The sequence below is a fragment of the Dromiciops gliroides genome, chromosome 2, assembly GCF_019393635.1.
Source record: "Dromiciops gliroides isolate mDroGli1 chromosome 2, mDroGli1.pri, whole genome shotgun sequence".
NCBI lineage: Eukaryota > Metazoa > Chordata > Mammalia > Microbiotheria > Microbiotheriidae > Dromiciops > Dromiciops gliroides.
Window position 1 is genome coordinate 535,141,281 of NC_057862.1, and position 144,179 is coordinate 535,285,459.

Here is a 144,179-nt window from a genome sequence, read left to right on the forward strand (position 1 = left end):
GCTAGCAGAACCACAAAAATAGTATTAACATAAAAGTTAAGAAAGAGGGAAGTATTTAAGCTGTAACTGTTTAGCATTATTGAGGGGTTGGAATGTTAGTTGATTTTAGATGGATAGGTATAATTTAGATAGTGAAAAAAGGAGAGGGTGGGCATTACAGACAGGTGGAGCCTCACCTTCTTACTTCATTTTGTTTTCCAGGATTGAATTTCTATCAAGTCTCTGCGTCGTTTATACTGAAAAAGGCTTTCTTCTCTCACCATGATTCACAGCCTGTTCTTGATCAACTCTTCTGGGGATATTTTCTAGAGAAGCACTGGAAAAGTGTGGTTAGTCGTTCTGTTTGTGATTACTTTTTTGAGGCCAGGAGAGAGCTACTGAGGCAGAAAATGTGCCTCCTGTGATTCCTACTCCTCATCACTATCTCCTAAGTGTTTATCGCCACAAGATCTTTTTTGTGGCTGTGATCCAGACAGAGGTGCCACCCCTTTTTGTCATTGAGTTCCTTCATCGTGTGGTAGACACATTTCAGGTGGGTGAATTGGGGGAAGACTTACTTGTATTATCTTTTTTTTTTTTAAGTGAGGCGATTGGGGTTAAGTGACTTGCCCAAGGTCACACAGCTAGTAAGTGTTAAGTGTCTGAGGCTGGATTTGAACTCAGGTACTCCCGACTCCAGGGCTGGTGCTCTATCCTCTGCGCCACCTAGCTGCCCCTACTTGTATTATCTTTTAAAATTTTACAGTTGACCAGTTCGGTTGCACTCATGTTTAGCAATATCAGTGAGGGAGGTGTCTTCCCAAGAGAGTCTTGCTATTTTTCAGTTCAACAGAGAAGCAGCTTCATAGCTGATGAAAATTATACTTTGGTCACTGTTAACGAACCCCTTCTAAAGTGATAAACTGAGTACCTTCTGGATGGGAAGGACTATCACAGTCTCTCAAAGTTGAACAATACCTCAAACACCATGTAGTACTACCTGTCCTTGACCAGGCATACTTGGATGATACTAGAGTTGCTGCTTCACAACCTTTTCAATTCTAGAGATGTTTGAATTACATTTTCCTTCATAAGTTAGATGACTAGAAATATTTATTTAGGGGCATGCTACTTAGTGGATACTAACCACAGTAATAAATTGCTTTGAGTTACATGAAAATAACATGACGGGGAGGATTTTTAAAGAGAAAAAGGAACGGGCTAAGATCATGATTTTTATTGACAAATTTTGTTTCACACAGCAGACAACAACTCCACAAAAAAATCTCCAAGAAAAGTATGTTCACTGAAAAGTTAAGGAAGACAGCATAAAGGAGTACATGTGACTACTACATGCACTTTTATACCTTTGTAATTTATCATTTAAAGAAAGGAAAGGTATTGCTTTAGTAAGTTAGTGCCATAAATTAATTATTATTGTAGCAGCTAGACCAGTTGCAGGGGTGAATGGTTTGTACATAATAGCCTTTAGTTTGGGATGTTTGTCTATAATAGCTTGTGATTAAGCTTGTAATGGGGCAGCTAGGGGCACAGTGAATAGAGTGCTGAGCCTGGAGTCAGGAAGACTCATCTATATGAGTTCAAATCTGGCCTCAGACACTTACTAGCTGCATGACCCTGGGAAAGTCACTTAACCCTGTTTGCCTCAGTTTCCTTATCTGTAAAGCTGGAGCTGGCAAACCGTTCTAGCATCTTTTTCCCCCAAATAGACCATGAAGAGTTGGACACAACTAAACAGCAACAAAGGGCTCATAATGCTTGTAAAGCCTTTATTGCAGATAGAAACCTAGGACTTCACTCTCAAAATTAGTTTGTATAGCTTTTAAGTTTTACAAGGTGCTGTCCTCTTTTGGAGTTTGTCTTCAAAGGTGGGCAGGCTTCAAGTCTTCAAGGAGAAAGTTAAGCTGTGCAAGAACATTAATACAATGTAGAACACAAGTTTCTCACTTATTTTGGGCAATTTAGTCAAGGTCTGACTTCAGACTGTAAAATCTTCTACTTAGCTATAATTTCTTCCAAATCAAACTTTCTGCTTAGTTCCCATGATCAGCATTTGCATAGTGATGAAAAGTAAGGACTCTTTGATTTAATTTCTGCATCATGTGAGTTCTGGAATTAGCTGTATGAATACAGAAGTTGGAGGATTGGCAGAGAACACTGAAACATTTAGATAATACAAATGAAAAGCATCATCAAAGACCATTTGTACTCACAGCTCTATCACATGTTTAAAGCTTCTTTATCCCAAGGAAAGCAAAAGGATATTTTATCATCCTAATTTGTGCATATATATGTATAACATATACATACATACACACTCCTAAAGTTTTGTAGTATAAAAAAATGAGCAATTCTGAGATAACAGGTTTGATCTGGAGCACTAATTCTTCCATACTTCAGGGATCTATCATTTCATCAGTGTGGGTATTTGCGCCATTGATGCAGATCACTATCAATCAATCAGTTAATAAACATTTATTATGCACCTACTATGTGTCAGGCACTGTACTAAGTTCTGGGGATACAAAAAAGCGGCAAAAGATAGTCCCTACCCTCAAGGAGCTTACAATCTGATGGAGAGGCAACATACAGACGAATATACAAAACAGCTACATACAGGAGAAATAGGAAATAGTTAACAGAGGAAAAGCACTAGAATTAAGAGGGGTTGGGAAAGGCTTTCTCTAGAAAGAGAGATTGAGTTATGGGCTTAAAGGGAGCCAAGGAGATCAGTAGTCAGATGTGGTAAAATATGAAAGTTTTTAACAGTCGGTTAGGATAACTGAAAGACGCCAGTTTTTCAAGGACCACCCTTTTGGGGAGGAGATGAACAGTCCGCCTGCTGCGCATGTCAGACTGCCTGCCAGGTACAGTCCGCCTGCTGCGCATGGTCAGACTGCCTGCCGGGTTTTTTGACTTCCGGGGTGGAGAGAACGAGAGTAGGCCTTTTTGCCTGCTTGGCGGGACTCCTGGCGGCGCGGCACAGACGGTCTCCCTCACTCCAAAGGTGGCCTTTTTGGTTTGGTGAGTTTTTATAAGAAATATAGACTAAGCCTAGATTTAAGACGATTTGTACTGTATTTCTACTTTCCTATCCTTCTAATCAACAAACACCTTATATACAATAAAGGCTCTATCTAGAAAACCAGAAAGCTTCTTCCATTTACTAGTCTGGGAGATAAATTAAGGGAAAAGTTAAGTAGAGGAGATTTATGATCTAATATCCAATTTTAAATTTCACACAGAACAGAGTAGGGAGAGCGGTCCCAGGCAAGGGGGATAGCCAGAGGAAATTGCACTGAGCTGAAAGATGGAATGTCTTGTTGGTGGAACTTTGCAGAGGCCAGTGTCCCTGGATTTAAGAGTACGTGTTGGGGGGTAAAGTGTAAGAAGCCTGGGAAGGCAAGAGGGGGCTAGGTTATGAAGATCTTTGAATGTCAAGCAGAGCATTTTGTATTAGATCCTGGAGATAATAGGGAGCTAATGGAATTTATTAAGGAGGAGTGGGGAGTGATATGGTCAAACCTATGTTTTAGAAAAAATCACTTTAGTTGCCGAATGGATTGGAGTGGGGAGAGACTTGAGGTTGGCAGACCCACCAGCAGGCTATGGCAATAGTGTAGGTATGAGGTGGGAGGCAGGGCCTGAACTAGAGTGGTAGCAGTCCCAGAGGAGAGAAGGAGGCATATTCAGGAGATGCTTGGAAAAGTGAAATGGACAGACCTTGACAAGAGTTTGAATATGGGGCATGACTCCTAGGCTGTGAGCCTGAGAGAACAGGGGGATGTTGTTGCCTTCTACAGTAATAGGGAAGCTAGAACAATCCTTCCAAGCCTTTCTCTATGATCTTTATGAGTTGGCTGGCCAGAAAATCCCCAATGGCCAACCTTTTGATGATGAGTCTTTCCTCATCTGTCTAGGGAGTTCCTCATACAGGTGCACAATCCATTGCCGAGACCTTCCAGAACATCTACTATGCTGGCATAGCCTTGAAAGTTTAACATCTATGCCATGATGAAGCATTGAAAGTAGACTTTAATGGACTAGCTGCTTTATAGAGTGAAAATTATAGAAGCAAATGATAATTACAGGGGGCAGCTAGGTGTAGCAGTGGATAAAGCACTGGCCCTGGATTCAGGAGGACCTGAGTTCAAATCCGACCTCAGACACTTGACACTTACTAGCTGTGTGACCCTGGGCAAGTCACTTAACCCCCATTGCCCCTCAAAAAAAAAAATGATAATTACAGATGAAATGAAAGCAAACGAAAATTATAGAAGCAAATGATCTCAGCAAGTAACAGAGATGAAGCTAGAGCAAGTCATTTCAACAAAAACATTAAGTACTAGTATGTGCAAGGCATTGTGCTGGGCATTGAGGATGCAGAGACAAAAGTGAAAAAGGTTTTATGCTGAAGGAACTTACATTGCACTAAGAGGATATATTATGTAAACAGATAAGTACATACAGGAGAGATAACCAACAATAGATGATAACACATGAGCTGTCCCTTGAAGAAAGCTAGGGCTTCTAAGAGGGAAAAGTGAGGAAGGACTATATGACAGACATGGAGTTGATGCATGTCAAGGAACAGATAAATATGTGAGAATGTCATTTATGGGAAATAGCAAGTAAAAGTTTATTTGAAATAGAGAGTGTATAAAAGGGAATGATAGGAAATAAGATTGGAGATGTAGTTTGGAGCCATATTATCAGGAAGGGCTTTAAATGCCAGGCTAATGAGTTTGTGTTTTATCTCAGAATTTGTATGGAGTCACTGAAGGAGTTGGCTGTGAGGAAATTGCATGGTCAAGTGAAAGCTTCTTTAAAGATGAGGCAGAGGGGGCAGCTAGGTGGCGCAGTGGATAGAGCACCGGCCCTGGAGTCAGGAGGACCTGAGTTCAAATTTGGCTTCAGACACTTAACACTTACTAGCTGTGTGACCTTGGGCAAGTCACTTAACCCCAACTGCCTCACTAAAAAAAAAAAGATGAGGCAGACCTGAGTGTCTTTGTTGGTCTCAGCAGAGGAGCCAGTAGGTAGGGAGAGGTTGAAGGTGAAAGAGGAAATGATTTAAGGGATAAGCTCCCAGAGCAGATGGGGGGTGAGGTGGTTGGACCAAAGCACAAGTAAAGGTGTTAGCCTCAGCAAGAAAAAAGGATGCCTTTTCATGAGATTGGAGCAAAAGAGAGGATAAAAGTTTTAAGGAATGGAGGAGGGAAGGGGGTGGATTCCACTGTTTTATCAAGAGGCAGGGTTATGGGAGAGAGGAAGATGTGAACCATATACAGAACCCCTTACGAAAGTGGGGGGGGGCGGGGAGAGAATGGTGGTCAGCTGATAATTGTAAGAAGGATTTAGACCTAGTAATAAAGATGGGCAATAATTATGACAGCTAAAATTTATATAGCACTTTTAAAGTTTGCAGATTACTTTATATTATCTCATTTGATCCTCATAATGCTATGAGGTAGGTTTTATTATTATCCCCATTTTACAGATGAGGAAGCAAACTGAGGGAGTGAATGATGTTCTAGGGTCACAAGCTAGTAAATGTTCTGAGGCAGGATTTGAATTCATGTCTTCCTGACCTGAAGTACAGCATCTATCCCCCATGCTTCCTAAGGTGAAGTAAAGTGGATGGAGTGAACCTCAGTGGAGAAGAGTTTGCTGAGTGATGGTGGCTAATGAGCAGTTTGTGTGCACTTCCTCCTGGCCCAATTCTTTGCAATCATGAGAGAAGGAGCATGACTGTCTTCTGAGGAAAGCCAGGTTTTTACTCCCACAAGATGGAAATAATGTGAAGTCAATAAATCCAGGATCCTGAGGAGTTATTATGGAGGTGCTGTGGAAGTGGGGAGGCGAAGAAGAGGACTTTGGAAGGACAAGTCGGAGGTGGTGCAGGGTGAGCATACAGGGAGACAAAAGAGGGAGGATTTTCACCTCAGAGGTCATTGACTCTACCTGAATCTCTTACTTGAACTAGGATAAAGAGTGTAAGACCTGACAATTTGCCCACCATAGCACAAGGAAAACCCTTACCAGCTGATCAGAGCTCTAGTGCATAAGTGACATGTGATACCTGAGTATGGAGTCATTAAGGGTTCTATTACAACTTCTGGCTCCCAGAGGCCCACGATGTTTATAATTTGGAGACCCTGAGGGTGGAGAAAGAATAACTGACAACTGGACTGAACTCAGGGTTCAGGGCCATCTCCCAAGATGGTAGGGATGAAGCATTCTCAGAAGATACTCTGCATTTGCATCAGCCATTAAGCTCCCAATCCCTGAGTCCCTGGAAACTAAAGCCTTCTTAAGTACCTTTGATATGCTTAGGCTTAGGATATGTGACAGCTTTGAGGATGTTTTGGAGCAGGCCCTTTACTGCCCTGGCCCCTCAAGGCTTCAGCAAAGAGGTACAAGACCAAGGGAGAATTTGTTAACAGCAGTGGGGATTCTAGAGGATACACTGAGTAGGATAGCAGGGGAGAATTTGGATTTGGAAGGAGTAGGGGCTAGGGAAGTACCTAGGGAGGAGAGTGCTAGGAGAGGTAGGAGGGGAAGATTTGTGTATGCTGATACTTGATCTGTGATGGCTAGTCTTTAATCACTTTAACCATACAGTCTTTGCTTAGATGCCCACGTATGATACTTTATCTTATCCTAAGATGTGACGGTTTCTGTGGTAGAACATGTGACATCTAGTTAACATCTGCATAGCAACAATACATGACTGATTATAATACAGGAAGTAGGAAAAGATATTTAATCTAGTTAAACCACAGAGGAGTTTAGGAAGACAAAAATTTAGTTGGGTTTCAGGTTTGACTTTCGAACTTAGTGTTGAGGATAATCAGAGGAGTCCTAAATTTTATGTCTTACTTTAAAAGTGATACCTACACTTTGCTTTTAGGAATAGGCTGATACATTGGTACAAAAGGGTGCTCACTCCAGAAGCCTCTTTTCCAAAGTCTGGGATGACATCAAGTATGGCCAATAAAATCTTGTGATTTAAAAAATATATATATATATATATATATATTTGGCATCAAAACTTGATAACTATAGGTAAAGCTTCTTTTGTCCTTAACTCCGCATTTTAGTAGGAAAGAAATGTTTAGGTAAGACAGATCTTACCTATGGTAGTAGAATTGACTGGAACATAGAGATTCAGAATCACAGAATTGGAATTTCAATTATAGAATTGAGCTTCTTTAGCTGTCATCATATCCAGACAGGAGCAAGAATCCATGGTATAATAGACTTTATAATAGTTTCCTTAACTTAGTTAATCGAGCAATCATTTGAACAACAGGTGTTGACTTAGCTCCTACAATGGGCCATGCACTATACTAAGTAAGAACTGGGTAGATAAAGGTAAAAATAAATAGTCCCTTCCCTTAAGAAGCTTATGTTCTAGAAAGGGAGAAAACACGTACAGATAGAAGTATATGAAAATTACATACAAACTAAATACAAGGTAATTTTGAAAGGGAGGTACACTAGTAGCTGGGTCAGGGGAATCAGAAAAGGCCTCGTGTTAGAGGTAATGTTTGAACAAAACTTTGAAGGAAGCTAGGAATTCTAAGAGTCAGAGGTGAGGAATACATTCCAGGGCTGGGAGACAGCCTATACAAAGGTGTGAAAATGGGAAATGGAATGTGATGTGTGAGGAACAGGAAGAAAGCCAATTTGGCTGGACCAAGGATTACCTGAAAGTGAGTAATATATAACGAGGCTAGAAAGCTAGGTTAGAGCCCCCTGTAAAGGCTTTAAATGTCAGAGTACATTTTATTTGATACTAGCGCCAGTGGACTATATTGAGCAGGGGTGTGACATGTTCTGACCTGTGTTTTAGGAATATCACTCTGGCAGCTCTAAGGAACATGGTTTAGAGAGGTAAGAGACAGGTGGTCTGTAGTTTTCTCTGGAGAGATGTGGCTTCTCTGAGGTGTTTTTCTAAGTTGTTTGGAGAAGAATTTGGGAAGGCTCCAGAGAGTTCCTTCCTTATTCACCATCTTGGCACTAGAAGTCCTTCTTTCATTGTTCTTCAGCAAAACGCTCTTTGCCATGTTTAACTCCCTGGTTCTCAGATTTCCACACATGAATGTATCTTCTTAATGTGAATTGTTCTTCCTGCCATTCAGACAAAACTCCATTTTTACCTATCTCATTATTTTTGAATAAGATAAACTTTTCCAGAGCTATATTCCAATCATAGATCCAGTCCCATCAAATCTCAGAGATACCTATGTGATCAAATATGTTTTTTTTTAATGTTAGGATCCCTAATTTAACTTGTATATTGAAGAAACTAAAGATCTCATGGTATACACATAGTAAGGGTAATAAGCCAGACGAAGTAGAGATCATAGGGTTATTTTGAGCCTCAGATGTAAAGTGTTTTGCAAACCCTGAAGAACTATATACATTTCAGTATTATTATTGCTCTTCTCATTTTATATTCAATGATGTTTGCATAGGCAAGTTGATAGTCTACTCTCCTTTTATGTTTAATGTTCTTTGAACTGTTATGCAGATGGATAAAATGATTGCCTTTGGTAATTGTATAAACCTGTGGTGATAGAAGCAGCTTTTTCCTCTTTAGGTTTAAGTAACTCCTTCAGTTGGGCTCTTATTTTAGTTAATCTTAGAATAAAAAAGGCACTTAAGTGTCCCAAGTAGATAGAGCACCAGACCTACAGTGAAGAAGATTTAAGTTAAAAGCCAGCCTCAAATACTTACTAGCTGTGTGATCCTGGGGAAGTCACTTAACCCCTTTTTGCCACAGTTCCTCATCTGAAAAATGGGGACACACTGGAAAAGGAAATGGCCAACCATTCCAGTATCTTTGCCAAGAAAACCCCATGGACTTTGTCCATGGGATCACTTAGAGGAGGACACAACTAAACAACAAGGTAGGTTCTAAATAAATTTGGAGTAACTAGATGGCACAGTAGATAGAATTCCAGGCCTGAACTCAGGAAGGTTTCTCTTCCCAAGTTCAAATACAGTCTCAGACACTTGGTAGCAGTGGTCACACTGGGCAAGTCACTTCCCCCTGTTGGCCTCAGTTTGCCATCTGTAAAATGAGCTGGAAAAGGAAATGGCAAACTACTCCAGTATCTTTGCCAAGAAAATCCCCAAAGAGTAGGACATGATTGAAACAACTGAGCACAACAGAATAAATAAAGTTATTTCTCAGAGTTGTTAAGCATTGATCTACAATACATCATTGGATAACTTGGAGCTGAAGATATTGTCAGAAAGCAGTGTGAGACAGTGTTAGGAGCAACACTTTGTTTCATATAGGCTAGTTTTTCCTTAAACATGCAAACTCCAAAAAAAAAAAAAAAACCCAAACAAAAAAATAAACATACAAGGAAATTGCCACTTATTGATATAGGAGACTGTTGATCCTTGATGTGGTTTCCTGATCACTTAGGAAAGAACAGACCTAGCCTAAGAGGAGTTAGTTCACCAGTCTTAACAGAAAGCCCACTTCCATGTGAGGGAGCACACTTCTTTTTCTTTTCTTTTTTTAGGGCAGCCTATCCCCATCCTCCTTTCCTTTCCTAAATACTCTGTCCTGCCCCCACCCCTATTGGAAAAAAAAAAAAAAAAAGAAAAGCAAAACCATTGCAAAAACTCTCTGTGAAGTAAAACAAATTTCCATATTGGCCATGTCTGAAAATGCATGCCTTTTTTGGCATCCTGAGTAGATCACTTCTTTTTCAGAAGGTGAATAGGTAGCAAACCTGATTTTTAAAAAGAAAGAGGAGATCGAAATTGTTCATATCAAACATGAAAAAGAAGAATGTATAAAAACAGAAGAGGAAATAATGAAATCATTAGAAACTCTTTTACTCAATTATATGTCAATAGATCTGGTAACTTAAAGGAAATGGATGAATACTTAAAAAATATAAAATAGCTAGATTAACAAAAGAAGAAATAGACTTTTTTTTTTTTTTTGCGGGGCAATTTGGGTTAAGTGACTTGCCCAGGGTCACACAGCTAGTAAGTGTTAAGTGTCTGAGGCTGGATTTGAACTCAAGTACTCCTGAATCCAGGGCCGGTGCTCTATCCACTGCGCCATCTAGCTGCCCGAAATAGACTTTTTAAATAAACTCAATAGCAGGAAAAGAAATTGAGTAAGCTATAAACTCCCAAATTTTTAAAAACATTCCCAAGATGGGTTCACAAGTCAATTCTATTAAACATCCAGAGAACAATGAATTAAAATACTATACCCTGGGGCAGTTAGGTAGCACAGTGGATAGAGTACCAGCCCTGGAGTCAGGAGTACCTGAGTTCAAATCCGGCCTCAGACACTTAACACTTACTAGCTGTGTGACCTTGGGCAAGTCACTTAACCCCAATTGCCTCACTAAAAAAAAAAAATACTATACCCTTCTAATCTCTTTCTATGATATAAATATGATCTTAATACTTAAACCAGGGAGAGACAAAAGAAAATTATAAATCTTAATATTCCTAATGAACATTGATGTAAAATGTTCTAAAAGTTCCAAATTCTATCCTTTACCCCTTCCCCTATCCATTGAGAAGACACAAAATATGGTACCCATTATACATGTGAAGTCATGCAAAACATTTCCTCATTAATCATGTTGCGAAACGATAACAATGACAAAAAAAAGAAAGATAAAGTGAAAAAATGTACTTCAATTTGCACTGAGTTCATTAGTTCTCTTACGTGAGGTGGATGGCATTTTACATCATGAGTCCTCATGTCATAGGTCATTGTCATGTATCATTGTATTAATCAGAATAGCTAAATCTTTCACAGATGATCATCCTTAAAATATTGTTGTTACTATGTACATTGTTTTAGGTCTGCTCACTTCACTTGTTGAAAAAATTTTAGATAAAATATCACATAAGCTACAATCACATTTTATATATGCTATGACTAGGTTTGTACAAGGGTGTATACAAGAAACATAGGGTTGTATAAAAATATTTTTAACTAGCTTAGGCCTAATTTGTCTGGGGGGCCTAATCTAACTGGAGGACTAATCTGGGGACTTTTGACTTGCTGGCTATCTGATTACTATTAATTTCCTAAGCCACTCTGATAGGGCCTTTTAAAAATTTCTCCACACTGCTCCCAAATTGATAAGCAAATAATCAAGAAACCTCTTAATTAAATAATCAAAGCAGAATTTATTTATAAAAATCAATGTAAAAGATAAGGGTTAAGAAGTGCAAATTATACAACCTGTCTGCTTTTAATATAATAAGGGCCCCATTTCTGCCTCTTGCCTTAGGGTATGCTCCAGCTTTCTTCAACTTTCACTCCTTTTCTCCTTCACTCCAGCTCCCCTGCTTCGCTTTCACTGCTCAGTTCCTTTCTTCTAACTCCAAGCCCCTTTCACTTTGTCGACCCTCTGCTACTGTCTAACTTTCCTCTCTGTACTGCCCGCTGAACCCCTGCGTCTCTCTCTCACAAACCTCCTTGCGTTCTCTTAGTCCTCTTGTGTCCTCCAGCCTCCTTGCTCTTAGCTTTTTCTCCATCTCTGTCAGCCCCTCTCTTTGTTTTGTTTGTTGGGTTTTTTTTTGGTAGGGCAATGGGGGTTAAGTGACTTGCCCAGGGTCACACAGCTAGTAAGTGTCAAGTGTCTGAGGCCGGATTTGAACTCAGGGAGTCCTGAATCCAGGACCAGTGCTTTATCCACTGCGACACCTAACCTCCCCCAAGCCCCTCTCTTTACACAGCCTCAGTCTCCTTAGCATCCTTGTAGCAGCCCCCCTTCTGTCCGTCCTTTTTTTCTGTCCGTCCTCCTTTACTATCTTCTCCAATCTCACTTTCTCCAACCCTCTTGTACCGTCTCCCCCTGTTATCTTAATCTTCTGGCCTCCTCCTTCACTGTGTTCTCCCCTGTATATATGTTCCTTCTCTCCCCTCAAACCTTGGGCTCCCTGCACCCCCGCACAAGCCAAGCTAATCTGTTAGCTGCACTAGGGACCTCTGCACGGGCTACGCTAGGGCCTGGCAGAATAAGCCTGGGATCTCCAGGGCAGCTCCCCTCAGGGCGTAGGGAGCTGGGGCTTTGTTTCCCCCAGCCATCTGACCTGGCATCCCTTAAAGCCCACGGGGCTTTTTGGCTCAGCTAAAGTGGAGGGGGAGGGGCACCAGCCCCTCTTACACAGAAAAAACCCCTGAGGGCCTGAGGCTTTTTAATCTCAGCCCAAAGGCAGGGCCCCCCAATCAAAATAAATTCCCACAGTTGGATTCCCACAGTTGGTTCAACAGAAGGAAGACTGCAAATAATATAAATCTTTAAAAACAACATGGTGTCAATAGATGCTGAAAAGGCTTTTGACAAAATACAATAAAAATTTTTATTAAAAACTCTAGAAATCATTGGAATCAATGGACCTGTCCTCACTATAGCAAATGCCATTTAAATGCGAAAGCAAACATTATGTAGACCCTTTCAGTAAGATCATGGGTAAAGCAAGGATGTCCGTTATTACCACTACTTTTTAACAGCACTAGAAATGCTAACTATAGTAATGAAACAAGGGGAGAAATTGAGGAAATTAGCATAGGCAAAGGGAAAACAAAATTATCGATTGTTTGTAGGTGTACATGGGGAACCCTACAGAATCAACTAACAAATAATTGTAATAACTTCAGCAAAGTTACAGGAAATAAGATAAATCCACATAAATTATCAGCATTCTTATATATAACCAACACTATCCAGCAATAAGAGTGCTAAAGAGAATTCCTTTCAAAATAATTTCAGAAGCTATAAAATACTTGGGAATGTATCTTTCAAGATTCAGCCAGGGACTATATGAATTTAACTATTGAGCACTCTTTGCAGAAACAGGCCTACATAATTGGAGAAACATTAATTGCATATGGGTAGATTGAGCCAATATAATAAAAATGTCAATACCACCTAAATTAATTTGCTTATTCATTGTAGGACCAAGTCAAACTGCCCAAAAATATTTTACAGAGCTAGAAAGAAATCATAAAAATAGGGAGGAACAAAAGGGCAGTACTCTCAAGGAAAAAACGAGGGGAAAAAAGAAGGAAAAAGGTCTATCTCAAACTGTATTTCAAAACAGTCATCATTAGACTGCTTTGGTACTGAATGAGAAAGAGATCAATGGAATTAATTAGGTGCACAGCATGTAGAAGCAAACACAGCAGCATGTTTGATAAATCCAAAGACCCCAATTTCTGGAGGAAGGATTCAACACTTGTTAAAAATTGCCGGGAAAACTAGACAGTAATCTGGCAAAAATTAGGTTTAGATCAGCACCACACATTGCATATATTTCAGACTTCCTCCAAGGTCTTCATAGCTACTGTACCAGTCTCAGGGCACATGAAAGTCTATTACACATCATTCTAGCTGATATTCCTTCATTTTGCCATTTCCACTCCATTCCTTCCATGATATCAATGATGGTTTGGGCATCGAGAGGTTATTATTTAACAATAGTAACAAAATAACAAAAAAACTCATTCTCATCTTAATAGATTGCAGATAAAAATGGTCTTGAGACAAGTTGCTATCCTGATTTTTTTATATTTTATGTTTTGCAGATTATTGAACTTGTGGACAAAAGAATTGCTTTTTTTCTGTAGTTCAATAAAAGTATTAGGATGTAAGTTCATCTTCTGTAGATTTACTAAAAGTATTCTTGGTACTAGTCCAATAGGAGACAGAATGACAGGGATACACTCTTTTCCCATATGATGGTGGTGGTGGTGGAACCAATAGAAACCTTACAGGGCAGTGACCATTCCACCCTTGAGTTTGTGATAGAAAAGGCAAAAGCTAAACATACCTTGATATGCATTGAGTTTGAGAAAAGCAGATTTCAAAGGTCTCAGAATAAGAACAGGTAGGATTCCTATGGACTGAAATTGTAAAGAGGAAGTTAGCCCAGGAAAGATGGGAAACTTTCAAGAATGATATTCTGATGACTCAGAAGCAGTTTTGGTAAAGAGAAAGAGAGAAAGTTGTCCAAAGAGATGGATGTTGGTGCATAGGGAACTTAGTGACCAACTTGGATTTTGAGAAAGAAGTACAGAAGATGGAAGTAAAAATGGGTAATAGATGATAAATACAAAAGCTTGGAGTAATCAGTGGGTAAATATCAGAATGAGCAAAGGCTGGCAAGGAAAACGGAGAACAACAAAGAGGTGGTTGAAATCCCCAAGGGAATGGAATCACTGTTCTGAGTGCATGGGGACAGTTGGCAAAGCAGCTGAACTCTTACTGTGGTTTTTTTCTCTGCAAGAAAAATGCTCTTTGTACTGTCAAAGACAGTGCAAAAATGGTTAATAGGGCATTGATACCTAAGTACCCAATATTAGTAAGGTGATCCACTTCAATAAATATTAAATTAATAAATATTTGTAGATTACAGTGCTGCAAAGCATTGGTGATTAAAAAAACAAAATGAAAAGCAGTATCCATCCTTAAGGACCTTGCATTCTATTGAGAAGATACATGTATGTGATAATATATGTATATGATAACTATATGATATATGTATGTGATAATTTGAGGGGAGAGATCATTAGCAAACACATTACCAAGAGAGGCTTCCTGTGGGAGGTGACATATAAACTGAGCCTTGAAAGAAGCTAGAGATTCTAAGAGGTGGAAATAATGAAGAAGTGCATTTCAGGCATGGGGGACAGCCTTTGTAAAGGCATAGTCAGAAGGTGGTGGGTTGGATACAGACAACATCAAATAATCCAATTGGATTGCAGTGCATAAAGAAGATTTCCTTGTAATAAGATTGGAAAGGCAGGCTGGAGCCAGAATGTAAAGGCTTAAAGTTCCCCCAAAGGAAAGTCATGTTTTTCCTAGTGACAATAGTCAAACCTTTGCCTACAAAATATCAATTTGGCAACTTTGTGGAAAATGGATTTGAGAGAAGAGAATAGGGGATGGACGGGAGAGGTTGAGGATGTAGAACTGATCTGTCAACAGATTGTGTATGTGGGCAACTAAGAGGAGGAAGTCAAGAGTGATTTCAGAGTGGGCGACTGGCAGGAGGGTGAAGCTGTTCATCAGAAACAGGAAAGTTTGGAGGAGGGATAAATTTAAAGGGGAGAAAGGAAACGAGATAAGAGAATACTTAGCTGCCCTTTAATATTTTGTCATAAAGACTAGATGAAGACACAAAGGGAATTTATTCTCAAGTCATAAAACAGCTGTCAGATGTATTTACTGAGTTACTATCATTGATCCAGGATAGACTGGAGAATGGAAGAGGTGTTGCAGAACTGGAGGACAAATATCCTGATTCTTACCCCTAACAATCTTGTTGTCTAGACTAGATGACTAGTTCTCCTTCCCCTATTCCCTCAAAATAGAAAGCCTGTAAATTGTAGGCCAATGAATTTAATTTCAATTCCTGGAAAACTTCTAGAACATATTATCAAAGAGGTAGTTATTGATCATCTCAAAAGGGAAACAGTCATCATAAGAGCCAATGTGGCTTCATTAAGAATAGGTCATGGGGGCAGCTAGGTGGCGCAGTGGATAAAGCACTGGCCTTGGATTCAGGAGGACCTGAGTTCAAATCCGACCTCAGACACTTGACACTTACTAGCTGTGTGACCCTGGGCAAGTCACTTAACCCCCATTGCCCTACCAAAACAAAACAAAACAAAACCCCAAACAAACAAAAAAGAATAGGTCATGTAGGGGGCAGCTAGGTGGCGCAGTGGATAAAGCACTGGCCTTGGATTCAGGAGGACCTGAGTTCAAATCCGGCCTCAGACACTTGACACTTACTAGCTGTGTGACCCTGGGCAAGTCATTTAACCCCCATTGCCCTACCAAAACAAAAAAAAAACAAAACAAACAAAAAAGAATAGGTCATGTAGGGGGAAGCTAGGTGGCACAGTGGATAAAGCACTGGCCTTGGATTCAGGAGGGTCTGAGTTCAAATCCAGCCCCAGACACTTGATACTAACTGTGTGACCCTGGGCAAGTCACTTAACCCTCATTGACCCACAAAAAAACAAACAAAAAGAATAGGTCATGTCAAACCAAATTAAATTCTTTTTTTTTTTTTTTTTGGTACAGTATTGCTTGAATGGTAGATCAGAGGATATTTTTGAGACTGAGTCTCCCTATATTGCTCAAACTCTTAAGTCCAGCAGCCACTCAGAAGCCTGATCCCAAAACTAATTAGCACCGAAGCTTTAACCTTCTTCATTTTTTTTTTTTTTGGTGTGGTTTGACCCTCATTTGGACAGCATGGTGGCCCTGCACAATGGGCTTCCTATGTTGGTGTTAGATTTATTGCAGACACTTAATTAATAGTAACCGTACTGTAGCTCTGAGCTTCCAAACTCAAGCAGTGTACCAGCCTTTTGTTGTTATTCAGTCCTTTTCAGTCATGTCCAGTTCTTTGTGATCCCATTTAGAGTTTTCTTGGCAAAGATACTGAAGTGGTTTGCCATTTCCTTCACCAGCTGATTTTATAGATGAGGAATTGAGGTAAACAGGGCTAGGTGACTTGCCCAGGGTCACAAAACCAGTAAGTGTCTGAGGCAAGATTCGAACTTAGGTCTTCCTGACTCCATGCCCAATATTCTATCCACTGCACCACCTAGCTTTCCATACCAGCTTTAGCCTCCAGTAGTAGGGATTACAGGCATTAACCACCATACCTCAGATTTTAGCAGTAGTATTTGATGAAGTCTCTTGTACTGTACTTGGTTTTTTTCCTTTAATATACTTTATTTTTTTCATAATGGTATTTTATTATTTTCCAGTTATATGTAGAGATAGTTTTCAACATTTCTTTTTATAAGATTTCTAGTTTCAATTTTTTCTCCCTTCCTCCCCTTCTTCCCCCTTCCCCAAGACAGCAAACAATCTGATATAGGTTATATATGTACAATCACATTAAACATATTTTTGCATTAGTCATGCTGTGTAAGAAGAATCAGAACAAAAAGGAAAAACCTCAGAAAATAAAATCTTGTACTGTACTTGTGGACAAGATTGAGACACGGAGTAATTGTAAGTGGATTCAAGTGTTTAAATAGTTGAACTCAAAGATGAATTATCAATATTGTGTCACCTTGGAAGAGGTCTCTGGTGGAGGGCCCCAGGGATCTGTACTTGGCTCAATACGATCTAGGTTTTTTATGAACTACTTGAATAGAAAGTATATAGAAAATGTTTTTCTAAATTGCAAATGACACAAACCTTAGTATCATAGCTATTTCATTGTATTGTAGTCAGTATTTTCAAAAGATCTTGACCAGCCAGAACACTGAGCTGAATCTAATACAATTAAATTAAATAAGGATAAAGGTGAAGTCTTACACTTAAATTTTTTACTTCCTTATTTTCATAAGTACAAGATGGGAAGACTAGATAGCTCTTTATTAGAAAAAGATAGGTTTAGTAGATTATAAGCTCCTCTAATTCAGTGGTGTGATATTGTAGCTAAAAATGCTAATTCAGTCTTAGGCTGCATTATAAGAGATCGAGTAGTGTATACAGGACTAGAGAGATGATCATTCAGCTGTGCTCTGCCCTTGTCAGACCATAGTTGGGATATTGTGTTCAGTTCTGCCTGCCACATTTTGAGAAGTACATTTATGAGCTGGAAACATCCTGGAGAGAGCAACCAGGGTGGGGAAGAGTCTTGAGGTCATGTAAGATACAGGTTAGTTGAAGCACCTTGGAATGGATAACCCACAGAAAACTTTAGATTTTGAAGACTTTGTGACTTCAAGCCTATCCTGAAGTGTTTGAAGGACTGTGACATGGAAGAGGAATTAGACTTCTTTGACTTATCCCAGAGGATAGAATTTAGGACCTTTGGATGGAAGTTGCAGAGAAGCAAATTGAGTTTTTCAGAGTAACTTCCCAACAATTAGAGATCTCCAGAGTGGAAGGAACTGCATGAGTCCCCTCTATAATGGTTATCCATCAATGGACATTTGTCACCTACTATGTGTCAGGCACTGTGCTAAGCTCTGGGGATACAAAAAGAGGCAAAAGATAGTCCCTGCCCTCGAGGAACTTACAATCTAATGGGGAGACAACATGCAAATAAATATATACAAAGCAAACTTTATGCAGAATAAATAAGGAAAAAAAGAGGGAAAGCACTGAAATTAAAAGGGGTTGCAAAAGGCTTCATGTAGAAGGTGAGATTTTAGTTGGTACTTAATGAAAGCCAGAGAGGTCAGTGGTCAGAACAGAGAAGAGAGAGAATGGGGGATGGCCAGAGAAAATGCCTGGAACTGAGAGATGGAATATCTTTTTCACAAAACAGCCAGGAGGCCAGTGTCACTGGACCCAAGAATACACCTTGGGAGTACAAGAATGCATGTCTGGAGGAGGGGACTAGGTTATAAAGGACTTTAAGTGCCAAACAGAACATTTTGTATTTGATCTTGATTTTTTTTTTTTAAAGTGAGGCAATTGGGGTTAAGTGACTTGCCCAGGGTCACACAGCTAGTAAGTGTTAAGTGTCTGAGGCCGGATTTGAACTCAGGTACTCCTGACTCCAGGGCCGGTGCTCTATCCACTGCACCACCTAGCCGCCCCTGTATTTGATCTTGAAAACAATAGGGAGCCAATGAAGTTTATTGAGCAGAGGAGAACATAGTCACACCTGTGTTTTAGGAAAATCACTTTAGTGGCCGAATGGAAGATAGATTGGGATGAGAAGATAATTGAAGTAGGTAGAGCCACCAACCAGCAGGCTATTGCAGTAGTCCAGGAATGAGACGATGAGGGCCTACACCAGAGTGGTGGCAGTGTCATAGGAGAGAATGGGGCATATATAGGAGAGATGTTGCAAAAGTGAAATGGGCAGACCTTGGCAACAGATTGGATATGGGGGGTGGCGAGAGATAGTGAGAAATTGAGGATGACTCCTAAGTTATGAGTCTGAAGGACTCATGTAACAGTGATAGGGAAGGTGGGAGGGGAGGGAATTTTAGGGGAGAGATAATGAATTCTATTTTAGATATGTTTAGTTTGAGATGTCTGAAATGCAATTGGAGATGAGAGATTGAAAGTTAGCAAGGAGACTGGGGCAAGATAGGTATATTTGTGAATCATCAGTATAAAGATGGTCATTAAATCCATGGGAGCTGATGAGATCATGAAGTGAAGTAGTAGAGAAGGAAGGGAGAAGAGGACCCAGGACAGAACCCCAAAGGACCCCTATGGTTAGAGCTGTGATCTGGAGGAGGACCTATCAAGAAATGAGCAAATTCTCCAGGAACTCAGAGCTTGAAGGGAGAGCTAATACTTCAGAGTGAGGATCTGAAAAGATACTCATAAGCTATAATAATGTGCTGAATAGGGGGCAGCTAGGTGGTGCAGTGGATAAAGCACCAGCTCTGGATTCAGGAAGATCTGAATTCAAATTTGGCCTCAGACACTTGACACTTACTAGCTGTGTGATGTTGGGCAAGTCACTTAATCCTCATTGCCCTGGCCCCCTCCCCCCCCCAAAAAAAAACCAAACACACATACACACACAACAAAAACCCCACACACATAATGTGCTGAATATATTAATAAGATAGACTTTAAGACAAGTATAAGATCTTGTGCTTGTGGTAAAAAATTTAACTGCATAGGGATAGCATAGCAGAGGCATGGCTAGACAACAGTTTGAAAAATATCTGAAAGTATTCATGGATTGCATGCTGAACATGAGACACCAGTCTATGTTTTCAGTCCAAAAACTAATGAGATCTTGGCCCGAGGGGCACCATGACATGATGGGTAGAGTGTTAAACTCAGAGTCAGGAAAATTTGTATTTGAATCAACCCTTGGGCACGAGCTCTGTGACCTTGGGCAAAGCTCTTAACCTTTCTGTGTCCAGATTCTCTCATCTGTAAAATATACCTGGCACCATATGTAGTACCTAGTAACCTGAGTTGTGATGATGCTCAGAGGAGATGATGCATTGAAAGTGCTTTGCAAACCTGAAAACACAATTTAAATGTCAGCTAATATCCGACTGCAGAAAGAGGCCCAACAGGCTGCTTAATGTAGTTTATAGAGAGCTGGCCTCTGAATTAGGAAGAGGTGGCTCGAAGTCTAGCCTTTGACACATAGTAGCTGTGTGATCCTAGGCAGGGCACAGCCTGTCAGTGCCCCCAGACAACCTTAAAACCCTAAGAGGCAGAGCCATTGCTGGTCTGTAGTGGTAGAGAGAGTTTCCTTTCTGGAAATTTTCCACACCAGTGTAATCACAGGTCCAGACCAAAAAAGAGGCACAGTGTCCAGAATTAGTAATTAGTACTTGCCTGGTCAGACTACATCTGAAATATTGTGTTCATTCCCATGCCACAGTTAAGGTCAGCTGTTGCTATACTGTAGTGCATCCAAAGGAAAGCAAAAGAACAGGAAGCAAGCTGGAAACCATGCTACAGGTCTTCAGTTGAAGGAACTAGGGACGTTTGACCTGAAGAGAATAAAGCTTCGTGGTGAGGAGGGACATGGTTAGCTGACTTCAAATTTCTGGAGGTTTCTGAAATGGAAGACTGATTAAATTTGTGCTTGGTCCTCAGCATAAAACTTGGAGCAACAGGTAGAAGCCGCAGAGAGGCACATTTAGGCTTAATGTATGGAAAAATAACAATTAGAAGTACCTAAATGTGGAGTGGACTGCCTCAGCAGGTAGCAAATTTCTCTTCATTGGGGTTCCTGAAGTGAAAAGAGGATGTCTATTTTCAGGGGTGTTGTATAAAATTACCGCTCAGTTATTGGATTTTGTTTATTCAGTTATTGGACTGTGATGACATATGAAATCCCTTCCAACTCTGGGATTCTATATACTCCAACAAGGAGTCATCTAGCCTCTGCTTAAGGACTTCTAGTGATGAGAAACTTGCTATCTATCAAAATAGTCCATCAGATTTTGGAATAACTAATTGTTCAGTGATAATACCTGTGTATAGCATAAGGTTATTAGAATGAACTATAAAATGCACTACAAATGTAAAATCATATTATTTACAAACTTGCACATCCTCCCTCCCTGCTTCCAAACAATAGAAAATATTCTGAAGAAATAAAAGAAGACTTTTTTATACTTTCTTTTCAATAGACAGTACTTTGGCCACACTTTTATTGTAAAAACGATTCTCAAAAGTCACTTGCAACTCCTAAGATTCTATAATAAGTTTTGCCAAATACAACTTGTAATTCTCGTGTTACCATTTTGTTATACAGACACTTAGACAAAGAAATATTAAAAAGGACTATGAAAAAACCTATCTTTAAAAACAAGTTTCTGAAAACCTTAGCAAAAGTTTTCAAAAAGTAATATAATTACCAACAAAGTCCAGCAGAAAGAGAGAACTTCCATTTAAAATAACTGCAGACACTATAAAATACTTAGGACTGTATCTGCCAAGACAAACCCAGGAACTATGAAAACAGTGATAAAATTCACACAGTCAGATCTAAACAATTGGAGAAATATCAATTGCTCATGGGTAGGCGAAGCCAATATAATTAAAATTGCAGCTCTACCTAAATTAATCTACTTATTCAGTGCCATTTCAATCAGACTCCCAAAAATTATTTTACAGAGATAGAAAAAAAAATAATTCATCTGGAAGAACAGGTCAAGAATATCAAAGAAATCAATGGGGAAAAATGTGAAGGAAGGTGATCTGGCAGAAACAGATCTCAAACTGTACTGAAAAGTGGTAACCATCAAAACAATCTGATACTGGCTGAGAAACAGAGTGGTGGATCAGTGGAACAGATCAGGCACACAGTGCACAGTAGCAAATGACCATAGTAATCTACTGTTTGACAAGCACAAAGATCTTAAGGTTTGGGGAAAAGAATTTATGATTTGACAAAAATTGTTGGGAAAACTGGAAATCAGTTTGGCAGAAACTATGTATAGACCAACATCTCACACTGTATACCAAGATAAGATCAAAATGGGTACATGATTTAGAACTAAAGAGTGATATAAGCAAATTAAGGGAGAATGGAATACTTTACTTGTCAGATCTATGGATAAAGGAAGAATTTATGTCCAAATAAGATATAGAGAGCATTACAGATGTAAAATGGATAATTTTGATTATATTACATTAACAAGTTTTTGTACAAACAAAATGAGTGCAGCCAAGATTAGGAGGAAAGCAGGAAACTGGGGGGAAGGTTTTATACAAGTTTCTCTGATAAAGGCCTCATTTCTCAAATATATAGACAACTGAGTCAAATTTATAAGTCTATAAGTCATACTCCAATTGATAAATGGTCAAAGGATATGAACAGGCAGTTTTCAAAAGAAGAAATCAAAGCTATCTATAGCCATATAAAAAAAATGCTCAAAATCACTATTGATTAAAGAAATGCAAATTAAAACAATTCTGAGGTATTACCACACACCTATCAGATTGGCTAATTAATATGACAAAAGGAGCAGCTAGGTGGCATAGAGGATAGAGTGCCAGGCCTGAAGTTAGGAAGACTCTTCTTCCCGAGTTCAAATTTGGCTTCAGACACTTACTAGCTGTGTGACCCTGGGCAAGTCACTTAACCCTGCCTGCCTCAGTTTCCTCATCTGTAAAATGAGCTGGAGAAGGAAATGGCAAACCACTCCAGTATCTTTGCCAAGAAAATCCCAAATGGGGTCATGAAGAGTCAGACAGGACTGAAACAACTGAACAACAATATGACAGAAAAGGGAACCAACAAATGCTGGAGGGGATGTGGAAAAATTGGGACACTAATGAACTCTTGGTGGAGTTGTGAAATGATCCAACCTATTTTGGAGAGCAATTTGGAACAATTCCCGAGAGATACTGTCTACCACTGCAGCCTGGACTCATCTTACCTCCAAGGCTCCTCAACCTGGATTCACCTATCCAAGCCCTTTTCTTCTTATTTATTTCCTTTAGGACCCAACCCAGATTGGGAGGGGTACTTCTCTTCGTGCCCCCCAGCCCCCCAGCTCTGACCTGCATGCCTGGGTCCCAGGAGCACAGAGAAGCTAGGAGACCTGGACACTTGGATTCCTGACCCAGGAATCTCTCTCTTAAAAATCCCTCTCCCTTCACCCTACCTCACACCCCCAGGACCTGAGACACCTCAGCCATCCTTTCCTGCTTCTTCTTCCCCTTCACATTCCAAAATACAAGGGGACTAGCATTTGTTAGAGCAACCCAGGCTTGGGACCTGAGAGGTCGCTGGGCTTGGTTTTCTTAGCTGAGGGAGAGGCCCAAGCCCACCTATATCTCAATTTCCCACATCCCCTTGATTTCTCTCAAGTTCCTTTTTTCTGTTCTCCATTTTTTTCTTCTCAACGGTAATTTGTTTTGGGGGGAGGAGGGTTGGGGGAAGTCACACAGACACTCCTCCACCCTCCCCATGAATTTCCCCCTTTTTCTTGCTGGTTTGCATGAGTGGAAGGTCTAATTGTGGCTTTTTTGGGGAAGGGGGAAAGACAGGTTCTGGGGAATAGAGAATATGGGAGTGGGTAGGGAGAAGGAAAAGTGGGGATCTTGGGGAGATGCTGCTTTCTGCAACTTATTTTTTTGAGAGAGCTAAAGGAAGAGACAGATACTTGGAAAAAAAAGCATGCGTACACTTCGACCCAGCAATACCATTACTATGTTTGTGTCCCAAAGAGATCAAAGAAAAAGGAAAAGGTTCTATATGCACAAAAATATTTATAGCAGCTCTTTTTGTGGTGACAAAAAAAATTGGAAATTGAATGGATGCCCATCAATTGGGGAATGGATGAACAAGTTGTGGTATATGGTTGTAATGGAATACTACTGTGCTATAAGAAATGAGGAGCAGGATGCATTCAGAAAAACCTGGAAAGACTTTGATGAACTGATACGAAATGAAGTGAGCAGAGCCAGGAGATCATCATATATGGTAACAGCAATATTTTATGATGATCATCTGTTCAACATTTATCTACTCTGAGACAATTCTGGAGGTAAAAAATGCTATCCACCTCCAGAGGAAGAACTGGTGGAGTCTGAATGGAGATTTAAATTTTTTTTTTTTTTTTTAGTGAGGCAATTGGGGTTAAGTGACTTGCCCAGAGTCACACAGCTAGTAAGTGTGTAAAGTGTCTGAGGCCAGATTTGAACTCAGGTACTCCTGAATACAGGGCCAGTGCTCTATCCACTGTGCCACCTACCTGCCCCTGAATGTAGATTGAAGCATGTCGTTTAATATTATTTTTCTTGTTTTTCTTTTTTTGGTCTTTCTCTTTTGCAACATGGTTAACATAGAGATATGTTTAGTATGACTACACATGTAGAACCTATATCAAAGTGTCTTCTTAAGGAGAGGGAAAGGGAGGGAGGGAATTTGAAGCTCAAAAATTATAAAAAAACAAATGTTAAAAATTGTTTTTACATGTAATTGAGAAAAAACATTTTTAAAATGTTTAAAAATTAAAATAGACAAAACTAGATTTTAATTCATTGGAAAAGTTATTATATTTCTTACTCTCTGTGTGATTAACATATTTGCTTTATTTTCTCCAGGACTATTTTGGAGTTTGTTCAGAACTAGTTATCAAAGATAATGTTGTTGTGGTTTATGAAGTACTGGAAGAGATGTTAGACAATGGGTTCCCATTGGCTACTGAGTCAAACATATTGAAAGAGCTGATAAAACCCCCTACTATCCTTCGAACTGTTGTTAACACTATCACAGGTATGGAGAAGGGGGCAAAACGAATTCTAGTCTTTGACTGCTGAAGTCATCGTCATGTTGCTTGTTCTAAAATTTTGTATTGGCTTAGTGCTAGTCTCAGGGGAAAAGTGATTTCTGATTTTTAATTACTGTAATTTTAATGTTTGCATTGTATCTGCGTTCTTTAAATGTTGAGCATAGACTGAAACAATACTCTGTTGGACAGAAATTTTCTTCAGGTCCAAAGAACCCATACTACCCCTTTCCAAGAAAAAACAAACAACTTTTGAGGTTTACAGCTTTGTTCAATGTTTTTTTCATGAAGTGTAGGTCATTTATAAAAGCATAATAAAGTCATAAATGTCCTGTATCCAACTCAGTCCTGGGAAACTAATGTCAAAGAACAACTTCCCCAACACTTGACTGTGAAGATGCTGCTAAAGGCATGGCTCTGCCTTCAGTTTGAAAAGGTGTAAGAAATAGTGGGAGAACAGAGCTTAGAAAAGGGCTAGTTTTATAGGATTTTAGTATTTTTAAAATCTCTTTACCTTTTTTATGATGAACATAAAAATGGCTTGAAAATTCATCTTTAGCTAGCATTTAATGGAAAGAAATTACAGTAATGTTTTATGCCATTAAACCCTTGGCCTTAATATTGGCCTAAGAGAGATTGTATTGATGGATTCCCTGATACCAGAGCCCTGATGTACCTAAGAACTCAGCAAGAATGAGATGATTTTACCCATGAAACTTGTACACCACTGTATATACTGATATCCCTGGTGGAATCCATTACATTATTTAAACTGCAGGCTATTGTGGAATTTGAGAAAGTAAGTTCAGGTTACTTACAAAACCATAATAATGGAGTCTGTTCTTCAGGTAGCTTTATTTTTTCTCCAGCAGGGGAAGGGAGAAGGTGACTAAGGGAGGTGGTGTTGATTTTAAGAGTGCCAGACCAGATGGCAACAAGGAGTTTTTAAAATAGATCAAGTCATTCCTGTATAAGAAGGAGAAAAACTTTTGGAGAAAAGCGTATCTTGATTTTGGGAAACTTCAACTAATTGTGTAGAAGTTTGGTAAGGGGGAGTGGGAAGTTGGAATCAAATATGGATAAAATTGTATTAATTACTGTTTTAGGAAGCACAAATGTGGGTGATCACCTTCCCACTGGGCAGTTATCAGTGGTACCATGGCGACGGACGGGGGTGAAATATACTAATAATGAAGCGTATTTTGATGTGATTGAGGAGATCGACGCCATCATTGATAAATCAGGTATCTGCAGCCGCAGTCTAAAATTTCTAAGCTCTAAGAAAATTGAGAGCAATGACTTTTTCTTTTTTCTTTTTTCTTTTTTTTTTTAGTGAGGCAGTTGGGGTTAAGTGACTTGCCCAGAGTCACACAGCTAGTAAGTGTTAAGTGTCTGAGGCCGGACTTGAACTCAGGTACTCCTGACTCCAGGGCCGGTGCTCTATCCACTGTACCACCTAGCTGCCCTGACTTTTTCATGTAATATTAATTTGTATGGGGAGTATGCTCCCCATATATGACTTGACTGACAATTATTATGTATAAAACGATGTGTATTTGTATATCTCTCCCATATATCAGTAATTAATTAGGTTTGTCTTGATACTTATGATTGTAGTATGGAACTTTAATGATTTCATATGGATTAAGCTTTGTTCTGAAAATTCTCTTTGCCATCTTGTACTCCTCTTATAAAGATCTACAAGCACCAAAAAGAAAACTTTTCCTTATTAGAAATTCCATTTCCTAAAGTGTTGTTTTCCTAAGGTATTTTACACCCTTATTCCTAGGATCAGTCTGGTATATGTTATCACCAACAGAATCACTAGTGAGGCTTTTTCCCCACACTTATATAATTTGACAGATATTGAGATAAATATAAGATCTTAGAATTTGGAGAGTATTACATTTTATTATTGTCCTTTAGCTTACATGAAATGTCTTGGAACTTTAGTTATAGTTATGACATGTACTGGTTCAATGACCTTTTGTTTTCTCTTGTGTCAGGTTCTACAATCACTGCTGAGATCCAAGGAGTCATTGATGCTTGTGTCAAGCTGACAGGGATGCCAGATCTCACACTTTCCTTCATGGTAAACACTGGGCTAGAGATATAGTGCTTGAGACAAGAGATGTTGGCATACTTACTCATAAAGAAAGAAAAAGAATGAAATGAGGAATTAAAGGATTTGGCAAAAAAAAAAAAATCCTTGTATTTGGCTAACTAAATTCATTCTGCATAACTAGAGGATTTTTGTTTATTTTTATGGAAAACATCTAAACAATTTCCCTGGAAGATATATGAGGGTTTATTTCCTGTTCCTTACTCTTCCTTATATGGTCACTTTAGAATCCTAGGTTGTTGGATGACGTCAGCTTTCATCCCTGTGTTCGTTTCAAACGCTGGGAATCTGAGCGTATCCTCTCCTTCATCCCCCCTGATGGAAACTTCCGCCTGCTCTCCTACCATGTCAGTGCTCAGAAGTAAGCAGTGATTCTCAGTGTGAATGAAACATATCTATATGTCTCTGAATCAGAACATTTTTTCTCAACTTAGAATGTGAAAAACCTGTTTGATTTGTATTCTTATATTCAACAAACATTTTAAAAAACTATAGAAAACAATAATTATTCAGATTTCAATTGTCTCTTTAATGTGAGGATTTCAGTTGCTTTAGAGAAAGTGTGAGTTAAAGAAAAGAGAAGAAAGTCTAGAAGAAAGTACAGAGAACCAGGTTCTGGTTCCAGCTTTAGCAGTAATTCACCTTACTTTTCTTTATTTATCCATCTATCAAATGGAAAAAATAATGCCCCCTCTATTTCATTGCCTTATTGGTATCAAATTATATCATGAATGCAAAAGGTCTTTGCAAAAGTTAAAAGCACTCTATAAATATAAGATGTTAGTATTACACTCTCAAGAATTAAGTATTAGCCATACTTCATCAATCTAGAAATGGAAATACCAGAGTAAAGTGACTTCTTAGTGTCATTTGTGATGCCTGGTACTTAATATTTGTGTCTTTTATTGATTCTACATTTAGAAGCATTGACTTTTAGAGCTAGCTAGAAAGGACTTCAGAGATCATCTGGTCTAGCTCCATTATTTAATGGTTGAGGAAGCTGAGGCCCAGAGGGGGATAGTGATATACTCAAGGCCACATTACTGTTAGTGAATGGCAAAGCCAGGATTCACACTCTGGTTTTCTGAACTGTAGGCTAATGTTTTGGAAGGCCACTGTCTCAACAAGGCTGGAAATTTAGAGTCAAGACTCCATGCTAGCTGTCTAGTAGTTTAGTTACTAGACACTGTCCGTCCTATCCTGGAAAAAGAAGAAAAGGGAGAAAAATATTTTTATTGCTTACTCTTTGTATACTGATTGAAGTAAAGGATGAGGACTTAATTATTATAATACAAATTACAGTGCTTTAAGGTATGCTAAGCACTTCCATAAGTTAAGTCATGTAAAGAGGAAAATATGATACCAGGGGCAAAAGGGAAAGGTGAAGAGATGTTGTGTGTTTTCATCACAGTAATGAAATGAAATGCCTATCTTTTTTTTTTTTTTTTTCCCCTCAGCTTGGTTGCAATTCCAGTGTATGTCAAACATAACATCAGTTTCCGAGATAGTAGCTCACTGGGACGCTTTGAGATTACAGTGGGTCCCAAGCAGACTATGGGAAAAACTATAGAGGGAGTGATGGTCACCAGCCAAATGCCCAAAGGGGTCCTGAATATGACCCTTACTCCATCTCAGGGTACTCACACTTTTGACCCAGTTACCAAGGTAAGTGATTGTGAATTAAGGAAATTTTGAGTTGGAAGTGTCAGATACAACAGTAACTCTTTAGGCATTCCCAAAAGTGACTGTATCATTTGTTGAAAAGGAGGTTGGGGGGCAGCTAGGTGGCACAGTGGATAAAGCACCGGCCTTGGATTCAGGAGGACCCGAGTTCAAATCCAGCCTCAGACACTTGCCACTTACTAGCTGTGTGACCCTGGGCAAGTCTCTTAGCCCTCATTGCCCCACAAAAAAAAGAAAAAGAAAAAAAAGAAAGGAGTTTGGGACAGAGTTTGCCTTCATTGGAATGACAGACAAGGAAAAATACATTCATTACCTGTGGGTAGTAAAAACACCACCAGGGAACCTATGTGACATACTTGGGACCCTAAAATCAACTTCTTTCAAATGTTAATCTTAATCCCAGTGCAACTAACTTTTTTGTTTAAAAAACTTTCCCAGGACAGCTAGGTGGTGCAGTGAATAAAGCCCTGGCCCTGGATTCAGGAGTACCTGAGTTCAAATCCGGCCTCAGACACTTGACACTTACTAGCTGTGTGACCCTGGGCAAGTCACTTAACCCCAATTGCCTCACCAAAAACAAACAAACAAACAAAAAAACCTTTTCCCCCCGTAAGATCATAGCTAAAATATATTCAAGAAGAGTACTGTAGACTCATTTTTTATGTAGAAACAGGATTAATGAAAGTATGTTTGTAGCATGTTTAACTCATCAATTCTGTTATCATTTTTCCTCTTCTCTCTGAAGTTGCTCTCTTGGGATGTAGGAAAAATAAATCCCCAAAAGCTGCCAAGTTTGAAGGGGACTATGAGCCTTCAAGCTGGGGCTTCCAAACCTGATGAGAACCCTACTATCAACCTGCAATTTAAAATCCAGCAGCTGGCCATCTCTGGTAAGTAACCAGCAGTGAAATGTCAGGGGATACACGTAGCTTTCTGATTTGAAAAGCCTTCCTGACAGCTTACTATTTATTAACAGAGTTTTGTTTCTTTAGCTAAGATGTAAGTTTTGGACTAGAAAGTATGGCTCTTTTTCCGATATATTTCAGGGAAAATTTTATAATCCTTGATTCTAAAATCACCACAGTCATCTAGATGAAAGGAACTAGCTATAAATAAGAATGAATAAATACCAATAAGAGGTGGCACTTAAATAATTTCTAATTTGAGAAGGTTCTTGCCCCTAGTTCCCAAGGTCTACAATATGAAGGCATGTCTGTATTTTCAGATGGTGGCTTTGATCATAATTTTTTTCTGATCTATATTTTATAATCAATCATTCTAGACCCATTGAACCAACCCAGATCAACATTCCCTAACCTGCAGTTGCTCTATCAAGTCTCTTTGCTTTCAGAAATGTTGACTGAGTTAGGTGATTAGAATTAACTTAAAATGTGAGATCTTTGAAGATTGCTTTTGCATGCTACTAGGCCTATCACAGTTAGAACATTGTTAATAAATTAGCTTGTTAATCACAGATAAATTGGAATTTGATTTATTCATCATACACTTTCCTTAGCTTTTTCCTATAACCTTCAAATAAATCATTCAAAATCAATCAAAGAACAGAAGAGTAGATTTTCTAACTTACCCTTTGATAGAGCTATGATTTTATTGATATGAGTATTTCCTCACACGATATAGGTCACAATCTACACATTCCCTCTCGTCCTGTGGGAGTCTTGTCCTTACCTTTCCATAAATCTTCCATGGAGGACATATCCACTGTCCTAGAAAATTTCCTTTAAATCTTCTAACGTTCCATGGGTGCCAATGCAGTGTGTACCGCTAGAACTACCACTTCTTTATGCCCTCCCTGTGTTTCTCCTTTGTCTTTTGAGTCACCCATAATTTTGATTTGTTAAAAAGATTAAAGTGTCCTAGATTTTTCTACCCATGTAGCATCACTGGAAGAACGTTGGTGTTAAAAGATGTTTTGGGGGGCAGCTAGGCGGCGCAGTGGATAAAGCACCAGCCCTGGAGTCAGGAGGACCTGAGTTCAAATCTGGCCTCAGACACTTGATGCTTACTAGCTGTGTGACCCCTGGGCAAGTCACTTAACCCTCATTGCCTGCCCCCTACACACACACACACACACACACACACACACACACACACACACACACAAACATACACACAAATATTTTGTGTGTGGGACTAAGCAGTTTGGGATAATTAAAGTGCTACATAATTTCACAAATGTTATCCAATCTACTCATATCTGGGCTTATTTGATTTTTTTTTTTAAGTGAGGCAATTGGGGTTAAGTGACTTGCCCAGGGTCACGCAGCTAGTAAGTGTCAAGTGTCTGAGTCCAGATTTGAACTCAGGTCCTCCTGAATCCAGGGCCGGTGCTCTATCCACTGCGCCACCTAGCTGCCCCTATTTGATTTATTTTTACCTGTAGTGATTGTTTAGATAGCTTTTCAATGAACTAACTCAATGGACTGCCCATGTGATTTCTGAACAGTAGTTATTCTTATCTATTTGATTTTTATGTGTGAATTGTTAGATTGATCTCTTTTGAGGAATTGTGGAACTCACTTAGGAGACTAATATTCTTGGGTGTCTAGCAGTCAACAATGCCATCTGCAAATAGGAGCATCTGAAGGTTCTCCCCATGTAACTATTGAGAGTCCTTATTCCATTTGGGCTCTACACAGGCTATCTTCCATGACAGTGATTAACCATGTTGAAGCCTGTAGGTCTCCCTATTTTATGCTCAACTTGATACTGATAATCAGATGATTGTTAAACATGACCATCTCCATGGCTGTCTTTATCAAGGAATCTTGTATGATCTTAACATATGCACAGATGATACCTTAGAGGAGAACCTTTGAGGCTACCTTTTTCTATAGTGCTTGGAGACTTATAGTCAGGAAAGATCTGGGTTTTAATTCTGCTTCTGGTACTTACCAGCTCTTTGACTCTGGGTAATTTACTTAACCTCTCAGAAAAGTCTACCTGTTCCCTTCTTATATTTTCATCAAGGATACTCTTGACATAAGTATAGATAGACTATTATTTTAAAGATTTTATAGAGATGACCAAGTAGGCATATGGATCAGTAGTTATCAACGTCCTTTCGGTTACCTTTTTTAAAAGACACCGTCTGTGATCCCCGCCCCCGCAATTTCTTGATATTTCTGTATTTGAGATGTTTTTTAAAATAACTCTCAGGCCTCTCAGAATTTTCATTTCTGTATCAGAAGTCTTCTGTTCATATTTGGTCTGATCCAGCTCTTATTTTATATTCTTTAGTGTAATTTCCACTATATCCCATATTGGGACTAAGGTATTAGAATCCAAATGTATTGTTTCTACTGTCGTTGATGATGAAAATAGTTTGTTGTAGAAATGCTGACAGATCTGTTTTTCTTCTGTTGTTTATCTCTGTTTTATTTATAAACTCTTTGGGGATCTATCTTTGTTGGGTCTTATGCCAGACTTTTTTGAGATTCATTCTTCTTCCATCATTCTTCACTCATCATATCCAAAGCCTTACAATTTTTTTCTTAACTAATTTAGCTTTTACAATACCTTTATTTCCCAATATATCTATTCCCTTACACTCTCTGAGAGAACCATCTCTCATAATAAAGAATAAAATAGAGGAAAAAACATTCTGTAAAACTAACCAACTTATCAACCAAGTGTGACATTTACATTGTTCCTTACATGTAACTTCCTACCTCTATCAAGAAGGAAACGTGTATTTTCATATCTCTTTGGTTAACTCTATTCTTTTAAAAAGTATTAATGCTATTAAGACATGAAGCTTCTAACTAGGTTTGGCCTCTTTCAGTTCTTAATTCTTAATTGTATTTTTCAACATTCTTTTTACTATCTTTCTCATTAAAGTCATCAAGGAATGAGATATACATTGACTTGCTTCGCAGAATCTTGTCAAGTTCTTCCTGGAATTCTCTTCATCCTGTTCATCAGTTTGGTTTGTAAGCTATAGTTATCTCCATTAAGGGTGTTTTTTCTTATGTTCATCATGTCCACTGTGAGGTGAAGTGACCAATAAATAACCTTAAGCACACACTCAAATCAGCTTTGCCAACTTCTTTTACTCTTCAGAGATCTTTCCATGGGGCTACAACATCCTTGTACTTTTTGAGTTAATTTATAGTGAGTATGTCAATATAGTTGAATTCCTCTAGTAGGAATTCCTTTAGTAGAAATTCAGCCATATTGACAAATTCTTATTAGACAAGAATCTCAGATTTTGAGTACTTACAGTTCAATTAATGTTCATATGTGATCTTAAGTCCATGTGATTTGTAGGACCTCATTGCTGCTTTTCTGCCACTCTGTTATCATGGATGTAACTAAAAACCATTTTTTGCTTTTTCTTTTTTTCATGGACTGCCATGGCCAAAGAATTCCTCACCCACTGGCCAACTTGCTCACTCTAACCCTTTCAGGACCTTGCTAGGCTCTACTCAGAGGCTTTCCAGATTGACAGAACCTACTGGAGCTTGTGCTCCATTGGTGTAGCTTTAGAGAATTGAAGGTCACCTCCAAACACTGCTGACGTAAAAGTAGAACTTTTGTGGAGGAGATTTTTCCACTACTGTATAAAAACCTTTATTTCCCCATTTTCTTGCCTCCTCTGAAACAGACCAGTATGTTGTAAGGATGGCATGATGCCAGTTCTTCACTTTCTGCATATGATAACAATCAGTCAATCAACAAGCATTTATTAAGCACCCACTATGTGTCAAGCATTGTACTAGGTGTTGAGGGTGTACATACAAAGAGTAAAACAACCCCTACTCATGAGGAGCTTATATTCTAGTGGGGAAAACACCAGTACATATATAAATGTATGCAGACTCGATGGAAAGAGAATCAGTACAAGGTGGTTTGGAAGGGAGGACACTAGCAGTTAAGGGATCAGGAAAGGTTCATGTAGAAAGAGAATCTTGAATTGCATTGTGGAAGAAGAGAGGCCTTCTTTGAGGTGGAGCTGAAGAAGGAATATATTCCAAGTATCATCCTCATCTTGCTCATCATCAAGCATTTATTAAGGACTTGCTATGAACCAGGTACTAGGCCAAGTGTTGAGGATACAAAGAAAGCCCACATTCCAACAGGGGAGATGGCAGGTAAACAACCATGTATATACGAGATAAATACAGTGTAAGTGGGAGAAAGGATCAGAGGGAAGGCCCTAGGAGTGGCCAGGAGTTGTGGGGAGAGAGGAAGAGACAGAAGCTTGGAGGGGACCAAAAAGATTTCTTGCAGAAGATGAAATTTAATCTGAGTCTTAAAACCAGGAGGAGGAAGTGAGAAGGAAAACATTCCAGGTATTGGGCAGCCAGTAAAAAAAAAAATCAGATTCAGAGGTTCTGGTGTTATGCATGAAGGCCATTTTGCTAGACTGCTCAGAGCAGAAGGGTGAGTTTTGGTCTTTTGAGGCTGAGAAGGTAGGTAGGGGTAAAGTTGTGAAAGGCTTTAAAAATAAAACAGAAAAGTTGATATTTATTCTAGAGGCAGTAGGGAAATACTGGAATTGATTAAGAAACTGACATGGTCAGATCTGTGCTTGGAGAAAATCACTTTAGTAGCAGATGGTAAAATAAACTGTAGAGAGACTTGAGGAAGGAAGACCAGATAGAGGGGTTTTATAATAGTCCAGGCAAAAGGTAATGAGGGCCTGAAGTCAGGTGGTAACTGTGTGAGAAAGGGCTGGATGCAGGAAATGTTGTGGAGGTAGAAATGGCAAGATTTGGCATCCATTTGGATATATGAGGGGACGGAAGGTATGGAATACTGAGGTTAATGCCAGGGTCACAAACTTGGGAGATTGACAAGGTTGTGATATCTTCAACAAAAATAGGGGAAATAGAAAAGAGGAGGATATGGAGGAAAGAGATAATGAATTCTGTTTTGAATATATTGAATTTGATGTGTCTTTTGGGTATCCGGTTTGAAATGTCTAGTGAGCAATTAATTGGTGATTTGGGACTAAAACTCAAAAGAGTGGCTGAGTTTGATATATAGATTTGTGATTTGTCTGCATAGAAATGATCACTAAACCCACAGGAATGATTAGTTACTAAGAGAGAGAACCTGCAAGGGTTCTTAATCTGGGTTCCATGAAATTGGTTGGTTTTATACACACACACACACACACACACACACACACACACACCCCTATAAAGAACTGTGGGGCAGCTAGGTGGCACAGTGGATAAATCACCAGCCCTGGATTCAGGAAGACCTGAGTTCAAATCCAGCCTCAGACACTTGTCACTTACTAGCTGTGTGATCCTGGGCAAGTCACTTAACCCTCATTGCCCTGCAAAAAAAGAAAAAGAGAAAAAAAGAAAAAAAAAAAGAACTGTACATCAAAATGATTTGTTTCCTCTGCACTTCTATGTATTTTATTTCATGCATTTAAAAACATTTTGAGAAGGTCCATAGCCCTCACCAGGCTGCCAACGGGGTCTATGATACAAAAAAGGTTAAGAACCTCAGATGCAGTGAGTGAAGAGATTAGAAGGGCCTGGGACAAGATCTAAGGGAATATGCACAGTTTAAGAGGCTTAATATGGATAATGATCCAACACAGGAGATGGAGAAGCAAGACAGACAGGTAAGAGGAGAACCTGGGAGAATAGTGTCCCAAAAATGCAGAGAGGGGAGAGTGTCCAGGAGAAGGGTGGCCAGTTGTGTCAAATGTAGCAGTGCATGTTGTATATTATTGTATATTTATTCTCTTCTCTTCATACATTTTGGGGTTTTTTTCCCTTGACATAACACCTATGTTGGGGCAGCTAGGTGGTACAGTGGATAGAGGACCAGCCCTGGATTCAGGAGGACCCGAGTTCAAATCTGGCCTCAGACCCTTGACACTTACTAGTTGTGTGACTCTGGGCAAGTCACTTAACCCCAATTGCCTCACCAAAAAGAAAGAAAGAAATAACATCTATGTTATATTCCTTTATTCTAGGATTGAAAGTGAACCGTTTAGATATGTATGGAGAAAAGTATAAACCATTCAAGGGCATAAAATACATGACCAAAGCTGGGAAGTTTCAAGTCCGAACCTGAAAAGAGAATCCCGGATTGAGTGAAGAGCCATGAATAGTTTTCCCATTTCGTCTTACCTAGAAGTAAAGAATCAGGCTGTCTTCTGCACATCAGTTTCTTCTTGGACCAACACTCTCCCTTTTTTCTGTGTTGAATCTACTGAGCCTTTAGTCTCACTGAACAAATGAAGGGAGGAGGAGGGTCACCAGGGAGAACTGGACATATCTGAAGTTGAATCAGTGATAATTTCATTCTCAAAGAGGAGAGGAAACACGGCAGATTTGTTTGACTATATATTGAACTCTTTTAAACATGTTTTCTGAAGAAAAAGTTGTCATATGTTTCTTGCCTGACTTTTCTTTCTAAAACTAGGACAACAGTCCTTTCTAAAACACAGTGATAAGAAAGTTAGATCATTTGAATAATGGTGAATATTAGTCAAGGAAGGGGCAACTGTGGACCTGACGTATATGGGAGGGACTGAATAAGAAATCCCTGGAGGATACTTTTGTGTAAGGGAGGTTATGTGTAGGAGGATGAATAGTATGGGAAGTAATTAAGAACCCCATTCAGAGGAGGGTAGAAAGAAATTAAATTGTTAAGTTGGTTGATTTCTTATAAATAGAGTTCTCTAATTGTCAAATATTCACTAAATTTGGACTGGAGTGATAAAACTGGGAATTCTCAAAATTGTTTTAAACCCATCCCATAAATGTTAAAAACCCAGTAGAAAAGAAAATTGTCCTTGCAGATCCACAATCATGTACAAATTATTCTGAGTTCCTGGCCATTATTTTTCATCTCAATGTCCAGAGGAGGTAAGATTTTCCATTATTGGTAGAAAGGGAAAAGATTCCCTCTCATAGGATAGTGACTAGACAAACTCTACAATTCTCATTACTCCTTACCTAAACAACCCCAAATCATTTTACTCACTACATCTTCACTAAACTTCCTGCTACCTGCTTCTCCTCTGGCTTTCATAAGGTGAAGAGGGGGAAAGTCAACTCCACATATCCCACCCTAGTTTGTTCAGGGATGCCTCAGCACTGGGAAATGAAGGGTCTCTTTGGGCATAGATTCCATGGGAAAAAATACTCAAGTTCCATTCTTAAGGAGGTCAGAACTGGCCACCTGGATCATAAAGAATGTGCTAGGATTGCCTAACAGTTCACCTAGTCTTTGTTCTCAGTCACTGGGTGACTAAGTGGCTTGCAATTTTCATAATGGTTCAAGGGTATATATGGGATTGATTTAGATATTAAAAAGCCATGAAAATTCATTTTTAGCTTAAGTGACGGTGCTATTCCCTGTTTCCTGGCAGGAGTGGGTAGAAAGAAATGAAAAAAATAACCTATTTCCTGATCCTATTTTTGCTGATACTTGTATGAATTTTCAGTTTCATAACTCTTTACTCTTCTGGACTTGTTTTTGCTAATGAATAGTATGTAACTCTGTATTGCACTGTATTTTTCCTCTGGGATAAACTGTGCTGTGAATAGTGAATTGTATTTCTTCCCCAACTTTCCTAGGCATTCCACGTTGTGTTTTAGGCACTGTGCAAAAAAGCAGCTGAGTCTCACTTCAGAATCTGACTTAGGCTCAAAACCTGCTATGGAATCATGTGAGCGTTGGAGTCTCCATTTTAAGGGACTTCGTAGCACTTAGAATCACCTCTTCCCAGGGCCCTGAATGATTTATAGGCTTCCTGAGATTACAGTGCATAACCAGTGCATCATTTTTCATAGTGTGATATAGTCCTGTTGTAACTTTGTATGTGTGAGTTTCTAAGTTTAAAATTCAAGAGGCTGTTCTCTTTCCTCTTGAGCTACTCATGCTAATTGCAGGTAAAACACCTAAAGAGGAAGGGTAGCATCCTCCTGAGTGCAAGGCTAAACATATCATATGACAACTGTATCATCACCTGTGTAATGGATCTTTGGAGCATGGTGGTCTAGCATTCCAAACACACAGCTCTGTGTACCATTGGAATAAATGATGCAGGGTTGTCTCAGAAGAGCTGTTCACATTCCATGTGTTCAGCACAGACAGAAGAAGATGCTCACCTAAACCTCAATAAAGGTTAGTTTAACCAGAACTCTGTGTCCAAGTGTTTTGGTTTCTTGTTTTGTTTTGTTTTGCAGGGCAATGGGGGTTAAGTGACTTGCCCAGGGTCACACAACTAGTAAGTGTCAAGTGTCTGAGGCCGGATTTGAACTCAGGTACTCCTGAATCCAGGGCCAGTGCTTTATCTACTGTGCCACCTAGCCACCCCTGTGTCCAAGTGTTTTGTTTCAAGGGGTCTACCATAACTCGGTGCCACAAATACATGGTAGCAAGCGTACCAGACTTGGAATCAATCATGGAAAAATTACAAGGACAAGTCAATCTCTCTGGGCCTCAGTTTCTTCCTTCATAAAATGAAGGGGTTGAACTGTGTGATTTCTAACATGCCTTCCAAATCCATGAATGACACTATGAGTGTTCCGTCAAGGAAATTTTTAATGGTAATACATAATGACTAAGTCATTATATATTGCTATATATAATATAGGGTTGACTAATTTTATAAATATGTATATATATAATCTCAAATGCCCTATATATCAAAACCTGATAGATAGATAGATAGATAGATAGATAGATAGATAGATAGATAGATAGATAGGGTTTTGATGCCTGCTGTTTTTGTCTGAAAAAAAACCTTAAGTACTTATTTTATTTTTGATAGAGTCTCCTGTCAGAGTAGGTGGTATTGACCTCATTTAACCATTGTGAAGCCTAAAATACACATTTATATGATTTGCTAAGGGCCTTGGAGTTAATGACAAGTCCAGATCTAAGAATTTAGGTCTAGTTCCTAATCTAACACCTTCTTGCTTAATTGTGCTTGTGCTCTATTAATTAGAACAGTGGAGATTACTGCCCTCTTGGAAGATGCTATCATTGAGAGTCTCAGGATTGTTCACTATATTAGCACAGTCTGTTGAAATTCACTTAAATACCTAGGGGTAGCTATCAATCAGTAAGCATTTATAAAGCTTTACTGGGCACTGTGCTAAGCTCTGGGGATACAAAGCAAAAGTAAAAACAGTATCTCCCCTCAAGGACCTTATATTCTAATGGGTGACATAGCAATATATAAATCAGGGTTTGCAAGATAGAATACAGAAGGTAACCTTGGAGGGGGTGGCACTAGCAGCTTGGGGGGGGGGGTCGGAGTGGAGGACCAGGAAAGGCCTCCTTTGGTGGAAGAGATGGTGCTTGATCTGAGTCCTAAAGGAACTCGGGCATTCTCAAAGTCAAGGGTTGTTGGGGGAGAACATTGTAGGCATAAGGAGCAGCCAATGAGTGCAAAGGCAAAATCAAGGATGGAAGACGGAACATCCTGGGTGAGGAAGCCAGTGGGGCTGGATCCTGGCATGGGTGGAGAGGAGAGAAGAGGAGCAGACAGGTGAGAAGACTGGAAAATTAGGAAGGGCCAGGGTGTGAAAAGGCTTTAAGTGCCAAACAAAGGACTTTCCATTTGATCCTGGAGGGAGCAGGGAGACACGTGTTAATCAAGTAGGGGCCGGCATGGTCAGAGCTACACTGAACACTAGTCACAGATTTCTCTGGGCATGTCCACACTTTGCACACCCGCTCTTTCCATCTCAGTAGCTTTTAAATGGCCAGGAAATTTTAATAGAAATAAATGCCACTGTAATACAACTATTTGTTACAATACCAGCACTTTATCTCTCTGACCAGTAGGTGGTGACTTAATGCCAGCAACAAGCAAATGACTGAAAATAGTTTGTATTTTAAAGGGAGCTTAACTTCCAGCTCCGAAACTTCCTCAGAACGCTAACACTAGGAAGCTTTGTTAAAGCCGATTCTTTGACTGAATCTATGACATGCTTTGATGGGCAGGCCTAGGATTATGGGCCGGCTTCAGTCAAGCTACGGGTCTCTCTTTCCCTTTTGTTCGACAAGACTCCTAGCACCACCGCTGCCATAAAATCATACTTATTCGCTGGTTGGGGCAGCTTTCTTCTTCAGAAGCCATGTGTTAGCTAGTGATAGCTAGGAAGAAATGTTCGATTCCCTCCCCTGCCTCTCCCCCCTAACCCCCTCTGTATATTTCATCCTGAATCATCCTGCCCGAAGCTGCTCTAAACAAGAGTGTTGCTAACAGATCACATCACGCTGTTTGAGTACATTTTGAGCGTAACTCACATGACCCCTCCTTGCTGGGCTCCGTGTCTGCCCTATAACTGAGTCAGTGACCTTTTCTGAGCTATTGTCTTTACAGAGTCTGTGGTTTCCAAGACTTCACTCAGAGGAATGCTGGAGTCTTTTAACTTTGCATTTCCATTCCAGGAGGCCAGACTTCTTCAGTTCATTTCATTAAGCAAAGCGTCTGAACAAAGCCTGCCCCATGCATGGCGGGGTGGGGGTGGGGATGGGGACCGCACGAATTCTTGCCAGATGCGGTGGCCTGGGATTCTTGCTACACTGCTCTCTCCTCGATCTGTGTTGTTCTTAAACGGCTCAGTTCCACGCCTGGCACTGTTTCAGGGAAAGTTAAAACCTAAGCCGTCCTAAAGTCAAAAATCTATGACTCAAGTTTCTGTGGTCTGCATGTATTTAATTGGCTTTGGGGACTAGTCCAAAGTTTTAGAGGAGCTCTTTTTCTTACATTGTGCCCCCAGGCTTCAAACAGCATATATCCACCACCACCATCTCCTCCTCCTCCTCCTTCTTCTCCTCTCTCTCTCTCTCTCTCTCTCTCTCTCTCTCTCTCTCTCTCTCTCTCTCTCTCTCTCTCTCTCTCTCTCTTTTAGCTGAACCTGCTTTTCTACCAAGAAAATGCTGAACTGAATAGTTCCGACAATATCTCAGGAGATAGTAGAAAACTGTCACCTTCCTTCTCTCCTTTCTCTCCCTGCAACTGTGTCAGCATATATTCAACAGCTAGTACAGGATCATCAGTTTTATTCTGGGATACGGGGTGTTGTTGATTCCAGAGACAACAACCAGGCTGCATCTGTGAGCAAAGGCAAACTGGAAATAAGGGGAGCAGGGAGCAGAAGCACCTGGGCACAACATTCCAGGTATTGGCTCTTTCCAATGATGGTTTCGCATCATTTTTTTTTCTGACCAGAACCAACATTAGGGCTATAAGTGTGTCATCGAGGTTGTGCTTAGGTCTAAGACAAATGAACTGAAGGTACAAAAGCTTCCTCAAGGTTCAAGGGTAGCCAGCCAGGCAGGTGGATCCTACTACCCCCATATTGGGCAATGAAATATACACAGTACCGTTTGTCAACAATGTGAAAAATATATCTTTTTATTATATTGAAGAAATATGGTACAGAGTTGTGTCAATAACAAATACAAGCAGAAATGTTGTGGATTGATGGCTATAAATATGCTGAAGAGATGAGTCACTAAAATGATACAAATTCTGCCTGACTAAACAAAGCAGATTAAAAAGTAGTAACACATGAAAAGATTTACACTGTACCCAGAATCCAGGAATGTCGTTTAGCAGTTGTCAAATGAGGAAAAGAAACCATGGAAAGAATGGGATTGTTTGAAGGGCTCTTCAGTATTTGAGAAAGCCAGAACCTGTGCTGGCCAACCAATTAGTCAATGATTCCTAAAATCCCAGTGGGGCTGGATCCCCTGGCACACTCTCTTAATTAAAGACATCCTCCCCCACCAATTTCTTTATTTTCCTTATTTCTCACTATGGTGATATTGTTTTTATCTTTGTGGTCCCATTTTTCTACCCTCAGGCTTGGCTTTTTTTTTTTACTTTTCTCCCATCTTCTGGTCTACTTGTCTACCTGTCTGCCTGTCTGTCCCTAGGTGGTGGTATTTCCCTTGGGTGATTGCAGTTCATCTTTCTGTGCTTTGACCTGACAGAGTACAAATTAAAACCAAACTTTAACTCCAAAGTGGAAAAGTACCTTAGAAAATATACACTTACTCCTTCTCCCTCTTCTCTCATTTTCACTGTATGACAGTTTATAGAGTAATCTGATTTAAAAAAACAACAACACTACGCCTTAGTCTCTTCAGTGCTTCATCTGAGAGGGAAGTAGGTGGGAGACTATCAGGTTATGAGGACAGTCACTTGTTTTTTAACTGTTCAAAGCCTCCTCTTATCTTCAATCCATTTGAGATAATTGATAACCTTGGTATATACACCTGGAACATCTTTCTCTCCACATCCAATGCCCCAGCTGACGATCCCAATCAGACGCATGCGGCCATCCTTCATACACACAAGAGGACCTCCTGAGTCACCCTGCAATGGGAAGACAAATCAATCAACCACCTCCGCCACCCATCTGAGTACTGGCATCGTATCTGGAGATTGCAAGAAGCACTGCTGAAACCTTAATAGTTATTATTAATAATAATAAAAATTGACAATTGCCTTTGTTCTTTTACAGTTAATTTGCTGAAAAAAAAAAAACTCTCCATCTTTTGCAAAGTCCCGGAGACTTTGCCTAAACAGCTAGATTGCTTCTAAGTTAAGGTTGATGTCAATCAGGCCCCAACCCATCCTTTTAGACCCGAAATAGAAAAATTATTGAGGTAAATATTTCCATTTCAACACATAATAACAATATGCAGTATGGTATGTCTAATATATATATATGCATATCTATGCACACACATCAGATATATATATATAATTTTATATAGGTGGGTCAAAGGTTATGAATATTTAATAACTCCTTTATTTTTTGTTTTTAATTTCCAATACCATTATATCATACACTGTATATACAGGAACTGAATTTACACTATGTATGAAAAATCGAATCTCGTAAATGGTGAAAAATAAAGGAAAATAATTTTCAAAAAGTTATTAAAACATCAGACCCCTTTGTGACTTTTGGCCCACCATGTATAATATGTATTACATATTATATATGATAATATAGAGTATTATATGCCAGGCACTATGCTAAGTGCTTTGCCAATATCTCATTTGATTCTCACAACAAGGCTGGGAGGTAGATTATATTACTACCCCACTTTACAGCCGAGAAATCAGAGGCAGACAGAGATTAAGTAACCTGCCTAAGGTCACGCAGCTAGTAAAATGTCTGAGGCTGCATTTGAATTCAGGTCTTCCTGACTCCAGCCCCAGTGTTCTATCCACTGTGTCACTTAGCTTTCCTCTGTGTGATTCCTACTCTGAAAGCCTTACGAAGAAAATAATGATGCCTATTTTTGGTGTGACCTTGAGCACATCATCTAACTTCATTACAGTCTTAATTTCCTCATCTATAATAGGAAGTGGTTGGACTAGTCGGCCTAAATTGCTTTTATGTGCTATTAAGTAGAGTAATTGGGATTTAAACCCAGGTATTTTGTCTCCCAAAGTCCAGGGCTTGTTCTACTGGGAAGCAATCAAGGTGAAATGGGAAGAGAGCTGGGTTTGGAGTCAGAGGAGGTAGGTTTTTTAAACCCTAACTCTGTCTGTGTGACTTTGGAAGGAAGGAAAGAAGGAAGCAAACATTTAAAATCTACCTATTATGGGCCAGGCCTGGTGGTGATATTATCTCACCTGATCCTTAAAACAAACCTAGGAAGTAGGTGCTGTTATTATCTTCATTTTACAGTTGAGGAAACTGAGGCAGAGGTCAAGTGACTTGCCCAGGGTCACAAAGCTAATAAATATCTGAGTTCTGATTTGAACTTAGGTCTTCCTGACTCCAGACCCAGTGTTCTATCCACAGCAACACTTAGCTGTTTCTAATTGCCCAGGGCAATTAAAATTACCTCCCCCAGCCTCAGTTTCCTCATCTGTAAAATGAGACAGTTGGACTACACAAAGGCTTTTGGGGGTGGGTGGGGCAATAAGGGTTAAGTGACTTGCCCAGGGTCACACAGCTAGTAAGTGTCAAGTGTCTGAGGCTGGATTTGAACTCAGGTCCTCCTGAATCCAGGGCCTATGCTTTATCCACTGCACCACCTAGCTGCCCCAAGATGAGTGCTTCTTAAACATTTTTTTTACACGACCACGGGTATATAGGTATATAAAATAGGTACACATAACCTTTTACTGTTGCCAAATTTTTCGTGACCCCCACATTCAGTTATGGGGTCACAAGAAGCTGGGGACTAGACAACTCGTATGCCTTTTTCAGCTTTGATCCTATCACTCTATCATTCAGAGTTAGAAGAGAACTCGCCTGGTCCAAACCCCTCATTTTACAAATGAGGAAACTGAGACCTAGAAAGGAGAATGGAATTGGCCAAGGTCTCACAGAACTGGGATTCAATCCCCTGGCCTCCGGATACAAATCTAGAGCTTGTTTCCTATGGAATATGTACTCCCCTTCCAAGCCTGCTGGCCATCCTCAGCTTTCCAGCTGAGTCACACAGAGAGTGGGCAGGCCTGGTTTGTGCCCAGCACCGTGCTACTCTAGAATGCGAGCACCCTGTCATATACAAATGCCAGCCTACAGAACCCCAGAACAATTGGTCTTTTTAGAGTCTCTGTCTATCTTAGTTTCCTCACCTGTAAAATAGGGTTAATAACAGCACCTACCTTTCAAAGTTATTGCACAGATCAAATAAGATAATATTTGTTGTGCAGGTCAAATAGGAAAATATTTGTAACATACTTAGTACGGTGCCTGGCACACAGTAGGGCACTTAATAATTGATGGTTCCCTTTTTCTTAATGAAATGCTGGTCCAAATAGTTGGTAGTAATAGCATTTATATAGCAACACGATGGTGCAATGGATTGAATATGGGACTTAGAGTCAGGAAGACCCAAGTCGGAATCTGGCCTCAGACACTTAGGCAAATTACTTAACCACTGTATGCCTCAGTTTCCTCATTTGTAAAATGAGCATGGGAATAGCCCCTATCACCTACAATTGTTGTGAGGATCAAATGAGATAATATTTACAAAGTGCTTTTCAAACCTTAAAGTGCTATATAAGTAACTATTGTTATTTTCCTAAGTTTTCGTTGGTGTCTTCTGTTTTCACATCATCGTGGTTATCCTCAGTATACCTTCACTAACTTTAATTAAGTGCTTTAAGGTTTATGAAGCAGTTTACATATGTTGTCTTATTTAATCCTCACAGCAAACCTATTATGATCCTCATTTTTTGGGTGGGGAACCTGAGGCCAAAAGAATACCCAGGTCATACAGTTAAGTGCTATGGGCAGGATCTGAACTCAGGTCTTCCTGACTTCAAGTCCAACATTTTATCCACTATACCACCTAGCTGGAGGAAGCTTGGAATAGGCTTCCCATAAGAAGTGGCACTTGAACTGAGCTTTCAAGCAGGCAAAGGTCCGAGGAGTCCATGTGTAAATATTTTTTTTTCTTTCCTTTCACCGATTTCAGTTTAATCATGTTTGATTCTTCCTCATCCTATTTGGGGTTTTCTTGGCACAAACACTGGAGTGATTTGTCATTTCCTTCTCCAGCTCATTTTAGATGAAGAAACTGAGGTAAACGGGGTTAAGTGACTTGCCCAGGGTCACACAGCTAGGAAGTATCTGAGGCCAGACAGATTTGAACTCAGCTCTTCCAGACTCCAGACCTGGTGCTCTGTGTTTTGTGCCACCTAGCTACTTAAGGCATAGCTCCTGCTCTTTCAAGGAGAGACCCATTCCCTAGCACCTGTAGAAGCCAGGAATTTCTCATATAACTTTCAGAATAGCAGAGGTAGAAGAAACCTTTTAGGCCTGTCCTCTTATTTTAAAGGTAAGGAAACTGAAGCCCAGAGAAAGATGAAATGACAAATAATAGCTCTAATGATAGCAAACATTTCTATAGTGCTTACTCTAGTCAAGGCATTGTGCTAAGGAAGCACTTTACAATTTTATCTCATTTGGTCCTCACTAGTAAGTAAATAGAAGGGCCACCAACTGAACCCATAGGAAACTGGGCCTTCACCCTGGTTTCTCTAATTCCTCCATTCAGTCTTCTTTCCATTGGTCCACACTGCCCCTGTTTGTTTTTCATTTGTCCCTGCAACAGTCAGTTCACTGAATGGGCTTGCAGGAAGTAGAGCACCGGGTGGGGCTTCCTTCCCAGAAACTAAGGAAATTTCTTAGGATTTATTTAGTTTATGACACTTTGATCTTTCTCCACCCCTAGTCTCAAGGGCTCTCACCTATCCTCCCTAAGGTTTACATTGGCTTCTTGAGATTAAATGCATTTATCCCATTCTGACTGTAGTTTTCCTTGGCTAAAATCGTCCTTTCCTATAGCACAGTAATCTGACCGATGCAGAAAAACTCTATTTACCTTGCAGGCATCGTGTAAGTTTACTTCCACCCCTCCGCTTCTCGTGTCCCCAGCACAGAGCATGTTCTTGGTGACTGTCTTATTAAACAGGTGCTGTGAGGTACAGCGGCTCGATGGGTAGAGACGTACGTGGGCCTCCTTTAGTCTCTCAGAGTAGTAGGGAGAATCTGCAAGAGACAGAAATGGTTTCAGGTGTGACCCTTGGTTCATTCCTATGGAAGAGAGATGTGATTGTTTCATCTGCAGAGTGCTAGACATCTCATCCGATTACTCTTTTTTTATTGTGAACTTAATTATCAACATCAACATTTCATTAGATGAGGAAAAGCAACAAAGATTCTGGCAGGTTTTTGTTTTGTTTTTCCAGGGCAATGAGGATTAAGTGACTTGCCTAGGGTCACACAGCTAGTAAGTGTCAAGTGTCTGAGGCCGCATTTGAACTCAGGTCCTCCTGAATCCAGGGCCGGTGCTTTATCCACTGTGCCACCTAGATGCCCCCAACAACAAAGATTCTAAGTACATCAATGTTGTTCAGTCATGTCTGACTCTTCCCGACCCTGTGGATCACAGAATGCCAATATTGTCCATGGGGTTTTCTTGGCAAAGATACTAGAGTGGTTTTCCATTTCCTTCTCTAGTACATTAAGGCAAATAGGGGTTAATTGACTTAACCCAAGCCCACACAAGCTAGTGAGTATCTGAGGCTGGATTTGAACTCAGGTCTTTTTTTTTGGCAGGGCAATGGGGGTTAAGTGACTTGCACAGGGTCACACAGCTAGTAAGTGTCAAGTGTCTGAGGCCAGATTTGAACTCAAGTCCGGTGAATCCAAGGCGGGTGCTTTATCTACTTTGCCACCTAGTTGCCCCCAAACTCAGATCTTCTTGACTTCAGGCCCAGCGGATCTATCCCACTGTACTACTTAGCTGCCTCTTGTAAATATGTACAGTCAGGGTTTTAAAAGTGAATGCTAAATATATCAAAGTTGTAACAAAATTGCCCTATTTGTGTCCCCTTCCAAAAGTTGTTTTTTTTTTTTTGAGGCAATTGGGGTTAAGTGACTTGCCTAGGGTCACACAGCTAGTAAGTGTTAAGTGTCTGAGACTGGATTTGAACTCAGGTCCTCCTGACTCCAGGGCTGGTGCTCTATCCACCGCGCCACCCTAGCTGTGCCACCCTAGCTGCCTCTTTTTTTGTATTTTAAAAAATGTTTTATTCATGCTCTTTTTTTTTAATAGGTCTAGCCTTCTCACTGACTCATTGATCTCCCCTCCCCTGGCCCCCATCCCAATAGAAACCCTTCCTTTTAACATGTCAGTCAAGAAAACATATCAGCACATTCACTGTTTCTGAAATTATGTCTCATCTTGTAACTCTAGTCCATCCCTTCTCTGCCAAGAGGTGAGAGGTTTGCTAAAACTTACTCTTCAAAAAGCACTTTCATATTCATTCACTTCTGAGCTGCAAAATGATTCTGTGAGATGGGTAGGCACAGTGTCATTGTGCGAAGGTACAAATAAAGAAAGAGGCAGAGAGCTGATAGCTATATAGTCACTACGCTATTATCTCCTGGCATTCTGCAGAATTGGTATAGTTGGACACTCCCTGTGCCCAGTGGGTACCACACTTACTCTCCTCATGCTTGCCATAGCCAGACAGCTCACATTCTGTCCAGTCAGGCATTTGCAGTCCTGCATCGGGAAGGCAGATGGGCCGCACCGAGTTGGTTTCCTGAGCACATTGTAGTGAGTCAGATTTAGATTTCAGCTGCAAGAGAGCTGAGAAGAGAAACAAGGAAGGGGTTGGTAAGTCCTCTGTACAAACCCATTCCTACACACATGCACACGTGTGTATGCACACACATATTTCTGTGTGAAGGGTGAGCAAGAGGGTAAGGCATACATGTGTTGACAAGGGCCAGATTTCAGAGGGGAAAAATTTAGGAAAAGTCCATCTTACCAATATCGTTGTCAAAAGTCTCTGAAACAAATTTTTCATGGACAATGTATTTTTCCACTTCAAACTCTTGCTCATCCTCCTCTTTTTCCTTCCGGTAGGTCCTGCCTAGAATCACCTTAAGTTCGTGGCGTTTGAAACTGTTAAAGAAAAAGGTCTTAGTCCTTCAATGACTACTGTCACAAAAAACTTCTTAGGTGACCAGATGAATAGGAAAGTGGGTTAAAAATTCGATTCAAAAATATTATCAAGTGCTAGATGATGCGGAGGATAGAATGCTGGGCCTGGAGTCAGGAAGACTCATCTTCTTAAGTTCAAATCTGGCCTCAGACACTTACTAGCTGTGTGACCCAGGGCAAGTCACTTAACCCTGTTTGCCTCAGTTTCCTCATCTATAAAATGAGCTGGAGAAAGAAATGGTAAACTACTCTAGTATCTTTAACCAAGAAAACACCAAAATGAGGTCATGAAGAGTCAGATCCAACTGAAATGACTCAACAACAACAACAACAACACCATATGTGTACTTGGTGCTAGAGTTACAAAGATAAAAATGAAATCATTACTCTCCAACCTGTATGCAAATATGTCAATGCAAAGTCTATTCCAAGATCCAGGGTAATACAAATTAATTTCAAGAAGGAAAGATAAAACAATTCCATAACTGGAGTGATCAAGAAAAAAAACTCAAGAAGGAGGTTGTACCTGAGCTATCCTTTGAAAGAAGCTAGGGGGTTTTATGAGATTGAGGTGAGAAGGTCTTATATTTCAGACATGAGAGATCATTTGTGCCAAGATAAGAAGGCAAGAAAAAATAAATGCTTTTTTTCCCCTTTTTCAAATCACAAACTTTTTTTGCAAACTGTTTCTTCCTTCACAACATGACTAACATAAAAATAGGTTTTATATGATTGCACATATATAAGCTAATTGCTTACCATTTTAGTGAGGGGAGGGGGAAGGCGGGGAGAGAGGAAGAAAATTTAGAACTCAAAATTTTGTAAAACTGAATGCTAAAAATTGTCTTTACATGTAACTGGAAAAAATAAAATGTTACTTAAAAATATAATTGGCAAATATTTAGCAAAAGAAATAAAAAATAATGTTAAAAAAAGAACAGAAGTGCTTGTTGACTTGACATTGTATCTTGTATACAAAGAAGAGCAAACAGGCCAGTTTGGAACAGAAAACATGTAAGAGGGAGCAGTAAGAAAAAAAGACTGGAAAGGCAGGTGGAAGCCAGATTGATTGTGAAGGGATTGAAATGCCAGACTGAAGCATTTGTATTTTATCCAATGGGCAATGAGCAACAGTTGTATTGCAGGAGCCACTGAAAGCAGAGGGACCAACTAGAAAGCTCATTGATGTTAATACAGGCTTGAGCTAGGATGGAGGCTATGGGAGTGGAAAGAAGGGGACAGTCGTGAGGGTCATAGAGGAAGGGTTGACAACTTTTGGCAACTACTTGAAGGTTGAGGGAGAGAGGAATGAGATGACTCCAAAGTTGTGAACCTTGGTAACTAAGTGGATAGTGGTCCCATCGTCCAAAACAGAGATGGGTTTGTGAGGGAAAATGAATTCGATTTTGGACATGCTGAGGTTGATATGTCTATGGGATGTCCTAATGGAGATGTCCAATGGGCGGGTGGAGAAGGCAGTTGATAATACATGGGACTGGAATTCAGAAAGGACTTAAACTTCATCTACCATTGGGGAGGAACAAGAAGATCCCTTGGTAGCCTAGGATCCTTTAAGTGTTCAACCTTTCTGGTGAAACATGGCAAAACCTTCCCTGTCTCCCTAGGACAGAAGCTTTCTTGGCGAGTTGGTCCCTCTAGAGAACATTAGACCTCTACCCCAGTAGGAGCCTTGGTGTACTGGCTTTATTCCTTCACACAACAGCATAGACCCTTGCCTGGCTCAAAAGCCTATGTCATCACCAGATTGTAATGCAATGAGCCTGTCCCATGATGCGGGAATGGTCCAGGAAGAAGAAAAACAACAACAATAACATAACTCAGTCTGCCTACTCCTAGTGCTGTTTTTTTATCATTTGCATTTGGTCTTAAATTCTATGATGGAGTCAGGGAAGAAGAATCAGTATGTAGCAGCCTACGAATTCTATCCTCAACTTTTTTATTTAAAATTTTGGAGAAAAAAGATTTATTGATGCCATTTGTTTTTTATATCACAATCATTTCCAGATATACCCCCCAGATACTCTCTCTCTCTCTCTCTCTCTCTCTCTCTCTCTCTCTCTCTCTCTCTCTCTCTCTCTCTCTCTCTCAGACACACAGACACACACACACTGAACCCTCCTTTATAATAACAACAATTTTTAAATTTTGAGCAAAAACGACCAACAAAGCAACTATTATCTGTTATGCAGCATTCTGTACTTATCTCCCATCCTGCTAAGAGGAGGAAGGTGTGTTTTACCACATAATCTCCAGAACCAAGGTTGATCATTGCAAAAATCATAATTAGGGTTATTTATATTTCTTGGTTGCTTTTAGAGATGGTGCATTTAAACAGCTCATTTTCCTCACCTATGAAATGAGGTTATAGACCAGTCTCTAAAGTTCCATCCAGCTCTCAACCCTGTGCTTGCATAACCCTGCTTTCCAATCTCTGAATGCCAATCTATCATTGAAAATGGTGTGCAGAGGGGCGGCTAGGTGGCACAGTGGATAAAGCACCGGCCCTGGATTCAGGAGTACCTGAGTTCAAATCCGGCCTCAGACACTTGACACTTACTAGCTGTGTGACCCTGGGCAAGTCACTTAACCCCCATTGCCCTGCAAAAAAAAAAAAAAAGAAAAAAAAAAAGAAAATGGTGTGCAGAGATGGGGCTCAACTGCTAACTCCCAAGTACAATAAGTACAATAAAAATCATAATTAATAAAAACTGAAGCAATGGAGGTACACTTCCAGTGTCTGCATGATTAGAACAAACCTCCTAGACTATTATCACTCATCTTTCTTTATTTTCTTCTGTTATCTTTGGAAAAGAATCTAGCAAAAAGGAAAAAGTCTTTCTGCTAATGTGGTTGGACTACTTCCAAGGGATAACAAGAAATTGCCCAATGGTCTGACATCTTGAGCAGTCTCAAGAGATTTGACCCAAGATTTGATGGCCTCATTCTCCAACTCAGCAACTTCCCCCACCTCCACTACTATTCAAGTTTATTTAATGACTCCTGAGATTGTACAGTTTGACACAGATTACTGAAGTGACTGGAAATTTCCCAACCTCCCCAAGACCAGTCATAATCTGGGACTGTTCCAAACTAGGGAGTGGAATAAATTGTCTGGCTCTGTACCCCTAAGGCTATCCCAGAACTAGATCATCTTTAGGCATTGCTGATGGTTGAGCTGTAGAAAGACATTATGGCATGGATGATAGAAAGGTGGCCTTTGAGTCAAGAAGGCCTGGGTTCAGGAGCAGCTAGGTGGCGCAGTGGATAAAGCATTGGCCCTGGATTCAGGAGGACCTGAGTTCAAATCTGATCTCACACACTTGATACTTACTAGCTGTGTGACCCTGGGCAAGTCACTTAACCCCCATTGCCCTGCCAAAACAAAACAAAATAAAAACCCCTGGGTTCATGTTCCATCTATGACACACACTGACTATGTGTCTGGGTGAGTGAGTAGCTTAATTTCTCAGTACCCCTGGACAATTTCCTAAGACTATAACTTGATGGATAGTTTATCCATCTGAAATGGTAGAGGGAGTTTCCTCACCAGGAATTCCCTACACATCAATGAAATCATAGGTCCAGACCAAAAACTTAAGGATGATTGCTGACAAATTGCCATTCCCTTAGATGAGTATTCTTGGGACTGTCAGACTTTCTATAAGCATTTCCTCTGGATTCAGTGTCTCAAGGAGAAGAGTAACTTGTGGGTTTTCCTCATTCTTACCTCTCCTCAAAGCAGTGGGCTGCAGAGAGAACCCAGCAGGAGTCGATCAGTATTCCTCCACACAGAAAACGTGTTGTCCCAGGGGATCTCCGATTCATGGCCACGATGGCAGCCTGCCAAGGATGGGAGGTGATGTCAGCGAAGAGGCCTCCTTTAATTCGAAACTGGCTTTCTTTATACTGCCGCAGGCCACAAGTAGCTGGGAAAAACGCAAAATGCAAAGAAAAGGGAGGACGTTAGATCTTACAGAGGTCTGCAAGGGTTCTGGTCTTAGTATCCTGAACTCAGGACAGGCTGGCAAAATAGATGGTGTCTATAAACACACAAAATGATGATGAGGACTACAGGAAACGGGTAGGCTACACCTAGACTACAGCGGCTTCTCCTCTCCTCTCTTTTCTCCTTTCCTCCATCTTCTCTCCTGTCTTCTCTCCTTGCCTCTCATTTCCTTTCTTCTCCCCTCCCCTCTTCTTGTTCTTCTCCTCTCTTCTTCTTTCCTTTTCTCTCTTCTCCAAATTCTATCCTTCATGACCCAGCTCAAACACCCCCTCTTCTATCCCCCCCTCAGGTAACAACAAATCTCTCCCTTGCCCTCAAGGAGATTCCATTCCATTGGGGAGAGGGGGGGATATCAAAATGTGATTGCAGATAAGAAAATAGGACATATACAAAATAAATGCAAAGTAATTGGGGGGGGCACCAAGAACTGGGGGGCTCAGGAAAGATTTCTTCAAGGAGGTGACACTTGAGCCAAGGCCTGAAGGGAACTAGGAGTTACAAGAGAAAAAAACCCTTGTAATATGGCTCCAGCTTACTGTTCCAGGCTTCTTGTAGCCTTCTCTCCTTCCTGGACACTACATTCTAGACAAACTGGTGTACTTGCTATTCTCTGAACACAACATCCCATCTCTGGCCTCCATGACTATCCCCCATGACAGGCTACCCCCCATACTTCTTAAGGGCCATCCTATGCTTTTAGAATTCCTAGCTTCGTTCGAAGGTTACTTTATCCCCCTACTTGTTTATGCCTTTTTTTTTTTTTGGTGAGGCAATTGGGGTTAAGTGACTTGCCCAGGGTCACAAAGCTAGTAAATGTCAAGAGTCTGAGGCCGGATTTGAACTCAGGTCCTCCTGACTCCAGGGACAGTGCTCTATCCACTGAGCCACCTAGCTGTTCTGTTTATGCCCTTTTACTGGAAATTACTCACTTGCCCTCTGTCTCTCTGTCTCTCTCCATCTCAGTCTCTCTGTCTCTCTGTCTCTATCTACTTTATACACACACACACACACACCTATTTGATTTTCTATGTACATGTTGTTTCCCCCCAATGGGGCACAAACTCCTTGAGGGCAAGGATCATTTGGTTTCTGTTTTTGCACCCCCAGCACTAGCATAGGGCCTTTCATATAGTTAGGTCTTAATAAATGGTTGTTGAATGAATGAGTAAAGACCATTCTGGACATGAAGGACAGCTTGAGAAGAATTGTAGAGGCAGAAGATGGAGTGTTGTATTTGGGGAACAGCAAATAAGCCCATTAGGCTGGAACAGAGAGGGTGCAAAGGGCAATCTGGAAAAGTTAAGGTGGTCACCCTTGATTTTCTTCTTATTTATCCTCTTTTCACCCATCCACTCTTGCTGACCTAGCTCTTCTGCTAGGTGCTAGAAGCACATGATGACAGAAGGAAAAAACACCTGAGAGGAGAGATTTTTGAGGGGGAATGGGAGGCAGGGAAGGGTTAGAATATTCATGGGGTTCAAGACCCACTTGAAACCTTTCCCAGGACAACCACCAGGACCTTACTGATACTTCCCCCCCACCCCCACCCCGCTCCAGGGCCAATGGAAACCTGTGTTGACTTCCATTAATTGTCAGGTTAAGGAACAAACATGATGAGAATGATTTTTGAGCTTCCACCAAGTTCCTGACCCACCACAGGAGTGGCTGCTCTAATCAGACCAAATAGAAGGGAAGAGAAAGCTAAAGGAAGTAACGAAAGAAGACGCCAAAAGCACGCCTCTTACAGCATTTGGGCACGTCACAGTAGTCCTGTGTCAGGTGGTCATCCTCCAGCACAAAGCACCAGGGTTTAACGTCATTATCAGGATTCCTGAAAGCAAAGAGGTTGGAGTATTTTACCCACCCAGATTTTTTCAATTAGTAAATCGTAAGATTTTAAAAACCTCAGAGTTGGAAGGGACCTAGTGACCTCTACAGTCATGTCAAACTCAAATAGAAATGTTTCTCTGCTGGTCACATACTGACTTGGGAAACCACAAATTAACATAATCTATAATGTATTATCATATCATATGAAGTAGAATCTTATGAAACATGTCCCAATTACCTTTTTTTTTTTTTTGTGGAGTGGGGTGGGTGGGGGACAGGGCAATTAGAGTTAAGTGACTTGCCAGGGTCACATAACTAGTAAGTGTCAAATGTCTGAGGCTGGATTTGAACTCGGGTCCTCCTGAATCCTGGGCCAGTTCTTTATCCACTGTGCCACATAGCTGCCCCCATCCCAATTACTTTTTTTTTTTTTTGGCCAGGCAATGAGGGTTAAGTGACTTGCCCAGGGTCACACAGCTAGTAAGTGTCAAGTGTCTGAGGCCGGATTTGAACTCAGACCCTCCTGACTCCAGGGCCGGTGCTCTACCCACTATACCTTAAGAACCCACAGGCCTTAAGTCTGACATCTCTGCCACAACATTCCAAACAAGTGGCCCTCCAGTCTTCACCTAAAAACCTTCAGTGACAAGGAACTCACTACACCAAAGCAGACTATTCTACTGCTGGACAATGTTAGAATGTTAGATTCTTCATAACATACTAATGAAGCATATGTAATAATCTAAAAATAATTTTTTAAAGGAATGAATTATATTGTTATATAATAGAGGTTGGGGAAACTGTCACAGATCAGTTTAATTTGTCTGCACAGATTAATTTGTCTGCTTGCTTGTTTATTTATTTATAGAAAGATTTTCTTTATTTACAAATGCTCAGTGTTTAGGGCACTGGACCTGGAGTCAGGAAGACCTGAGTTCAAATCCTACCTCAGAGACTTACAAGCTCAGAGATCTTACCACATGCTCTTAACCTTGCTCTGCCTCAGTCTCTCCATCTATAAAATGGGAATAATAATAGCACCTACCTCCCAGGGTTTTTACATGGATAAAATGAGTGAACATTTATAAAGTACTTTGCAAACCTTAACTTGTAATATAGGATGCTAACTATTATTATTAGAAAGAAGTTAGGGGAAAAGAGAAATCTGGGAAAAGATACATGGTAGACTAATTCAATAGCTGGGAATCATGACTTGCATTCTATATTTTTTGATGACTATGTGAGTCCAAGATGACCTCTCTGTGCCTTGGTTTTTTCCCCCATCAGTAAGATGAGAGTAGAAACCTTTTTTTCACCAGAAATTTGTGAGGCTATATAAGCTATATGAAAACTCTTGGAATTCTCTGACAGACAAGGCCATAAAAATCTATTCCTATTTTAACTCGAAACATCAACTATTACTCTCTCTCTCTCTCTCTCTCTCTCTCTCTCTCTCTCTCTCTCTCTCTCTCTCTCTCTCTCTCTCCCCTCATCATAAAAAGGCAGCTTCATACATACAAATATATACCTACCGGCAAAAATTATGATTGCCCAACCCCAGGCTGGGTGCATTCTTCCTCCATGATGTGTAAAGTCGGCTTTTCCCAAGTAAAGTATCCCAGTTGAGGCAGGAAGTGCCTGATTCAGTTTTGCTCCGAGTGCCCCGATAATATGTGCCCTTTCCAGAATAGCAGTCTTCAGTGGTACCCAGATTAAGAAGAAGAAAAGAAAAGGGTGAAACAAACAATAAATATTAAATCAAATTAATAGTAAGTCCCTGGGAGGACAACTAGGTGGCACAGTGGATAAAGCACAGGCCCTGGATTCAGGAGGACCTGAGTTCAAATCCTTACTAGCTATGTGACCTTGGGCAAGTCACTTAACCCTCATTGCCTGCCCCCCCCCCCCCCCCCCCCAAATAGTAAGTCCCAGGGCTGGAGAGGATAAGACGGGATGCCAGACTCCTCCTTTTCCAGAGGATCTGAAACTTTATCACTTCCTTTTTATTCTCTCAAGTTCTGGGAGAAACTGCTTCCTTCTCTAACTGAAACAATTGTAAAACCATCCCACTTAGTATCATCTGTTAGCATTTTGGAGCTAAAAGGAACTTTAGCAATCTCTTTTTTCAAACTCCTCCATTTTGCATCTTGGAGAACTTGGCCCAGAGAGGTTAAAGAAATGTCCTTCATAGCCAAATAGCAATTTGGGGGGAAATCACAATTCCTGAAGTATTAATGATATGTAGAGTGAGGGGAGAGATGATATACAATGTAGTGCCTTATTTCCCCTTGAGTTCCTGATGGTTTTATAATCTTTTGAGTTCCCATCTTTATACACTGTCAGATTCTAAAATAGTTCTGTAGTAATAAAATGTTTCTGATGACCTAAACTTGCTTCTCTTTCTGTCTGCTATTTTGTCATCATTATCCTAGTTTCCTAGGCTTAAATCCTTATTAAAAGCTCTTTCCTCTTATTTACCCTCCCTTCCATCCCATTAGTTACAAAATCAAATAAATTCCTCCTCAACATTATCTCTTATAATATTTTCTCCCTTTTTCTCCACTCATATTGCTTACACCCTAATGCAGCTACTCATTTCTTGCCTGGATGAATGTATTGTTTGTTGTTATTGTTGCTCGGTTGTTTCAGTCTGTTACCCCATTTGGGGGCAAAAGATACTGGAGTGGTTTGCTATTTGCTTCTCCAGCTCATTTTACAGACAAGGAAACTGAGGCAAACAAGGGTAAGTGACTTGTCCAGGATCACACACCTAGGAAGTGTCTGAGGCCAGATTTGAACTCAGGAAGAGGAGTCTTCCTGACTCCAGGCCTGGTATTCTATCTACTGCACCATCCAGTACCCCAAATGATGGGAATAAGCTTCTCTGCTTCAAAAACTTCAGTGGCTCCTCACTGCTTACCAAACCAAATACAAACTCTTTAATCTGGCATTCAAAGCCTTCCACAATCTAGGCTCAGCCTTACTTCAAACTACTTCCCTTCATGTATGCACCATTCTACCATTCACTTCTCCCCATTCTCCAATTTGACATTTTCCTGCCTTCCTGCTTTTGCACACACTATCCCTTCTATTAGGGATAGTATTGCACATCATCTCTTACTCTGAGACCCAACACAAGAGCCATCAAAGTTATGTAGTACTCCCTAGAAGTAATGTCTTTGAAAAAGAAAGAAAAAACCACCCCCGTCTTATGCACTTAACACCATTTCTCATACTTCTTCCAAAGAGTTGTGACTCACCTGCATTCTCATAATGCAGATGGCAACCTTCCCTTATACCTTAGTAAAAGGTCTCTGTGAATTGCTATAGTAAAAAAAATGTTTATTCATCACTTGGTTATTAGTATGATGGTAAAAATCCTCTCTGAACTAAACAAAGTTGATCCTTGGACAACAGCCATAGTCTATTGCTGGCTCATTCTATTGGCTCAGCAGGCCCTTTTATTCTGTTATCCTAGTTTTTGAGAACCCTCAAGAAGGCTTGTGAACCTGTCTTCTCTCTGTCACTCCAAGTAGATCATAAACTCTTTTTTTGTTTTGTTTTGTTTTGTTTTGTTTTTTTGGTTGGGCAATGAGGGTTAAGTGACTTGTCCAAGGTCACACAGCTAGTAAGTGTCAAGTGTCTGAGGTCATATTTGAACTCAGGTCCTTCTGAATCCAGGGCCAATGCTCTATCCACTGTGCCACCTAGCTGCCCCCAATCATAAACTCTTGATGGCAAGGCCTCTAGTTTTTTTTTTGTTTTTTGTTTTTTTATCCCTATCACCTAACACAGGGAACTCCATCTAGTAGGTGCCTGACAAATGAGTTTGTTGAAATTAAAACAAATTATGGAGAAAGCCACTGAAAACCACCACAACCTTTAACTTTGTTTCCACTGAAACAAAATCAGAAACCATCCTGTTCCCCCTTTTTTTGGGCTCTTCTCTGAAGCAACAGCTGTGAGCCTTGTCCTGCCAGCTACATTACCCCCACAACCCGAGGTTCTCCCCTCTCCATCAAGGCCAGTGGGAATGTTCAGATTGGATGCACCCTGCCCCCAACACTACCCCCGGCCACTCACCCTTTGAGCAAGACTCAATGCTACAGTACTCCCAGGTATAAATTCCATTCTTGAAGACGTAGCACCAGGGCTTGGAGTCTTTGTCTGGGTTCCTAAATGTCAGAGGGCAGAAGCAGGATTAGAAATTCTGATCTCCAACAGACCAAAGGTTTTCCCTTCTTTGGGGAACTTTTCCTGAGAAAACCTCCCAGAGTCAAAGGAAGTCTCATTTACCTGCAGTAGTTGTGGTTCCCAAGGCCCAGTTTGAGGGCATCTGGCTTCCGCCCGTGGTACCGCTGCCTCTGCAGGACATTCATGTTCCAGTTCACACACTCAGCCCCGCTTTCACTTGTGCTCCACGTTCCCCTATAAGTGAAGCCCAAGTCTTCATAGCACATTGCGTTAGAATCTGATGATAAGGAGAAGCATAATGAAATAATGCATTAAAGAACCTGAATTTGGGAATCGTTTTAAAAACATTTTGCCTCATGTCTTTTTTAAGCTGGAAAGGGCCTCGATTATATACTTTTTTTTGGTTTTTTTTTTGCGGGGCAATGGGGGTTAAGTGACTTGCCCAGGGTCACACAGCTAGTAAGTGTCAAGTGTCTGAGGCCGGATTTGAACTCAGGTCCCCCTGAATCCAGGGCCAGTGCTTTATCCACTGCGCCACCTAGCTGCCCCCTCGATTATATTTTGAACTGGAAAGGACCTTGGAGATCATTTAGTCCAGCATCCTCATTTTATGGATGAGGATATGGAATAGCTAAGAGAGTTTAAATGACCTGTCCAAAGTAACTCAGGTCTTAAGAGGCAGAAACCAGCAGTTGAACCCAGGTCTCCCAAACCCAGTGCTTTTTTGTCTTCCAACACATCACACAACAATCACATGAGGATCCATGAACGGCCAAAGGAAACTGAGACCTGGAGTACTTAAGCGAGTTGACTAACATGATGCTATTAGCTAATGGCAGAGATGGTGGTTGAACTCCCAGGGTCCATAGACCATCTGTCTGACCTCTGATCTCTAACCCTGGGAGAGGAGGTGACTAACAAATCTGGGTCTAAAAGGAAAAATCCTTAAAAGGAATAAGGGGCAAATTCCAAGCTGTGACCACACAGAGAGTAAACCAGTCATAGTTATCCCCAGGGGCAGGTAGATGGCACAGTGGATAGAGTGCCAGATCTGGGGTTAGGAAGACCAGAGTTCAAATCTGATCAGAGATACCGACTAGCTGTGTGACCCTGGGCAAGTCACTTAACCCTGTTTGCCTCAGTTTCCTCATCTGTAAAATGAGCTGAAGAAGGAAATGGCAAGCCACTTCACTATCCTTGTCAAGAAACCCTAGGGATCACAAAGAGTCAGACAGGACTAAAAAACAACTGAACAGGGGCAGCTAGGTGGCTCAGTGGATAAAGCACTGGCCCTGGATTCAGGAGGACCTGAGTTCAAATCTGACCTCAGACACTTGACAATTACTAGCTGTGTGACCCTGGGCAAGTCACTTAACCCCCATTGCCCGGCAAAAAAACAAACAAAAAAAAAACAACTGAACAACTGCTAGCTATATCCTCCCTTCCCCCCCCCCCCCTGCCCCAAACCCACTCTGTTCTATTCACATCACACCTCAGACGTAGAAACAGAACTCTTTCCACTAGTTACACCGCCTCTTCCTCCTAAAATCTCAGTGCTACTCTCTTTGGCCTGCTGACTGGCTCTTGGCTTGTTCCCACACTCTGTCTTCCTCTGTAGAGCTGGGGTTTATTCATTCACTCAAGCACTCACCTATTTCACATCGTTTTCCTGCAAAACCTCTGGGACACTGGCAGATAAAATCTGAGAAATACAAGGCCTGTTTACAAGTCCCCCCATTGAAGCATCTTGGTTCACTGCAACCTATTAAAAGCAAAGAAGGCTGGAGTTAATTTTCAAAGCAGCCCTAAGGGGGGGGGGAGAAAGGAGGGGCAGTGTATATATAACTAAAGACAGCTCCCTCACCTCTAAATTTCATCTCTTGCCCATCATCTTGTTCTTCCTTTTCTTTCTTATCCCCCTACATTTTCACACTCACTTCAGGCCCAGTCATTCTTGGTTACTCTAGCAATAGATCTTCCATGAGGGCTCAGTTAGTTATTCCTCTTGTCACTAGCACTTTGATAAGCATTTATTTAAGCACCTACTGTATGTAGAGCCCTTGGTACTGGGCATGATGCAAAGTTTAGCTAAGATATAGTCCTTTGCACTCATGGAACAAATGACCTAGGCAATCAGGATCAGCTTCCTGGAAGAGATGGCATTTTACCTGACTCTTAAAGTATAGAAAATGTGTCAATAGGTAGAGATGAAGAGGAGAGGCATTTTACTGAGGCACTGGGAAGAAAGCTTAGTCCTCCCAACACTTGTCTGCTTGTCTGTCTTCTGTCTATCTGTCTGTCTGACTCTCAAAAGTTCTGTGACCGTCCAAGGACAGATTTCCAGTAAATGAGACTGAGTATTTGGAGTTTTAAGGGCAAACCCCAATAACGATGCTTACTCTGGACAGGTACGCTGTGACACTGGATGGAGCCACTATCACACCTGCAAAATTCTACTCGGTTACTTCTGAGCGCAGGTCGCAGCCACGATTGCCGCGGCTGGTAAACCATCTGGGTTTTTTCATCTTTGCAGATTTCTATAACAAGAAGCAGGACAACCCTCTTGAGTGTTTTCTGCACTATCTAAATGATGCTCAGTCCCCTTCATCCCACTAAGAGAAAGCCCACAATTCCAAGCCAATGCCCACACAAATAATAATGATCCTCATGATAGTAGTTGCCATTTACATAGTACTTTAGGGGCAGCTAGATGGCGCAGTGGATAGGGCACCGGCCCTGGAGTCAGGAGTACCTGAGTTCAAATTCGGCCTCAGACACTTAACACTTACTAGCTGTGTGACCCTGGGCAAGTCACTTAACCCAATTGCCTCACTAAAAACAAAACAAAACAAAACCAAAATACATAGTACTTTGAAGTTTGCAAAGCACTTGGAATGTTATCTCATTTAACTATATGAGATGGGCACCAAAATTGGTATCATTCCTACCCCCCCCCCCCATTTTACAGGACAAAAGACAGTAAATTCCCTTCCAAATGGCATCTTGGACTTTTTTCTTATATTGAACAGGAGTCAGAGGTGATTGCTAAGGTTCATAAACGGAAAAAAACACACCAGGCACAGAGAGATTAAACAACCTCTCACCCCAAAATGGAGGAGTGGGATTATAGCCCAGGAAAGAATGTTGGACTGAGAATCAGAAGACCTGGATCAAAAAGGATTTGACCTTAACGGGCTCTATGGGCTTGGGCAACTCGCTTGCCTTCTCTGGACTTGGTTTCCCTCTCTGTAACAGATATTTGACTAGTGGATACGTAATCTCCAATCTCCTTTAAGATTTATGGCTCCATGACTATATTGCCCTTTGATGACAGGAACAGTGCCTTGGACATCTTTGCATCACCTCTGATGCCGGTACAATTCCTTGTATGTAGGAGATGTTCAATAAATATTTGTTGATTGAATGAATGAATGAATGAATGAATGAACAGTGCTTGGTATATATTATGCACTTAATGCATGCTTGTTGAATAAATGTTAAACAACAGAATGATCACTGTTTAACAGTCATTAATAGCATATAGATATGTATATGTGCATATATATTTCAGCGGACTTACTCCCTTTACAGAACATAACTTTTGCATAGCTTGTGCAAACAGGGTTGTGTATGCATTAAGAACATCCTTTACTACCTCTCCTCCCTCTCTCCACCCTAGTTTAATGACTTCTTACAACAGTAAGTACATGGGCTCTGCTTTCTCAAATCTGTCCTCCTCAGTCCCACCTCTCACTCACTTTTGTAGGATCTAGCTCCTCGTTTGAAACGGTTGTGAAAGTCCTGCAAAGAAACCAGGGAAGAGAAGAGAGATGTGTGAATTGGGGGCATCTCAGGAGATAACTATTTAGTAAATACCTACCAAAGCAGGCACCCAAGGCACCCTCTCCCCCTGGGGGCTCCTGTTCATGTCTTCCCTCAAACTAATTTCTCCTTACTGTAGGTCAAGTCTGTTCCACTTCTCCCACCTGTCTAAATCTTACCCATCATTCCAGGCCCCAGTAAAGTCCACCTTTTCCAGAAAGCCTTCCTTGATCAGCTCACCCCTAACTGGGTGCTACCTTTCTATGGATTCTTGTGTTGCTTGTTGCAACACAACTTTCCCTTGGCATTTACACCTTGCATTTGTAGGTCTCTTAGACCAGAATAGTCTGTAGCCTGTCTCCTCAGCTAGACTATGATCTCCTTTAAGCAAAGGACCGTATCTTATGCTTCTGTTTCTTCCCAAACATCTGAGCTTTGCAAGAGTGTGTTGTAGGCTCTCACAAGTACTTGATTCATGAAATACAAACACTGGAGTCAGCAGACCTAGGTCCTTTTCTCACCATAGATATTGGGCAAAGCATAACCTCTCTGGGTCTTCATGTCCTCCTTTGTAAAAAGGAGGGCATTGGACTAGACATCTCTAAGATTCCTTTCAACTTGGACATGCTCTAAATTGCTTCTGTACTGACTTAACTAATTCCTTAAAAGTGATCCGGGGCAGCTAGGTGGCACAGTGGATAGAGCACTGGCCCTGGATTCAGGAGGACCTGAGTTCAAATCTGGCCTCAGACACTTGACACTTACTAGCTGTGTGACCCTGGGCAAGTCACATAACCCTCATTGTCTCAACAACAAAAAAAAAAGGTGATCCAAAGAAGCTCCCAAGGACAATGACATAATAATAGCTGAGGGTGTCATAGAAGTTGAAGCTTTACAGAGCACTTTATGTAGATTATCTCATTTGAGCCTCATTACGTGATGGCAGCCAGAGCATTGGACCTACAGCAATCAGGAAGACGAGTTCAAATCCTCCCTCAGATTCTTATTAGCTGTGTGACCTTAGATAAGTCACTTAACCTCTGGCTTAGTTTTCTCATCTGTAAAATGGAACTGATAATATCACAGAACCTCTTGGAGTTGTGAGGATTAAAAAAGATAATACTGGGGGCAGCTAGGTGGCACAGTGTATAAAGTACCAGCCCTGGATTCAGGAGGACCAGAGTTCAAATCCAGCCTCAGACACTTGACACTTAACTAGCTGTGTGACTCTGAGCAAATAACTTAACCCTCACTGCCCCACCAAAAAAAAGATAATACCCATAAGGCACTTTATAAATCTTACAGTACTATATAAATACTAGCTATAACTATTATTAACACCTTGTGAGGTAGGTACTGCAGGTATTATTATCCCCATTTTACAAATGAAGAATTGGAGGCTGAGAAAAGTCAAGTGACTTGCCCATGGTCAAAGAGGCTAGGTATGTGTCAGAGGTAGTATTTGAACCTTGTTCTTCCTCATTTTAAGTCCAGTATTCTATCTACTACAACATATTCATGATATAGAGGTCATCTGCATTATGAGGCAACTTTTCCAACTCAGAATATAAGTGCCCACCTAGAGTTCTATGTGAATTGTTCCAAGCAAAGTCCTGAATGTCTTTTACATGGAATAATCTTGCCATGATTCTCAGAGGTGGGTTTCAAGCATGGTACTATATCTGGGCTGACCCAGATGACCTTTCTCCCACTCATCTTCCACGGTTCTATAACTGCTTCCCATCACTTTATTTATTTTTATTTATTAAAATTTTTTTTTTGCAGGGCAATGAGGGTTAAGTGACTTGCCCAGGGTCACACAGCTAGTAAGTGTCAAGTGTCTGAATCTGGATTTGAACTCAGGTCTTCCTAAATCCAGGGTCGGTGCTTTATCCACTGTGCCACCTAACTGCCCCGTGACCATCACTTTAGAAAAAGATCCTTAGTACATCCTGGAGCATAGAATAAAGATAAGTTACCAGTGTAAGTCACCTTTGTAGGATGACCCCTCTATAGGAAGACATCTACTGACTCCTGGTTCAGGGCTCTTCCATCACAAATCAAGTGTTTATTGAGAGCCTACTCCATGCTGTCACATAAAGGATTTGGCAGCCATGTGGTCCAACTCATAAGCAAAAAGAAATCCCTAGCACAACACATCCAGTAAGTGGTCAGTCAGTCTCTGTGTGATGTCCTTTAGTAAGGGAGAATCCACCACCTCCAAAGGCAGCACAGCCTGCCACTTACTACCTCTGTTACCTTGGGAAAAAAGAGAGAGTTGGCCTAGTTACCCCTCTGGGCTTTTCTAGTCTAGATCCATGATTGAATCCATATGGATAGCTCTAAATAGTACGTTATTCCTGACATCAATTTGCCTCTTTGTGCCTTCCAATCATCACTCCTGATTCTATCTTCTGGGGCCTAAGAGAACATGTCTGTTCCCTCTTCTACCTGATAAGCCCTCAAAGGTGCCCAGTTCCTTCAACTGACCCTCATAGGATAATAAATATAATGTACACGAACAGGCTCCTTACCTGGCAGGAGAGAGAGACTGCTCCAAAGAGCAGCAAAACCCCGAAGAATTTGCCAGTCATTTTCATTCTTCCTTTCTTTGATTTCTTTCAAGTTCTTAAAACAGAAGAGAAGAATGGGATTAATATTGTGAGATGAGGACTGGCAGGAAACCATGAAATCCAGTCAATCAACCGATATTTATTTAGCACCTACAAGACATAATTTAGCACCTACAGGCTCTAATATGACTGGATCCTTCTTTGTCTAGATTCAGAACCAGACTGAAATCTGCATATAGAGCACTGCTCTAAACTTTAGGAAAGATACGAAGTTTAGATATAACACTGTCTCTGCCCTCAAAGATCTTATAGTTTACTTAAGATTTGAGAAATTTTGCCAAAGTAGAATTGACAAGGATTGGGATTTTTTATTGTATATGAGAGGTAAGGGAGAAGGGAAGAAAATCAAAGATAACTTCAAGATTTCAATCATGGGAAACTAGGTACATGGTAGTACTCAGTGACTCAAGCACTGATGTCAGACAAAGGAGCATTTTTAGAGGAAAGGTTAAGAAGAATGGAAAATGTACCAATGCCAACAATGGTCAGGAAATGCGTCCCATCTATAGGCTGTAAGAGGTGTTCAAAGGTACTTCCTTATAGCTAGCTAGTCATGCACTCTAGCCTGAGTTCCTATACAAGTGATTTCTGCCTCTGTCTCTCTGTCTCTCTGTCTCTCTCTGTCTCTCATTTTTCCAGAGGAAATTATTAACTTCTTTGGATCTCACTGTTGGCACATCAGCACTAGTTGAGCCCCAATTTGTCCTCAGTGCCTTCCCCATCATTGCTACTGATGCAGATTCTAGATACATTCCTGATGCTTACCAGCAAATGTCACTCCTCTCCCTGCTCCCAGCCTAACCAACTGTCTCATTTTCTGTTGATGGTGCCGAGTCCAGCACTGTGGGAACAGGAGAGCGAGCATCCTGTTTGCAGGATTCAGCTCCTCTCTTTCTGGATCCCAGTCTTCCAGTTTCCATTTGCCTTTCCCTCCTGTCTTGTCCTTGGAGCTTAAAGTAGGTTAGTTGGTTGGGGTGTTATTTTGTGGTCTGGCAAGCTGACTCGCTCCTTCATCCACAAGAATTAAATCAATGCCTTTCTTCCTTTGACTCATTTCCCTTCAGTCACAACAATCTCTTGATCCCATTCCCCTCCTCTTTACCTCCCCCTTCTTCCCCCAAGGCTCTAAGGAACTAGGCTTCCTCCATCTGTTCAGAGACAGCTCCTGCCTAACCTTTTACTCTCCTAGCCTTTATTCTTCCTCTTTGTTCTTTTATAAAAATCCTGCCAAAGTTAAGTCATCCCCCACCTTCCCACTTGATCTTTTCAGGGTGAATGAGAGACGGACGAGAGGGCTCATTATACCTGACTGAACTCTTCCTGGGCAACCCACACCTGGAAAATGAAGAAAAACTGAGGAGTGAAGGGCTGATTGAAATGAGGGGGTGGGAGGGTGAGGAGGATATGCAGGGATATTTGATCTAGAAAGACTCCCCCCAAAAGAATATACTGGATGAACTCAGAGGGATTTCCTGCCTATGCGTCTGTCCTCACTCCCAGCTCCTCTGTTTGGGTCTTTGTCTGACTTGGGCAGTTCAGAACATGCCCACTTCCACCTGCTGCTTTTTGCAATGACATTATTTTATACACAGGAAAGGGCCTAGAATTTTCATTTCTTGGCCATTCCAAAAGAAAGGAGGGGAAATGCCAAGGTATTCCCAGACTAGCACACACTTTGGAATATTCTGAGCACAAGGAATTTCTCCTGCTTTCCCTAAATTTTCCCTTTCTCCATTTTTCCTAATTTCCCCTTTAACTCCCTCTTCTTGATTTCATCCTGTTGCTATTTCCTCAAGTGGTGCTTTTCGAATAAATTTCTCTTCTTAGTATGTGTAGATTTAACAAAATTACAAATTGGTGCCCCCCCGCCAAGTTATTATTATCTTAGCCTGATCATGAAGGCATAATATCCATCACAATATGCAGGATAGTGCCCGGAAATTTCAAATACCTCAATAAACAAGGAATAAATGAATGAATGAATTGAACTTTATTCTTTCTTCCTAAATTAACCAGCCCTTCCATTCTGATTACTTCCTGCTCATCTCCCCATTACTATTATCTTGCCTTTCCTATAACAAATGAAATAACATAAGTAAAGCCTTTGCAAACCTTAAAGCACTTTATAAATACTATTTTTCATATATATATATATATATATATAGTGGGTACTCGAACTGAATTGATACCCTGTAAGTTCCATCTTTCACGAACCCCAGACACCACAAACTGAACACAATCCTAAGTGCTGGAAAATGAGGGAAAATTCGCTTTTTAAAATTTCATTTTAAATTTACAGACTAAAATAACCATTTCCATAACTTAGTAAAATAAAAACAACTCACTTTTAACCTTTTTTGTTCACCTGTCAGCCTGCCTCCCCTAAAGCATTTCTCTATTGCCTCCTTGGTGTGGAGAGGTTACCCCAAGTTTCCAAAGTCTCTGAGTCAATAGAGCATAAGGCCTGGCAGCTCCCACCAAATTGGAAACGGAAACCTGAGTACAGACTGGAAAACAGACTGTGCCTTATACAAGTCCTAGTCTAGCTAAACATGGAGAAGGCCTTTATCTGGAAGCTGGACAACGGGGGGGGGTTAATTTTTTTTTTTTTTTAAGCCACAGCAACCCAGGAAACCACCTACTAAAGTATGGAGGGGATTGTGCTCTAGCTGCATGAATGAAAGGAATGTCCACACTTTCATTGGCCATAGAATGTCCAACAGTACTAGGGACATGGAGCCCTAAATACTTTTTGCATTTAAGACTTAAGAAAACAGGGAAAGAGGAAGTTATTTTATTTTCCTCTTGAGGTTCAGCATGGGTTGGCATTTTTCCTGTTTTTTTTAATCCGGCTCTCAATAAGGATGCTTCCCTACTGCCTCCCATTCCCCCTATCTCCCTACTAACACTCCCCCTCCTCAGCAACCACACACACACACACACACACACACACACACACACAGAGCTAATCCAGTTCAAGCTAGTCTCACACACAAACAGAACTGTAGCTGAACCCATGCTGCATAAACAGAGCCTATTAGAGCAGCTGGAGGGGCTGGTGGGATGGAAAGATGACAAAGGACTTAGTCACTGGGCCAGCAGAGTGAGCCAGTGAAATTGATGGAAAAGAGACGAGGGAAGGGGGGATGGTACATGAAAAGTTTCCTTGTCTGTCCTTTGTCAGAATGGCTGGGGGTAGGTAGGGGTCTGGGACACTGCCTGGGCAAAGGAAAGGGAGAATGCAACACTACCCCCCCCCCAAAAAAAAACAACAACCCGGTAAGCCACACAATGGATCTGTGGGCTAGATTTTGAATATTTCTTAGCTCCCTTGCTGGTATGGATGGGAAATTCTTCAGACGATAGCTGGTAAGATTGAGGGGCGGGGAGGAGTTGAATGAGGTTGATTCAAAGTTGAAATTTTCAAAAAGACAAGCTTAGAAAAATATCTTCAGGTGGTTGATTTATAGACAATAAGGTGATTTTTTTTTCTAGCTGATCGAACTTAAAGGACCTCTCAGATCTGAAGTGTGCCAAGAAAAAAAAATAAACCCACTATGTTGTGATATGGATTTCTTGTGGTTTTTCTGCAGAGATTCACCAAATATATCACTTTAAGGACACGAGGGAGAGGTACTACAAAGTGAGAGAAGTCCAGGCCCGTGGTCCTCAAAGCTAAAATGCTGTTTCAGGCATGGGCAGTAAAGATTTTTGAATCAAACCTATTTCTGGCATTCTGATAAAACTGTTTCACCCTGGTTAGTACTACTGTACTATTTTCTAATGAGTCATAGTGGAAAGAGCATAAGACTAAAGGACTCCAGTACAACTGGGGTCTCTATGCAATTCTTTCCTTTAACTCACATTTATCAAGTTATTTACAATTTACAGATCGCTTTCCATATATTATCTCCTTTGATCTTCTTTGATCTGCAGAGTTGTTTAGTTCTCATTTACAAATGAGAAGCAGTGTGTCATAATGGTCAGCAAGCTTTCTGCAGAGCCAGAAAGACCATTGTACAATTAATTATCTCCCCATCCCTACCTACACACTGACTAGAAGACCCTGGGCAAGTCACTTGACCTCTTAGTCTCTGCGCAACTCTCTAAAGGCTATAAGTTGCTGATACTTGCTTTGGTAAAAGGGGTTTCCTTATCTCAGAAGAAAAGTTCCCTATATCATCAAAATTACAGGTCCAGTCCCTGTATCCTATCTGTTACAAATGTAGTTTCAAAGAAGTTAAATGACTTGACCAGGATCACATAACCATTATGATTTTGGGCATGTCTATAAAAACAATCATCCATCACCAAGCATGTATTAAGTGTCTGCTATATACTGAGCATAGGCTCAGCTATGTGTTGCAACAGGTAGACCACTAGGTTTGGAATTAGGAAGACTCCTATTTAATGAGTTCAAATCCTACATCAGACACTTACTAGCTGTGCCACCTTGGGAAAGTCCCTTTACACTGTCTCCCTCAGCTCTTCATCTGTAAAATGAGCTGGAGAAGGAAATGGCAAACCACTCCAGTATCTTTTGCCAGGGAAACCCCAAATGGGATGAGGTAGAGTTGGATTCTACTGAAACAACTGAACAACAGTATACTGAACACTATGCTAAGTGTTGGGGATATACATGTAAAAGTAAGACACACAGCTCCTGCCTTCAAGGAACTTAAATATTGAAGGGTACCTGTCCACAGGGAAGAGGACATCCATATACAAAATAAATGCACAGTGAATACCACTTTTGGGTCTTTTTCCCAAAGAGATCATGGAAGGGGAAAATGACCCACATGTACAAAAATATTTATAGCTGCTCTTTTTGTGGTGGCAAAGAATTGGAAGTTGAGGGGGTGCCCATCAATTGGGGAATGGCTGGACAAGTTGTGGTATATGAATACAATGGAATACTATTGTGCTATAAGAAACGATGAGCAGGAGGAGTTCAGAGAAACCTGGAGGGTCTTGTGTGGGCTGATGATGAGTGAGATGAGCAGAACTAGAAGAACATTGTACACAGTAACATCAACTTTGAGTGTTGATCTACTGTGATGGACTATATTCTTCTCACCAATGCAATGGTACGGAAGAGTTCCAGGGAACTCGTGATGGAAGAGGATCTCCAAATCCAGGAAAAAAAAAAAAAGAACTGCGGAGTATAGATGCTAAATGAACCATACTATTTCTTTTGTTTTTGATGCTGTTGTTTTCTTTCTATTTTGAGGTTTTCCATCATTGCTCTGATTTTTTTTCTCTTATAACATGACTAATGCAGAAATAGGATTAATGTTATTATGTGTGTGTATATATATATATAACCTATATCAGATTACCTGCTGTCTAGGGGAGAGGGGGGGAGGGGAGGGAGGGAGAAAAATCTGAAATTGTAAAGCTTGTATAAACAAAGGTTGAGAACTATCTTTATATGTAACGGAAAAAAAATAAAATACTTTATTAATTAAAAAATGCACAGTGATTTGAGGTAGGGAAGAGTGCACTGATGACTAGGAGCATCAGGAAAGGCTTCTGGAGGGAGCTGGGGATTCCAAGAAGCAGAGGTGAGTAAAGGGACTGGCAAGAACTCCAGGGATGGGAAGCAGCCTGTGCGAGGACGCAGGTGGAGAGCACCCAGCAGTCCAATTTGTCCGGAGCATGAGTAAAGAGCCTGAGGAAGAGTCACGTGCAATCGGCTTGGAAAGAGAGATTGGTGCCTGCTGGTGGTGAGCTTTAAACACCAAGCGGAGGGGTTTGCATTTGACCTTAAGCATGCATAGAGTTTGGATCTGGAGCTAGAAGGGACCCTAGAGACTACGTAGTCCGACCCCCTTTGGGAATGAGGAACCGAGGTCTAACGAGGTTAAGTGAATTGTCCGAAGTCACATGGCTGGGTGAGAAGGAGCACTGGCGTTTGTGGAGCAGGGGAGTGATGAGAACGGACTGGAGAGAGAAGAGACTTGAGGCAAGATTACATTCAAGAGGCTATTTCAATAATCGATGTGAGAACTAAGGTGGTAGCTGTGTGAGTGAAGAGAAGGAGATAGAGATGAGAGATGTTGTGGAGGCAGAATCTATAAGACTCAGCAACTGATTGAATATAAGTCAGGGCCGGGGAGGGGGGGGAGAATGAGAAATTGGAGATGATTTCAAGTTTGGAAGGATGCTGGTGCCTTTGACAGAAATAAAAAAGTTTATGGGGGTAGCTAGGTGGCACAGCGAATAGAGTACTGGCCCTGGATTCAGGAGGACCTGAGTTCAAATATGACCTCAGACACTTGACACTTACTAGCTGTGTGACCCTGGGCAAGTCACTTAACCCTTATTGCCCCACACAAAAAAAAAGAAATTAAAAAGTTCAGAAGAAGGAGGGGTTTAGGGGAAAAGATAATGAATTTGATTTTGAAGATGCAGAACTGAGATGCCTATGGGACATCCAATTCAAAATGACCAGTGTTTGGGGGCAGCTAGGTGGCACAGTGGATAGAGCACCGGCCTTGGATTCAGGAGGACCTGAGTTCAAATCTGGCTTCAGACCCTTGACATGTACTAGCTGTGTGGCCCTGGGCAAGTCACATAACCCCAATTGCCTCACAAACAAACAAACAAACAAACAAAATGACCAGTGTTCAATTGGCAATACTCAGGAAAGTGGCTAGTGCTGGATGTAGAAATCTCAGAATCATCCACAGAGAGATGAACATTGAACCCATGGGAGCCAAAAGGGTCACCAAATGAGAAAGTGTAGAAAGGTTAGGATAGAGCCTTGAGGGGAGGGGTGTATACCCATAGTTAGGGAGTGGGAGATAGATGATGATCCAACAAGGGAGACTGCAAAGGAACAGACAGATGGGAAGGCAGAGGACCCAGGAAAAACCCAGAGAAGAGAGTGTATCCATAAATAGAGTTTGGCCAACAATCAAATATACCAATTTTGAGGCAAAAGATAAAGAGCTTTGATTTGAACTTGTGAAATTCAAGATGGCTCCAGAACATTCCATCTGAAATGCCCAATAGGCATACAAAGATGCATGACCGGAGCTTAGGAGAGAGACGCTAGGTCTGGATACATGCATCTGGAAATCATCTCTGTAGAGATGATAATTAAATCCATAGAAGTGATGACGTCACCAAGTGAGAGAGTGTTGGGAGAGAAGAGAGAAGACTCTCAGAGTCTTGAGAAAGACCTACAGCTCAAAGGGAGAATATGAAGGAGAAGAGGCAATGAGGCGTAGTGGATTGGGCACCGGACTTGTAATCAAGACAAGTTCAGTTCAAATCTTACCTGGGCAAGTTACTTTTGGGGGGGGGCGGGGCATTGGGGGTTAAGTGACTTGTCCAGGGTCTCACAGCTAGTAAGTGTCAAGTGTCTGAGGCAGGATTTGAACTCAGGTATTCCTGAATCCAGGGCCAGTGCTTTATCCACTGTGCCACCTAGCTGCCCCCTGCAAGTTACTTTTTTTTTTGTGAGGCAATTGGGGTTAAGTGACTTGCCCAAGGTCACACAGCTAGTAAGTGTCAAGTGTCTGAGGCCAGATCTGAACTCAGGTACTCCTGAATCCAGGGCCAGTGCTCCATCCACTGCGCCACCTAGCTGCCCCTGCAAGTTACTTTTTTAAAAGCCTCCCTGTGCCTCTATTTTCTTAGCAGGAAAATAAAGGACTTAATGGACTCTGATGTCCCTTCCAGCTTACAATCTAGTCCAACCCTTTCATTTTCCAGATGAGGAAATGGAGCCCCAGAAAGTATAGGTGATTTGTGTAAGGTCACATGGTCAGTAATTGCCAAAAGTAGGATTCTAACCCAGGTCTTCCGACTCCACAGCTAGCCTTGTTTCCACTGCACCTCACTGCCAAGGAGTCCAAGCATGTTGTATTGGAGAGACAACTAGAGGCAGAAGACCTGGATTCAAATCTAGTCATTTCATCTCTCCGGACCTCTGTTTCTTTATCTATAGGAACAAGGATGCTGAACTGCACAATCTCCTAAGTTTCCTTCCAAGGCTAACATTCTGCAATTCTACACTTTATATTTTCATCATCCTTCTGTCTCTGAGGAATCCATTGACCTCATGCTCATTGCTCAACTTCTTTCAAATCCTGTTCTCAAACAATAAAACATGTTTTAAAAATTTTACAGGATATAACAGAGAATTCTAGAAGGGAACACAAATAAACATGGCGATTTTGTTACCAGCTTGTTAAATTCAATATATACTAGTTAAAATAAATTATGGGATAGGAGACCACAGTTTCATTTCAAATCCTTTCTGTGATTGTTTTATATGAGTGTTTGTGTTTGGTGATTATTAAGTTTGTAATTTTTAAAAAAGTCCTCCCTCACAAAAGAATCTAATGGACTTAATTATAATTACTGGTCTACATGATGGATTAAAAAAAATAATTGATTACAAAAGAGTGCTGCTGACCTTGGAGTTGGAAGAAAAGAATTCCTGTCTAGCTGTTACACTATTAGCTATATAGGTGAAGAAGTTGTCATATCAATTCCTAGAGCCACTGTTTCAAAAGAAAACTTTCATTATATAAACCCTTTTTCATTCATTCTTAGCTTTTCATAAAGGTCCCTCCTATGTGTCAAGTGTTCCTTCTCTGTCTTTTTGATAAATTAAAAAAATAAATTTTGAGGAAGCTAGAGGAGTGGGAGAGGGTAGAAGTAGAAGAATATACCAGCCTATTTTTCCTTATTGATGAGTGGAGTAGACAGAATATTATTTTAAACAGAATATTATTTTGTAACTATTTACCTATTTAAACTATTCACCAAAAGTGGAAAGGAGGCAAAAGTCTTGTGAGCTTTGGTGTGAAATATGAAATTAGCCAAATTGTCATGGAAAAATTATTTTTTTCTTAATAGTATTTTATTTTTCCAATTACATGTAAAGATAGTTTTCCACATTCATTTTGTTTTGTTTTGTTTTTGTTGAGCAATAAGGGTTAAATGACTTTCCCAGGGTCACACAGCTAGTAAGTGTCAAGTGTCTGAGGTCGCATTTGAACTCAGGTCTTCCTGGACCCAGGGCCAGTGCTTTATCCACTGCGCCACCTAGCTGCCCCAACAGATTTTTTGTTTTGTTTTGTTTTTTGTCATTCATTTTTTTTTTTAGTGAGGCAATTGGGGTTAAGTGACTTGCCCAGGGTCACACAGCTAGTAAGTGTTAAGTGTCTGAGGCCGGATTTGAACTCAGGTACTCCTGACTCCAGGGCCAGTGCTCTATCCACTGCACCACCTAGCTGCCCGTCATTCTTTTTTTTTTTTTTTTTTTTTGCAGGGCAATGGGGGTTAAATGACTTGCCCAGGGTCACACAGCTAGTAAGTGTCAAGTGTCTAAGGCCAGATTTGAACTCAGGTACTCCTGAATCCAGGGCCGGTGCTTTATCCACTGTTCCACCTAGCCGCCCCTCCGTCATTCATTTTTATAAGATTTTGAGTTCCAAAATTTTTCCCTCCCTCCCTTCCCACCCCCTCCCGAAGACAATCTGATATAGGTTATATATGTATATATACATAAGTATATATGTATAATCATATTAAACATAGTTCCATATTAGTCATATTGTGAAAGAAGAATCAGAACAAGAGGGAAAAAACACAAAAAAGAAAAAACCCAACAAAGTGAAAATAGCATTTTTCAATCTGCATTTAGACTTCATAGTTCTTTCTCTGGATGAGGAGAGTATTTTCCATCATGAGTCTTTTTTGAATTGCCTTGGATCATTGTATTGCTGAGAAGAGCTAAGTCTATCACAGTTGATCATCACACAATTTTGCTGTTACTGTGTATAATGTTCTCCTAGTTCTGCTCACTTCACTCAGCATCAGTTCATGTAAGTTGGAAAAATTAATTCTTAACATGCCTTATTACCATCAGTCTAGCCTGCAGGTTATCTGGGACTGGCTGTGGAAGAAATAGACTAGATCTCAGGGCAGCTAAGTGGTTCAGTGGCCCTGGAATCAGGAGGAACTGAGTTAAAATCCAACCTCAGACTAGCTGTGTGACCCTGAGCGAGTCACTTAATCCTGTTTGCCTCAGCTTCTTCATCTATAAAATGAGCTGGAGAAGGAAATGACAAGCCACACCAGTATCTTTGCCAAGAAAATCCCAAATGGGGTCACAAAGAGTTGGACATAACTGAATCAGCATCATTTAGACTAGGAATCAGGAGAGATTTGGGTTTGAATTCTAGTTCTAACACATACTATGAGCAATTCAAGTAACTTCTTTGAACCTGAATTTTCTCCTCTCTAAAACAGGATAACACTACTTGCCTCACAATGGATGTCAAGGGAGAATTACTTTTCAAATCTCAGTGTTATAAAAACATGAGGTATTATTTAAATGATTACAGCCTCACCTAAACTCGTTAAATGGACCAGTCCCAACAATAACAACAAAACCCCAAACAAGAAGAATTTAACAATCCTAGTTCCTTCTGAAAACTCTAGTTAATCTGTTCATTGAAATGTTAGCTTTGAAGCTGGAATTTAAATAAATCCAAAAAACACCATAAAATAGGATTCTTGTTGAATAATAATTATTGTTCTTTAAGGATGCTCCACCCTCCCCAGTCAAGTGCATAATCAGGAAATGAAATACAAAATAATACAATAATGCTCCATTTTACTTCCAAGTTTCCATGCTGGACAGTCAGGAAATAGAAAACTGAAGCTTTGCATAATATGGTAACATGAGCGTAACAAGTCCGGTGCCCAATCCACTACGCCTCCCTTTTTTTTACTCACCTTCCATTATGTCACATTGAAGTATGACTAACTCGCAAGGAGGAAGAGGCCTCAGATGGAAGGAAATCCCTGAACTTGGAATCCGAAGACACGACCCCAAGTCCTTACTCTGCTGCTTTCTACTCAAGTCATGTCTCCTCATTTGCCTCCTTTTAAAATGAGAGTGTTGGGGGCAGGAGGACCTAAGTTCAAATGCGACCTCAGACACTTGACACTTACTAGCTGTGTGACCCTGGGCAGGTCACTTAACCCTCATTGCCCCGCAAAAAAAAAAAAAATGAGTGTTGGATTAGGTAATCTCTAACCTCCTTTCCAGATTTGTAATTGTGCTCTGGAAAGGGAAGTTCCATATAAGTGGTTTTTAATATGTTACAAGTTATAAAGAATGTTATCAGTTAATGGCAAAAAGCTGATAGGTGTATTTCCTGCTGCCTTCAAATATCCTACATCCTCTGTATCAACTTGTGACTGGTTCTATTGATCCAATAAACCTTTATCTCATCCTACCTACCAATTGTCTACACTCATAGTGTACATTTTGTTTCCTGTTCAAGGAGGGTGCCTTTACTTGATTTTATCAGATTTTTATTTGTTTTTCACTGATTCTGTAATTCTGATACACAGGTAAATACCTCTACTTGTGTTCTGAACTTCTGTCCACTCTTTCAGGAAGGTGGTCTGGATCTATGATTTCATCCATATAGAAAACTTTTCTTGGAGGAAATTTCCCCCAGTATCAATGTGCAGGTTGGCAACTGTTCTGTAATTGACAGCCTTAGAGAGCAGCTAGGCATCAAAAGCCTAAGTGGTTACCTTCAGTGACAAGAAGAAACCAGAATGAGCAGCTGACTGCCAGAATCTCACCCCTGATAAGACCCATTTGATAGGGACCATGTCCAGGTTGGGTTGGACACAAGGCTTTACATGAACAAAAATGTGAGGCTGGAAAATAAGGAAAAGGGGACTTTCCAAAAAAAACACCTTTGCTTTGCTTTTCTGTGGCCTGGATGGCCGTCCCTGGTTTTGGCATAACCTTAGCTATAACCAAACAAAATAATATGTTTCCTTTTCCTATGATTATAACAGGCAGGGAAGAGTAAGAGCAGAATAACATTTCCTGTGTGGTCTTTTTTTTTTTTTTTTAATGATCCATACCTTGTGGCCAGATTTATAATCTGCCATCCTCCCCTCTCTCACTGTTTTTGAAGCTCTCAAGTGGAAAAGGATTTAGAACTTCCTTTATATATTGTCACTCCATTCAAATGTCTAACAAACCTGCCAGTGCCCATCTGAAATCCTTTGGCTTAAGCTATTAAAATTTTTATTTCTTAGCTCTCTGGCAATGAAGGCTAGCAGACCAAAAACCACTGTCTCCTAAGAGGTAGGTTCCCAGTAGACCACTACTTTTCTCTGAAATAGCAAAGTAACAATGAGCCCACAGGTAAGCATGGCAGTTTGGGGATGGTACATTATTGGGGTGGGGTTAGGGGGGAGGAGCAAAGTCCATAGGTAGAACTCAAATTTACCTGGGGATCTTCCAAGAGGCAATGAGATTCTAGAATCCTCAGGGATTCCCATATACTTAGGAAACTGTTGACTGACTTCAGTCTAGATTCCCTGATACCTTCTTAGAACCTCTATACTCCTATGGGTCAAGGCAGAGTCCCGAGTGGAGGAATTCTCTGCTTTCTCTGGTGTCAGCTCAAGCAAATGGTGAACCCTTGAGGTGGCCATGATTCGAAATGGATTGCCAGGTACATCCTACCCACAACCCCGAAGGCTCCCCGACTATGTAAATCTATAAATCAAGAGTGCAGTAGATCCATTTTCAGCACACCTTTCCCAAGTCATCCCTCATTTCTATTCTCAGCTGCCTTATGGACAATCCTTGAAGGTGTCCAATTAGGAAACTGACATGCAGTTAATCCATAGCCCTATTACAGTTAGGTACATTTAAGTAATATCTCCCTGTACAGTTAACATATAATAGGGCTCTAGTCCTGGTTCTTTTACCAGCTAGTTGTGACCAGACCTCCTTTTCTTTGACAGTAAATTCAAAGGGTTAGACGAGATGATCTCCAAGGCCACTGTTAGCCATGAAAGGCTAAATTGGGCTAGGTTAATGCTAGGCTAAGCCATACTGGATTAGGCCTGGACAGGTGACCCAGTTTCCAAATCCCATCTTCAAAACATACTACCCAGGCAAGTCACTCAACCTAGCTTAGTCACAGTTTCCTCATCTGTAAAATGGGAAGAAGAATAACACTTATTATTTTGGGGCTCAAATAAAGTAATGTATGTAAATTGCTTTGTAAACCTTAAACCACTAGGTACAGTAAATGGTAACTATTGTTATCCTCACTATATTAAGGTAGGTCATGCTCAATGAACTAGATTACATTAGGTTATGCTATGCCAGGCTAGATTATGCTGTCATGGACTAGACTAAACCAAGTTAGGCCTGTAGCTATGGGAACATTTCCCCTCTTTTCTTTCTTATGGCATTATTTGAAGCTATTTGGAGGGATCGTGGGGAGAGGTCTGGAAAGTCACTGCCTTTCCTCCCTCTTTCCTTTCAGACCTTATTTTCTAACTAACTATAATCATTCTTGTTCCTTGTAACTTGATTATCCCCAGAAAAGTCTATTTCACATGCAGATTAATGAAGTCAATAAAATTTTATTGTCCTTTGTAAATGGACAGTCTACTCGATAGAATCAGTAGTTTGGATGGTGTGCACTGTTTTCCAATAGTGGGAATGGCTCTTGATAAATCATCTTCATCCTTTCATCTCATCTCCCATGAAACCATAAATACTCATAAGCTCATGTTACTGATGGAGAGAAGCAGGTTCTGTGACTAAGAAAAGAGTTTTTTCCACATAGGGCTTATCAAATAGTTGTAGTGGATGAAATGCTGGGGAGTCAGAAAGGCCTGAGTTCAAACATTTCCTAGCTGTGTGACCCTGAACAAGTCATTTAATTTCTGTCTGCCTTGTTTTCCTCATCTGTAAAATGGAGATAATAATAATATCTGCCTCCCAGGGTTGTTATAAAAATCAAAGGAGATGTACCTATAAAGTGCTTTGTAAACTTTAAAGTGCTATATAAATGCTGGCTATTGTCGTGATGGTGATGTTAGTAACATGCTCTAATAACACGAATTAGAAAAATATTAGAGTGTAATTTAAACACCCTTAGAGGCCCCTAGGTGGTGCAGTAGATAGAGCACCAGTCCTAGAGTCAGGAAGACTCATCTTCCCGAGTTCAAATCTGGCTTCAGACACTAGCTGTGTGACCCTGGGCAAGTCGCTTAACCCTGTTGGCCTCAGTTTACTCATCTGTAAAATGAGCTGAAGAAGGAAATGACAAATCATTCCAGCATCTTTGCTAAGAAAACCCCAAATGGGGTCACAAAGAGTCAGACACAATTGAAAATGACTCAACAACAACAAAAAAGAGGCAGTAAGAATTGTATTCTATTGTCATCAGAAAGTGTTGGGTTTTGAGTTCAAATCCCTTCATTCTGTTTTTTTACTTTTTGGCTTTGTCTACACAGGGCCAAATAACCAGATTAAAAAGGAAAAAAAATCCATATATCTAAAAATTTGAGGTCACATATAGAATTTATATGAATTCAAAGCTTTGCCCTATTTACTTCTGACAACACGAGTATGATTAATAGTAGAAAACTCACTCCTGTTACATAATGCTGATTAAAAACAACTTGTGTACTTTCAAAGGAACCTATAGGAACTCTTGAACTAATCCTACGTCCTCCCAGTTGGACAAACTTAGAGACATCATTTGTACATGGCTAAAGAATCACAGACTGTCAGAGCTGACCTCAGAGGTCATCCAGCCCACACCTGTACAATATACCTGAAAAGTGGTCACTGGGTCTTTACTGGAAGACTTCCAATGAAAGGGAACTCACTATCTCCAGTGACAGAGAGTTCATCCACTTAGGACAGCTCTAATTGTCAGGGATATTTGTTTTTATTTTTATGAGTGTATGTATGTGTACATATGTGTTTACATGTACATATACTATTTATATGTCTTTACATACACATGTATGCATGTGTATGTGTGAGTGCATACACATATCAAATTTATATCTTCCTCTCTATAAGTTTTACCCGCTGATCCCAGGTCTGTCCTCTGGAAACAAACACAACCAGTGTAATTACTCTTCCATATAAGAGTCTTCAAATATTGGAAGATGGCTACCATATATGCCATTCATCCTTCTCTCCTCTGGGTAAGACATCTCCACTTCCCTCAACCAGTCTTTTAATGGCTTGATCTCAAGGTTCTTTGCCATCCTGGTTGCCCTCCTCTATACTCTCTTCAGTTTTATACCCTCCTTCCTAAAATGACATGCCTGTAACTAAACAATACCACAAGTATGGCAGGACTCATCATATCCCAACTCTGGACCCTGTGTATCTCTTAGTTTAACCTAAGATTGCACAAGTTAATAAAAAATACCTCTTGAAAGAAAAATTCATGTTTGTTGCTATTTATTTACTTCTTTTTTTTTGCTATATAACCCTACTGATTCAAATTGAACTTTACAATCCACTAGAATCCCCAGACTTTATTCAAACAAATTGCTGTCTAGTCATAACACCCACATCTTATCCTTGTAAACTTAATTTTTTGAACCCAAACACATCCCAATTAAATGTAATTTTATTTGATTTGGTCTAATGTTCCAGGACTTCGCATAGTGCCTGGTTCATAGTAGGCACTTAATAAGTGTTTATTGATGGACTGACTGATTGCATTAGTTCCTCCAGATCTTTCTGACTCCCGATCCTATTACCCACGTGTTAGTTAATGCCCTCCAGCCTTGTGCCATTTGAAAATTTCAAAAGCTTCATAAACTTCATCCAAGTCACTAATAAAAATGTGGACCAGCACAGAACCAAGTACTGATCTTGAGGCACAATAATGGAAAGAACATGGGCTTTGGAGTCAGGCAACTTGGGTTCAAATCCTGATTGGGATATTTACTACCTATATGACCTTGAACAAGTCACCTAGCCACTCTGAACAGGCTAGAAACTGAAAGCCTTCAGGCAGGGGAAGGGGCTAAGTATATTTGGCATGGGGGGGGGGAGGGGGGAAGAAGACTGGCATTTGGCAGTATGCACCTCTTGGTGTCCTACCCCCTATCGATTAGTGTCCCCAGGGCTTTGTTCTGTGCCTCCTTCTCTCTACTCTCTCTGTCTGTGATCACATCAGTTCTACAGATGCAAAGATCATGTATTGATGGCTCCCAAATTTACATATCCAACCCTCATCCCTCTCTCCTAAGTTCCAATACCTCATCCCCAACTGTCTGCTGTACGCTTCAGACTGATGCTCACTAAATAATTAAATTTAATTAAAGAATTCATCCCTTTCTTCAGTTTTCTCCCAGATATTTGATATCGTGTAGACTTGGCTTTAGCTGACTTGCTTTAACCACCAAATGAGAGAGCTGATAACACGAGGATAATCTACTCAATTAATCAACATTTGTTTACTGAGTAAGGCTTCTGGTCTATAGGAATTTACAAGCTAATGAGTCAGCCTCTTCCTAAGGTTCTTGCTGTGCCTGGTTGTGTCAGTATCTCATGCAGCATCTCTCTATCTCATGATACTCCACTATGTCCCAGGGGAGCACTGGACACTTCCACACAAATGAGGAATTATCATGAGTATCAGGAGAAACTGACTCCAGGCTTTCAGAGATAAACTGAAATGGCCTAGGGGAGATAGGACTAAGAATGAGCTTCGTGGATCAGAGAAAGGTATTATTTGCTTGGGTTAAATTTCAGAGACTAAGGCTGGCATCTCTGAAAAGGTGGGCCAGCCCACACAGAAGGGAGGAATGGTGCTATTTATAACTCAATAGCCAAGGTATCCTTGCTAATGCACCAATAGGAAGCATCTTTCTTTTTTAAACTGAGTGTTCACATATTGATCCAAGACCTTCTCAGTGTCTGGATCTTCAGATGCCCACACATATGCATGGGAATGGGAGAGTGTTCTTCACAAAAAATTATTAGCAGACTGTCTCCTTCTTCCCTATTCCTTTTTTTTCTTATGGTTTTTTTCAGAAGAGAATAGGGCGGGGAGGCAGGAGGACATTAGTGGCTTGAGCTGTCACTAAGGAGCCAGGAGACCTCAGCTGGTGGTCCAGCTCTGCCACCAAATTGCTGTGTGACCTTAGGTAAGTCACTATACTCTTTTGTGCTGTTTGCTGGCAGTGGTGTGAGAACTCAGTATGTTTGCCTCCTTCTTTCCTCCTTGGGAGGTTAAGAAAATTAAAGATTGCACAGGTGAAAACCTAGAGAGGTTCATAGACTTCCTTGGGAGTGAGTGTTATGTAAGTAAAGCCTATTCATCTTATTATTTTGCTTCCACAATTGGAGAAAGAAATCCTTAAAGTACTCTATCATCAGCCAGGTAAGAAGGGTGGGTACAAAACAGTAAGGAACATAGGGAAGAAATCTAGGGAATGAAAACAGAGGTCTTTGTGCGTGCAGATCATTTGTCCTGCCCACCCCCACCCAACACACTTCAGCATGAAACTGAAATCCTTCTAAAGGGGGACTGCACCCTCCCCCTTGATTTTCCCATTCCAGCTACTAATTAGGAGCCACTCAACCAGTATTAGACAGGTAAACTGATATCATGCTAATGTCCCAGAAGAAGCTGACTTCAGGTCCATTAGTCATCAGGTGTTCTCAGACCATTTCTGCACACCGCTTTTCACTTTTTCCTCACTCTGCATATGAGAGGTTTCTTCTCCCAGGGTTGTACTTATCAAACTTTCCTACCCATGCCCCAGAACTGGAAGCCTGTGGACTTGGCATTTTATTTCTTCCCTTTTCCCTTCCTTATTCTTTGCTTTCTCCCTTTATCTTCCTTCCTTTCTTCACACTATAAACAGCCCTCTCTCTTACCCCAGCCCAGGGCCCCAACACTTCATTAAGCTCCAAGGCAAATGGAGAGAGTTGCAAGAAAGAGGTCCCACTTCCATCCTTCTTCTGCCCAAAGTGCACAGCTAACCCTAACTTTCAGAAGTCCCTTCATTGTTGGGATTTCCTCAGGACTCCTAAAAAAGGGAAAAGAGGATCCCAGCTGACAGACAGAGGATGGAAGGGCCGATATTCAACCTACCTCTCCTTCTCCTCCGTACCCCTCCAAAGGCTTTCTCCGAAGCTGCAGCTTGTGGCTGAATCTCAGCTCTGAGTTCCCCGAACAGTTCCCGGCTCCTTTAAATTCCTGGGACAGAGGTGGAGACTGGGGCAGGGAGTGGGCGGGCTTCTTTCCTCCAGGAGAATGCCTAATGGACAGGCTGTAGTGATGGAGGCAAGCTGGGGCGGGCCTGTTTTTTTTTTTTTTTTCCCTAAGGAGGGGGAGGAAGTATGAGATAGTCAACAGAGCCAGCCCTGGCTGGCTTTGGGCCAGTCTGTATTATTCACTGGCTTTGATTTTGTAAAGACACTCTAGAATTTCTAAGTATATCAATAAATAAACAGACAAGTGCAGGGAAGTTTTTATCCAGTCTTGAGCTCTCTGGCCTCCAATGACGTGTGATAGGAAGGGCTGGACAGGTGCAAGCCCACCAATTCAAGGATGGGATAGAGCAAGTTGAGATGGAGCCAGTGGTCAGATGAAAACTGGGAAATGCTGGTCTGTACAGAGTCATATTGCTGGAAGGGACCTTGGAGGTCATCTAGTCTGATCACTGAGAGTCCCTCTGATGTCCAGAGGGAGGAAATGACTTGCCCAGGTCACTCAGGGGGCAGAACCACCCAATTCTAGTGTTCTTTCCATTACACCATGCTGCCAGTCACCTACGGCCAAAGCAAGGTCCCCACCCCACAGTACCTTCCAACATCTGTCATGGTACCTAAAATGCCACCCTTTGATATATTCCATTTGGTCTTGGCTGCTTTTCAATTTTCCAGAGTCTCACATTAAAAATGTGAATGCAGGGGCAGCTAGGTGGCGCAGTGGATAGAGCACTGGCTCTGGATTCAGGAGGACCTGAGTTCAAATTTGACCTCAGACACTTGACACTAGCTGTTTAACCCTGGGCAAGTCACTTAACCCCAATTGCCTCACCAGAAAAAATAATTAAATAAATAAATAATGTGAATACCTCTGGGATTGGGTTATCCTGTTATCAGCCAGTACCCTAAAGGGCCCTGCCCAAGTGGGAGCAAAGGGACTCAGGGGTAGTCTCAGGGAGAGGAATCCTGGAAAGAAGGGAGATAGGAGAGCCAAGTGGATGAAGAAACATAGTCAAAGGCAAGCAGTCTTCTTTGCTCATTTGACAAGACCTGATGGTGAGGAGCCATCATGAAAGGGGGTGCCTTGGAATGAAAGGTGTCTTGCAAGCTAGAGCAGCCATCAGAAAAGAGGAGCTATGATGAGCTAGCATTTGTATTTGCATAGGAGAGAATGTTGTCTACTAAGTCACCCCCATGCTTTGGAGAAAAGAACTGGCCTTCAAGGCCCACCGCAACTCAACACTAGACCATCATTTTAGCTTTACCTGAGAACTCCCCTCCTCACACACCTTTACACTCCAGACAAATTGAACTCTTTTCTATGCCTTTGCTCATGCTGTTCCATAAACTTAGAATACCTTCCACTTCTCTTCTTCAGCTGCTGAAGTCCCACCTATCTTACCCAAACCCAACCTGAATGCCACCTCCTCCAGGAAGCTAATAAAAACCTTCTGTTTGAGACTTCCCATAACACCTTATCTTCTGCATCTCTAACGCACTTATCATGTAATATAGAGTAGTGTGGTTATCTACATTTGTGTTTTGATTCCTCTACTGGTCTGTAAGCTTGATGAAGTTGAAGACTATGTCTCATCTAAAATTTGTGTCCCCCCCCACCCCAAGGGCCTAGCACAGTGCTCACACTCATAAGTCATTTATTAAATGTGGAATTGAATTAAATTGATGCTGCTCATACAGATCTCCTTGGCAGCACCATTGGCTATACCAAAGCTTCTTAAACTGTGGTGGGGGTCGCACAACTGAATGTGGAGGTAACAAAACGTTTGTCAACACTGAAGTTTATCATAAAAGGTTATGTATAGTTATTTTATATACCTGTAAACCCCAGCGAAAAAGGGGTCATGAGTGGAAAAAGTTTAAGAAGCTCTGGGCTATACCAGTAAAGAGAATTACTCAAATTCCAATTAATATGAGATGGTTCCCCACCCCACCAGCCCACAGAATTCCAGGAGCACTTTAGAATAATACTGAATTATTAGCTACTGAATTGATAGAAATGAATCCTGCTTTAAATTGTGACAAACAGAGAAGAAAAAAAAAGTGAAAATTAAGCCTCATTTGAGCACAGTCCAAGGCAATTTCATTAAAAAACTTTTTTGTGTTATTGTTTATCAATGAAATTATAGCTCTTTAAAAAATTTTTTTTGTTTTATTGTTGGGATGGCAGAGTATGTGGGAAGAAAGCAAAAATGAGCAAAAAGAAGTTAAAAAATGATAGGAACCAATAATGTACCCAACATATGATTTGCAGAATGTTGATGTAGCCCATTCCTGGTCTCTGTGACCTTGTAAACAAATCCTCAGTAAGAGAAAATGACTTTTCTAGGGTCAGGTGATATATATTCCAAATAATCAAGGGTACTCTTATGGACAAGACTGAATAGAATTCTAAGGAGTACTGAGACGTAGGACAGCTGGAAAGGAAACACTCCATACAAGAGTTCCCAAGTTTGGCAACAGTTCTGTGGTTCCATGACCTTCCCTCCTGCAGGTCCCATGAGTCACCATCACAGAGCAACATCTTGGAGAACAACTAACAGTGATGGGGCCCCAGTTATCAATTAAATAGGCAGCAGGACCATGGCATTAGAAAGCAGAACTAAAATCAGGCCCTAATCATCTGAAAAAGAAATGACATCATGTCTACAGCAACTTGAAGGAGAGGAGAAGTGGGTAAACCAAGAGTTTTGTGGCAAGGTGGCCTTAGACACAGAAGAAAGAAAAAACAGTGCCTGACTTTGGGGGTTGTGGGGTATATTCTGGTAGTCAGTAGGTATTGAGGGGAATGGATCTTTTATGGATTTGAAATCTGCTTAGTGTCTTTATGGCATGGACTTCCCTAGATCTTTATCCAGACAGGTGACTACTTATTCTGTTAGATCCCTGAAAACAAAACGAGGACCAATGAGTAGAAGTTACAGATAGGCAGATTTAGATTTGATGGGAAGGAAATTTTTTTGGGGGGGGGGCAGGGCAATGAGGGTTAAGTGACTTGCCCAGGGTCACACAGCTAGTAAGTGTCAAGTGTCTGAGGCCACTTTTGAACTCAGATCCTCCTGAATCCAGGGCCAATGCTTTATCCACAGCACCACTTAGCTGCCCTGGAAAATTTTTTAATGATTAGAATTGTCCAAAAGTGGAATAGACTGTTTTTAAGCTGGTGAATTCCTCACCAGTGAAGTTCTTTGTATAGAAGGTAGATAACCACTTTGTTAACAAGGATCCTCTCATAGACATATACTTCTTTTACACATATCCCAACAGTCTTATGAACTTGGCATCTTTTAACTTTGACAAAAGAATTTTTTTTAAAAAACAGAAACAAAGTTATTTTTTTAAAAATGAAATTGTCTTGGACTGTGCTCAAATGAGGCTTAATTTTCACTTTTTTTCTTCTCTCTCCATTTTTGTCACAATTAAAAGCAGGATTCATTTCTATCAATTCTGTGGAATTTGTACATATATGGATCAATACTGGAAACACTTCTGCTCATGGACAAGCATGTGGATCATCTTTTTCTTGAAAATGAGAACTGACTCAATCAAATTACTTTGTATTAGAAACCTGGGTGGGCCCTCTGTGGTGAATTTATTAGACAACTCTCATACACGAATTGCGCAGGATCAAGAGGGAAGGAGGGGCTGCAATCTGTGTCACCCAAAATAAGATCACACAGATCCATTTGATACTGAGCATTTTAGTGTTAGAAACTTAGATTTAAAACGAAAAAGGAACTTAGCTTTAACCACTTCAAATCACACGCACACACACATACACACACCACAGTCAGCAAATACACATATATAGAAGGGACAGAAACAGGGCTTGTGAGGAGAAACATACACATGTGGTGATGGAAGACTAGGCACAGAAAGGTAGGCTTCAATTTGTGTTTTAAGTACCATTGGGAAGATAGGGTAGAACAACCAAGAAATGTTTTATAAGACCCTGTTGGGCAACTCTTTCTGAGGTTTGTTGATCAGAGCTCCTTGTCAATTAGCAAAAGCAAGAATTTATTACCTCTCCAAGCCAGAGAGAAAAAATAAAAGGGGGAAAAACCAAACTTTCCCTTCTCCAAACAAGAAGCATCAGCAAAAAAGAGAAAGAAAAAATGCTCTAAATGAGCAGCAAAAACTAAAGGAAAAGAGTTAGGAATAAAGATCTACCAAACATTTTACTCTACTCTTCAGTACCTAAGAACATTTCATGCCAGAGGATACATGGGTATTTTTGTCATCCCTTGCTTCCCCAGTTAGGATGTGTAGAATTGTGCTTTGTTCTATCAGTTCTCTGATCCACACTTAGTAACTCCATGAGTGACCAGCCCTGCATGAAAAACTGCACAGCATTAAGAAAATCTAAATTATTAGTCAGTCAATAAGTATTTATTAAACATTTATTATGTACTTGTGGGGAAATGATTTATTATATTGTTTGAGAAATTTTATGTGATTAAAGGTTTTTTTGTTGGTTTTGTTTTTGGTTTTGATTAAAGGTTTTTCACACACAGAATGTCACTTGACCCCAGTAACTCTCTTAGAATACTGGAGATAGATACAAGGTATTTGGGGTTCCCCCAGGTCCTGGGTTCATCCAACTCATTCTTATTTTGGGTTACCACACCCAGGACTTGTGATGGGTCCAGGAAAACCTGTGTTTTGGCTTATGTGTGATTTGTGTGCAGGTCCCCTTGTCTAAAGCCTATATGATGTAAGAACGCGTATGAGAGGGAGGGAGCCACATCTCCTTTCTGTCTCACTCTCCTCTAAAACTATTTCATATTTTGGGGTTTGTTTTCATGAACAACATACCAGGGACAGTCCTGAGAGCTGGGAATACAAAACAGGTAGAGAGAAAAACAATCCTTACCTTCAGGGAGCTTACATTCTACTGAGAGCTACGGTAGAGAAGGCCCAGAATACAGCCTGTAAAGGAATGGGTTAAATGGAGGTTCTTAACGTGTCCATGCAATCAGAGAGAGAAGCCTCATCTGCAAAAGGTACTTCCAGAATGTGAATTCTAGGTCTGGAGTAAACTTTAGGATAAAAATCTGGGGCACGAGATTTCAGAAAAACCTGGAAAGACTTAAGTGGACTGATGCTGAGTGAAGTGAGAGAACCAGGAGAACATTGTACACAGGAACAGCCACATTGTGTGATGATCAACTGTGATAGACTTAACTCTTCTCAGCTATGCAATGATCCAAGACAACCACAAAGGACTCATGATGGAAAATGTTCTCCACATCCAGAAAAAAGAACTGTGGAGGGGCAGCTAGGTGGCACAATGGATAGAGCACCAGCCCTGGAGTCAGGAGTACCTGAGTTCAAATCCGGCCTCAGACACTTAACACTTACTAGCTATGTGACCCTGGGCAAGTCACTTAACCCCAATTGCCTCACTAAAAAACAAAAAAACAAAACAAAAAAAAAGAACTGTGGATTCTGAATGCAGATTGAACCAGACTGTTTCTACTTTTTTGTTGTTGTTTTTTTGTTTGTTTTGTTTTGAGGTTTTTCCCTTTGGTTCTGATTCTTTCACAACATGACGAATACAGAAATATGTTTAATGTACATATATAACCTATATCAGGTTGTTTGCTGTCTTGGGGGGAAGGGAGAGAAGGGAGGGAGGGAGAAAACTTTGGAACTAAAAATCTTATGAAAACAAATGTTGAAAACTATCTTTACATGTAACTGGAAAATAATAAAATACTTTTATGATTAAAAGAAATCTGAGACATGGTACACATTTGGAGTGCAGGCTGGAAAGCAATGAGTACTAGAAATTGTTGTTGTTCATCCTTCATTTTCGAAGAGGACCATCGACATCAGAGGGTAATGTCTTGACTTGCATGGGAATTAGATTTAAGGGAAGCAGAGTTGTGCAAAGTCTTTCGCTCTCTCTTTCAGAGTCATCCAAGTCCAGCCGCAAGACAAAAGTCAGGATGATTATTGATAGCACTGGATGTAATGGATGACATTGGCATCCTCAATGTCTAACTGAGCTCTAAGGGTTCCATAGCACCTGGTTTAGCCAACTTTTGTGGCAGTTGGAATAAATTGTTTTCATTTGTACATTCCATGGGGAGGAAGGGAGAATAGAGGAGTCTTCACACACTTCAGGTAGGTATTCCCCTAACTCACCAATGAGTTTGAGGCCTGTCGGTTGCCCTCAGTCTGTTTTAGCCCATCTGATGGTTTTACAAGGGTATGGCTACTGTGCATGCTACAGCTTCTTGGAGCTTCATGTGAAGTTGGCTGATAGGTGGACATCAAGTTGGGTAGATGAGCAGCCCTAAAAAGGCCCCAACGAGCCCTCACGCCAGAGTTGCTAGTGCTGCCTGAATATCCCATACCCTCCAATAGAAATAGTAAGAAGAGAGTAAAAAATGGTATTTTGAACTAGATGCATATGGTCCATGCAAGCTGTTATTTTTTTCTCATACAGAGGCAGAAAAAGAAAGTGGGCAGAGGGAAGACCATAAGTAAGAGCACAGAACAGGGGTATGTATAAGGGACGGCAGGTAGTCCAATTCAGGAAGATCATAGAAATATCACTTCAGTTTTTCTCAATGATATTCAATTTACTTTCTATTAATTTGATAAACTCTTCTTGATCTTAGTTATATTTTCAATATGTGCCCCTGCTTCAAGGTATTAAATCTCGTAAGTTTACTATCTACTGTGTAAAACACTATCCTCCTATTTCCCCTTTTTCCATCCCAGTCTTCTCATCCCTGCCAGGTGAATACTTTTCTGATCAGATTACTCTTGGGCTTAAAATCATTCATGGAGGGGCAGCTAGGTGGCGCAGTGGATAGAGCACCGGCCCTGGAGTCAGGAGTACCTGAGTTCAAATCTGGCCTCAGACACTTAACACTTACTAGCTGTGTGACTCTGGGCAAGTCACTTAACCCCAATTGCCTCACTTAAAAAAAAAAAATCATTCATGGAACATGGTGCTGTAGAAAGTACATTAGACTTGGAGTTAAGGGAGACCTGAGGGAGCAGCTAGGTGGTACAGTGGATAAAGCACCGGCCCTGGATTCAGGAGGACCTGAGTTCAAATCCGGCCTCAGACACTTGACACGTACTAACTGTGTGACCCTGGGCAAGTCACTTAACCCTCATTGCTCTGCAAAAAAAGAAAAAGAAAAAGAAAAAAAGAAATTAATACAATAACTGAGGCTTCATCTCCCAGCAAATTGACAAATATGACCAAAAAAAAAAAGGGAGACCTGAGTTTGAATCTTACCTCTGACATTTAAATAACTTGTCCACAACAAGTTATTTAAGCTTTCTTTACCTGTATCTTCTCAATAATAATACCTCTGATACCTACCTACCTCATAAGACTTGTGGGATAACCTGGATGAGGCACTTTGCAAACCTTAAAACACCATGTAAATGTTAGGTATGACTATTGTCTACCAAATAAAGTTCAAGCCTCTTAGTCCCTTTAGGGACTACCACAGGTTGGCACCACCTCTCCCTTTCCAGGTTTATTTCAATCTACTGTCATTTAAGTACTCTATTCAGGGTTGTGCTAGTAAATCTCTGATGTATGTCTCTCAAGAAAAATGTGTGCAGAGGGGCAGCCAGGTGGTCCAGTGGATAAAGCGCTGGCCTTGGATTCAGGAGTACCTGAGTTCAAATCTGGCCTCCCACACTTGATACTTACTAGCTATGTGACCCTGGGCAAGTCACTTAACCCTCATTGCCCCACCGAAAAAAAATGTATGCAGGAAATACTTTGTCAGATGTGGGGAAGGGGGGTGTGCAATCAGGGTTGAATGATTTGCCCAGGGTCACACAGCTTGTAACTGTCAAGTGTCTGAGGTCAGGTTTAAACTCAGGTCCTCCTGACTTCAGGGCCGGTATTCTATCTCCTGCACCACCTAGCTGCAGCAGGGAACACTTTTAAGTTTAATCTGCATTATTAACATTTTCTTCATCACTTAAGTCTATTAAACAATAAATCCAGCTGTGATTTGTAGTGTTTGCTGATTTCTAAGGTAAAAATCTCACACTGAAAATTTAACAATCAGCTCTCAAGAGCCAGTACAAATAGGATCTCCTCATCTTTTTTTTTTTTTAGGCAGGGTAATGAGGGTTAAGTGACTTGCCCAGGGTCACACAGCTAGTAAGTGTCAAGTGTGTGAGGCCATATTTGAATTCAGGTCCTCCTGAATCCAGGGCCGGTGCTCATCCACTGCACCATCGAGCTGCCCCCTACAAATAGGATCTAATGCATCCCCGTATGTGATAAAGATGAATCAGATTGCTCACCATGTTCTATACATGCACCATTCTGTTCCTGCCCTATGTCTTTGCTCATGCTTTCCATGTTCCTGGAAAATCCTTCCTTCATCCGTACCTGTTGAAATCCTACCTGTACTTTGAATCCCTTCTCAAATACTTCCTCCTTTATGAATACTTCCCAGATTCCACTAGATGGAAATTCCTTCTTCTATCTCAGGTATCATGAAGTGTTTTGTTATTCTCTTGTGTATTCATCATATATTACACCAATTTTATTTTATGTCCTACAACTTTACTGTTGATTCTCTAGTTCTCTAAGAACATCATATCATCTGTAAAGAACTGAGAACTTCATTTTCTCTTTGTCTATGCTTAATTCCTAAATTTCTTTTTCTTGTCCTGTTGCTATAGCTAGTATTTCTAGCATTGTGTTAAATAGTCGTGGTGGTATGGACATTCTTGCTTTATTAGAAAGGCATGTAACTTTTGTCTACCACATATAATATTTGCTCTTGGATTTAGATTAAAAACTGTACCACTGAATATATTAAGGAAAAGGATATTCGTTCCTATAAGTTCTAGAGTTTTTAGTAGAAATGAGTGTTAGATGTTATCAAAGCCTTTTCAACAACTATTTATATAACTACATGGATTTTATATAAATGTTACCAACATGATTTGTTATATTTATAATCTTCCTTATGTTGAACCAATCCTGCATTCCTAGTATAAACTCAATGTGATCATAGTGTATTATCTTTCCAATATGTTATTGTAGCCTACTTGCTAATGTTTTATTTAAAAATTTTATATCACTGTTCATTAGGGATATTGGTCTACAGTTTTCTTTCTATACTTTATCTCTTCCTTATTTAGGTATAAAGACCACATTTGCATTTTAGAAAGAGATTGGAAGGGTACCTTCTTTTCTTTTTATTGTAAACAGTTTGTGTTATGTTGGAATTAATTGGTTTTGAATGTTTGATAGAATTCTGAATCTATCTGGACCTAAAGATTTTTCCCCCTTTGGGAACTCATTTATAGCTTATTTGATTTATTTTTCTGAGATTAGATTATTTTATAGTCTATCCATTCTTTTGTTAGTCTGTGTATATTGTGTTTATATAAATATTCATCTATTCCTCCTAACTTACCAGTTTTATTTGAAATTGTAATAATTTGTTTAATTTTTAGAATTCTACTTTGCTATTTAGTTGGGGATTTCTGATTTGCTGTTGTTAAAGTTTTTTTGAATTGTATACCCAATTCATTGATTGGTTCTTTCTCTCTACTTCTGTTCAGCACTTTTGAGTTCAAACTATCAACTATCCTCAGCCTCCCCACCAGTAGCAGGGATTATAGATATGTACCACCATACCTGGTTAACTTCTTTCCTTAAGAGGAAATTTGCTGGCATTTGTGATCTTATGAAACAGTCTCTTTCCTCCCTGTTTAGCTCTTCTTTTCTCCCTACCCCTATCTTTTTTTTTTTTTTTGGTAGGGCAATGGGAGTTAAGTGACTTGCCCAGGGTCACACAGCTAGTAAGTGTCAAGTGTCTGAGGCCAGATTTGAACTCAGGTCCTCCTGAATCCAGGGCCGGTGCTTTATCCACTGCGCCACCTAGCCGCCTCTACCCCTATCTTTTTTACTTTCTTCCCTACCTTTTAATCTTGCCTTCACATTTCTCCCTCTAACATTTGAGATTGTTTTGTTTATGACTATCCCCTTAACTATCCTGCTCTCCCTCTTAAATCTTTTTCTACTCCTTCCTTGTTCCTGTTCCCTCCTATTTCCTTTTTGAGTTTAACGTATTTCTATACTGAGATTTCTATGTGTATTGATAGGAGTGAGTGGGGGTGGAGAGTGGTCTTCTTTTATCTAATTCAGATGGAAGTGTGGTTCATTAAAAACCCATTTGCCCTCCTTCCTCCTCCCTCACCATATATTCTTCATCTTGTACACCTCTATTATGAAATAGTGATTACCCTCCCCTTCTTCCTCCCTTCTTCCCAGTATAGTACCCTGTTTCTCCTATTTTTGTCTTTTCCTAAAATCAGATTAAAAGAAGAAAACCACCCACAGACCCTTTGTTTTAACTTGTCTCTATTAACCTTAAAGATATTAGGGTTCTAAGAAGACATTTGTTTTCTTATCCCCCTAGTATCATGTAAGCAATTCATCCCTAAAAATTTCCTTTCAAGTATAAATTTGTATACCTTTCTATATTTATCTTCATGTCTGCATTTATTTTTCAAAACATTTACTTAGTTTTGGTCTTTTCATAAGGAATGCTGGGAAATCCTTTTGTACCAAAGATTTCTTTTTTCTCTATATAATTTGGCTTGGTTTTATTAGAATTTTTTTGTATTTTTCTATATTTCTTTCATTATTCATTGTGCATTTGATTGTAAACTTTTTTTGTCTTGCCTTTTGGAATATCATATTCCAAGCTCCCTTCTTCTTCAATTTAGTAGCTGCTAAATCTTATGTAATCTCTTTTTTTTTGCACAGTAGAAAAGGTTTTTTTAAATAAACATTTTTATTTAAAGTTTTGAGTTCCAAATTCTATCCCTCCCCTCCCCCCTCTCTAAGGCAATAAGCAATAAGATATAGGTTATATGTGTACAATCATGTAAAACATTGCCACATTAGTCATTTTGTATAAGAAAACTTAAATAAAAGGAAAAAAAGAAAGTGAAAAATAGTATGATTTAGTCTGTATTCAATCAATATCAGTTCTTTCTTTGGAGGTAGATAGTATGCTTCCGCATTAGTTCTTTGGGATTGTCTTGGATGTTTATATTGCTAAGTTTTTCACAGTTCTTCATCAAACAATATTGCTGGGGGCAGCTAGGTGGCACAGTGGATAAAGCACCAGCCCTGGATTCAGGAGGACCTGAGTTCAAATCCGGCCTCAGCCACTTGACACTAGCTGGGTGACCCTGGGCAAGTCACTTAACCCTCATTGCCCTGCAAAAAACAAACAAAAAAACAATATTGCTGTCACTGTTCACAATGTTCTCTTGGTTCTGCTCACTTCACTATACATCAGTTCATATAATTCTTTCCAAGACTTTCTGAAATCATCCTGCTTGTCATTTCTTATGGTACAATATTCCATCACAATTATATAACACAGCTTGTTTATCCATTCCCCAATTGATGGGCATTCCTTTGATTTTCAAATCTTAGCCAATATAAAAAGAGCTGCTATAAATATTTTTGTACAAATAGGTCTTTTTCTTTTTGGGATGTCTTTGAGATATAAGCCTAGCAGTGGTATTGCTGGATCAAAGGGATGCACAGTTTAAAGCCCTTTGAGCATAGTTCCAAATTGCTCTACAGAATGGTTGGATCAGTTTACAACACATGCCCTCCAACATCCAACATTTTCTGTTATATTTGCCACTTTGATAGGCGTGAGGTGGTACCTCAGAGTTGTTTTAATTTGTATTTCTCCGATCAAAAGTGATTTTGAGCATTTTTAGTTGTTTTTTTTGTGTGTGTGTGTGTGTGTGTGTGTGTGTGTGTGTGTGAGGCAATTGGGGTTAAGTGACTTGCCCAGGGTCACACAGCTAGCAAGTGTTAAGTGTCTGAGGCTGGATTTTTTTTTTTTTTTAGTGAGGCAATTGGGGTTAAGTGACTTGCCCAAGGTCACACAGCTAGTAAGGGTTAAGTGTCTGAGGCCGGATTTGAACTCAGGTACTCCTGACTCCAGGGCCGGTGCTCTATCCACTGAGCCACTTAGCTGCCTCCCGAGCATTTTTTCATATGACTATAGGTAGTCTTGATTTCTTTGGCTAAAAACCACCTGTTCATATCCTTTGACCATTTATCAATTAGGGAATGACTTGATATCTTATGTGATCTTTACTATAGTTCCTTGGTATCTGAACATCTTTTTGGCTGCTTATAAAATGTTTTTCTTTCACCTAGAAGTTCTGGATTTTGGTTTTGTTGTTCCTAAGAGTTTTGATTTGGGGTTTCTTTGTGGAGGTGACTAATAGATTCCTTTTATTTTCAATTTACGCTCTCATTCTAAGAGTTCTGGGTAATTTTCACTTTTATCTTCCTGAAATATTGTGTCCAGGCTCTTTTTTTCTGATCATATATTTCAGAGTCTAATTATTCTTAAATTGTCTTTCATTGATCTATTTTCTGGGTTAGCAATTTTAATGCATTTCTTAGATTTCCTTCCATTAATTATTTTTTCATTTTAAAATATATTTCTTGTATTGTTGAATCACTGTTTTTTGTCTAGCCTATTCTAATTTTCAAGGCATTCGGTTCTTGAGTAAGGTTTTCCACTATTTGTTCTAAGGTGTCAATTAGGAGTTTTTTTCTATAAATCCTTACTTTGCCTTGTTGTGGGGTTACTATTCTTTTTAGGGTTTATCCTTTTGGTTTATTTGCTTCTCCCTTCCTCAGCTATCATGCTGGCTTTCCTCAGGGTGTTATCTAGACCTCAAATCATACCTAGCAATGCTTCCCTTGAGCCACACAAAGGAACATACATATCTTAAGTGAGCAGCACACATTTTACTGAGGTTTCACCTGACTTTTTTTCCACAGCCTTTTTGGTTAAGTCTTTGAAGGTTAACAAAACCAACAAAAACAAAAAACCACCAGCAATAACTAAAGTCAAATCAGGAGTGATAAACTAAGCAAGAGTAACATCTTGGCAAATCTACACGCATTAGAACATATTCCATGCCAGAAAGTTCTCCACCACCAGAACTGCCAAAGCCAATCTCATCTTAATAGTGAGGTCACCTCTGATACGGGAAGCAGGCCCAGGGCGTAGTGACTTATGAAATGGGCAGTTCATATCAGGAAAGGATGTGAAAGCAATAGGGCAGACTGTGAGCAGGCTGTGAGCATATAGATGGTGACAAGGGAGTCACTATTTCTGCCAGGACTCATCATTCCCCTGGAGCATATCAGGAAACTATGTCTCTTGCATTTTTCCTGTGTCAAGAATTTTTGCCTAGTGAATGAACCTTAGGGTAAGTTTTTTTAGCTCCCCGCTCTTCACCCCAAGGAAGTGATCATGACTATTTTAAACTGATGCCTTTTTAGTGTTTCCCTTTCACCAATTTTTCTAGAGCTTAACTAATGGTGGGGCTTACACCAGTTCCTTTGGAGCCCATTAGCTGTTCTGTAGCTTCCCTTATAGGAAACCCTTTTGTCTGAGCATCTTAATATTTCCTGTCTAATTGAAATGGCAGATTTGTCTGATGGGCTGATTCACATTGTAAAGGTCATATGGGCCTTCTTTATGAAAGCTCATGAGTGACTCTATATCCATCCATAATTTTGATTTGGATCATGGGGCCACAGACTGAGAACTAAAGGGAATCTTAGAAATCATCCAGCCCAACCTCCTCATTTTGCAGATAAGGAAACTGGGGCCCAGAGAGCTTAGAGTTAAGGACCCAAAGGACTAATTGGATTGTAACTTCTCCAGTTCTCAATAATATGTCTCCTCCAACCGAACAGCAAGGACAGGAAATATATCTATATCATCATCTATCTCTACCTCTATCTAGATATGTCTATGTCTGTTTCTATCTCTATCTCTATCTCTATATCTATCTCTATATGTCTACTTGTCTATCTATATGTCTATGTCTATATGTCTATCTATATCTATGTCTGTATCTCTCTATATATCTATATATGGTCAATCTAATTCTCAGACCAAAAATGGATAGGGTTCACAGCTGTTGTTCTTCCCTACCAGCTAATCTCTTCCACATTAAATTAGAATAGTTTTGAAGAAGATACACAAATACTTGATAATTATCTTTTGTATAACTAAGTTGAGTATGTAAAGAAGAAACAAAAGTTTGCAAGGAGTTGACAGACTAAAATAGAAAGAGGCAGGCTGGTACAAAAACATGTTTATAGGAATCCTTATCATGATAAATAAAGGGAATTAGGTGACAACAGTGGATAGAGTGCTGGGTCTGGAGTCAAAAAGACTTATTTTCCTGAATTCCACTCTGGCCTCAGACACTTACTAGCAAGTCACTTAATCCCGTTTACCTTAGTTTCCTCATCCATAAAATGAGTTGGAGAAGGAAATAGCAAACCACTCTAGTATCTTTGCCAAGAAAATCCCAAATGGGGTCACAAAGAGTCAGACACAACTGAAACAACTAAGCAACAACAACAAAAGGGTTGAAAATTATATCTGTGTATTGCTTCTTTTTTTTCTTTCTTCTCTGATAATAGCGCTTCTTCTTCTGAAAAGGGTAGTTTTTATAATTTGGGTTTTTTTTCTTTCCTGGCTTGGAAAAGAGCTCAAAGTATAATCTCCCCACTCTTCTCCCTCCATCCCCTTCTTTCTTTATGAAGAGAGGCTTGATAATTCTCTTATTTTTCCTGCCTAAGCAAGAGCTCTAACATACCTCAGAAAGAATGATCCAAAGGCACCCTGGGAACCATTTCTTTACTGTTCTGCCTTGTTTTCCAAGAGGAACTTTCACCAGGGACTGCAGCCTTCACTTCTAGTCCCTAAATTATTATTTTTTTTTAAGTGAGGCAATTGGGATTAAGTGACTTGCCCAGGGTCACACAGCTAGTAAGTATTAAGTGTCTGAGGCCGGATTTGAACTCAGGTCCTCCTGACTCCAGGGCCGGTGCTCTATCCACTGCGCCACCTAGCCGCCCCTATAGTCCCCAAATTCTATAATTATGTGCATGTAAGAGTGGGATTGATTGAGAAAAATAATCATCATCCATTGAAAGTGAGACGCTCTGATATCTTAATAAGATGAGAAGTCCCAAATCAATCAAGCAAACATTTAGAATGATTATGACATGTCCTGAGATAAGCTGGAGTGATGCTGACAAGAATTGTATTCATATTGGCTAAGGAAACTTGGCCCTGGTGGGATATAGTAGTCACATTCTGCTGACTTGACTTGTTAGTGGTAGTTGCAAGTGGTAGTTGATGGGAGCAGCTAGGTGGCGCGGTGGATAAAGCACCGGCCCTGGATTCTGGAGGAACTGAGCTCAAATCTGGCCTCAAACACTTGACACTTAGTAGCTGTGGGACCCTGGGCAAGTCACTTAATCCTCATTGCCCCACAAAAAAAAGTGGTAGTTGAAATGGTCGTTGGAACCTCAAAGTAATTGTTACACTGTGGTGAGCTTATTGGAGAGATTCTTCACTTAGGACTCTAGCCAGCCAGTGCTGTCCCAGAGGATAATGCTAGGAGGCCAAGAGGAAATAACTAGAATAGAGGGCTCCTATTAAGAAGTAATAAGAATGAATGTAAGCTGAATTTAAGTAGTAGGAAATAAGCTTGGACAGGCTGAATATAACTTTGAAAGCCAGACAAAGGAATTTGAACTTGATCTAATAGGCAGTGAGTAGCAATTGAAGGCTTTTGAACATGAAAGTAATTTGAAGAAAATCATATTTAAGAGGAATCAGCAGGTGGCATTATCCAGAATGAAATAAGATTAGAGACAGCAAGCTAAGTTAGGACTCTGTAGGAAGTGTACAGGCAAGAGATTCTAAAGACTACAGTAGTGAAAGTAGGGATGGAATAGACTTGAAAAATATCAGAAAGGAAAGATTGACAGGACTTGGTGGCTGATTGGATATGAGTGATTAGGGAAAAAGAGGAGTCAAAGATGACTGAAGTTTGGGGCCTGGGTGGTAGGGAGAAGAGTAGTACCATTAGCAAAAAATAGGGAAAACCAGAGGAGGAGCCGGTCTGAGAGGTGGGGAAGGAGGAAAATGATGAATCTGATTTTAGACATGTTGAGCTTGAGGTTTCAGTGGCACATCTACATGGAAATATCTAGTTGGCAGAGAAAGATGGGCAACTATGGAGAAAAATCAGGAGAAATGTATAATTGATGGTCATGCTCATAGAAATGAATCAACAGTATGACATGACCACCAAAAAATTAATATAATCTTAGGTTGCCTTGTGTCATAGAGTCAAAAAGGAGGAGCCACTATTTGTAGGTGTAGTGTCCAACATAACAAAAGGTGATAGTCCCCTGTACTTTTCCCTGGTCAGATAAGATCTGGAATCTTGTGTTCAGTTCTGGGTACCACATTGTAGGGATGATATTGATAAACTGGAGACCATACAGAAGAGGGCAATTGGAATGATAAAGGGTCTCGAGGTCATAACATATGGAGATGGTTTGAAGGAACTGGAGACATTTAGTTTAGAAAAGAGGAGAATGAGTGAAGAAATGATAGCCATTTTTAGGGTTTTGAAGGAGTGTCACTTTGAAGAGGAAATAAATTTGTTATGTTTGCCCTCCCTCCATGGGATAGAACTAGAAACAGAGAGATAAATTTAGATTGGACAAAAGAAAATACTTCCTTATGATTAAAGTTATTGTAAAGTGGAATAGGTAGCCTGGAGAGATGGTGATGTTACCCTCTCTGGGGGCATTAAAGCAAAGGCTGGGCAGTTTGGGGGGAATGTTATAGAAGGGATTCTTGTTTAGTTACAGGTTGGAATAGATGGCCTGTGAGGTGCCTTCCAACTCTGAGATTCTGTGATTTTTGAAGACAGGGAATAGGATGACAATGCCAAGGGAGAGGGCATCGAGAGAGCCTAGGACTGATCTTTGGAGAATGCCCGGATCTAAGGATAGAAGTGGGAAGGATCTAAGAGGAGGAGGAGCAATCAGTGACGGAGAGACAGAACAGACCCCTTCAGAAAAGTAGGAAAAGAGGCATAATAGTATATGCTCAGTGAGAGCAAAGAATGAATGCTTTTAAAAAGGGCCAGGAGGGGTAGGGAGAACAGTAAATATAGTCAAAAGGCTTAGATCAGCTAAAGTAAAATATAAATGAGAAATGGACATTGGATTTGACTTTTAAAAGGTCATGGCACTGTTTTAACAAGGATGAAATAGTTGCATGGGAAATGGAAAAAGCAGATGGAGATCACTCATCCAAGAAGTATGACAGTAAAAAGGAGGAAAGAAAGCAAAGGTTAGCTGAAGGAGGTAGCAAGGTCAAAGTGGCACATAGAGGAAGGATGTGAATATTTGAAGAAAGAGGCAAAAGATCCTTGAGCAAGAAATTGAAGAGACAGCGTGGTATCATGGATAAAATACTGTGCTTGGAATTAGGGAGATCTGGATTCAAATCCTGCCTCAGACACTTACTAGCTTTGTGAAACTGGACAAATCACTTGGCCACCCCGTGCCTCAATTTCCTCATCTATAAACTTGAACTTGATGGCTTCTAAGGTCCCTTTCAACTCTTGGTCTGTCATCTTATGACTAAAAAAAACTCAGAGAATGAGCACATTCTGAAAGAGGATTAGAAACATTGACAGGGGGGGCGGAGCCAAGATGGCGGAGAGGAAGCAGCAAGCTGCCTGAGCTCTCCTTCTGTTCCCTCAAAATGAACATTAAATCAAGCCTCTGGACGGATTCTGAAACTACAGAACCTGCAAAGAGACAGAGAGACACAGTCCTCCAACCAGAGATAATTTAGAAGACTTCAGGAAAAGGTCGGTCTGACTCGGGCAAAAGGGAGGCCCAGCGCAGGGCAGCAACCCAGCGCCGAGGGGGTTGGGGCAAATCAGCAGGAGCTGCGGGTCACAGCCGAACAACTGAGGCTCCCGGGACCTGGTTCAAAAATCTGGTGGCCAAGAAGGACAGTGGAAAAACTTACCTGCACCGGCCGAGAGGGCCACGAACGGCGGGATCAGACGCCGGGGTCTGGCGCCTGGCTGGCCGAGCACAATCAGACAGGAAGTGCAGGACAGGGGATCTCCACACACCATAAAGGCCTCAGAGTAAAAGCCCGGTCACACAGCACCTATACACCTGCACAAGAAGCCCAAAACAGGGACCCTGGTGCCCCCAGAGCAGACCTCAACTTAAAGAATAAATAAATAAGCTGCAATAATGAGTAAGAAGCAAAAAAGAGCCCTCTCCATTGAGAGCTTCTGTATCAATAGGGAAGAAGCCAACACAAACTCAGATGAGGACAATAGCCTCAAATTGTCTACATCTGAAGCCTCACAAGGGAAGGTGAATTGGTCGCAAGAACAAAAAGCCTTCCTGGAAGAGCTCAAAAAGGATTTTAAAAATCAATTGCAAGAGGTAGAAGAAAAAATGGGGAGAGAAATGAAAGCAACACAAAAAAACTATGAAAAAAGAATCAGCAGCTTAGAAAAGGAAGCTGAAGAAAACAAAGCCTTAAAAAATTCACTTGGCCAAATGGAAAAAAAGCTGCATAATCTCACTGAAGAAAACAATACCTTAAAAAATTCACTTAGCCAAACGGAAAAAAAAGGTACATAATCTCACTGAAGAAAACAATACCTTAAAAAATTCACTTAGCCAAATGGAAAAAAAGGTGCATAATCTCACTGAAGAAAACAATGCCTTAAAAATTAAAGTGGGACAGTTGGAAGAAAAGGAATCCATGAGACACCAAGAATCGGTCAAGCAGAATAAAAAAAATGAAAATATAGAAGAAAATGTGAAATACCTCATTGGAAAGACAACTGATCTGGAAAACAGATCGAGGAGAGACAATTTGAGAATCATTGGACTGCCTGAAAGCCATGACCAGAAAAAGAATCTAGATACCATATTCCAGGAAATTATTAAGGAGAACTGCCCTGATATCATAGAATCAGAGGATAAAATCATCATTGAAAGAATCCATCGATCACCTCCTGAAAGAGACCCCAAAAGGAAAACTCCAAGGAATATTGTAGCCAAATTCCAGAATTATCAGGTGAAGGAGAAAATACTCCAAGCAGCCAGAAAGAAGCAATTTAAATATCATGGAGCCACAGTCAGGATTGCTCAGGACCTGGCAGCTTCAACATTAAAGGACCGCAAGGCTTGGAATATGATATTCCGGAAGGCAAAGGAGATTGGATTGCAGCCGAGAATCTATTACCCAGCAAAAATGTGCATTTTCTTTCAGGGGAAAAGATGGACATTTAATGACATTGGGGACTTTCAATCTTTCCTGGTGAAAAGACCAGAACTGAATAGAAAATTTGATCTCAACATACAAGACTCAAGAGAAGTTTAAAAGGTAAACAGAGGGGAAAAAAAAAAGTTACCCTATTAGGTTAAACTGTTTATATCCCTACACAGGAAGATAATACTCATAACTCTTAAGAACTGTAAATGTATTTGGGCAGAGAGAAGGACTTTATATAGAGGGTATAAATATAAATTGTCTTTGATGTGATGATACAAAAGAATTAAGGAGATAAAAAGGGAGTCTATGGGGAGGAGAGGAAAGGGGAGGTGGAATGGGATGAATTATATCATATGAAGAGGTGGAAAAAAACCTATTATAATAGAGGGAAAGAAAGGAGGGGGGAACATGGTTTCAACCCTATTCTCATTAGATTTGACTCAAAGAGGGAATAACATATACGTTCATTGGGATAAAGAAACTTAACTCACTCTTTAGGGAAACAAAAGGGGAAGGGAAAGGGGGGGACTGAGAAGGGAGGACAAAAGCAAGGGAGAAAAGGGTAAAGAAAAGAGAGGGGGGTGATAAAAAGGGAGGGCAGATTGGGGGAGGCAGGGGTAAAAAGTAAAACGTCGGTGAGGAGGAATAGGGTGAAAGAAGGGGGGAAAAGTACAAAGGGGGTAAATAGAATGGAGGGGAATAGACAGTCAGTAATAATAACTGTGAATGTGAATGGGATGAACTCTGCTATAAAACGGAAGCGAATTGCAGAGTGGATTAAAAACCAGAACCCTACAATATGCTGTTTACAAGAAACACATTTGAAGCAGAGAGATACACACAGAGTAAAGGTAAAAGGCTGGAGCAGAATATATTATGCCTCAGCTAAAGTAAAAAAGGCAGGGGTAGCAATCCTTATCTCAGACAAAGTGCAGGCAAAAATAGATCTCATTAAAAGAGATAAGGAAGGAAATTACATCTTACTTAAAGGTACTATAGATAATGAAGTAATATCAATATTGAATATGTATGCGCCAAGTGGTATAGCATCCAAGTTCTTAGAGGAGAAGTTAAATGAGTTACAAGAGGAATTAGATAGTAATACTATACTAGTGGGGGATCTGAATCTCCCCCTCTCAGAATTAGATAAATCTAGCCAAAAAATAAATAAGAAAGAAGTGAAAGAGGTGAATAGATTACTAGAAAAGTTAGACATGATAGATGTCTGGAGAAAATTGAATGGGGATAGAAAGGAATATACCTTTTTCTCAGCAGTACATGGCACATTTTCAAAAATTGACCATGTATTAGGGCACAAAAACATCATAGTCAAATGTAGAAAGGCAGAAATAGTAAATGCATCCTTCTCAGATCATGATGCAATAAAAATTACATGTAAGAAAGAGCCAGGGAAAAGTAGAATGAAAATCAATTGGAAACTAAATAATTTCATTCTAAAGAATGAATGGGCCAAACAAGAAATCATAGAAACAATCAATAACTTTATCCAAGAGAATGACAATAATGAGACAACATACCAAAATCTATGGGATGCAGCCAAAGCAGTGCTTAGGGGAAAATTTATAGCTCTAAATGCTTACATGAATAAAAAAGAGAAAGAGGAGATTAATGAATTGGGCATGCAACTTAAAAAGCTAGAAAAAGAACAAATTAGAAATCCCCAATTAGACACTAAATTAGAGATCCTGAAAATTAAAGGAGAAATCAATAAGATTGAAAGCAAAAAAACTATAGAACTAATCAATAAAACTAAGAGCTGGTTTTATGAAAAAAACCAATAAAATAGATAAAATACTGGTTAATTTGATTTAAAAAAAGAAAGAAGAAAACCAAATTACCAGTATCAAAAATGAAAAGGGTGATGTTACCACCAATGAAGTGGAAATTAAAGCAATAATTAGGAAATATTTTGCCCAACTGTATGCCAATAAATTTGACAATCTAAATGAAATGGATGAATATTTACAAAAATACAAACTGCCCAGGTTAACTGAAGAGGAAATAAAATCCTTAAATAAACCCATATTAGAAAAAGAAATTGAACAAGCTATTAATGAACTCCCTAAGAAAAAATCCCCAGGGCCAGATGGGTTTACGGGTGAATTTTACCAAACATTTAAAGAACAATTAATTCCAATATTATACAAATTATTTGGAAAAATAGGTGAAGAAGGAGTTCTACCAAATTCGTTTTATGACACAAATATGGTGGTGATACCAAACCAGGCAAAGCAAAAACAGAGAAAGAAAATTATAGACCAATCTCCCTAATGAATATTGATGCTAAAATCTTAAATAAGATATTAGCAAGGAGATTACAGCAAGTGATCACCAGGATAATACACTATGACCAGGTGGGATTTATACCAGGAATGCAGGGCTGGTTCAACATTAGGAAAACTATTAACATAATCAACCACATCAATAAGAAAACCAACCAAAATCATATGATTATCTCAATAGATGCAGAGAAAGCTTTTGACAAAGTACAGCACCCATTCCTAATAAAAACACTAGAGAGTTTAGGAATAGGGGGAGCTTTCCTTAGAATAATAAACAGTATCTACCTAAAGCCATCAGCAAGTATTATATGCAATGGAGATAAATTAGAGGCCTTCCCAATAAGATCAGGGGTGAAACAGGGATGTCCATTATCACCCCTATTATTTAATATTGTCCTAGAAATGTTAGCTTTAGCAATCAGAGAAGAGAAAGGAATTAAAGGAATTAGAATAGGCAAGGAGGAAACAAAACTATCACTCTTTGCAGATGATATGATGGTATACTTAAGGAATCCTCGAGAATCAAGTCAAAAATTACTTGAAACAATTAACAACTTTAGCAAAGTAGCAGGATATAAAATAAATCCACATAATCATCAGCATTTCTATACATGACCAACAAAGTCCAGCAGCAAGAGATAGAAAGAGAAATTCCATTTAAAGTAACGGTAGGTAATATAAAATACTTGGGAGTCTACTTGCCAAGACAAACCCAGGAACTCTATGAACACAACTACCAAACACTCTTCACACAAATCAAATCAGATCTAAATAATTGGAAAGATATCAATTGCTCATGGATAGGCAGAGCTAATATAGTAAAAATGACAATACTGCCTAAATTAATTTACTTATTCAGTGCCATACCAATCAGGCTACCTAAAAATTATTTTATACAGCTAGAAAAAATAATAACAAAATTCATCTGGAAAAACAAAAAATCAAGAATATCCAGGGAAATAATGAAAAAAAAATTCACAGGAAGGTGGGTTAGCGGTACCAAACCTGGAGCTTTACTATAAAGCGGCAGTCATCAAAACTATCTGGTACTGGCTAAAAAATAGAGTGGTAGATCAATGGAATAGGCTAGGCTCAGGAAATGCAGTAGTAAATGACACTAGTAATGTAGTGTTTGATAAACCCAAAGACTCCAGCTTCTGGGATAGGAACTCAGTATTTGACAAAAACTGCTGGGAAAACTGGAAGATAGTATGGCAGAAATTAGGCTTAGACCAACATCTTACACCTTATACTAAAATAAGGTCAAAATGGATACATGATTTAGACATAAGAGGTGATACCATAGGTAAATTAGGAGAGAAAGGAATAGTGTACCTATCAGATCTTTGGAAAGGAGAACAGTTTTTGACCAAACATGAGATAGAGTATATTATAAAATGCAAAGTGGATGATTTTGATTATATTAAATTAAAAAATTTTTGTACAAACAGAAGCAATGCAGCCAAAATTAGAAGGGAGGCAGAAAGCTGGGAAACAATTTTTGAGGCCAGTGCTTCTGATAAAGGCCTCATCTCTAAAATATATAGGGAATTAAATCAAATTTATAAGAATCCAAGTCATTCCCCAATTGAGAAATGGTCAAAGGATATGAACAGGCAGTTTTCTGATGAAGAAACCAAAGCTATCTATTCCCATATGAAAAAATGCTCTAAATCTCTAATGATTAGAGAGATGCAAATTAAAACAACTCTGAGGTACCACCTGACACCTATCAGATTGGCTAAAATGACAAAAAAGGAAGATAATAAATGTTGGAGAGGCTGTGGGAAAATTGGAACACTAATGCATTGTTGGTGGAGCTGTGAGCTGATCCAACCATTCTGGAGAGCAATTTGGAATTATGCCCAAAGGGCGATAAAGCTGTGCATACCCTTTGACCCAGCAATCCCACTTTTAGGTCTTTTGCCCAAAGAAATCATGGAAGGGGGAAAGGGACCCACATGTACAAAAATATTTATAGCTGCTCTTTACGTGGTAGCAAGGAATTGGAAGTTGAGGGGGTGCCCATCAATTGGGGAATGGCTGGACAAGTTGTGGTATATGAATACAATGGAATACTATTGTGCTGTAAGAAATGATGAGCAGGAAGAGTTCAGAGAAACCTGGAGGGTCTTACGTGAGCTGATGATGAGTGAGATGAGCAGAACCAGAAGAACATTGTACACAGTATCATCAACATTGAGTGTTGACCTACTGTGATGGACTATATTCTTCTCACCAATGCAATGGTACAGAAGAGTTCCAGGGAACTCATGATAGAAGAGGATCTCCAAATCCAAGAAAAAAAAAGAAAGAAAGAACTGTGAAGTATAGATGCTGATTGAACCATATTATTTCTTTTGTTTTGGGTGCTGTTGTTTTTTTTTCTATTTTGAGGTTTTGCATCACTGCTCTGATTCTTTCTCTTGTAACAGGATTAATGCAGAAATAGGATTAATGTTATGTGTATATATATGTGTGTGTGTGTATATATATATATATATATCTATATGTATATGTATAGAGATATATAGATATAACCTATATCAGATTACCTGCTGTCTAGGGGAGGGGGGAGGGAGGGGAGGGAGGGAGGGAGAAAAATCTGAAATTGTAAAGCATGTATAAACAAAAGTTGAGAACTATCTTTACATGTAACGGAAAAAATAAAATATCTCAAAAAAAAAAAAAAAAAAAAAAAAAGAAACATTGACAGGAGAAGGATGGTCATCTGCAATGTGATGTGGTAGGAAGAGAGCTAACTGGCTTTGAAAAAGAAAGGGATCATCTATCTCTCTCAGACCAAACAGGGTGTAGAAAAGTGGTTCTTAACCTGGTATCTGTGAACTTAGGGTTTGTTTTTTTGGTTTGTTTTGTTTTTTGTGGGGCAATGAGGGTTAAGTGACTTGCCCAGGGTCACATGGCTAGTAAGTGTCAAGTGTCTGAGGCTGGATTTGAACTCAGGTCTTCCTGAATCCAGGGCCAGTGCTTTATCCACTGCACCACCTAGCTGCCCCCTGTGAACTTAATTTTTAAAAATATTTTTATAGTTATTTCAACATAATTGGTTTCTTTTGTAATTTTAAGTAGTCTTTTTTTATTTTATGCATTTAAAAACATACTTCTGGAGCAGCTAGGTGGCACAGAGGATAGAGCACTGGCCCTGGAGTCAGGAGGACCTGAGTTCAAATCCGGCCTAAGACACTTAACACTTACTAGCTGTGTGACCCTAGGCAAGTCACTTAACCCCAATTGCCTCACCAAAAACAAAACAAAACAAAAAAACCCCCACCATGCTTCTGAGAACTCCATAGGCTTCCCTGACTGCTTGCCAAAGCAGTCGATGACACAAAAATGGTTAAGATTCTGGTCCAGACTTTTGGGTCTTTTTCCCAAGGAGATCATAGAAAAGGGAAAAGGACCCACATGTTCAAAAATATTTATAGCTGCTCTTTTTGTGGTGGCAAGGAATTGGAAATTGAGGGGTTGCCCATCAGTTGAGGAATGGCTGAACAAGTTGTGGTATATGAATGTAATGGAATTCTATTGTGCTGCGAGAAACGACAAGCAGAAGTTCAGAGAAACCTGGAAGTACTTGCATGAACTGATGATGAGTGAAATGAGCAGAACCAGAAGAACATTATACACCGTATCATCAGCATTATGCGTTGATCAATTGTGATAGACTGAATTCTTCTCACCAATACAATGGTACAAGAAAGTTCCAGGAGACTCATGATGGAAAAGGCTCTCCAAATCCAGGAAAAAAAAAAAAAAGAACTGTGGAATATGGATGCTGATTGAACCATACTATTTCTTTTGTTTTTGGTGCTGTTGTTTTTCTATTTTGAGGTTTTTCCTTATTGCTCTGATTCTTCTCTTATAGCATGACTGATGCAGAAATATGTTTAATGTTATGTATATGTGTATGTAAATATATATAAATATATATATATATTTATAACCTATATCGGATTGCCTGCTGTCTGGGGGGGGGGAAGGAGAGGGGGGAGGGAGGGGAGGGAGGAAGAAAAATTTGAAATTGGAAATCTTATGTAAACAAATGCTGAGAGCTATCTTTACATGTAACTGGAAAATAATAAAATACTTTTATTTAAATAAAAAAAAGGATTCTGGTGCAGAGGCAGAAGTACTGGAGACAAAAAGGAGGGAAGATGCAGAAGCTCAAAGCAAAAGGTGTTGGCTTTCTCAATAATGTCAAAGACCAACCTGTATGCTCAGTCAGGGAAGTATGAGGAAGAGAGGGATTGGAATTTGAGGGGAACAGTCACTGCGAGGACCGAATTAGAGAATTAATGAATGGAAAAAGCACTGGATTTGGAGTAAAAGGATCCTGGGTTCAAGCTATAATACTAATAAGTGGCATTTGTATGATGAGTGGCAAGGTACTAGCCACTGAGACTGGTCCTTATGAGCATGCCCATGTGGTAGAGACTGGGGAGCCTGCTTCCAGGAGAGTTGTAATACCGCATAATAGGAATACCTTAGAGAGATTTGGAGCATGCTGATTCTAGTCAGCTATGAGGAACCTCTTTAATTGGCTGCATGGGGGGACAGCTAGGTGGCACAGTGGATAAAGCACTGATCCTGGATTCAGGAGGACCTGAGTTCAAATCCCAGCCTCAGACACTTGACACTTACTAGCTGTGTGACCCTGGGCAAGTCACTTAACCCTCATTGTCCAGCAAAAAAAAAAAATTTTAATTGGCTACGTGGTTAGAGTTGGGGGTTCATTCAAAAGACAGTAATCGACTTAGTTTCCTCTCTTAATTTGACATCTTTTCTTAAGCTATATTTTTCTGTGTGGGAGAGACAGTGCCATGAAGGGAGAGCCTTTTGGTTCACCCCATTAGAGGTTAAGATGTGGTCTGGTGAATACAGACCTCGGGTCTTTGCCTCAGCATTTATTCCTTTTACATAAATGTAAAAGAAAAGGAGATGAATCTGGAGGCTACAGCAACGTGAGTTTGGAAAGGTCAGGAAAGCAAACTACTGGAGTAGGCCCAAGGGTCTGGGAGCCAGTTCCATGCTGGGCTTTACATCTGCACCAGCATTGATGCCGTTAGGAGGTGAAGTGCAATCTTTAGCTTTTGGGGTCTAGCCCAAAGATAGCTGAAATGATGACTTATTCAGTGGAAATGATGATATTTGTATGTAAACTTGGGGGAATAAATACTAAGTAGAAACTGTGCTAAGTCTGAGCCCACTCTCCCCAGAGACTGAACCAGTAATAGGAGAGTGTAACCCTGAGGTGATGGGGGAAAATATTTGTATTTCTGTTCTTGCTGTCTATGGGAAGTAAATTTCCCTTTGTAAAAGCAAACTCATGCTAATTAGTTGAAAGGAACTGGGGTGCTAGCCACTCGTGGCTAACAGAATGGGGAACACATCCGGAATAAGGGCCCGATATGATGACATTAAAAAAGAATCCCTCTCTCCCAACTCCCTAAGTGGGAAGTATAGCTGGCCTTGCTCTGAGAAAGTGAATACAGACAGTCCTAACTACAGATGCTCTAATGTTTACAAATTATCTCATTTGATCCTCCTATCTGATCCTATAAGGTAAGAGCCACAGATATTAACAATCCAAAGGAAGTCAAGTGACTTGACCAGGGTAACATAGCAAGTAAGTATCTATGGTAAGATTGATTTGAACCCAGGTTTTCTTGCCTCCAAAGTCAGCACTCTAACTACTAGGTCACATAGTTCTTCCACTGTGAAAATTCAAACAAATTACACAGTGACAAACAAGCAAGTCTGGGCCTCATTTTTCTCATCTGTAAAATGAGAGCATTGAGTTAAATTATTCATTTAATTTAATTTAAAAATACGTATTAATTAAAAGATCTGTTCTAGCTCTAAAATTACAGATCTATGCTTTTAGTAAAAAGAATACCCAGCCGGGTTTATCTGAAGTTAGCATTCATACTTAGTAGAATATATTTGAACAATCTGGAACCTCCCTACCTTTGAAGCCTTAGCTAATATTGTACTCCTCAATTTTTACTCCAACCAAACTGTGCTACTCCCTCCACCTCATTCATGCTCTATCCTATGCTTTTTTTTATTTTTTATTTTCTTATTTTTTTTATGGGGCAATGGGGGTTAAGTGACTTGCCCAGGGTCACACAGCTAGTAAGTGTCAAGTGTCTGAGGCCGGATTTGAACTCAGGTACTCCTGAATCCAGGGCCGGTGCTTTATCCACTGCACCACCTAGCTGCCCCTATCCTATGCTTTTTTACTTTTTGTTTGTTTTTTGGTTTTTGGTGAGGCAATTGGGGTTAAGTGACTTGCCCAGGGTCACACAGCTAGTTAAGTGTCAAGTGTCTGAGGCTGGATTTGAACTCAGGTCCTCCTGAATCCAAGGCCTGTGCTTTATCCACTGCGCCACCTAGCTGCCCCTATCCTATGCTTTTTAAAAAAATTTTATTTTTTAATTTATTTATTAGTGAGGCAATTGGGGTTAAGTGACTTGCCCAGGGTCACACAGCTAGTAAGTGTCAAGTGTCTGAGGCCAGATTTGAACTCAGGTACTCCTGACTCCAGGGCCAGTGCTCTATCCACTGCGCCACCTAGCTGCCCCTATCCTATGCTTTCTAACCTCCAGGAGTTTGTTTACATTGTTCTCTATGCCCAGAATGTCCTACATTTAATGCCTAATTCAAATATCATTTCATCCATGAAGTCTTCCCGGATCCCACTATTGATAGTAACCCACCCCTCAGGGATTCCTATAACCTTTTGTTTTGCATCTTTCTACGCACTTAAAATGTGATATTAAGTATTATGATTATTTGCATATGTGTTAAAGGTCAAAACTAGACTGTAAACTCCATGAGGGACAGTTCTAACTGTTAGGAATTTTTTCCTCATATTGAGCCAAAATTGGCCCCAATCTTTTGGCCCCAGTTCTGCACTTGGAAGCCAAGGGTAATTTAAAGATGGTAACCCTTCAAATATAGACTCATACTTTCATAAACTGTTAGAACTGGAAGTTCAATCCCTTATTTGAAAGGTAAGAAAAATGACAATTTGGAGACATGAATGCCCAGGTCATACAACTAGGAAGTGATAGATCCAGGACTCACACTCACTTCTGACTACTTTTAACCACAATAAAGAAAGCCAGCCTTCTCCTGCCAAAGCAACTGCTGCAGGACAACTCAAGGGGACTTTGCTGATTAAACAGTGGTAAAGATCAGACCACACATACGCTTTGCCATCAATTAAAACTGGTCAACTCCCTAGATCCTGAACTCTGACTACAATTTCCTGTCCTGATAATTCTCTTATGATCTCACTCTTCCTGAGCCTACTCTTTGGATTTCCAGTCCCTTGGTCCCTCCCTATGCTAGTCTACCACCTCCGCTCCAGCTTTGCTTCTATCCTTTCATAGTCCTGACCACATAGGCAACTATTTCAGTCATGCATCAAGTGGACCATCAATGTTACAGGGTAATGCTTTTATTCATCTTTTATTGGTTTATCTCAGACCCTGCAGCAACTGTTTTAATTCTGTTCCTCTTTGACTAAGACTCCAATTCCACTCTCATCCCTTTCTCTCTTTCACCTTCAAAGAAGTGAGATCATCTGGTAAGAGTTCCCTCATCTCTCCTCCTGAATAAGATTAGAAGATATAGATCAAGTCCTTCCATTGTCCCCTTCTTCTCTGGACATCATAGAACAGGATAAAAACCAATAGATATAATCAGAAGACTTGGGTTCTGGTTTCAGATTTGCCACTAAATTGATGTGTGTTCTTGGGGCAAGTGTCTCTCTAAGCCTTAGATTCCATGAAAAAAAGGGGGAGTTTGGACTAGAGTATCTCCAAGGTAGGCCTTCTTTGCCTTGTTTATGTCGGGGACCACTTTAGCAATCTGGTGAAGCTTACAAATCCCTTTTCACAACAATGTTTTTAAATGCATAAAATAAAATACATAGGAATACAAAGGAAACTGATTGTGTTGAAATCCAATTACCAAAATGCTCTAAAAAAAGTTTCCCAAACCCAAGTTAAGAACCTCTAATTGAAGAATTCTATGATTGCAAACAAGACCAGGTTTATAAGGCAAACACCTGCTGGTGTCTATGCTGCTATTTCATTCTCCCAGTCAAGTATTGAAAAAAGGATTCTCAATGTGAACGTGGCCATATATAAGCCCTCCATTCAACAAGAAGCCCATGTACCAACTTCTCAAACAGATCAAATATAGGCAAAGAGAAGGACATATAAATAAACAGGAAAGAGCAAACTATCAGAGGCTACTCTTTTGTCCATGGGTTCTTGGCATCTTTCACGTAAGGCTGGTACAATCTGAGAAGGTGAGATGCCTCTTCTACCAGCTCGTAGTATACCTCACACTTTTAGAGCATAAGTGGCCTTTACAGCCTCAAGGTTCTTGTTGTCCAGGATGTAAAATGATTGCAAGTTCCCCCCTTATTCTTGGAAGGTCTTCCTCTGGATACACTCCAGACAGTTAATATCATTCCTGAACTATGGCTCTAGAACACATTAGGTTCAGAAATTAGTCTAATTTGTTTGTTTGTTTTTTCAGTGGGGGGAATGGGAAGTGTGAGGAAGAGGCGGGATACGATAGAGTTTCCAAAAGAAAAAAGAGAAGAAAAGCATTGAAGCCTTATTTTTTTTTTGGATGCATCAAGAAAATGAGGATGATCAGAAGGAAACAGACTGGAGAGACAGCTTGAAAGTTAGATATTGAATTTGTTTTATACTTGGAGGGAAAAGCAAGCTGTTAGGTGGTGAAGATTCAATTAATCAATAAATATTCACATGACTTTTTTTTATTGTTTTTGCTGGGCAATGAGGGTTAAGTGACTTGCCCAGGGTCACACAGCTAGTAAGTGTCGTGCCTGAGGCCGGGTTTGAACTCAGGATCTCCTGATTCCAGGGCTGGTGCTTTATCCACTGTGCCACCTAGCTGCCCTAATCAATAAATATTTACTAAGCACCTACTATGTGCCAGGTACTAGCGTAGCTAGGTGGCTTAGAGGATAGAGCATTGGGCTTGGAATCTGGAAGACTCATTTTCCTGGGTTCAAATCTGGCCTTAGATACTTCGTAACTGTGTGACCTCAGCTGGGCAAGTCACTTAACTTTCTTTGTCTCAGTTTCCTCATCTCAACGATGAGCTAGAGGAGAAAATGGCAAACCGCTCTAGTATCTTTGCCAAGACCCCAAATGGGGTCATGGAGAATCAGACATGGCTGAAATGATTCAACAACAAAATGTGCCCAGCACTGGGCTAAGCCCCAGGGATACAAAAAGAGGTGAAAGACAGTCCCTGTCCTCCAGGAAATTACAATCTAATGGGGAAGACAATATACAAAGAAATATATACAAAACAAGCTATATAAAGGATAAATAGGAAATAATTACAGAAGAAAGGCACTAGAACTAAGAAGAATTGGGACTTAAGGAAGTTTGGCTTTGCCTGACTGCAAAGGTCAGATTTGCAATTTGTGTATAAATTTCCTTTTTCTGTTCTGTTTTGTTTATGGAAGGGCTCGTTTTATTTGGTGTTTGTTGCAGTAATAAGGAATTTTTAAAAGAAAATATTTTTAAATGAGCCCAAGGATTTAGCATCTGAAGAAAGAACAAGGTAGGGGAGAATAGGAGAGGTAAGAAGCCTTCCCTGTTTTTATTCTAAATCACAAAAATTCCCCTATCAATCTCCCTCCATTCCCTGAAGATAAAGTGTTATCTTAATTTTCTGAAAAAATCAAAACTGAAGAGCCAGAGTTTCCACATCTTCCTTTTTCTCCATGTGGAGGGGGGAAACGAGGGAAGAACTGCTTAATGGGGGGCTGGTCCTCAGAGCATGCATGACAGTTCTGCCAGCTGTTGATCCATATGGCAGATTTGGTGATCCTGCTTTTAGAAGACTGTGATGGTAAGTAAGAGAAGGGCCCTATCCTGGTAGCAGAACATGCTCTGGGAATTTGTCACTGTTTCCCGTCCACTTACTGCATGCATGGTAAAGAAAAGTTTTAATAGGATGCCAAGATAGTAGTAAGAAAATGTATAAAGAAACTCGAGCTCTCTCTTTCCAAGGGAAAATCAAGGTAAAAACTGCTGAATGTCTCTACATGGAGAGAGAGACAGAGACAGAGACAGACAGACAGAGACAGAAACAGAGACAAAGAGAGATAGACAGAAAGGTGGTGCCAGAAATCTCTGTATCTGGGCTCACATGTGGCCTTGAACAAATGATGCTACTATTTCTTCTTTCTTACACTCAAGTGAATGAGTTGTAGATGGAACAGACCAGGGTACAACTTGGTGAGTTTCAAAGAATTCAGAAGAGGCAACAGATGTCCAGCCGCTGAACCCAGGAGGGAAATGGCCCCAAGGAGTGGCCTGCTTGACTCAGCCCAGCAGAGACCCACCTGGTAGCCAAGATACCATGACTAGCAAACAGAGAAGCAACTCATACATTAGCTATGTCACACCCAGAAGGGAAATCTCTAAGATGGACTCTCCTCTTCCCAAGAACCAAAGAGTATTTAGAGGGGAAAGGGCACCTTAAGTTTCAGAAGTAGTTGTTGTTTGAGTCTTGCTATATGTCCTTTCAGTAAAAATTCCCTTGTAAAAGCTAATGTGCTAATCAAAAGTTGGAGGTGAACACAGGATGGAGGCTCAAGCTAACAACAGATAGAAGAATCCCACTACCCCCTCAGAAATATCCTTAGAACCCTGAAGGGGAAATATATCTGGGTTACTAGTGAAGTTATGAGTTGGGAATTTAAGGCCAGAGTCAAGATGCATACAACCAGTTCAACTAGTACCAGTTAACAAGAGCCAAGTGTTAAATGTTCATTGTAGGCATTTTTGCCTAGGAAATTGGGGAATGCTACAGATCAAGACTTGATTTGTTGTTTTATTGATTTCTATACCTAATAGGAGATGGGAAAATGTTTATATTCAAATTAAACTTAAAATTAACTTGCTTTACAGAAAGCCAGTTATTAATAATTTTTACTAACACACTTCTACATACACCTCGAAGTATCTCTACATTCACCTTATCCTTTCCTTTCTAAGGCTAAGTCTTCCACCTATATGGAAAGGTTCATAATTCTTCAATGTCTTTTTAAAATTAACAAAGCTAACTTACACCAAATAGATAAACACCAAATGAAACATGCATTCTTATATAGAAGAGAGTAGGACAGAAAAAGAAGATTGTAAATGAGACCACAGATTGGTCATTGTATTGAACATAACTCTTAAGCCTTTTAAATTAGATTTTTTCCCTAATGTTGTTATTATTGTATGAATTTTTTCTCCTGGTTCTGCTCACTACATTCTGTATCAGTTCATATAAGTCTTCCTATGTTTTTCCAAAATCTGTCCCTTTCATCATGTCTTAGGATATAATAATATTCCATTATAGTAATATACCCTAATTTTAAAAATCATTCTTGTTTTGCATGACTATTCATGTATAACTTAAAAAAAATCATTCTCAATGGTCACCCCCCTAATTTCTAGTTCTTTACTATAACCAAAAGATTTTCTATAAATATTTTTCTGCATATGGATCCTTTTCTTTTTTCTTTGATTTCTTCAGGATATAGGTCTGGTATCTATATCACTAGGTTAAAGGGTATGTTCAATTCAGTGACTACTTTTGTAGTATAGTTCCAAATTGCTTTCATCCAGTCTCCCAACTCCTCATTCTCTCTCACCTCCTATATTTAATCTGTTGCCAAGTCCTGTTGATTCTGCCTTTACAGCATTTTTCATATATACATTATTCCCTCCTCTTACACTGTAATCATCCTGGTGTAGGGTTGTACCATCTCATGCCTGTACTATTCCAACAGCTTTCTGCTTGGCCTTCCTACCTCAAGTCTCTACATTTTCCATTCCATCCTCCATTTAGTTATCAAAGTGATCTTCCTAAAGAACGTGTTTGACCATGTCATTTCCCTATTCAATAAGCCCCCATGGATTCCTATTGCCCCCAAGATCAAATATGAAATCCTCTGCTTGGTTTGCAAAGCCCTTTATAACCTGGTTCATTCTTCCCATTCCCATCTTCCTACATCTTACTCTTCTTCACGTGTTCAACACTTCAATGAATTCTGGTCTCCTTATTGTTCCTCACAAAAGATATTCCATTTCCTGACTATGCATTTTCACTAGCTTTCCCCAATAAATTTTCATCTTCCTTCTCTCTGTCTCCTGATTTCCTCAGCTTCCTTCACGTCTCAGCTAGTCTCATTTTCTTCAAGAAATCTTTCCCAGTCCTCAATGGTAATGCCTTCCCTCTGAGAATATGTATATACGTGTGTATAATATAGATGACATAAATATACATAAATCCCAGTCTTCTATGACCCTAAATTCCCAATCAAGAAGACTTGACAATTGAAAAGAAACTAATTAACATACTTCCATTACCTCCCATCCAGAAGGAAAAACAGATTTGATGAAGTAGTTACCACTATGTAACTTCCTCCTTCCCAACTATCATGCTCTAAACTGACCCATTCTTTTTCCAAGGGCAGAAGTAATGGAAAGACTCTTCCTCTTTTGCCCTGCTGATGCCTGCCCTGGGCCCCCAGGAAGCCCTGAAAATAGCTTGCCATTCTCCCATACACAGGTTAACAGAGGTCGGAGTGGGGTATGATGCTCTGTCTGTGAGAACAGTGTCACTTTCTGCTGCGCCTGACCAACTTCTAAGATGATCCTTTCTGACTGAACTGGATGGGACAAACAGAATTATATTTCTTTCTTTCCTTTTTTGGCGGGGTGGGCAATAAGGGTTAAGTGACTTGCCCAGGGTCACACAGCTAATAAGTGTCAAGTGTCTGAGGTCGCATTTGAACTCAGGTCCTCCTGAATCCAGGGCCGGTGCTTTATTCACTGCTCCACCTAGCTGCCCCCAGAATTATTTTTAGAATAAACAAAGTGGTGAAATTTGTTGTGGTGTCACAGCAGGAGACCCATGAGTTTCCTGGTGGGCCAGACTAGACAGACTTAGAGGGTAGCTGAGGTTAGCCTGCACAGGATGTGCTAAACCATACAGAATGATAGCCTCTGGGTCATCTTTCTCTTTCTATTATTGCCCTAAGCTATTCCCTCACCATCTGCTCCTTCCATTCCTATTCATTGGTATGCTACTGAATGGGGCCGGAAGAAGTCACTCAACCAGTAAGTAGATCACTATAAATTTATGTTCCCTAATCTGAACTTTACCTCACTGCGAAGCAATCCTTTTACTCTCTTTTAATCTCTGTGATACTCCCCACCAGCTGTTCCAAGCTTTTCCTCTATCCTCCCAGCCGAAGAACTCAACTCACACTTTCATGAGAAAGCAGAGGGCACTCCCTGTGAGTTCCATTTTCTCCCCTTCTCTTCATCTCAAAACCTTGTTCCATCATCTCCCGCTTTCTCCTTTTCTCCAGGCTCTGACTAGAGGGGATAGGATCAGGGTTACAAGTACAAGCCAACCCCTTTATTCACACCCCATACAATTCTCTCCCTTTTCCTTCTGCAGATTACCCTGGTAATCCTCCCCCCTGTCTCTAGTCCTCAGTCTCTTCCTCTCTGTTGGCTTTTGCCCTTGTGCCTACAAATGGGTCCAGTTCCCCTCTGTGCTTAAAATACCCTTGCTTGATCCTACCACCCCCTCAAGATATCATCCTGGATTCTCCCTTTCATGGCCAAACTCCTGGAAAAAACTGGTGAGACATTTTTTTCTACTTTGTTTCCTTTCACTCACTTTTCAGCCTCTTGTAGTCTGGCTTCAGAGTTTATCAATCCACCCAAACTGCTCTCTCCCAGTTACCAGGGATCTCCTAATTGCCAAATCCCATGACCTCTTCCCAGCTTTCATCCCTCTTGAGTTCTCTGCTGCATTTGACACTGTCAACAACTCCTCCTGGGTAGTTTTCTCTTCTATGAGTTTTCACAACACTGTTCTCTCTTGGTTCTCCTACCTTCCTAGTCACTTCTTCACAGTCTCCACCTAACTGTGGATAGAATCCAAGGGTCCATTCCAAGATCTCTTCTCTTTTCTCACAACATTTTCTCTCAGTCATTTACTAGCTGTGTAACCCGGGGCAAGTCACTTAACCTTGTTTGCCTCTGTTTCCTCATCTGTAAAATGAGCTAGAGAAGGAATTAGCAAACCACTCCAGTATCTTTGCTAAGAAAACTCCAAATGGGGTCAGGAAATGATGGACACCACTGAAAAATGACTGAAAAGTAAATCACTTAATCTCTTTAGGCCTCAGCTGGACCTATGTTATTTCTTAGGATCACTCCAAGTCTAAATCTTATAGCTAAAAGGAAATACCAATCATAGAATCATGGATCTTTAGCTAGAAGGAACTCAGAGGCCATGTAATATACTCTCTCATTTCGCAGATGAGGAAACTGAGTCATTGGGAAGTTAAGTAACTTGGTCAGAGTTAGTCAGGTAGTGATCATTTGAGCCTGGGTCCTCTGGCTCTGAACCCATGCTGTTTTCTTTCTACAGGACAGGCTTCAATGAGATGCCTCAAAGGAAGAGGATAGGAACCAAGTTTCCTTCAGTGTCATTTACCAGATCTTCAAATTGATAACTAAATTTCTTTTTCTTTTTTCTTTTTTTTTTTGGCAGGGCAATGAGAGTTAAGTGACTTGCCCAGGCTTCAATGAGATGCCTCAAAGGAAGAGGATAGGAACCAAGTTTCCTTCAGTGTCATTTACCAGATCTTCAAATTGATAACTAAATTTCTTTTTCTTTTTTCTTTTTTTTTTTTTTGGCAGGGCAATGAGGGTTAAGTGACTTGCCCAGGGTCACACAGCTAGTAAGTGTCAAGTGTCTAAGGCCGGATTTGAACTCAGGTCCTCCTGGATCCAGGGCCGGTGCTTTATCCACTGTGCCACCTAGCTGCTCCTGATAACTAAATTTCAATTTCAGTAAACATTTATTAAGTACCTACTATGTGCCAGGAACTGTGCTAAGTGCTGAGGATACAAATACAAAAAGGACAGTCCCTGACCTCAAGAGGCTTACAATCTAATGCAAGAAGAAAACACACCAAAGGAAAAGGAAAATTGCTGACCTGGCCCAGGAAAGTACCCAACAGGGAGGCATGATGGAAAAGTCAGAGTCCCAAAGTAGTGCAGCCAAGTGAGAAATGAGATGTTATTAGCATTAGAAAATTTGGTTTATAGGGAAATTTTGCCTGGTTCAGTTTGTAGCCATTACTTGCTGGTTTTTTCCAAATACTTTGTTGCTCTTTGAAGGCATTCCATGAGGTTGAGTGAGTCCAGCTTAGAAACTCTTCTGCTCAAAAGGGTTTTTCCTCCTCTTTTTCTTGCCCCCCCCACCCTCGGGAACGTATCTAATGCAGAAATTTATTTTGCATGACTATACAAATTTATAATAGGTTTGGTGGGTTTTCCCTTATTGGGTGGGGGATGGTATAGGGGAAAGGAAAGAATTTGAAACTAAAAAAAAAGAATGGTTTTTTGATCATTAGAGGTATTTTTCTAAACACACACACACGCACATATAATATGTGTGTTTATTGATTGATTGATTTTTTTTTTGGTGGGGGGAGGCAATTGGGGTTAAGTGACTTGCCCAGGGTCACACAGCTAGTAAGTGTCAAGTGTCTGAGGTCGGATTTGAACTCAGGTCTTCCTGACTCCAGGGCTGGTGCTCCATCCACTGCACCACCTAGCTGCCTCTATTGATTTATTTTTTGTTGTTGTTGCTGTTATTTTGTTTGTTTTGTTTTGGGGTTTGTTTTTTTTTTGGTGGGGCAATGAGGGTTAAGTGACTTACCCAAGGTCACACAGCTAGTAAGTGTCAAGTATCTCAGCTCAGATTTAAACTCAGGTCCTCCTGAATCCAGAACCGGTGCTTTATCCACTGCACCACCTAACTGCCCCCTATTGATTTGTTTTTAACATTCTTTTCTTTTTACATTTTGAGTTCCAAATTATCCCTCCCTCCTACTCACTACCCTACCAACTGAATATGATATCAATTATACATGTGAAATCATGTAAAACATATTTCTACATTAGCCCTGTTGCCAAAAACATCAAGGAAAGAAGGAAGGAAGGAAGGAAGGAAGGAAGAAAGGAAGGAAGGAAGGAAGGAAGGAAGGAAGGAAGGAAGGAAGGAAGGAAGGAAGATAAATTGGAAAAGCATACTTCATTTGTACTCAGAATTCCTCAGTTTTCTTTCTGAAGTTGGATAGCATTTTTTTATTGAGTCCTTTAGATTCATTATATTGATAAGAATAACCAAGTCTTTCACAGACAATCATCATTATGACATTAGGACATAGTATGCGTAATAATCTTCCAGTTCTCACTTCACTTTGCGTCAATTCATATAGGTCTTGACATGTTTTTCTGAAACCATCCCCCTCATTATTTCATATAGCACAATAGTGCTCCATCACAACCATATAACAGAATTTGTTTAGCCATTCCCCAATTGGTGGGCATCCCCTTGTTGTCCAATTCTTTGTTACCACAAAGAGAATGATGTAAATATTTTTTTACATGTAGGTCCTTTTCCTTTTTCTTTGTTTGCTTTGGGATACAGACCTAATAATGGTATTTCAGGGTCAAAGGTTACACACTGTTTTATAACCCTTTTGGCATAGTTACAAATTGTTCTCCAAAATGGTTAGACCAGTTCACTACTCTACCAACAATTCATTAATATGCCTATTTTTCCTCATCTCCTCTAGGATTTGTCATTCCTTATAGGTGAAAGGTAGTACCTCAGAGTTGTTTTAATTTGTCTTTTTCTAATCAATAGTGATATAGAGTATTTTTTCATGTGACTATAGATAGCTTTGATATCTTCATCTGAAAACTGTCTGTTTATATCCTTTGACCATTTATCCACTGGGGAATGGCTCTTATTTTTATGCATTTGACTCTTTTGTAGTTTATTTGAGTATTTATAATACTCAGAATGGCTTAGTCATTCATAGTTATTCTTTGAACAGTAATGCTATTACAATACACAATTCTGGTTTTAAGGTGTCATTTTCTTCAATTTTTTGTGTCTCTTTTACCAAAATGTTATTTGTCTTTTCATAATTTTCTTTCATCATTTTCATTTAATGTCTTTTCTTTTTTAAATTTAGTCTATTTTATTTTTTCTTACATTTTAAGTTCTGAACTGTCTCCCTCCATCCGCCTCACTAGAGAATGCCACTATTTGATGTGTGTGTGTGTGTGTGTGTGTGTATGTGTGTGTGTGTGTGTGTGTGTGTGTGTGTGTGTAAAACTATACTATGCATACCTCTATTTATCAGTTCTTTCTCTGGAAGTGGATAGCATCTTCTTTCATAGGTCCTTTGTGGTTGATTTGAGTATTGATAATACGCAGAATAGCTTAGTCATTCAGTTATTCTTTGAACAATAATGTCATTACCATATACAATGTCCCCTTGGTTCTACACATTTAATTCTTTATTATTTCATGCAAGTCTTTCCATGTTTTTCTAAAATCAACCTGCTCATCATTTCTTAAAGCACAGTAGTATTCCATCACAATCATATACCACTTATTCAGCCATTCCCCAATTGATGGGCATCCCCTCAATTTCCAGTTCTTTGCCAGCACAAAGAGAGCTGCTATAAATATTTTAGAACATATCAATTCTTTTTCTCTGATCACCTTGGGAAACAGACCTAATAGTCTAATGTAAATAAGAATAATTAATTATAATAGCATTGCTATGCCAAAGGGTTTACCCCAGTTTTATAACTCTTTGGTGTAATTCCAAATTGCTCTCCAAAATGGCTGGACCAGTTCACAGTTCCACCAACAGTGTATTTGTGTCCCAATTTTTCCACATCCCTTCCAACATTTGTCATTTTCCCTTTCTATCATTTTAGCTATCAATGGGAAGAATGGACATACCTAGGGTTTTCTCAAGGAGAATCATTTCCTTAAGAACACAGATGGGTAGGGCACATATGTAGAAGAGCAGATTCATAGGGAATGTTCATGGCCAAGGCACGTACATGATGGAACAACTCATTCCTCTGATGCTGAAGGACCACAGATGTCTTCTGATGATGTTATCATGCTGGTCCTGCAGGTCCTGGTACCCATTGAGCATGGCATGACATGTCTGCCAGATGTGTTCTTTGTTAGGTGTGTGGGTGCGGTTCATCATCTCTGCCAGGTATTATCCTCAGTTATTCCCACATAGCCATTGCTGGATGCTGCTGCTGGACAAGCCTCTTCTTGGCATATGATGATGGGACTGGTCTTTGCTTCTAGCTCTGACTTCAGCTGAAGTCTTCACCTGAGGTTCTATGTATTCCTCCTAAGAAGAAGAGCGGCTTTGCCATCTCTCTTTTAGTTTAAAACTCCAAGGGCTAAGTTATTATATTAGTGAAAAACCCTTAACTTTCATTCTCCTCCATAAAGAGTGATATGGATCTGGGGTAACTCAGAGGCTTTCTCCTTGAGAAGCTAAACTGAAGGATGGACACACATAAGAATTAAGGGGAGATAAGCGGGGCCTGGGACAAAGATAGCTTCCAGAAGTCAGGACCACCACCCCTCATTCAAGCTATCTTCACCCCCAAAAGGAACTTTCAATTGTCAGGTGGTCACCCCATCTATCCTCTATAAAGGCTTTGGCCTTTCTTCTGTTCTGGGAGGAGAATGTTTCTAAGCAATCTCCTTCCCTTGAGGCTGAAGTCTTCCACTTTCCTCTCTGTCACTTTCTCTAGTGCCCAAATAAAAGACCATTTTATGCGTTGTTGGTAGAGCTATGAACTGATCCAACCATTCTGGAGAGCAATTTGGAACTATGCCCAAAGGGCTATAAAATTCTGTATACCCTTTGACCCAGCAATACCACTATTAGGTCTTTATCCGAAAAAGATCATAAAAAGGGAAAAGGACCCACATATACAAAAATATTTATAGCTGCTCTTTTTTGTGGTGGCAAAGAATTGGAAATTGAAGGGATGCCCATCAATTGAGAAATGGCTAAACAAGTTGTGGTATATCAATGGAATGGAACACTATTGTGCTGTAAGAAACAATGAGCAAGGGGCAGCTAGGTGGCGCAGTGGATAGAGCACTGGCCCTGGATTCAGGGGGACCTGAGTTCAAATTCAACCTCAGACACTTAATTACTAGCTGTGTGACCCTGGGCAAGTCACTTAACTCCAATTGCCTCACCAAAAAGAAAGAGAGAAAGAAAGAAAGAAAGAAAGAAAGAAAGAAAGAAAGAAAGAAAGAAAGAAAGAAAGAAAGAAAGAAAGAAAGAAAGGAAGAAAGGAAGAAAGGAAGGAAGAAAGGAAGAAAGAGAGAAAAAGAGAAAGAAAGAAAGAAAAGAAACAATGAACAGGCAGATTTCAGAAAATTCTGGAAGGACTTACATGAACTGATGCTGAATGAAATGAGTAGAACTAGAATATTGTACACAGTATCAACAACATTGTGTGATGATCAACTCTTCTCAGAAATCTATAATTCCAAAGGATTCATGATGGAAAATGCTTTCCATATCCAGAAAAAAGAACTGTGGAATCTAAATGCAGATTGAACCATACTGTTTCTATTTTGTTTTTTATTTTTTGAAGTTTTTCCCTTTTTTGTTCTGATTTTTCTTTCACAACATGACTAATGCAGAAATATGTTTAATGTGATTATACTTGACCTTTATCAGATTGCTTGCTGTCTTGGGGCAGGGAGGAGGGAGGGAGAAAAATTTGGAACTAGAAATCTTATAAAAACAAATGTTGAAAACTATCTCTACATGTAACTAGAAAATAATAAAATACTTTTATGACAAAAAGACCACTTTATTCTCATTGTACTTTGTGTGAATTTTTTACAGAGGAATACCTAAGGACCCCCACCACCTATTTCCCCCATGACAAAGAGAATCTGTCTATTCTCAGAGCATACTCTTCTCCAAAAGGAGAATCCTCAACTTCAAGGGCTAAGATCTCTTTTAAAAAACAAACAAACATGGGGCAGCTAGGTGGCGCAGTGGATAGAGCCCTGGAGTCAGTACCTGAGTTCAAATCCGGCCTCAGACACTTAACACTTACTAGCTGTGTGACCCTGGGCAAGTCACTTAACCCCAATTGTCTCACTAAAACAACAACAAAAAACCAAACAGTTAGCAGTCAGATAGCTAATTATAAATAGCACGTGCTAGGACTAAATTCACTGGGTCTGGGTTTAGAAAGCTCTTGTAAATCCAATTTAACTTCCACATGGGAAAACTATGCTAAGTGCATTTCAGGGGGAGACTCTGCCCCTCTAAAAAACCTACAAAACTGTCTCATAGTTTTGTTTTGTTTTTCCTGAGCACCTAAAGTCCTTTGAGTCTTACCATACAAATGAGTCCAAGCTAGCAAAAAAAACAAAAAACTAAGCCCAGAGGGCAAAGTCATTTTTTTCATCCTACCTGGCTACATTCTTGCCTCTGTTATGTATATACAGCTGGACACAAGTTGTCCTAATTAAGAACAGTGTCAAGATTGCTAAATCTTAGTTAGACAAAGCTGAGGCTGGAAGGAATATTAAGGATAACAAAAAATGAAACTCCATATTGGAAGAAAGATGAGGCTCAAAGAAGGGATAAGGCCTCCATTTTGGGGTGAATGGGATGAAGATAAGATGAGAGAAAGGAGGTAGAACTACTCAACTCTTATTCTGTTTTCTCTGCCAAGGAAAATGATATTTGTATTGGAAAATGAGAGGACAAAATACAACTGGCTATAGGGATTTGAAGAGAGATAATGGAGAACTGAGTGAAATTTATAAGAATACAAGTTGTTCTCCAATTGATAAAGGGTCAAAGGATTTGAACAGGCAGTTTTCAGATGAAATCAACACTATCGATAGTCACATAAAAATGCTCTAAATCATGGCTTCTTAAATTTTTTTTACTTCCTACCCCTTTTTGCCTGAGAAATTTTTAAGCAACCCCAGGTATATAGGTATATAAAATCGGTATACATAATCTTCTACTGTTGCCAAATTTTTCACAACCCCCACATTCAGTTACTCAATCCCATATGCAGTTGCATCCCAGAGTTTAAGAAGCTAGGCTGTAAATCACTACTGATTAAAGAAAAGCAAATTAAAATAACTCTGAGGTACCACCTCATACCTATCAGATTGGCTAATATGACAGAAAAGGAAAATGATAAATGTTAGAGATGTGGAAAAATTGGTACATTAATGGTAGAAATTAATGGTTGGTGGGGTTGTGAACTGATCAACTATTCTGCCAAACAATTTGAAACCATGCCCAAAGGGCTAGAAAACTGTGTATACCTTTTGATCCAGCAATACCAGTGTGTGGGGGGGGGGAGTTAGGTGGCAGTGGATAGAGCACTGGCCCTGAAGTTGGGAGGACCTGAGTTCAAATCTCACCTAAGATACTAACTAGCTGTGTGATCCTGGGCAAGTCACCTAACCCCAATTGCCTTAGATATCTAGGGCCATCTCCAGTCGTCCTGATAAATATATATATACTTGCCACTGGACCCAGGTAGCTCTGGAAGAATGAGTGAGGCTAATGACTTTACACAGACCTTCTTCACTTAAATCCAAATCAGTGCAAGTTATGACATCTGTCATGGTCCTCTTCAAAAATGAAGGACAAACAACAACAATAATAACAACACTAGGTCTGTATCCAAAAGAGATAATAAAAAAGGGATTAAGATCTACATGTTCAAAAATATTTATAGCAGATCTTTTTGTAGTGGCAAAGAATTGGAAATTGAAGGGATGTCCATCAGGTGTGGAATGGCTTAACAAGTTGTGGTATATGGATATAATGAAATACTATTGTGCTGTAAGAAATGATAAGCAGGTGGATTTCAGAGACACCTAGAAAGACTTACATGAACTAATGCTGAATGAAGTGAGCAAAACCAGGAGAACATTGTACACAGTAACAGCAACATTGGGTGATGATCAACTGTGATAGACTTAGCTATCCTTGGCAAGACAATGATCCGAGACAATTCCAAAAGACTCATGATGGAAAATACTCTCCACATTCAAAGAAAGAATTGATGGAGTCTGAATGCAGATTGAAACATACTATTTTCACCTTTTTTGGTTTTTTTTCCCCATGGTTTTTTCCTTTTGTTTCTTCTTTCACAGCATTACTAATGTGGAAATATGTTTTACATGATTGCACAGGTACTATATCAGATTAATTGCCATCTTGGGGAGGGGGAGGAGGGAGGAAGGGAGAAAAATTTGGAATGAAAAATCTTATAAAAATGAATGTTGAAAAACTATCTTTACATGTAATTGAAAAAGTAAAGTACCACTACATTTTTTAAATTTAATTCTTTTTTTAAGGGGGGGCAGCTAGATGGCGCAGTGGTAAAGCACCGGCCCTGGATTCAGGAGTACCTGAGTTCAAATCCGGCCTCAGACACTTGACACTTACTAGCTGTGTGACCCTGGGCAAATCACTTAACCGTCATTGCCCTGTAACAAGAACAAAAAAGTGTAGGACAGTGGATAAATGGCCATCTGTGGAGTCAAGATCTGGGTTCAGGTCCTGCCTGTGATACATACTGATTGTGTGATCCTAAGAAAGTCACAATCTTTCAGTGCCTCCAATCAAGTCTCTAAGATAAATTGCAGATGTTGAATTACTGTCAATAATCTTCAAAAGATCATGTGGAATGGGAATGGGTTTTCAAAAGAAGGGGGGAAGTCTATTTTTGCACACTATGACCCACACTAAGACATACAAACTTCAAGTCCTGGCAAAATTCTAAAACATGTTGTTAAATGGTTAGTGAGCCTCTAGAAAGAGAAGCAGTGATCACCAAGAACCAGCAATGGTTCATCAATAGAACAAATAAACCTAATGTAGTTAAAATTACAAAAGAAATAGTTAAACTGTGGTGTGGGGTGGGGGGAATTTTCATACCAAGTTTCTCTGACAAAGCTCTCATAGCAAGTGATTCAAATTTATAATATTAAGAGACATTCCCCAATAGATAAATGGTCAAGGGATATAAATGGTCAGTTTTCCACAGAAGAAATCTAAACTATCAATAACTATATGAAAAATACTCTAACTAACTCTGAGGGTCCATGCTACACCCATCAGTCTGAAAAAGATGACAAAAGAAGAAGATAATAAATGTTGAAGGATTTGGAGACAACAGGTTCCCTAATGCACTATTGGTGGAGCTGCAAATTGGTCTAACCATTCTGGAAAGCAATTTGGAATTAGATCCAAAAAGTTACTAAACAGTGCATACCCTCTGACCCAGCAATACAAGTACTTAAGACTATTCCCCAAAGAGACCAAATAAAGAAGAAAAGAACCTTTATGTATAAAAATATTTATATCAGCTCATTTTGTAGTCGCCAAAAAATGGAAACTAAAGGGGTACCCTTGGGGAATGACTCAACAATTTATGGTAGATGAATGTAATGGAAATGAGATAGATAATTTCAAAGGAAAGTCAAAAGACCTTTATGAACTGATACACAGCAAAATGAGCTGAGCCAGACCAATTTATATAATGGCATTATAGAAAAAAACAACTTTGAAAGATTCTAGAATTCTGATCAATGAAATATTAAACCATGAGTGCAGAAAACCAAAAATGAAACATGCCACTCACCTCCTGCCAGAGAGGTGATGAACTTAAAAGAGAGGCTTATATTTTCAGGCATAGACAATGCTGGAATTTGTTTTGCTGAATTAATTATGTTTGTGATAAGGGTTTTATTTTCCTTTTTGTTGTTGTTGTTTAATAAGTGGTCAAGAAAAAACTCCCACTTGTTGACCAATTTTCTCCAGGGGTAGGTAGCTAGACTAGTCTCTCAGAGAATAGATTCATATGGGCCCATACTCAAAGCCTCCTCAGGTTGGTAGGGCTTTCCCAAGTCTACATTCCCCAGGGATAATAGTCTTTGGGAGCCCAGGGTCACCTCCATATCACCATGGGGTGAGATATCCAAAGCAGGCTTTAGCAAAGTTTCCAGAAATGATTCCCTTAAACAATAACAATGGTGAAAATCGTCCACAAATGCCTCTCACACTCATTCTCATTTGATCTTAATAATAATTAACAAGATTTTTATATAGCATAGATTACTATGTGCCATGTACTAAGTGCTTTCCAATTTGTATCTCTTTTGATCCTCATGTCATAGGAGAGAGGTGGTGGTCCTTAGGTATTCATCAATAAAGAATTATACTCTCACAAACAGTCCAATTAAAATTAAGTAGTCTTTGGTGCTAAGAAAGTGACCAAGGGGTAAGTCAAAGACTTCACCCCTGGGGAGGAGGGCTCAGAAACAGTCTCCTCAAACAGAGGGAAGGCAAAAGCTCTTAAAGAGGATGGATGGGGTATCTACTTGAAAACTGGAAAGTTCCCTTTTGGGGTGGGGTAGGGAAAGGCTGGATGCTTGTCATAGTTCTGAGAGTCCGGGGGAATTTTTTTTTTAAATGATGGTGCTAGGGGCAGCTAGATGGCGCAGTGGATAGAGCACTGGCCCTGGAGTCAGGAGTACCTGAGTTCAAGTCCGGCCTCAGACACTTAACACTTACTAGCTGTGTGACCCTGGGCAAGTCACTTAACCCCAATTGCCTCACTTAAAAAAAAAAAATGATGGTGCTGATCGTTGGGGTTATCTCTGTCTCCTAGCTCTGGTCAGGTAGTAGCCACACCTAATTGACTTTCCTGATATAGAATTGTATCTCCTCTTACTTCTTAGGTGTGTCTGTCCTAATATCTAGTTGATCAATCTAAACTTTAATAATCCCTTGATTCCTTGATATGTCTGTGATGTTATCCGGTTATCTTGAGTTTTGCTTCTCACAGGAGAAACTTCTGATTTACCCTAAGCCTCATGTCACTCACAACTAGCCTGAAAGATTAGTGCTATTATTATCTCCATTTTACAGGTGAGGAAACTGAGACAAACTGGGGTTAAGCAATTTGCCCAGGTGGCTGGATTTGAACTCAGGTCTTCCTTACTCCAGGCCCAGACTATCTACTATGCCACCTCATTTACAGATGATAGCAGAGCTGGGACTCCTGTCAAAATATAGATAGTGAGAGAATGTCAGAGTTGGAATGGATCATTGAGATTATTGAGTCTAATTCCTTCAATTTACAGAGGAGGGAAACTGAGGTCCATAGAGGGACAGCGGTTTGTCCAAGATCACACAGCTAATCCACTGCAAAGGCTAGAAATGGGACCCAGATTTCCCAACTCCTAGCACACTCTGGAATAAATTCTGGAAACTGTCACTAAATACCAAAGCATGCTTTCAAAGAATCTTAAATTAAACCATTGTTACCTACCAGGAAAAAGTGACTGCCTGTTAGGTGGGGATGGGGGTGGGGTCAGTCAGTCAATCCCTATTGCATAGAAACAGTCAGCTTGATTCAGCTGTCTTAACAGCTGTTTGTTGGTTTGTTTGTTTTTTGAAATACTTACTTGTACAAATGCTTACAAAGGCACTAATACTAACCAGGGTCGGGGAGTCATTCCGTTTGTTCAACTGATGATATTTTGATCAGAGACCAAAAGGAAATGGTAGCTGTACCATAATTAGCGTTCCAGGATGTTGAAATTTAGAAAGGGCTGACAACCTTTACTTCAGACTATTTCATTAATATGGGAAGCTTTCAGATAGTACACTTCCTTCCCCCCATGCCCCATGTAAGTGCCTCCCTAGCCCAGCTCCAATCTGTTCCCTTATTTCTCCATAGCAGCTTCTTTCCAGGTGACCCAGGGTCCCAATCCACAGGTTGATGAGTATTTGAGGCCCCTCAGGCCAATCCTCAATTGGCTTATCTTTAAAAGTTGATGAGATTTCCTGAAATTTCACAAGTGTTGGGTTTATTGTGCTTGCCTTTGGGGGGGGGGGGCAATGAGGGTTAAGTGACTTGCCCAGGGTCACACAGCTAGTAAGTGTCAAGTGTCTGAGGCTGAATTTGAACTCAGGTCCTCCTTGTGCTTGCCTTTGGTGGATATTGTGATGTTTGTCCTTAAGCATCATATTTGCTAGTTAGTTACATTCATTCATTTATTCATTAAACACCCACTATGTGCAAGGCACTACACATAGTGAAAAACAGAACCTGACCTCAAGTAGCTTATAGTCTACTGAATGATAGAATGGTTATGAGTCATTACATTGTCCTTCACCAAACAAAATTGACTATTTCCCCCTATTCCAGCTACCTTCTCAGCTGTTTGCTAAAATGAGATTCATATGAAAAAAATTTATGTATGGGATCTTAGGCCTTACAACTGGAAAATCATTTAGTCCAATCCCCTCATTTTACAGAAGAGGAAACTGAGATATAAGGAAGCTTAGTGCCTAGGATCTAACAAGTAGGTGTGTTAGGGGCTGGATTTATGATATCATTGGTATAGTGAATACCCAAATGAGGGGATTCCCTTCTATCAGTGTCATTGGTGTGGTACCTTCTCTTTAATTTATAGTTGGGAAAATGGGTAGAGCATAGACAGTTTAAGTGATTTGGCCAGGGTCATACAGTCAGTACGTCAAAAGCATGAGAAACTCAGGTCTTCCTAATTTCAAGGCCATCCCTCTATCTACCACATCACAAACCTCTCCAAAGACATAATTATGCAAAATTATCTTATACAAATTATGTTGTTGTACAGTTGTTTCAGTTTTGTCTAGCTCTTTGTGACTCCATTTGGGGTTTTCTTGGCAAAGATATTGGAGTGGTTTGTCATTTCCTTCTCCAGTTCATATAGATGAAGAAATGGAGGCAAATGAGGTTAAGTGATTTGCCCAGGGTCACATGGCTTTTATTGTTTGAGGCTGGATTTGAACTCAGGACTTCCTGACTCCAGCTCTACTGAAACACCTAAAGGGGCACACACCAATGATGGGTCCAGCTCTTAGAGCATGCACAGTGTTCTCTGACTGCTACATATCCATGTGCAAGGTTCTAAGCCTGCTTCTGGAAATTCATGATGATGCATACTAGAGTGACTCTGTCCCTGATTTAGAATAGGGTTTCTTAAACTTTTTTCTACTGGTAACCCCTTTTCACCTGAGAAATTTTTATGCAACCCCGGGTATTATACAATAGGTATACAAATCAAACAATTACTGCCAAGTTTTTCAGGAGGTCTCAACCCACAGTTTAAGAAGCTTTGATTTAGATCATGCTTTGGATTCTGTGGCTGTTTAAATTTGTCTTTGTTGTGATAAACCTTTTCCTTGGTTACTGAGGTGGAACAGAGTATGAATACAAAAGGCACAAAGAGATGGAAGCTTTCTCTTCTCTGGTAGTAAGTGTGGTAAGAACTGCTGTAAGACTCCAGATGAGGAGAGATACCACAAGCAGCTGCTCTCCTCCCAGGCTACCATGTGACTATGAATACACGGCTCTGCTGTTTCCTCTGTTTCTGCTGTGTATCTTCTTCTCTGACCCTAGGTAAATGGGTATTAGATGCAGAATGGCCTATTGTGCTTCAAAAAATCAGAAGAGCCACCAGATGTTAAGTAAGGGAGGCTAGAGCCACAACAGTCAAGCTTGATGAACCAGAGCAATCCTGAGAAGTGACCTGCATGACCCAGCCCAGTAGTGTACTGTACAGCGGAGATACTCTGTCCTACAGACAAGGGAATAGTAGACCACTGGCTATGTCACATCAGAAGTACACTTGATGGGGCAGCTAGGTGGCGCAGTAGATAAAGCACCGGCCCTGGAGTCAGGAGTACCTCAGTTCAAATCCGGCCTCAGACACTTAACACTTACTAGCTGTGTGACCCTGGGCAAGTCACTTAACCCCAATTGCCTTACCGGGGAAAAAAAAAAAAAAAAGGAAGTACACTTGATGGGAAGAATGCCTGATACCTACCTCTTTAATCTTGACTCCAGTCTCTCCAGGAACTGAAGGGGAGAGGGAAGAGTGTACTCCAATTTGGGAGAATATTTTTGTACTTCAGTTCTTGCTATGTTTTCTCAGTAACTATCCTCTGTAAAAGCCAATAGATGTTAATTGCTCATCAGTGATATTAAGGATCTCTAACAACAGGAAAGTTGATATTGGGGTGCTAATAGCTGATTAGACGATATTGGGGAAATGTTAACTGGTAATGATATTGATGAGGAAAATATAACGGGGGGCAGTTAGGTGGCGCAGTGAATAGAGCACTGGCCCTGGATTCAGGAGGACCTGAGTTCAAACACTTAATACTTACTAGCTGTGTGACTCTGGGCAAGTCACTTAACCCCAGTTGCCTTACCAAAAAAAAAAAAAAGGAAAAAAGAAAAGAAAATATATCAGATGGTATCTCAAGAATTATAATACTAGAGAGAGATACCCCCAAGACCCTTAGGGTTGCCCCTAGAACTCTGAAGGGAGAAGCACCCTTGCTCTGGGCACCCCAACCTAACAATGCAATTGGGCATTGAGAGAGTAGTCCCAGAGCCAAAATAGGTGCTACACATACAGTCTCTGTGAAAGCTTTTTAAAATTAGAATCACAGAATTGGAAGGGACCTCGGGACTTACCTAATCTACCCTACACCTGAAGCAAGAGTTAAGTCAATGCCAATAAGCAATCACTCAGATTCTGGAAGATTTCCAGTAAAAAGAAGATATTTTTGTTGGAATTAGAAATAAAGATGTTTAATTTCTTATCAGCCCTGCTTTCTTCTTCTTTGTCCCTTTTATTGTGGTTCATTTAAAGCTGCATTGCATACTGTCAGGCTGTATATGAGAGATTTGGAGGGAAATTATGACTTATGTCTGGATCGATACAACATGTCTTTGGCATCTCTGTAAAAATTCGAACTTGTGTCCAGCTGTTTATTCCTCCTAATCCAGAGTGCCAGTCTAATGCAATTTTCCCACTACTTTGTGCTACTCGTATTTCTTTCACTCTGTTATTCTCGGTTCTTTCCAAGACTCTTCCTTAGAGCTCACTGCAATCTAGCCCATACCTTCCTCCATCTATCTTCCACAGAGCTGCCAAAATTATCTCCCTAAAACACAAATCTGACCAATGTCCCTTTCCTCCCGAAGAATTTTCAATGCCTCTCAATGCAAACTCCTTAACACCTTAGCATTGAATGCCTTTCACAATCTGCTTCCAATTTACCTTTCAAGATTCATTCATAATACTTTCCTTCATGATATCTACAATTCAGACAAACTGACCTACTCTGCAGTTCACCTCCAACCTCCGTGCTTTTGTACAAGATGGTCTTCATGCCAAAAATGTACTTCCTCCTCACCTTTTAGCTTCTCCTCATCTTTAGCTTCCTTCAAAGCTCACTTCCTCTAACAGTATTCTTTCCAATGCTTAGCACAGTGACTGGTAGATAGTAGGCACTTAATAAATGTTTATTGATTGATCGATTTCCCTCCTTAAATGATCTTGTATTTACTTATCTGTTTATACATTGTATCTCGGCAGTAGAATAAGTTCCTTGAAGATAGGGGCTGGTTTTTAATTTTTGTCTTTGTATAACAAGCAGCTAACAGTACCCTGCACACAGCAGGTGATTAATAAATGTGTGTTGGAATCAATTGAATTAAGGATTGATGACTCTTATAGAGGATCAAGCTCTTCCTGTCCCAAGTAACATTTCACTGGATTTTACTATTCACTTGAAATAATATTGATAGCAGACACAAATAGTGTTTACTATGTGCCAAACACTGTGCTAAGCACCGTATTTTTATCTTATTTGATCCTCACAACAACCCTGGGAGGTAGGGGGTATTATTATGTTAATTTTACAGATGAAGAAACTGAGGCAGACAGAAGTTAAATTACTTACCCTAGATCACACAACTAGTGTCTGAGGCTAGATTTGAACTCAGGTCTTCTTGACTTCAGTCCCAGCTCTCTATCCACTGTGCCATCTAGCTATACCAAGTGATATTTTACTGTTCATGTAAAGAAATCTTTACATGATGAAGATAGTAGAGAATATTGCACACATCTGAAAGAAAAGGTGCCCCAAGGTAGCCTTATCCCTATAAGAAGATGGGGTTTGGTTAGGTCCCTCCTCCCATAAATCCAATTAATTGCCAAATTTTTCAATTTCTACTTCCCCAGGATCTCACATCCAACCCCCTCTTTTCACCTATACTTAGCAACCAACTTGGTTCAGAGCCTTATTATCTCTCAACTAGATTACTACAAAAGCCTCTTAGTTGGTTTCCTTGCCCCAAGTCTCTTCCTCACTGCATTCTCTCCTACACACTGCTACCAAAATAGTTTTCCCTAAGTGCATGTCTGACCACGTTATTCTCCTCCTCCACAAACTCCATTGGTTCCCTATTGCCTCTAGGAGAAAACAGAAATTCCTATGTTTAGCTTTTAAAGCCCTATACAACCTGGCCCCAATGTCTACCAGCCTCCTTGGATATCACTTCTCCTCCTACACATTGAAATCAAGCCAAACTGGCCTTGTCTCTGTTCCTTACCCACAACCCCTCTGACTCTCTTCTTTTGCACTGGCTGATATCACCAGGTCTGGAATGCACTCCCATTTTCTCTCTGCTTCACACAGTCCTCTTCCTCCTTTAAGGTGAAGCTGTAAGAAGCTTCTGCACCCAGCCTTTCCTGATTGTTTCCTGACTGCTAGTGCCCTCACTCCCAAACCAGTTTACATTTACCTACTTTGCCTATATTTATAGATATATTCACTTTATATTTATACTGCCTATATTTGTATATGTACTTCTTGTCTCCCCCATTAGAATGTAAACTTATTGTGAATAGGAAAATTTTTTTCATTCTTTGCATACTTAGTGCCTTGCATAGTGCCTGGTATATAGTAGGCTATTAATAAATAAAATTTATCATTGATTGATTTCTTCCATAAGTAAGGGACTGGAGCTGAGACTGCTTTTAGAACAGTTTCTTTATTGAAGCAAGCACCTGTTTTCTCTACTTTGGCCTAGGTTCCACTAGGCTGAGTCCAGGAGGTAAAACTGTAAAAGCAATCATTCAAATACAACATCACATCGATGCATCATACAATTGACTCATTTTGTCCCTATTCAGAACTGGGAAAACCTACAAAAATAGAGCTGGGGCCTCGCTTCCCATTTAGATTCTTATCTCCTACCCCACCTGCCCAAAGGAAACCCACAGCTATTCTAGCTTAGGATACTTGTATTGAAATTGAAAATAATTATAATAATAAAATTCTAAGAGATCTGTCACTCAGGTAAAGGGTCAGCTAGCTCCATCCATGTCCAGTAGTGGTCACCATTTTATTAATGGCTGAGTTCATGCACTTTTCCCAATCCAAAAAGGCATTTGCAGAGAATAACAATCATAATTCTTCATATTAGTCATAGGGTATTAGAATACACTATTTCACCACACCCCAGGGGTTCATTAAAACAGTTCTTGGGAAGATTCAAGATCAGAGAGATATTGATCTTCTCCCAGGGACAATGCTTGCACCCAGCCCCTCTATCTTTGCCTTCTTCCCTGAATGCACTCCAACACCTCACAGCCTCTGACCACTGAATGCCCAAGAGAAATGAACACAAGGAGAGAGGAGAAGTAAGGGAAAATAATTCTCCTTTTCTCTTTTGAAAAATGTTATTGGTGTCTTTTGTTTTTACAACACTCCAATTTTCAAATATATCCCTCTCTCTCTCCTCTCCCACTCAGAGAGCCATCTCTGAGAACAAAGAATAAAAAACAAAATTAAACACAATCAACACATTGATTAAGTCAGACAACATGAGCTGTGTTCCACCTCCGTGGTACTCCATTTCTGGAAGAAGAAGAAAAAAAGGAAAGAGGCACATTTTCATCTCTTTTGCGGGGACTAGCTTATCATTAGAATTAAGTCCTTTAGTTTTGATTATTGTTGTTGTCACTCCATTCATGTTCTTTCCACAAATACAAGTTGTATATGTTGTGTTTATTGTTTTCCTGTTTCTTCTTACTTCACACTGCAATGATCATTTAAGTCTTTTTAAGCCTTACTGTATTTTTCATATCATTGTCTCTTCCCATAGAGTAAGATTTCATTGTAGTCATGCACCACAATTTGTTTAGCCATCCCCAAACTATGGACATCTGCTTTGGTTCTAGTTATATCATAAATATATTGTTGTAGAGGGGATGTTTCTCTCTATCTTTTTACCTCCCTGGCATATAAAACTAGCAGTGAGATCTCTTCTGGGTCAGAGGATATAAACATTTTAGTCACTTAGCATAATTCCAGACTATATCCCCGAATGGTCAGACTGATCATAGCTTCACCAATAACGTATTAAAGTGCCTGTCTTTCCACAGTCCCTCCAGCAGTACCTCAGAGTTGTTTTTATTTGTTTTTTCTCTTATTATTAGGGATTTTCAGCAATATTTCATACAGTAATTTCATATAGGTTGCAGTTCTTTGGCAAAAGCTTCATTCATATACTTTGACCACATCCATTGGGGGATGGCTTTTGGTTATATGTGTGTGTATATATATATATGTGTACATGTGTATACACATGTACATGTGCACACACACACATATATAATATTGGTTTCTTATTCATTTTGGATATCATAGCCTTATCAAAGATATTTGATGCAAAGTTTTTCCCTCAATAAACCACTTTCCATCTTATCCTAATTGTTCATCATTTTATTAGTACAGAAAGTTTTTCAATTTCTTGTAACTGAAATTTTCTTTTTTATCTCCTATGATTATCTCTATCTCTTCTTTGGTCAACAATTCTTCCTCTGAGCCATAGTTGTGAATTCTTTTTTTTTTTTTTTATGGGGCAAAGGGGGTTAAGTGACTTGCCCAGAGTCACACAGCTAGTAAGTGTCAAGTGTCTGAGGCCGGATTTGAACTCAGGAACTCCTGAATCCAGGGCCGGTGCTTTATCCACTGCGCCACCTAGCCACCCCCAGTTGTGAATTCTTTTAAAAAAAAATCTGTTCAAAAGAATTTTTCTATTACAATACAATGTGTGTAGTTTCTCTCCAATGTCGCTGCCTCTTCTTTCTTTCTTTCTTTCTTTCTTTCTTTCTTTCTTTCTTTCTTTCTTTCTTTCTTTCTTTCTTTCTTTCTTTCTTTCTTCTTCTTCTTCTTCTTCTTCTTCTTCTTCTTCTTCTTCTTCTTCTTCTTCTTCTTCTTCTCTCTCCCTCCCTCCTCCCTCTTCCCCTCTTTGTTCTCATCCCTTTCCCTCACCCTCTCTTTTCTTCCTTTCCCTCCCACTTCTTCCTCTCAACACTGTTTCTACTCATCAGTCAAAAAGCATTTATTAAGTGCCTACTATGTGCCAGGCACTGGGCTAAGCACTGGGGATATAAAGCAATAAAGAAAGGCAAAAATAGTCCCTGCCCTCAAAGAGCTAAAAATCTAATAGAGGTGGAGACAATATGCAAAACGCTATATAATAAATTGGAGATAAACTCAAAGAAAAAGGCACTAACTTTAAGGAGGACTGTGAAAGGTTCTCTTCTAAAAGTATACATTTTTCTTCTTTTTTGCAGGCAGAGTTAAAGCTACCTAGCTGACCCCAAAAGTATAATTTTAACAGATACTTGGAGAAAGGCAGGAAAGCTAAGGGGGAAAAGAATTTCAGGCATAGGAAACTACCAGTGAAAATACATAGGGGCAGGGGCAGCTAGGTGGCGCAGTGGATAAAGCACTGGCCCTGGATTCAGGAGGACCTGAGTTCAAATATGGCCTCATACACTTGACTAGCTGTGTGACCCTGGGCAAGTCACTTAACCCCAATTGCCTCACAAAAAAAAAGAAAAAAGAAAATACATGGAGTCAGGAGATAGAGTGATCTGTGTGAGGAACAGCAAGGAAACCAGTGTCACTGGATAATAGAGTACATGGGGGGGGGGGGAGAAAGGTATAAGAATACTGGAAAGATAGGAAAGGGCTAAGTTGTGAAGGGCTTTAAAAGACAAAAAGATTTATATTTGATTCAGGAGGTGATGGAGAGTCACTGCATTTTATTGAATGAAAGAGTGACATGGCCAGATCTGCCCTCCAGAAGTAAAGGAAAAAGCATCCACATAAACAGAGGGACTATACACCTAATGGACTAAAAAAATTTGATTTACATGTTGTTCGAAAATTACATCACACAACATTGACCTACCTTTAGGCATCATGTAAGTAGCTAGGTGGTGCAGTGGATAGACTATTTGACCTCAAATCAGGAAGACTTGAATTCACATCCTATCTCAGACAATGGCTGGCTGTGTGATGCTGGGCAAGTTACTTATAGTCTGTTTGCCTCAATTTTCTCATCTGTAAAATGGGTGCTTATCTAAAAGGACCTACTTTCCAGTGTTATTGTGAGGATGAAGTGAGCTAATATTGGTAAAGTGCTTTGCAAATTTTAAAGCATTACCTAAGTGCTAGCTATTATTATTCTGACTTCATCTCAGTGTAGAGTTAGACCTACCCCCAGGTAGATTGAGAGGAAAGCTAATGCTAAAGGTGATTTTTATCCCTCCCTCACCAAACCCCCAAGGGATCTAGAAAATGCCCACACCAGCAGAAGTTATTTCTCCCCGCCAGATATTTGTCCTAGCTTTGAGAAAATCCTGGGGAAAAAGTGGAGAAGGAAGGAAGAAAACAAGAATTTATTGTGTCTACTGTGTGCCAGACACTAACTAAGCCCACAAGAAGGAGAAGAAGGTAAAATCTCTAGGACTAAGAGCAAAGGTCTTAGAAAGAGAAGTGAGGGACAGCTAGGTGGCACAGTGGATAAAGCACCCTAGTCCTGGATTCAGGAGCACCTGAGTTCAAATCCGGCCTCAGACACTTGACATTTACTAGCTGTGTGATCTTGGGCAAGTCACTTAACCCCCATTGCCCTACAAAACAAAAAACCAGAAAGAGAAGCAAGAAGGACAACGTTGTCTGGGAGTAGGTTAAGGGCTGAGTCACCTCTGAGCCAGAGTTGGGGCAGAAGGTTGGTTCACACATCATTGGAGGAAAAGAATGTTTCTGGAGAAAGTGTTGGGAGGCAGGCAAGTCCCTGGTCGAGGGCACAGGGAGTGTCTGCAACATTTTTCTGCCTTGTTTTATTCAGTACTGGCAGAGGTCCTCCTGGAAATGGTGATAGGAGCAACAACAGTTCCAGCTACACTTGGGTCTCCAGGTCATTGATTTAGGGGAATTCCAGAGATTCCAGCCAAGGATTCACTCTTCCCTCATCTCCTTTCTGTGCCTGGTTTACTGAATCACTTAGTTACAGAGAATATTGACTCTCTAATTCTACTGTTTGGAAGCATGAATAATTCATACGAGTGGTATACTCTATTTCTAAGGGGTCCTGGGGGAACAAGAGGAAACCTTCCACCAAAGCTCCTCTCAACACTCAGTCATGAGAGGTTCGGGTCTCACTAGCCGAAGGACTGATGATTGCTCTTTCTGTATTTCTTTCTAGTGTTTTCTCCATGGTTACTAATCTTAGCAATCTTTCTTTGAGGGAACTGCGATCTTTCTTCTCTCTAAATAAAATATGGATTTTTAAGGGAATGATAACAATAATAATTATTATCATAATGATGAGGAGGAGGAGGAGAAGGAGGATGACAGGTGACCTCGATGATGATAGAGTGCACCATAGTGGAAAGAGAGCTTGTCTCAAAACTAGGAAGACCTGAATTTAAGCCCCACCTTGAACCTTTACCAATTATGTGACCCTGGAGAAGTCACTTAACTTTTCATTGATCTAGGCAACTCTAAAAGTATAAATTCCAGACAAGATGCTAACAAACATTGGTAGAGAGATCAGAGATCCAGTCCATATATTGTTGTTGTTGTTGTTGTTGTTGTTGTTGTTGTTGTTGTTGTTGTTGTTGTTCATTCATTTCAGTCATGTCCGACTCTTTGTGACCCTATTTGGAGTTTTCTTGGCAAAGATAATGGAGTAGTTTGCCATTTCCTTCTGCAGCTCATTTTACAGATTAAGAAAGTGAGGCAAAGAGGGTGAAGTGACTTGCCCAGGGTCACACAGCTAAGTGTCTAAAGCCAGATTTGAACTCAGATTTTCCTGACTCTAGGCCTGGCACTCCATCCACTCCATCCACTAGCTGCCCCAGCCATATCCTTACATAACAATAAAATAGTTAATAATTGATAATAACTACCATTTACATAAGCACTGTGTCTCCCAATTTGAATTGATGAAAATGAAAAAGTATTTCTCAAGCTCTTACTATGTCCTCGGCACTATTTTAAGTTCTGGGAATACCACAGTACAAACAAACAGATCAGTACCTTACTTTTAAAAGCTTCCTTTCAACTAAGGGAAGACAATACAGATAAGAGAAAAATAGAAGAGGAGAAAGAAAGGAAGACTGCTGATGGTGTATGCTCTCAATCATATGGTTTGGAGTCGTCTACTTTGTTGGGGGGTTTCTTGGGGGGAGGAGGGCAATGAGGGTCAAGTGATTTGACTAGGGTCACACAACTAGTCAGTGTCAAGTGTCTGAGGCCGGATTTGAACTCGGGTCCTCCTGAATCCAGGGCTGGTGCTTTATCCACTGCACCACCTAACTGCCTGGGAGTTGTCTAGAAAGTGGTGTGCTGTCCCAGTCCTGGGCAAGATGAGGTTAGTTAATCTTGTTGGGGAAGAGAATAACTCTTATCTGTGGCATCTTGGGGCTAGTTTATTAAATATCCACACCATCTCAAAATTATCAGCACTCTATGGGGCTCTGTTGGTGTTATTGTAGAGGTCTGGAATTTATCTGAGATTTACATACTAACCTGGATGACATCCCCTGATTTTGCACGTAGTCTCAGGATGTGGTTTTTGGTTAATATATGATACAATTTGCAAATTATGTTCCGTTGATATATGGTATATCCATCCCTTTTGCAATCCTACTTCCTTCTATTCTTACTTTATCCTGGAAACTTATAAACTTATTATACTGACTAGAAGGAGCAGAGTGGTCAGGGGAACAAGAACAAGTATATGTTCACTCCACAGAAAATGCAGAAGATGGAAAGGATTCACAGGAGCCTAGAAACAGATAATGATAACACAAAACTCACTCATAGAAATTGACCTTAGAAAGAATTTAATTGGAGGGTGTAATAATATCAATCAGGAACTTTCTAATGAAGACCTGCATTGTCCAAACAATTCACTATAGTAGTAGGAGGGGGTGGTGAGGGTGGTGCTAGTGGTCACAAAGCAAGGTCCAGATCCCTTGCTTCCCCAAGTCCCAGGTTTTTTCTTGGCTCTTTCATCAACAGAGGCAGAGTGAGTGACTTTTTTTCCCTAAGAGTCATGCATGTTCGGGAACTTGCCTCTTTCTAAAAACCAGGACCCCAAACTCTCAAAACTGAAGTTTCTTTTGAGGCAACCCTCTTCTTTGTCTAAAAGGATAAATTCTGGCATCACGGGGATAAGAATAGCAAAATCCCTCTTCCTCTCCAAAGGAGGTTATAGTTCAGGAATATTGTCTATGAGTCTCCCTCTTGGACATAGTGAACAAACACATCTGTTTCTACTACACACTTCTGCTGGAATTCTATCATTGCCTTAGCTGCTGTCATTCCTTTGGCTTGGCTGGGAAAATCCACTCTTAGGAATTCTCCTCTCAGGCCTTGTGGACCAGCAAGCTCATCTCTGCATTTGTCATGTGCTTCTGCCCTAAGGCATTATTAGCTGCTCCTATTCTGCAGTAGAGAATGCTCTACTATAAGGCAAAAAGGACTATGAGCAATCTATTTCTCTCTTTTATTGTCTCTTGCAAAAGGATTGCTCCTCCAACAATAGTAGCCCTCCCCAGAGCCAGAGCCTTCCAATCATCTTGTTGGAAGCCATTGTCCCTGGAGACTTATCAGGACTAGTCCCTTGTCCTCATAACAAGGTGCAAATGGGTATGCCATATGGAGGAAGTGGCATGTTCATGCACATTGATACTCTATGGGACAGAGATACACTAATCAAATTGACCAGGAGGAATTCCTTGATCATCCTCATTTAAAACACTAAGTACTGTGAGGGCAAGAAGTATGTTACAGTATCTAGTATAATTCTTTGCATATAGCAAGTGCTAAATAAATGCTTGCTGACTGAATGAATTTCACTCCTTCCTCTATGGCAATTCACCTTTGTAAGATTGTATCACTTGTAGGATCAGAAGACAATAAGGTTTAGAGCTAAAAAGGACCTAAGAGTGTATTATTTATAGCCTTATTTATTATTGTTTATTTATTTATTATTTATCTTATTTACAGCTAGGTGACAGTGCGTAGAGCTCTGGACATGGGGTAAGGAAGACCTGTGTTCAAATCAGTCCTCAGATACTTGTGAACTATGTGACCCTAGACAAGTTTCTGAACCTCTGTTTTCCTCAGTTTCCTTAACCTTAAAATTAACAGTAGTAAAATAGTAGTGGTAGTGTTGAGCCTTGATGAAGAAATGTCCAGAGAATGTTGTCATGATGACTTACTATCCTAGCTGTGTGACCCTGGGCAAGTCACTTAACTCTCATTGCCCTGCAAAAATAAACAAACAAACCAATAAACAAATGAATGAATGGATTGATAGATAGATAGATAAATAAATGAATGAATGATGACTTAACTATCAAGAAGGTATTATCTAGTAAACAATGTCCTTGAAAGTGCAGTACCAAACCTATTGGTGATGAAAGCAAAGTTGGTTCACTCAGACCTCATATAATACTTCATTTGCCCCTTTCAGTTATTTTTGTTGTTGTTCAGTCATGTCTGACTCTTCAGGCCACATTTGGGGTTTTCTTGCCAAAGATACTGAAGTGCTTTCCCATTTCCTTCTGCAGTTCATTCCAGGATGAGGCAAACCAAAGAAAACAGGGTGAAGTGACTTGCCTAGGGTCAAACAGCTAGTAAGTATCTAAGAGCAGATTTGAACTCAGATCTTCTGGACTTTAGGCCCAGTATGCTATCCAATGTGCCACATATTTCTGCATTATGTTTATGTAAATGGCCTATCCCCTTCATATACTGAAATGCCATGAGCTTAGGGCTTCTGTCTCACCTAAATTTTGTATTTCCCCCATCATCTAACAGTATTCTCAACACAGTGATTGACTTTTTTTTTTAAGTTGAAAGACAGTCTCTGTCTTTCATTGGAACTTACAATCTAATAGAGGAATGAAGAAACTCACAATCTAATGGAGGAAAAAAAATAAATCTATACAAATGTATTTTGCATATCCAAATATATCCAAAATGAATAGGAAATAATTAACAGAGGAAAGGCACTAGAATTAAGAAGGATTGGGAAAGGCTTCCTGTAGAAGGTGGGATTTTAGTTGGGATTTAATGGAAACAAAGGAAGCCAGTAGACAGATGAGGAGGAAGAGTAGCCCAGGCATGGGGGACAGCCAGAGAAAATGCCCGGAGCTGAGCTATGGAGTATCTTGCTAATGGAACAGCCAGGAGGCCACTGTCACTGAATCAAAGAATACCTGGAAGGGATGTAAAGTGGAAGAAGGCTGGAAAGGTAAGAGAGGGCTAGTTTACAAAGGGCTTTGAACACCAGACAAGATTTTTTAATTTCTTCTTGGAGGCAATAGGGAGACACCGAAGTTTATTGAGTATGGGAGGGGTAACATGGTCAGACCTATGCTTTAGGAAAATTACTTTAGTGGCTGAATGGAGGATAGAATAAAGTGGGGAGAGACCTGAGACAGACAAACCCACCAGCAAGCTATTACAATAGCCCAGGCCTAAGGTGATGAGGGCCTGTACCAGTGTGGTGGCTGTGTCAGAGAAGAGAAGGGGGAACATAGGAGAGATGTTACAAAGACTAAATAGACAGTTGCCTTGGCAACTGCTTGAATATGGGGAGGTGAGAGATAGTGAGGAATCTAGGATCACTCCTACACTGTGAGTCTGAAGGACTGGGAGGATATTGATCCCCTTTACAATGATAGGGAAAGTAGGAAGAGGGAAGAGTATAAGAAGAAAGATATAAAATGATGCATTTCTTGAATATCCCCTATATACATAGGTGCTTTATTGTTTATAGAATTTTAATCAGAAAATCATTTGTATTATAATTAGAAAATATGTATGCAT

General features: G+C 40.1%; 2 protein-coding genes across 3 annotated transcripts; one reads left to right on the forward strand and one right to left on the reverse strand.

Annotated features, from left to right (window-relative positions):
- Positions 1 to 203: 203 nt before the first annotated feature.
- AP3M2 (adaptor related protein complex 3 subunit mu 2) lies at positions 204 to 37,673 on the forward strand. Its single transcript, XM_043980976.1, is given in 10 exon segments — positions 204 to 298; positions 301 to 360; positions 363 to 532; positions 24,543 to 24,714; positions 25,834 to 25,971; positions 26,734 to 26,819; positions 27,077 to 27,210; positions 28,307 to 28,514; positions 29,278 to 29,422; positions 35,497 to 37,673. Coding segments are annotated over 10 exon segments (1,251 nt in total). The 5' UTR covers positions 204 to 261; the 3' UTR covers positions 35,598 to 37,673.
- A 3,959-nt stretch (positions 37,674 to 41,632) lies between these two features.
- On the reverse strand, positions 41,633 to 82,530 carry PLAT (plasminogen activator, tissue type). 2 transcript variants are annotated; one of them, XM_043984719.1, is made up of 14 exons: positions 82,439 to 82,530; positions 64,401 to 64,494; positions 61,803 to 61,845; positions 60,444 to 60,581; positions 59,696 to 59,806; positions 58,147 to 58,321; positions 57,934 to 58,025; positions 55,383 to 55,545; positions 53,766 to 53,851; positions 51,742 to 51,940; positions 47,818 to 47,954; positions 47,490 to 47,636; positions 45,861 to 46,027; positions 41,633 to 41,874 (listed from the first exon to the last, which is right to left on the reverse strand). In XM_043984719.1, exons 2-14 carry the CDS (start codon positions 64,464 to 64,466, stop codon positions 41,716 to 41,718), a joined length of 1,683 nt encoding a protein of 560 aa, XP_043840654.1. In that variant the 5' UTR covers positions 64,467 to 64,494; positions 82,439 to 82,530; the 3' UTR covers positions 41,633 to 41,715. The 2 variants fall into 2 exon arrangements, with proteins under 2 accessions (XP_043840654.1, XP_043840653.1); XM_043984718.1 differs by lacking the exon at positions 60,444 to 60,581.
- Between the last annotated feature and the right edge of the window lie 61,649 nt (positions 82,531 to 144,179).

What these genes read in the sequence shown, in the direction of transcription:
- PLAT (XM_043984719.1), bottom strand. Translation starts at nt 64,466, where the DNA reads ATGAAAATGACTGGCAAATTCTTCGGGGTTTTGCTGCTCTTTGGAGCA. An exon ending in CTATGGCAAGCATGAGGAGA is followed by an intron (nt 46,028 to 47,489) that starts GTAAGTGTGGTA and finishes TGTCTCTTGCAG; the next exon opens with ATTCTCCCTACTACTCTGAG. An exon ending in ACTTACACGATGCCTGCAAG is followed by an intron (nt 41,875 to 45,860) that starts GTAAATAGAGTT and finishes TTCCCATTGCAG; the next exon opens with GGTGACTCAGGAGGTCCTCT.